Here is a 135,510-nt window from a genome sequence, read left to right as displayed (position 1 = left end):
TCAGATCCACGATTTCCATCATTACCGGAGCTATAATGGCGTTCTCTGAGGCTCCGACGACACTCCCGTTTCTTCATTCCATCAGCAACTCCAGAATCGATCTGATCAATCGGTTGGTGTCACAATTCCCAGGAATCAGCGCTGTTTCATTGTGCGTTGTGAATTCCATTCGGGTGTGAGCTATAAGGGCGTTCTCTGAGGCTGTGATCATCCGGTGGATTAGTTGGAAGCTCAAGATTCAAAGCTGATCACCATATGGGCGTTCTCTGCGGTGGTTCTGTAGTGACAGCAGGGTGAAGAAGCTGCGCAAGGGTTTGGGTTTGTGGAATGTCAATTAGGTTTTGTTTTGTTTGTTCTTTGTCTTTGAATTGTCTCAAACTGCTCAGATTCTAAGATCTGATTCTTTATTTTGCCATTTTGTTTTGTTTGAGTTTTTATTATGCAATTCTATTTTGTTTTCTTTACTTGAAACCCCAGTTCTGATATTGTTTAGTTGGATCTTGTTAAACTTCTTAATTTGTCTGCTAACCAGTTTGGGTTTTGAATTAGAGTTCTGAATCATATTAGTTGTTTAGTTTTGATCATTTAATTAGCTAATCTTGCTCTTTGTATTGAATCTAATATTGCTGTAATGAGGTTTAACTTGTGAATGCTTAATTGGAGGAATTGGTTGTTTAGCTCTATTCAATATTTTCGTGAATGAGCTTTAGAGTGTAATTGTTGGATTAGATTGCAATTGAGGATTGAATGCTAATTCGTTTTCTAAAAGTAATTGAGTTGAGTTTAATTACTACTGTAATTGTAGTTGAAGAGATTGAATCATTGACATGCACACACATTCTATTGGAACTACTTCTAGAATTTACACACATTCACTAGTATACCTTGGAAAAATACGACTTGGGACTCCATACTACATCTCTTATTTTTAGTTTTGAAATGTTCCAATATTAATTAATTTGATGCACCACGTGACATGTAATATGGTTGACACCAATGTCCCCAAGAGGAGCTCATAAGGATTGTCATGTTAAACCCTGCAGGTGGACTTAGTGTTAAGTTTTGCTTGCGATTCAAATCTAAACCATTAAGAACAGATAAGTTAAATTTGGAATCAATAATGTTAAGTTCCGTTTGTGATTCCTAATTTAACTTCTAAAGAACACAATAGGTTGTTTAGGAAAGGTTCGACATTTGTACAAAATTTTTGTACAGTGGAACCGGTACGATCTTCCTAGGACCAACCAACAATTGGTATCAAAGCTAGAGTTTGCCTCTGTGTGTTTGTTTTTCAGTTTAATTATGCACATGTCATACAAAATTTAGGTAGGATAATAGTAGGATATGCTAACTTTATGGTTGCAGGCTCCAACTATTATGACTTATAGATGTTGTGTATGATTGGACCCTTGGACATGTTAAGAGCATTTTATTTTGTGTGCATGATTGTATTTAACTAATACAGGATTTTACATTTATGTTCGATCTAGACTTTATGTACATTCCCTTGTGGAATATAGGATCGATGTATGTAAAATTTTATTTTTTCTGTCGCGGATTGTATCCTTGCGAGGCGTGGTGCTATTGGAGGACCAGAGGCGCAGCGAAAAAGGAAGCTCGATGGACCCGACGACATAAACCCTAGGGCTGGCAGCACGCGAAGGACAGTGATGGAAAATGTCATAATAGTTGGAAAATTAATTTCCATATGTATTGCTTTTATTTACTGAGATTTGCGTGATGTGTGTTTGCTTGGTTAAAATTCCTCACCTTAAATAACTAAGTGGGAGAGAGATTTTTAAATAAATTCCACGGCCTCCATTACTGGTTTGTAAGTGATGCAACAAGCTTGCGTGTTGGCTCTGAGTGCCTCCCTCCACAACGGATGGGTTTGTTGCAGACCACTAGATCAAACTTTCTTTATGGATGGTTATAAGAAATTATTTAGGAGCATGTGATCTTCTCCAACTGAAGGGGCATAATCCTATTTAATGGACTAAGTATCAAATAATGGTATACACTTAGACGCATTCAATAGTATCCTCCCCAATGGAGTCACTGCTATTGTTTTGCGGGACCAAAGGAATACCAACTATTAATTTGTCATAAAGCTAGGTAAAACCCCCTCTTACAAATGTCTGAATTTGTATACGTCCACACTAACGTGGCATACAAAATTCATGGTGTTTGAGGTAATTTTATTTGTCATAAAGTTTGGTTGACAAAATAAAATGGGTAAAACCTCCTCCTACAAACAATTGAATTTGTATACGTCCACACTAACGTGACATACAAAATTCATGGTGTTTGTGGTAATTTAAGGTTAACAAAATAATTAATGGGTTAAACCCTCCTCTTATAAATGTTTAATTTTGTATACGTCCACACTAACGTGGCATACAAAATTCACGGTGTTAGAGGTGTTGGTGAATTTAAATGATATTGTTTTGAGGAATCAATATTATTTTAAATTCAAAAGTTTTGATCAAATATTTGATCAAAGGCAGACTAACTATTAATTTTATTTGTCATAAAGTTAGGTTGACAAGATAATAAAATTAATAGATAAATCACAAGGATTTTGAGGTGTTGGTCTTGGCCAAATATTTTTGTGATTGTTAGGATTTCAAATGTTTGTCAATTCCCTAGCTATTATACTATAGAATAGACTTAGTAGTCCCAATTATGATTGGAAACAAAATTTGGACATTAAGGTGGACTGTCCTCTCAGAACTAAGAACAATATAGGTGTATTTTTTTTCATTAGTTGTAGAAACATGTTTAGTGGTGTTATCTATCGGTACCTGGTGTGTAGATACAGGAGCCACTGATCATGTCTACAATTCATTGCAAGGTTTCAGAAAACCTGACAACTATATGAAAGGGAAAATACCATCTACATAGGTACCGCTGCAAAAGTAGCAGTTGTTGCAGTGGAAGATATTTATCCTCTAATAGAAATAAAATATGGATATTGAGAAATTGTCTTTACGTACCAAGTTTAGAAAGAACTAGATTTCAGTTTCTAAAACTATTAAGGATAGATATTCTGTCTATTTTGATGACAAAATTGTTATCAAGAAAAATAGTAAAGTTAGCTATTCTGGTACGTTGGTTGACAATTTATAATCTAATAACTCCCACGATGCAACAAATGAAAATTAATAACACATCTTCTAACTTTAATAAGAGAAAGCAACTTTCGGAGATGAACCAATCATATCTTTGGCATCTAAGGCTAGGTTATATTAATTTGAGTAGGATTCAAAGGATAATAGCCGATGAAATTTTGGGTTCATTGGTATTGGAAATCTTTCCAACTTGCAAGTCTTACTTGGAAGGAAAAATAACCAAGAATATTTTAAGTCTAAGGGGTATGGAGCCAAAGATATGTTGGATTGGTTCATTCTAATTTGTGTGGACCTTTGACTATCCAGGCAAGAGGTTGTCTTGAATATTTCGTCTCTTTTATAGACGACAATTCGAGACACGAGTGCATTTACTTGATGTGCCGCAAGTCTAAATACTTTGATAAGTTCAAAGAGTACAAGCCTAATGTGGAAAAATGTCAAGGTAAAAGTATCAAGACACTACGATGAGATCGTAGTGGCGAGTACCTCTTAGGAGAGTTTAGGAGTCATTTATCAGAAGTCGGGATTCAATCCCAACTGACTACACCTGGTACGCCTCAATAGAATGGTGTAATAGAATGAAGGAATAGGACTCTTATGGTAATAGTTAGATTAATGATGAGTTATTGAGAATTACCAAATTTGTTTTGAGGATATACTCTAGAAACAGAAGTGAACATAGTACCTTCTAAATCAGAATCCTCTACTCCCATATAATTGTAGAATGGGCGTAAGCCTAGTCTAAAGCATATTCGATTTTGGGGTAGTCCAGCACATGTGCTGAAGGAAGACACTGATAAGTTGGACAGGAGTTCACTTGTTTGTGGGTTATCCTAGAGAAACGAAAGGAGGTTTATAATCCTAAAAACCAGAAGGTCATTGTTAGCACCAATGCCCGATTTTTAGAAAAGGACTATGTAATGAACCACAAGCCCATAAGTAAATTTGTTCTTAAGGAAATAATAAAGGACACGTCTAATCTAGTACCAACTATACAAAATGAAATATCACAAGAAACTGCAACACGTATCACAAATGATACATAATTGCAGACAGTGCCTCATCGTAATAGGAGGGTTGTTAGGCAACTGGAAAGATTCATGTTTTAGGAGAGTCTTTGGACTTAATCCCTGGTAAACATGAACCTGATCCCCGGACATATGACGAAGCACTCCAAGATAAAAATGCAGCATCTTGACAAAGAGAAATGAATACAGAATTAGAATATATGTATTCTGATAAAGTCTGAGAGTTTGTTGAATCACCAAATGATGTAAAAGTCATTAGGTCTACAATAGAAAAAGAGGGACAGACGGGAAGGTGGAAACTTTCAAAGCAAGGCTTGTTGAAAAGGGAAACCTTTTACCGGTAGCCATGCTTAAGTCTATCCGGATTTTGTTTTATCTATTGTTGCTCATATGGATTATGAGATTTGGCAAGTGGATGTCAAGACAAGCTTTTCTTAATGGAAGTCTTGATAAAAGTATCCATATAAAGCAATCAGAGGGGTTTATTGCAAAGGGCTAAGAGCATCTAGTATGTAAGCTCAATCGGTCTATGGACTAAAGCAAAAGCTTTAAGATCTTGGAACATCCGGTTTAATGAAATAATCCAAACCTATGGATTTATTTAATGTTCGGATGGGTTTTTATGTATACAAGAAGTGTGATGGAAACATGGTGGTATTTCTTGTACTATACGTAGATGACATTTTTGATAGTTGGAAACAATATCAAAGTGTTGTTGGAAGTAAGGGTATGGTTGTCCAAGCAATTCGATATGAAGGACTTGGGAGAATGCACACATATTCTAGGGATCAAGGGATCACAAGAAAAAAATGTTGTGCTTATCCCGAGCTTCATACAATCCTAGCTCGTTTTAGCATGCAAGACTCCAAGAAAGATTTCTTACATTTTAAGTATGGGGTAGTTTTATCTAAAGAGATGTCTCCAAAGACATCAAAGGAGATAAAAGGACATGAAGGCAGTTCCTTATGCTTCGGCTGTCGAAAGCCTAATTTATGTTATGTTGTGCACGAGATCGGATATCTGTTTTGCTCAGAGCATAGTTAGCAGATATCGAAGTAACCCAGAACCGGGACACTAGACTGTCGTAAAGCATATATTAAAGTACCTTAGAGGGACTAGAGATTATATGCTAGTTTACTAGGCAGATGATTTGATCCCTGTAAGTTACACGGATTTTGACTTCCAATCAGATAGGGATAATAGTAAGACGACATCGGGGTTTTGTGTTTACTTTAGGAGGTGAAGCCATATCTATGGAGGAGTGTTAAGCATAGATGCTTTTCCAGACTCCACCATAGAAGCCGAATATGTGGCAGCCTCTTAAGCAGCCACAGAAGTTATATGGCTCAGAAACTTTATGATGGACTTAGACATGATTTCTGGTTTGTCCAAAATTATTACAATTTTTATAATAATAGTTGTGCAGTAGCAAACTCGAAGGAACCATAAGTCCATAAGGCAAGTAAAACACAATAGAGCGCAAGTACTACCCAATACGAGACATCGTATAACGAGGAGAAGTTGTTGCCACTTAGATTGCATCAGATGATAGCCTGAGAGATCCTTTCACTAAGGCCCTTAAGGCAAGAGCTTTTGATGAGCATGTTGAAGGGTTGGGAATCAAATGTATGGCAGCAGATATGACAGCTTAGTCTTTTAGTATAAGTGGGAGATTGTTAGAGTGTATACTAAAAGTCTAGCTTTTTGTAAACATTTATATTTGAAATAAAAGAATCACATTAGTCAAATATCTACATTTATTTGTTAAGTGTAGTTGCTCAATTAATTTATATTGTAGATAACATGGTGTGTGGTGTCACATACAGAATATCATATTATCAGTTCTTTATAAATTATAAACAGTTGCTCAAGACTAAGATGGAAAGGAACAAACCATTGGAATAGTCGTAGTGTAATTAGGTATTAGTTTATCTTGACTAATAAATTACACTAATACACTCTAAGTATATTGAGTAGGACCATTTAAGATAAGTTCTTTTTTTACTGACTTAATAAAAGAACAACACCTTAGTTATTATGGAAGTGTGTGCTCTTAATCCTAATATAATAACAAGCATATATATTTAGTATTTATTTCTTTGACTTATCAAAGGGTGAGATTTAACTCGATGAATCAATAGGTCCGATAAGTTGGAAAATGATATTACTTATAGTGTGTGTTGTTGATTATAGAAGGAAACTGTGTCCTAGTCATCTAGGTTAGTAATGCCCCCAAAGGAGCTCATAAGAATTGTCATGTTAAACCCTGCAGGTGGACTTAGTGTTAAGTTTCGCTTGCGATCCAAATCTAAACCATTGAGAACAGATAAGTTTGGAATCAATAATGTCAAGTTCCGTTTGTGATTCCTAATTTAGCTTCTAAAGAACACAATAGGTTGTTTAGGAAAGATTCGACATTTGTACAAAATTTTTGTACAGTGAAACCGATACGATGTTCCTAGGACCAACCAACAATTGGTATCAGAGCTAGAGTTTGCCTATGTGGGTTTGGTTTTCAGTTTAATTATGCACATGTCATACATAATTTAGGTAGGATAATAGTAGGATATGTTAATTTTATGGTTACAGACTCCAACTATTATAACTTATAGATGTTGTGTGATTAGACCCTTGGACATGTTAAGAGTAATTTATTGTATGTGCATGATTGTATTTAACTAGTACAGCAAGAGCTGCATTAGCCCTAGGATTTTACATTTATGTTCGATCTAGACCTTATGTATATTCCCTTGTGGAATATAGGATCGATGTATGTAAAATTTTATTTTTTTTCTGTCACGGATTGTATCCTTGCGAGTCATGGTGCTATTGGAGGACCAGAGGCAAGTAATATAAATAAAAGGGGAAAAGGAAAAATAAGAGGAAGATTTTAATTTTTGTAAAAAGTCTTTCCTTAGTTGTCTTGGGCAAGTAATATAAAATAAGGGGAGAGGAAGTCTCATGTATTATCAATTCTTATTCTCTTGTTGAGCTCTCTATTGCGGCCGGCCCTCTCTCCCTTCCCTTTCCCCTTGCTCTCTTTGGTTCCTTGGTGGTGGTGGTGGCCGGATTTTAGAGAAGTAGGAAAAAGGCTTTGGGTGGTGTTCATCTTGGAGGATCGTCGCCCACACGACGTCCAAGGCGAGACAAGGAATACGACAGAAGATCTCGAGGTTATTAGCATACAAAGAAAAGACATAACTAGTAATTATTTTCCGCATCATGCTAGTTATTTTTCTTTGTATGAATTCCAAACACAAGAGGCAGTAGATTCTAGTTTTTCGAATTTATAATTCGAGTTGTGTTTTTTTTTTTTGAATTTGTTATTCGATTGTTCTTTTCGGTTAAACCTAATATTATTTTAAGAAATTAAATATTGAATTTCTATTAAAGGCTTTGTCGAGGTAGTGGTGGATGATCCCATACCCAAGAAGGCCTAGTACCTCGCCATGTTTGACCTAGGAGCCGATTTTAGAAATAAATATTTAATTAACTTTATAACATAGGTTGATTTGGATCAATAGTGTTAAATTTCGCTTGCGATCCAAATCTAAACCATTAAGAACAGATAAGTTAAATTTGGAATCAATAATGTTAAGTTCCGTTTGCAATTCCTAATTTAACTTCTAAAGAATACAATAGGTTGTTTAGGAAAGGTTCGACACTTGTACTAAATTTTTGTACAGTGGAACCGGTATGATCTTCCTAGGACCAACCAACAGGAGCAACTCATCATGTCACATCATATTATAATCGACTCTTAGTCATGAACCACCGGTCAACTTTACCGCATCTGTTGGCTTTAGCGTCTCTAACATCTGCAACGGTTTTGAACCGGTGCAATAGATTTAGCAGCGGTTGAAAACCACTGCTATAGGTCTCTTAAAACCGCTTCTAAAGGTTTTTTTTTTTTAGTGCTTATCACAGAAGCTAGCAATTGAAGTTTCCTGACACGTGTCCGGTCCTAAATCCGACATCTCAATCCACGTGTTTGTTGCCACGTTGTAGGCGTGCGCAGACTGCAACTTTTTGCCTTCCACGCGCCTCCCACTAATCACGAACACCTTCTCTCCCATCAAGCCGCATCTGATAAGAGGCTGCTTTGGGATCGGCTTTGGTGTGCCTAGGCGCCAGGCGTCAGAGAGTAGGTCGTAGATGTGGACATCGTCGGTACGATGATTTTCCAGCATGTCCCATCCGCCCATCACCACCAGCTCCCGCCCGATGACCATGGCTTTGTTGCAGCCCTTCTTGTAGTTGGGGTGGTTGGTGGCCAGATGCCGCATCATACAGACGCCCGTGGCAGGCTCGTATATGGCTAGGTGCAACTTGCCGACGGTGGGCAAGAGCTTGCCCTGGACAAGCAACGAGACAACGCAGTGGGAGAGGCCGGCGGCCCTGCAGATGCGATAGAAGGACATTGAGTCGAGTTCGTTTCTCCAACACTTGTAGACAGCTCGAGCAGCGGGGAATTGAATCGGTCTCCATTGAATTCTGCAAGAACGATGGAAAGAGACAGAAGGTAATAAGATTTTATAAATTAATATAATTTTACTTTGAATTAATTTTTGGAAATAATTATTTTTGCAAAATAATTTTTTCATATATATGGATAGGAATATTACCAATAAATATTATTATTTCCTTTTTATTTCACTCTTATTAATTATCATCTCACATAAATATTATTAAGCAAATATTAAAAGAATTGTTTAATTTTTTAAGAAAAATACGTTACGTTAGAATTTTATTACGATTAGATTTTTTTAAAAAAAATATTATATTATATATATATATAATTTTACTTTGAATTAATTTTTGAAAATAATTATTTTTGGAAAATAATTTTTCCATATATATGTATAGAAATATTATCAAGTAATTATTATTATTATTATTATTTTCTTTTTATTTCTCAAATAAATATTATGAAGCAAATATTAACTTTTTTTATTAAAAGATATTTTAAAAGAATTGTTTATTTTTTAAGAAAAATACGTTAGAATTTTATTACGATTAGATTTATATATATACTTTCAATTAATTTTTGGAAATAATTATTTTTGGAAAATAATTTTTCCATGTATAAGGATAGAAATATTACCAAGTAAATATTATTATTATTATTTTCTTTTTATTTCACTCTTATTAATTATCATCTCAAATAAATATTATTAAGCAAATATTAACCTTTTTTATTAAAAGATATTTTAAAAGATTTTTTTTATTTTTAAGAAAAATACGTTAGAATTATATATATATATATATATATATATGGAAAACTTCAGTTCTTTCGCTTTCTATTAGGTTTTCCCCCATTTCTCATATGTTACTGATATTAGATTCAAATCACTTCTCTTTTTAATAATAATAATAATAATAATTATTATTATTATTATTATTATTATTATTATTATTATTATAAGAGTGCACACGAGATAATTAAATTTTGTTTAAACTTTTTTATTCATTAAACGAATGCTTATACACCATGCATATGCATGAACATCCAATTAAAACACAAATTAAATATAACAAACAAAAAATTTCAATATTCCAAAAAAATCAAAATAAAAAATTTCACATTATAATGTTATAACGTGATCTTTCAAATTTTCACACCCAGTTAAAACTATAGCATTGAAGATATACCCCAACCTGATTTGACCGTAATCCAAACTTTTGCCGCAAGATCCTTAAGGCGTCCTTACTCAAGGTAACCTCCGCCACCATCACCTTCTCAGCCTCTCCTGATTTCTTTTCGGGAACATATATGACCATCTCCTTCGCTTTCTCTTTCTTTTTCTCTGTCGCCCGGAGGATCGCTTTGTTCGAACCGTCTAATAACAACTTATCGCAGAAGCTAGCAATTGAAGTTTCCTGACACGTGTCCGGTCCTAAATCCGACATCTCAATCCACGTGTTTGTTGCCACGTCGTAGGCGTGCGCCGACCGTAACTTTTTGCCTTACGCGCACCTCCCACTAATCACAAACACCTTCTCTAGCCGCATCTGATAAGGCTGCTCTGGGATCGGCTTTGGTGCGCCAAGGCGCCAGGCGCCGGAGAGTAGGTCGTAGATGTGGACATCACTGGTACAGCGGTTTTCCAGCATGTCCCATCCGCTCATCACCACCAGCTCTCGCCCGATGACCATGGCTTTACAGCAACCATTCTTATCGTTGGGGTGATTGGTAAAAGAGATAAAAGAGAATTATCAAAATTGACCGGATCAAATTATCAAATCAAATCAAATTAGTTTTAGGATTATTCTAATAATTCTATTATAATTATTAGAATAATTCTCATAATAATTTTTATAATTATTCTGTTATTTATTAATTGATTAATTGACCGAGTACTTGTTTAAACCCTATATATTGTATTGTCTTGAGGGCAAGTATCAAGAAATAATAAGATTAATTATTACTCTCCTATTTTATCTTCTTTCTATTTTTCTTTTAACATGGTATCAGAGCCATGATCCTTCGTTCCTTCTCTTTCTCTTAATTCTCCCTCACAAATCCTCTTCCCTTCCTTTTTCTTTTTCTGCCGCCGTCCAAGACAAAAGAGGAGTTTCTTTTTTTTTGAAACCACAACACAAGACGACAAAAAGGGCTTCTCCTTTTGTGCTATCGTCGCTGTCCACCGAACGCCGACCAAACCTCGACGTCGACAACAAGTGGTTGCTCCAGCCAAGGCTTCTATTTCCTCCAAGAGGAGTTTCTCCAGGCGAAAGGTCTCCTTTCTGGCGATCCAGTTTCTCTACAAGATAAGTTATTTTACTTTAGATGTCAAATACTCAACACTATCAAGGAGGTCAAAAACAAAATTCAGTCCGATGTCAAATTTATCGCATCATTGGTCATACTGGAAATCTATGCCCTAAAAGATTTGATTACTCTTGGGTAAAATGTCAAATTTGTCACATCATTGGTCATCCTGGAAATCTATGCCCTCAAAGATTTGCCTCAAATTTCATTGGTGGTTCTACAATCTCAAGACAACCGTCTATTTCACAAGCATATCCTAAAGCTCTCTCATCCGTGCCTACTTGCGGTAAAACCCCAGAGTTTTTATCTACTGATTGGTATATTGACACTGGAGCAACTCATCATGTCACATCGAATTATAATATCCTTACAGACGTAATATCATATTATGGCTCAGATACGGTTCAAGTAGGCGATGGCTCAGGTTTACAAATTGTGAATCTTGGAAACACGTATATTCATTTATCTAATCAAACTTTTCACATGCGCAATATCTTTCATGTTCCATCTATCACTAAAAATTTACTTTCTACCCGTCAATTTTGTCTTGATAACAATGTCATTTTTGAGTTTCATCATAATCGTTATCTTATAAAAGATAAAGGAACAAATGCTATTGTGTTTCATGAGAGAATAAAAAATGGCCTCTACTATCTTTAAAGTTCTTCAATCAAAGCTTTTGTTGGTGAACACACAAATAAACCAGCTTGGCATGCTCGACTTGGTCATCCTTCTCTTTATATTGTCCAGTCAATCATCAATAGGTATGGTTTACCTACTTCCATTACCTCCTCTCCATCTCATTCATGTAGGGTCTGCATGGAATCTAAAAGTCATAAGCTACCTTTCTATTCATCCAATTATGTTTCTAATTTTCCACTGGAATTAATTCATTCTGATGTTTGGGGCCCTGCACCTGTTTTATCTAACCAAGGTTTTCAATATTATGTTACCTTTATTGATCATTTTAGTAAATATACTTGGCTCTATCCTATGAAAAGAAAATCTGATTTATTGGATATATTCTGTAAATTTCAAAATCAAGTTGAACGATATTTTAATCGTAAAATACTTTTTTTTCATTCTGATTGGGGAGGTGAATATCAAGCTCTCCATCGTCATCTTGTCTCTTGTGGAATTGTTCATCGAGTCTCTTGTCCTCACACTCCAGAACAAAATGGCTCTGCTGAGAGAAAACATAGACACATAGTCAAAACTGCCTTAGCTCTTCTTCATCATGCATCAGTTCCACGTAAATTTTAGGATGAAGCTGTTACTACTGCTGTATATCTCATAAATCGACTCCCTACACCATTGCTCAATCATAAATGTCCTTTTGAAACACTTTATAATCAAACTCCTAATTACACTTTCCTTCGAATTTTTGGTTGCGCATGTTATCCATGGTTACGCCCCTACTCTAAACACAAACTTGACTCTCGTTCACTACAATGTGTTTTCCTTGGTTACAGCAATTTGCACCATGGTTATCGTTGCTTACATATACCAACAGGTCGAATTTATATTTCACGACATGTTACTTTTGATGAGACTCTATTCCCTTTTTCAGTATCTACTTCGGTCTCTCCTCCAGATACAGGTGGCACCTTCTTAATACCACCTAATATTGTCAAAAATGATGGCATCCTAGGTCCTGCTCCGCTCTCTAATAACTCCCCTATACCATCAGAATCACCTCAGGATGCTGCTCCAATCTTGGAAGCCTCGCCGGTCGAAGATAATATGCTCTCTAGTTCTGAATCCTCGGATAATGCAAGTCTGTCATCTATATCACCATGTCAGCGTACTTCCTCATCACCATCAACAAGTGATTCAGATGATAATGCTCCTCGTCGCATGCTTCCCATTAGTGACATTAATGAACGTTGCCCACCAAATGCGACTCGATATCCTCTTCCACGGGCTGTAGTGGTTTCTTCAAAATCTATTGAACCAACTTATTTTACGCAGGCCAACAAGGATCCAAATTGGCGTAGTGCAATGACTACAGAATTTGATGCACTTCTTCGCAATGGAACATGGAGTCTAGTTCCACGCACTTCCTCAATGAATGTTGTGGGCTCTAAATGAGTATTCCGTCTTAAGTATCGAGCTGATGACTCTCTTGAACGATATAAAGCTCGACTTGTAGCCAAAGGTTTTAGTCAGCAACCAGGTATTGACTTCAATGACACTTTTAGTCCAGTCATCAAGATTACATCTGTCAGACTATTATTATCGATAGCTGTTAGTTCCAATTGGCCTGTACGCCAATTGGACATCTCAAATGCATTTCTCCATGGTCATCTTTAGGAAACTGTATTTATGGAGCAACCACCTGGGTTCATTCATCCACAATTTCCATCTCATGTTTACCAACTTAAGAAATCCTTATATGGTCTTCGACAAGCTCCTCGTGCATGGTTTCATCGACTATCCAATTGGTTACAATATCAAGGATTTTCTGGATCAAAGACTGACTCATCTCTATTTCACAAATATAATGATGGGTCTATAATATTTTTTCTTATTTATGTGGATGACATCCTGATAACCGGTAATGATCACAAGGGCATCATAACTTTATTAAGTATTCTCAATCAAGAATTTCCTACCCGAGATTTGGGCATTGCTCGTCTTTTTCTTGGTATTGAGCTTATTCCACATGAGGATGACTATCTTCTCTCTCAGAGCAAATACATTACTGGACTTCTTCAAAGAGCCAAAATGGATGGAGCACGTCCGGTCTCTACACCAATTGCTATAAACAACTCTCCATCTTCATCCTCTCCTGCTCTGTCTGATCCACAGATTTATCGAAGAATTGTTGGAGCCTTACAATATATCACTATCACACGCCCTGATATTACTTTTACAGTGAATCGTGCTTGTCAATTCATACATGCTCCAACTGAACAAAATTGGGATAATGTAAAAAGAATACTTCAATTCGCTATCTCAAAGGTACTATTCTACATGGTCTTCTTTTATATCGTCAATCGTCTCGAGATTTACATGCCTATAGTGATGCGGATTGGGCAAGTTCTCCTGAAGATAGACGCTCTACTATTGGATATGCAATATTTCTTGGACGAAATCTTATCTCATGGAATTCGAAGAAGTAACCTACGGTATCTCGTTCAAGTACTGAGGCAGAATATAAAGCTATAGCAAATACAACGTCTGAAATTATTTGGCTTCAATCACTTCTCTCTGAACTTCATCTTGCATCAAATATTGCACCAAAAATTTGGTACGACAATATTGGAGCAACATATCTCACAGCAAATTCAATCTTTCATGCTCGCACAAAACATGTGGAGATTGATTTTCATTTTGTTCGTGAACGTGTGGCAACTCAACAATTATCCGTCTCTTATATCTCTGCTGAGGATCAAATTTCTGATATCTTTACTAAGTCATTATCCAGACAACGTTTCAACAAATTAGCAAGCAAACTCAACGTCAAAGATCTCCCGTTAAGTTTGTCGAGGGGTAAAAGAGATAAAAGAGAATTACCAGAATTGACCGGATCAAATTATCAAATCAAATCAAATTAGTTTTAGGATTATTCTAATAATTCTGTTATAATTATTAGAATAATTCTCAGAATAATTTTTAGAATTATTCTGTTATTTATTAATTGGTTAATTGACCGAGTACTTGTTTAAACCCTATATATTGTATTGTCTTGAGGGCAAGTATCAAGAAACAATAAGATTAATTATTACTCTCCTATTTTATCTTCTTTCTATTCTTCTTTTAACAGTTGGCGGCCAGATGTCGCATCATGCAGACGCCCGTGGCAGGCTCGTATAGGGCTAGGTGCAACTTGCCGATGGTGGGCAAGAGCTTGCCCTGGAGGAGCAACGAGACAACGCAGTGGGAGAGGCCGACGGCCCTGCGGATGCGATAGAAGGACGGCGAGTCAAGTTCGTTCTTCCAATGCTTGCAGACAGCCCGAGCGGCGGGGATGGCATGGAAGGGGAGGCGGAGGAGGCACTCGAGAGCGACGCAGTTTGACAGCCCTGGAATTAGATCGGTCTCCATGGAATTGTGCCAGAACGATGGAAAGAGACAGAAGGTAATAAGATTTTCTAAATTAATATAATTTTATTTTGAATTAATTTTTGGAAATAATTATTTTTGGAACATAATTTTTCCATATATATACGGATAGAAATATTACCAATAAATATTTATTTCCTTTTTATTTCACTCTTATTGATTATCATCTCACCTAAATATTATTAAGCAAATATTAACTTTTTTATTAAAAGATATTTTAAAAGAATTGTTTAATTTTGTAAGAAAAATACGTTAGAATTTTATTACAATTAGATTTTTTAAAAATATATATATAATTTTACTTTGAATTAATTTTTGAAAATAATTATTTTTGGAAAATAATTTTTCCATATATATGTATAGAAATATTATCAAGTAATTATTATTATTATTATTATTATTATTTTCTTTTTATTTCTCAAATAAATATTATGAAGAAAATATTAACTTTTTTTATTAAAAGATATTTTAAAAGAATTTTTTAATTTTTTAAAAAAAATACCTTAGAATTTTATTACGATTAGATTTTATATATATATATAAAATCTAATCGTAATTGAAAGTGTATATATATATATATATATATACTTTCAATTAATTTTTGGAAATAATTATTTTTGGAAAATAATTTTTCCATGTATATGGATAGAAATATTAACAAGTAAATATTATTATTATTATTTTCTTTTTATTTCACTCTTATTAATTATCATCTCAAATAAATATTATGAAGCAAATATTAACTTTTTTATTAAAAGATATTTTAAAGAATTTTTAAATTTGTTAAGATTAGAATTTTATATATATATATATATATATATATATATATATATATATATATATATATATATATATATATATATATATATATATATACTTTGAATTAATTTTTGAAAAATAATTTTTCCATGTATATTGATAAACATATTAACAAGTAAATATTATTATTATTATTTTCTTTTTATTTCACTCTTATTAATTATCGTCTCAAATAAATATTATTAAGCAAATATTAACCTTTTTTATTAAAAGATATTTTAAAAGAATTTTTTTTTAATTTTTTAAGAAAAATATGTTAGAGTCTAGGGTTTAGTTATCTTCTGTGTGTAATCTACAATATAAATTAATTGAACAACTACATTTAGCATAAATGTAGACATTTGACCAATTTGATTCTTTATTTCAAAAATAAATGTTTACAAAAAGCTAAGCTTTTAGTATACACTCTAACAATCTCCCACTTATACTAAAAGACTATGTTGTCATACATCTGATTCTCATTCTTTCAACATGTAGATCGAAAGCTTTCTTCGGAAAGGCCTTAGTGAAAGGATCTATCAGGTTATCCGTTGATGCAATTTTGGCGACAACAACTTCTCCTCACTTTACGATGTCTCATATCAAGTGGTACTTGCGCTCTATGTGTTTACCTCCTTATGAGCTCGTGGTTCCTTCGAGTTTGCTACTGCACGACTATTATCACAATAAATTGTAATTATTTTGAGCAAACCAGGAATCACATCTAAGTCCATTAGGAAGTTCCTAAGTCATACATCTTCTTTGGCTACCTTAGATACTGTCACATACTCAGGTTCCATGGTTGAGTCAAAAACGTATTTCTGTTTAACACTCCTCCATGCAATGACTCCACCTCCTAAAGTAAACACCAGATCAAATCTTCTGTCCCCAAATTTCTTTGTCCCCGTGTTCCCGCCCGATCGGACGGATCAGATTACATCTTAAGGCATCATGACATCTTTAAGATGTGTGCAGTATCCTCGTGATGTGCAAGACATCCTTGAGATGTAATCTGTTCCGTCCGATCGGCAAAGGGACACGGGGACAGAGAAATTTGAGGACAAAGAATTTGATCTCAGTAAACACATAGCCTGATGTAGACTTACTATTGTCTCTATCTGATTGGAAGTCAGAATCCGTATAACTCATAGGGAGCAAATCATCTGCTTGGTAAACTAGTATATAATCTCTAGTCCTTCTCAGGAACTTCAATATATGCTTTACAACAGTACAATGTCCTTGTCCAGGGTTATTTTGATATCTGCTAACCATGCCTACTGTAAAACATATATCCGGTCTCATGCATAACATAACATACATTAGGCTTCCTACAGTCGAAGCATAAGGAACTGCCTTCATGTCCTCTATCTCCTTTGATGTCTTCGGAGACATTTCTTTAGATAAAGCTACTCCATGCCTAAAAGGTAGAAAACCTTTCTTGGAGTCTTGTATACTAAAACCATCAAAGATTGTATCGATATACGAAGCTTGGGGCAAGCACAATATTCTCTTCTTGCGATCCCTTATTACTTTGATCCCAAGAATTTGTGTGCATTCTCCTAAGTCTTTCATATCAAATTGCTTGGACAACCATACCCTTACTTCCGACAACACTTTGATATTATTTCCAACTAACAAAATGTCATCTACGTATAGTACAAGAAATACCACCATGTTTCCATCACACTTCTTGTATACACAAGACTCATCCGGATTCTGAATAAATCCATATGATTGGATTACTTCATTAAACCGGATGTTCCAGCAACACTCCACCACAAATAATCTGAAATATGTATCTGCAATAAATATAGGAGCAATGCTCCGCTACCAGCAATCTGTGATATGTGGGAGCAACGCTCCACCACAAAACAATACATAAGTACCCCAAGGCACCTAACTATCCAGCTAGAGATTGTACAAGATCTCTCTACCACAAATCACTGTGGTTAGCCTAGGCTATAACTACCTAGTAACTAATCAAATCCATCATCAACTCTATCAGCATCCTAGTGGGTCATCCACTGATAGGAAAATTAGTTGATGGTTTAATCCAACAAACAACATAATGCAGTCACTCCACATTCTGCATTCAGTATAAGTAAAATCATCATACTGCTACCAATGTATACACCTAGCACACATGCTCACACAACATATGTATGATCAATAAAATCCTCCAATTATTATACACCAAACATACTCACAACTCAGGTATATTCAGTATGATACATCCAACAATACATACCGAACACGTGTGCAAAATCAACATAGGTAAAATCAACAATACACCTCAAACAGCACTCACATAACATATCGTATAACCGACATATGCTTCCAATAAAACATACTAAACCCAGGTGCACTCACAAATCAAACCTAATCAAAAAGATACCTCAGATACCACACCAAACACATATGTACATATCACAACTCAGATTAAATCGACAAAATGCCTCCATCAAAACACCACCGATGTACTTATACTACATCTCGGATTTAATCAACAAGATATCTTCAATAATACATCCAGATACATACACCGAACTACATAGCTATGATCCACAAGGAAACTTCAAACCATATCAGAACATGGATACATATACTACTTGCAAATGGGCAGTCTACAACATGACTCCTACAACACATAACAATCATAATATACATGTAACATAGACATGCAAAATCAGCACACCAGCTCAATCAAAGAGACCAACCTTATGCTACCAACACTCATGGGTTACCGGTATATCTAAACAAAATTCATGCATATGTATCAAGCATGAATACATCAATCAAAAGCAACCCAAAATAAAGCAGCCTAATCATCCAGTAACAACCCTGCTCTAGGTTCAAAGGAACTGGTATCAGACAAGAAAGATATACACACCGTGGTATAACATTGCCAGTCAATGTCATACACTACTAAGACTATATCCAATGGGAAAAATTTTATCATCATAAATCCAAATGTACTCTCCCAGTATACACTAGCAACGATTGTATCCCATAAGTGTTAAGCAATTAACTCTACACTTCCTTACACCAGCGGGGTCACATATCCCAACGCACCCTCTAAGTTATCTCACCCGGTATATACAGTCCACGGTCAAAGTCTTCATGGAATAGGATACATCGATCATTTATAAACTATCCAAGCTGAAAATGATTTATGACTAAATCAGTCCTTCCCATGTCAGTACAAAACATGTACTCAAAGGTGCTCTAGATACATAACTAAGCACAAATAACCTAAAGGTTCGAACCTCTAAAAATAGAGTATGGCAATCCTCTACTGATCAACCAACAAAACTAAATCATTCATCTACTAACTAATCAAGAATACCTTAATCCTCCACAAGCAACTAAGGTATATCCAACCACATAATATCATATGTATAAATGTGTACGACCCAAAAGAACAAGTCAGAATTTAAGAACATCATGACACTCTCATCTTCATCCTCAAAAACATCAACCCACACTATATCAGATGAATAAATCTCTACTCCCCATGAGGGCAAGTTAGCATTCAAAACATCAATCATTATTTATCCACATAGTCCCATATCAGAGGAAGCATATATCATTTTTTTTTATATCATCCTGTTAACTATCCATAACCAACCAGGTTTATTAAAATCTCATAGGCACATTCAACCGTAAAACTCTCCAGCACCCAATTTATAATCTGATCACCAACCATAATCATCAAACCTGTGAATATCATAAATGACACTCACTATGTCACCATCAATGACAACCCAAATATAAATCATTAAAATAGTTATCCACTAATAGATCATCAAAACAAGTATCCAGTAATAGATCATCAGACAACCACATAACATTTACTCTCACAAACCATTAGAAACCAACATATCACAACATCTGATCTCCCAATATCCCTCAACCTCAAATCATTCTCAACAATGATTAAACATGATAACTCTCCAATGACCAATTTTCATCGTATAGGATACCCTAATATCCAAAAGATACGAGTATAAAAACTCTACTAGCTAAGTCCACAGGAATATATAGGTATCATCCATTACCCAGCTAACAATAGTAGAGGCTGATATGTGCCTCCATCTCCTAATAGTAGTAATAGAAGCTAAAACTACTGATGGTATGATATGAAAAATCACCAGTGACTATAATCCTTGATCTCTATTAGGGTCGACCAAGATCAGTGGCTAACCCATCACATGTAATATGGCCACAACAACCAGACAGGTAATAAAGATAAAGTGCTAATAGATGTCCTAACTATCATAAAATAAACATCATACCTATTTGCCGTCTGGAGATGTTCCATCGCTGTCCAGTCCCCAACTTCTGACCTCAAAATTCCGAACGAGAAAATCGACGGAAATCCATATAAATCCGAAACGGAAGTCCGAAACATAACCATAACGGAAATCCGTACAAACCGAAATAGACATCCAAAAATCCAGAACACCAAAAGCAGGTATCCATAACCAGCTCTGATACCAATAAATTGGTATCAGATAAATCTCGAAAATCCAAAATACAAAAAATCCAACAAGTATCGCCAAACTTGGCGCTCTGATACCAAGTAAATAAATTGGTATCAGGTTATCCCAAACATCAAAAATACGAAAACAAAAGATCGTATAACTTGGCTCTGATACCACTAAATTGTCACGCCCCAGAGGAGTCCCTGTCCGAGAAAATTTCGGCAACATCTCCCCTGTACGGTGGACAATCTGAAACTTTTCTACATCTCACAAATACCTCAGCCACAGGCGGCTGGAATAATAACAGTAAATAAAATCAATCACCACGCAGTTTATATATGTATTCAGCCTCTGGCTGTCACAACCACGCAGTTAATAAAATAAACAACATAGTAATACTCTGACTCGAAATCAACCCTACTCAACTACACTCGTAAAGCCCAAATCCGATTTTTTCTTACCTCTTCTGCCGTCCAGGCAGACATGTAGTAGAGTAAATCCAAATCATACCAAAAGTCCATCCAACGGAAAGACTCCATACAATATCCATATGTAAGTCCAAAACAAAACTAAAACAAAGTCTGATAGCGAAAAGCTAAAATGAAACAACAACTCAAAAACTAGCAGCGGAGTAGCACTACGTGAAGTGGGGACTAGCGACTGGAACTCCCTCCTGACAGCATCAACCTGAAAATAACAACAATGGAGGCGGGGTGAGTCCAACACTCAGCAGGTACAATTGATATGCAAAGTAAAGAAACAACACCTAGCACTAATCATGCATACAGTCTCCTGCTAAGAAAGATAAAAATGCATCTGAAGTAAACAGGAGAATGCTGTACTAACCAGGTCCTGAGTATAAGGTCAAACAGTCCGAGTGGTATAGGAATCCTGTATGCATGTCAAACATAGGTATCCAAACAATATGCAGCATATAAATGCAGCAACCACAAACACAAACAATAAATGCATCATGCATATGATGCCAATGATGCGTCCTGGTCACCCCTGACGCCAGTCGATCATCTCACACACAATAGTGAGGCCGAGTGGGTAGGGTGACACGTGCACTCTGTCGTCACTACTCCCGATGAGTGACCGAGTGGACGGGATGTCGAGTACACCTATCCTCCTACCCCAAATCATAAATAGGGAGCGCAATGCTCTCATCTCCCTGCTCAAAGGGGAGGAATCCCTGTCGGATAACACGTTGTGTCACACTACCTATGAGCGGACCAACGGTGCCTAACAGAGTCCCTGCTGCAACACACTCAGCCTGAATCGACCACTAACCCATGAGTGGTGGTGTGTGCAGATCCATGTAACTGGCGATGTGCTCAACAATAATGGAGCGGACTATCGCACAGCATGCAATCATGCAAATGATGCATGGCAATAACCATATAAACATCCTGACCTAATCCACATATATAGAAAAGTGCACCCTAGGTCAACGAATCATATCGAATCAAAGGTACACAGAAGGTATAAAAACCTAGGTCCTGAACATGGTGAAGTATGGTATATCACTACCCCCTATAAGCATGTATAAGCAAATAAAGTATACATGGGATGCAAATCAAGCAATCAATCAATCATGTATCAGATATTGGGTAGTGACTAACCGAAACAAATAAAGGACATAATTAATGCAATATGTTAATTTCATTACTAAGCATATCAAAGACAAAAAGTCAAAAGTACCCGCCTTCGAAAATAGAAAGGTCCAATTCCGACTCCGAGATACTCGTCTCGCGTCAAAGTCCTGTATCAATCAATGTGAAATTTTATTTAGCTAAAATCCAAAGAAATGGCTAAATAAAATCCTCAAGCCTGAATTAGGATAAACCCTAATCAACCTAACCATCTAGTATAATTCACCCACAACCAAAATAATCATACCTAACCAATATCAAGTTCAAAATATGAACTATAAGTTATCATATATCAAAACGTACCTAAAATCACCCATAATAAATTACATTTATGTAACAATTTGTACCTATAACAACATGTATCAAGAACGTGCCAACTCAACCACACTCCAAACCCTTACATTAGGGTTGCTGGACCAAAGATTCTGTTGGAGACAAAGGTTGCTGCTCAAGCAGGAAACTCCACCGACTGTCCAAGCAAGAATCAAGATCTATGATCAGCCACATAAAATCAAACCACAACCCTAATTCCCAAACCAACCTGAGCACTTACATAATTTTCCTCTTTTCAACGATGGCAGCAGATCCAATCAAAATGGTGGGTGGTGACATTAGGTCAAGTTGCTGCCCAACAAATCAACATTTCTAAAATCAGACACCTAACATAGTTAAATGCCTAAATCCACAATAAATTCCTCAACTAAATAAGATTAAATCAATGTTTACCCTAAACTTGTGTCGGTAGCTTTCTTCCTGCCGGCATCTGATAACGAAGAAGGATGACCCGATAGAGAGGTCTCAGACACGGCTTGAAGGGCTTCGACAGAACTAGGGCAGATCAGAAGGGCTCTGCCCCACAGCAAAGAACTAAGCAGTGGTAACTGCGGCGGCACTGAAATCTCCACAGCAAGGGGTGACGGGCGCCGGTGACTAGCTAGGCACGAGCACAGAGGAAGATGATCGGCGCTGCTTCGTGCGTCGCCGGCGGCAGTGGCGACGGCGGTGCGGCCCGTCGCTAGGGCACAAGAGAAGAAAGTCTCGGCCGAGGAAAAGTAGGCGGACGGCGGCGCTGGCTCCGTGCGTCGCCGGCGGCTAGGGCTTCGGCAGCAGGGGGATTAAGGCTTCGGCGTAGGCTGTGGTGGCGGCGAGAGGTGGCTAGGGCAAAGGCTAGCTTCCGGCCGAGAGGGGCGGACGACGGTGTCTCGTCGGACCAGAGGAGAGGAAAAAGGAGGCAATGGCGGCGGCTGTTGCGGCGCCGGTTAGGTCAAGGAGAAGCTTCGGGAGCGCGAGGGAGAGAAGGAGAGTCGGGCACAGTAACGGGAAGGAGTAAGAAAAAGAGAAAGAAAAAAATAATAAATAAGAAAAGGAAAAAGAAATAAATAAATAAATCTTTTCCTCTCTTAAATGGATAACCCAAACAGGTTTTTCCGGACCCCGTTTTTATCCCCGTCCACTCGTCCGTACGAGCTCCGAAAAATTCCCGAAAAATCTCCAAAAATTCCGGAAAATTCCCTTATTAATATTCGCCTACTTCCGGTATTTTACATACACACTAGATGCTCTTTGCCTTTTTCAATAAACCCCTCTGGTTGCTTCATATGGATGTTTTATTCAAGACTTCCGTTAAGGAAAGCTGTCTTGACATCCATTTGTCAAACCTCATAATCCATATGAGCAGCAATAGATAAGAGTATCCGGATAGACTTAAGCATAGCTACTAGCGAAAATGTTTCCTCATAATCGATTCTCTCTTTCTGAGTATACCCCTTCGCAACAAGCCTTGCTTTGAAGGTTTCCACCTTCCCATCTATCCCTCTTTTCCTTTTGTAGATCCACTTACATCCAATAACTTTTACACTATTTGATGGTTCTACAAGCTCCCAGACTTTATTAGAATACATAAATTCTATTTCAGAAGTCATTGCTCTTTGCCAAGATACCGCATCTTTATCTTGGAGCGCTTCGTCATATGCCCGGGGATCAGGTTCATGTTTACCAAGGATCAAGTCCGAAGACTCTCCCAAAAATATGAATCTTTCAGGTTGCCTCACAACCCTCCCACTACGACGAGACACTATCTATGGTTGTGTATCATTTGTGATACGTGTTGCAGCTTCTTGTGATATTTCATCTTGTACTGTTGGTATTAAAGTAGACGTGTCCTCTCTAATTTCTTCTAGAATAATTTCACTCATGGGCTTATGGTTTATTACATAATCTTCCTCTAAAAATCGAGCATTGGTACTAACAATGATCTTCTGATTTTTAGGATTATAAAACAAACCACCTTTCGTTCCCTTAGGATATCCCACAAACAGACAAACTTCTGTACGTGATTCCAACTTGTCAGTATCTCCCTTCAGCACATGTGTTGGACTACCTCATATCCGGATATGACTCAGACTAGGCTTACGCCTATTCCACAGTTCCATGGGAGTAGAGGGTACTGATTTAGAAGGTATCGTATTCAGAATGTATACTGCTGTTTCTAGAGCATATCCCCAAAATGAATTTGGTAATTCTGAATAACTCATCATCGATCTAACCATTTCCATAAGGGTCATATTCCTTCGTTCTGTCACACTATTATGTTGGGGTGTATCAAGTGTAGACAATTGGGATTGGATCCCATCTTCTGATAAGTAATTCCTAAACTCTCCAAAGAGGTATTCATCACCACGGTCAGACCGTAGTGTCTTGATACTTTTACCAAGACGTTTCTCCACATCAACCCTGTATTCTTTGAACTTATCAAAGCACTCAGACTTGCGGCGCATCAAGTAAATGTATCCGTATCTCGAATAATCGTCTATAAAAGAGACAAAATATTCGTAACCACCTCTTGCCTGGATAGACATAGGACCACACAAATCAGAATGAACCAGTTCTAACACATCCTTGGCTCTATACCCCTTGGTCTTAAAAGGTCTCTTGGTCATTTTACCTTCCAAGCAAGATTCGCAAGTTGGAAAATTTTTCAACACTAATGAACCTAAGAGTCCATTGGCTATTAGCCTTTGAATCATACTCAAATTAATATGACCAAGCCTTAGATGTCAAAGATATGTTTGGTTCATTTCCGAATGTTCCTTTCTCTTATTAGAATTAGAAGATGTGTTATTAATTTTCATTTGTTGCTTTGTGGGAGAAATTAGATTTAGAGTATACAAATTGTCTACTAATGTATCAGAACAGATAATAACCCTATTCTTATTGATAACTACTTTGTCATCAAAAGAAACAGAGTATCCATCCACAAACAATTTAGAAACTGAAATTAAATTCTTTCTAAAAGTTGGTACATAAAGACAATTTCTCAAAATCAAATTTATATTCCTATCAAAAGATAAGTAGACGTCTCCCACTGCAACAACCGCCACTTTCGTAGCATTGCCCATGTAGATGGTTATCTCTCCCTCATATAGTCGTCGGGTTTCCTGGAACCCCAGCAATGTATTCCAGACATGATCAGTGGCTCCTGTATCTACACACCAGGTGCTGGTAGATAACACCGCTAAACATGTTTCAACTACTAGAGAATAAGATATACCTTTATTGTTCTCTCTCTTACGAGGACAGTCCGCCTTCCAATGTCCATTCTGCTTGCAGATGAAGTACTTGCCCTTTGGCTTCTTTACTCCAGCTTTAGGTCCAGTACCTAGAGATTTTTTCACCTTCTTTGCTGAGCTAGCCTGTTTCTTCTTCTTCTTGCCTTTCGACTTAGAAGTAGAAATATTTTCAGCAAAGTGAATTCGAGAATTATGACGAAATAACCCTTCTGCTACCTGAAGTTCTGTCAGTAGTTCTGTCAATGAATACATCTTCTTATTCATATTATAGTTTAGGCGAAACTGCTCAAAACTTCTAGGCAGCGTCTGGAGAATAATATCAACATGGGTTTCCCCATTGATTTCAGCTCCAAGGATTTGTATTTCATTCAAGTATGCCATCATCTTCAGGATATGATCCCTAACGGGTGCACCCTCCGTCATAGTGGTTGTCATTAACTTTCTCATTGTCTCTTGCCTAGCAACCCGATTCTGGTGTCTGAAGAGTTCCTTGAGATTGTTCATCATGTCATAGGCAGTAGGCAAGTGCTGATGCTGATGTTGCAGTACATTTGACATTGAAGTCAAAATGTAACACCGCGCCATCTCATCTGTCTTGACCCATTTCCTATGATGCTCAATCTCCTCTTCACTAAAATCGCCGTTAGGCACATTAAGGCAGACCTCTAACAGTACAAACTTATAACCTTCAGCAATTAGAACAATGTCCAGGTTTCTTTTCCAATCTATGTAATTTGGACTAATAAGTTTGTTCTTTTTCAGTATAATGGTCAGTGGATTGAAAGTCATCATAAGAATCACAAAACAAGTTTTGGTCAAGACTTTAAATATAGAATAATATTGATTCCTCAAACAATACTATTTAAATTTTCCAACACCTCTAAACACCGGGAATTATGCATGCCACGTTAGTGTGGACGTATACAAATTCTACATTTGTAAGAGGAGGTTATTACCCATTAATTTTATTATATTGTCATCCTAATTTTATGACGAATAAAATTAATAGTTGGTTTTCCTTTGGTCACGCAAAACAATAGCAGTGACTCCGTTGGAGAGGATATTATTGAATGTGTCTAAGTCTATACCATCACTTGATACTTAGTCCATTAAATAGGATTGTGCCCCTTAAGTTGGAGAAAATCACACGCTCCTAAATAATTTTCTATAACCATCCATAAAGGAAGTTTGATCTAGTGATCCGCAACAAACCCATCCGTTGTGGAGGGAGGCACTCAGAGTCAACACGTAAGCTTGTTGCATCACTTACAAACCAGTAATGAAGACCGTGGAATTTATTTACTAATCCCTCTCCCACTTAGTTATTTAAGGTGAGGATTTTTATCATGCAATCACACATCACATCATAGTAAATAAAAGTAATAAATATGAAAATTAATTTTTCAACTATTATGGTCTTTTTCCTTCACTGTCCTCCGCGTGCTGCCAACCCTAGTTGCTGCCATGTTTAGCCACTACCATCGGGTCTAGTTGCCACATCCATCTTGCTTCCTTATCTGCTGCGCTTCTACTCCATAAATAGTACCACGGCCCGCAAGGATACGATCCGCGACAAAAATAGAATTTTACATATATCGATCCTATATTCCACAAAGGAATGTACATGTAATCTAGATCGAACAAAAAAGTAAAATTATAAAACTAATACAGCTCCTGCTGTATATAATACATACAATCATGCACACAAAAAATGCCCTTGACGTGTCCAAGGGTCCAATCACACACAATATCTATAAGTCATAATAGTTGGAGCCTGCAACCACAGAGTTAACACATCCTACTATTATCCTACTTAAATTATGTATGACATGTACATAATTAAACTGAAAACCAAACACACAAAAGCAAACCCTAGCTCTGATACCACTTGTTGGTTGATACTCGGAATATCGTACTGTTTCCCTTGTACAAAATTTTGTACAATTCCTGAACGATTCCTAACAATCTATTGTGTTCTTTAGAAATTAAATTAGGAATCGCAAACAGAACTGAACATTATTGATTCTGAATTTAATTTATCTGTTCTTAGAAGTTTAGACTTAGATCGCAAATGATACTTAACATTATTGATCCAAATCCACCTATGTTACAAATTCGATTAAATATTTATTTCAGAAATCGGCTCCCAGGTCAAACATGACGAGGCACTTGGCCTTCTTGGGTATGGGAACATTCACCACTGCCTCGACAAAACCTTTCAAAAAAATTCAATATTTAATCTAATTATAGTAACCCTAGGTTTAACCAAAAAGAATAATCGAATCACAAGATAAAAAAAAAACAAAACAAAAGAACACAAACTCGAATCACAAATCCGAAACCTAGAATCATATGCCTCTTGTGTTTGGTATTTCAAAATATATACAAAGAAAACTAGTATGATGCGGAATAGAATTACTAGTTATACCTTTCTTTGTAAGCAACAACCTCTTGATCTTCTATCGTATTCCTCTTCTTATCTCGGACGTTGTGTGGGCAACGATCTACCGAGATGAAAATCCACCAAGCCTCCTTCTTCCTTCTTCCAAGTTTCGGCCAAGCAACCTTCTCCAACTCCAAGAAATAGCAAGTCTCGGCCACCAACCAAGCTCCAAGGAAAACTAGGAAACAAAGCCTTCTTTCTCTCCTTCTTCACCAAGCAAATCCGGCTACCAAAACAAGCTCCAAGAGGATGATAGGTTCGACCACTAGAAGAAGAGAGGAAGAGATGATAGGGCTGGCCACCACCAAGGAAGAGAGGAGAGGAAAATAGAAGAGAGTTGTCACCCATGAAGGCACCGCTACCCTCTCTTTTATATTCCTTGATCTTGGCAAATAAGGAAATTTAATTATTATTGAAATTCCCTTATTTTCCTTGCCATTGGTTAATAAGGAAAATTTAATTAAATCTTCCTTTTAACCCTTCTCTTGGCGAGCCCCATCAAGTGCTCCCAATAAGGTAAGTTTTAAACACAAAATTAAAATTTCCTTATTTGTTTCCGGAAATAAAAATTTCTCTATTAATTTTTTCCTTCATGGTTGGTTATAAAAGGAAACTTTTTTATAAATTAAAATCTCTCTTATTAAATCATGAGGATAGTTTCATAAAAGGAAAGTTTTATCAAAAATTAAAATCTTCCTTTTAACTACAAATAAGGAAAGATATCAAACCTTCCACTTAATCTTTTGTAGAAAGATATAAAAGGAAATATTTAAATTTTAAACTCTCTTTTAAAATCATGGCTTCCACATAAGGTAAGAATTTAAATAAAATCCCTTTTATTTTATATGTAGTCGGCCACACTAAGCCTGGGCTCCAAGCTAGGGTCGACCACCAAACTTGGCTCATCCTTTTTGCTTGGCCGACCCAAGCTTGGGTTCCAAGCTTGCTTGGCCAACCACCTTAGGATGGGTAATAAGGTGGGTATAATACTTTATAAGTAAGAGGCTACGATAGGGACCGAGACGAAGAATTGATTTTGGTCTCCCGATGAAATTAAGCTTCCCGTGTTGGCTCCGAACACCCAACTTAATTTCATCAATAATAATTCATACCACTAAAGAATTATTATTGAACTACTGCACCAATCCCAAATTACATTTTGGGCTCCTTCATATCATGAGTGTGTTAGTCTCCCTGTGTTTAAAATATAGAATGCCCACTAATTAAATGAGTTACTGACAACTCACTTAATTAATATCTAGCTCCAAGAGTAGTACCACTCAACCTTATCATCATGTCGAAGTAAGTCCACCTGCAAGGTTTACATGACAATCCTTATGAGCTCATCTTGGGGGCATCATCAACTTAGATTACTAGGACACAACAACACACACTATAAATAAATCATTTCCCAACTTATCGGGCCTATTGATTTATCGAACTAAATTGCACGTTTTGATAAGTCAAAGAAATAAATACTAGATATATGTGTTTATTATTATATCAGGATTAAGAGTACACACTTCCATAATAACAAAGGTGTTGTTCTTTTATTAAGTCAGTATAAAAAGAACTTACCTTAAATAGTCCAGCTCAATACACTCTGAGTGTACTAGTGTAATTTTATAGTCAAGATAAACTAATACCAAGTTACACTACAACTATTCCAATGATTTGTTCCTATCCATCTTAATCGTGAGCAAATGTTTATAATTTATAAAGAACTAATAACATTATCTTCTGTGTGTGACACCACACACCATGTTATCTACAATATAAATTAATTGAACAACTATACTTAGCAGAAATGTAGACATTTGACCAATGTGATTCTTTATTTCAAAAATAAATATTTACAAAAAGCTAGACTTTTAGTATACACTCTAACATAAATTACATTTGATCTTGGACTTAATTACAAATTAGCTTATAATCATGGTATTAGATGCTAATATTCAATATATTCTTTGTAGGCATCAAAAGGGTCATGGACTCGATCAAATCAGACCACATTTGGGCTCAAATCTAGGGCTAAACAAGACGATCAAGCCTTGGAGCGATTTGGACCATTCATCCAAGATTAGAGCAGATCTAAGTCATCCAGTGAAGATCCAACTCATCCAACCTAATGAGGAGCAGATCTCAGGCGTAGATGAAGATCTAGAGGTTTTGATCCAGATCTGAGATGTTTCCACCATTGATTAAGATCCAAGCATTTTGGACCGTCTGATCATATTGGGAGAGGTTTAAAACCTGAGAAGCTACTGTGACTTCGTCGAGCTCGGGCGTTCGTTTCTTCCTCATGATTTCAGCACTGTTCATCGTCTTCCCCGACGCTCTCGTTCCACTTCCAGATCTGAGAATCGAATCTCTTCATCTTCGACGAGCTTACATCGATCGGGTGACCAACAATCAAGGGGTAGAGTATAATTTGAGGGTGTTCCCCGTTCGTGATCTTGATGTCCGCGAGCGTCATTCAAGCACAGTTTTGAGGGTGTTCCCCGATCTGATGCTGTCATCATCCAACTGAAGTGGTTGAGGTCGTTCCCCGTTCTTCAGAGTTTATTCCATCCTCGATTTCACCTCGCGATTTCAAGATATCCTCTATTCTTTAGCAGTTGGTGAATTCAAGTGACATCGAGCTAGTTAGGGTGTTCCCAGTAGCTTTGGACTTCTCCTAAATGAGCTAGGAGTTCAGATCTTCGTTGTTGATTGCTCGAAGGACGTTCCCAGAAGCAATTTAGTGACACAACAGAGAAGAGAGGTTTAGTTCCAAATTTGGTTGTGGAATGCAATTTATTCTTATTTTCTTTTCATTAGTTATACATTTGCTCAGATCTTTAGATCTAATAGCTTAGAGTGCAATTTATTTTCCATTTGAATTCTCTATTTTAGTTTCTTCAAACCAGTGTTAAGTTTCAATTCAAGAATTTAGAAAACCCCTTTGTTTGATTCATTGGATTTGCACTGAATTTGATGTTGCTATGATTGAGTTTAATTGTTGAACACTTAACTTAAAGTATTGCTTGTTTACCTCTGTTCATTGTTATTGTGAATGAGCTTGTGAGTTTAATTGTTGGATTTGATTGTGATTGTGAATTGAATGCTATTTTGATCTCTACAAATTTGTTTGGTGATTGAGTTTAATGGATACTGTGATTGTGAATTGTAGAGATAGAAATTGACTCATTTGATTCAATGATACATAAGAATCTGAATTTAGTTGTTGTTCACTTGATGAGATGTAAGAGAATCATGTTTAGATGAGATTGACCTTTCTGTGATTCAATTCTTGATTTTATTAGATAAGATTAATTTGTAATGTGAGTCAAAGAGAAGTACTTAGTTGACTTTGTTGATGTAAGGATATAATTTGAATCAATACTAGAATTCACACACATTTACTAGTTATACTTGGAAAAATACGATTTGGGACTCCTTACTACAACACTTATCTTAAGTTTAGTTGAGTTCCCAATATTTATTATTTTGGAGCGCCTAGTGATATGCGAAAAGGTGACTACCACCGATCTATCGTTGGAATACTTTGTTCATCAGCCTCTGATAGGTGGCTCCGACATTCTTCAGTCCAAACGGCATGACGTTATAGTAGTATGTTCCATCAGTCGTAATGAAGTTGATCTTCTTCTGGTCCTCGCGGGTGAGCGACACTTGATGGTACCCTTGGTATGCGTCGAGCATGCAGATCAGCTCACAGCTCGCTGTTGAATCCACCATCTAGTCTATCCTGAGCAGTGGATAGAACTCCTTTGGGCACGCCTTGTTTAAATCATGCAAGTTAATGCAGACCCATCATTTGTTGCCTGACTTAGAGACTAACACAACATTGGCTAGCCAACTCGGGAATTGAACTTCCCTAATATGGCCAGCCTCCAGTAGCTTCTCTACCTCCCCCCAAATGATCACGTTCTGCTCCGCACTGAAATCCCTTTTTCTTTGCTTCACCAGTCGAGCATCCGGTCGGACATGAAGCTCGTGCTGAGCCACGCTTGGGGAGATGCCGAGAAGCTCGTGTGTCGACTAGGCGAATACATCGTGATTTTGTTGAAGGCAAGCAACCAGCTCTGCCTTCTTCTCCTCCTCTAGGTCGGCGGCAATAAAGGTCGTAGCTTTCGACCAGCTTGGGTGGATCTGAACCTCCTCCTTTTCTTCGTATACCAAAGTGAGAGTCTTTTCAGTGATAGCATTTACCTCTAGCCATGGAGTCTTCTAAGCGACTTTTACCTCGATCTTAACCATCTCCACATAGCAACACCGAGAGGCCAGTTGGTCGACTTTGACCTCGCCCACCTGATCGTCCACTAGGAACTTGATCTTCTGGTAGTAAGTCGACACTACCACCCGGAACTCGTTGAGGGCTGGTCGGCCTAAGATGACGTTGTAGGCTAACAATGCGTCCACCACTATGAAGTTGGTGGTCCTAATCCTCCTCAACGACTCTTCTCCCAGTGAGATGATCAACCTTGCTTGGCTGATCGGCAAAACTTCATTGCGCTTGAATCTGTAAAGTGGGGTCACCATGGGTAGCAACTTACTTCGATCAATCTGCAGCTGATCGAACGCCTTCTTAAAAATGATGTTCACCGAATTTCCCGTGTCGACGAAAGCCCGGTGAATGGTGAGTTGGCGATCACCGCTCGAATGATCAGGGCATCATCATCCTGGATCTCTACGCCCTCCAAGTCTCTAGGACTAAAGCTGATCTCCAGTCCCTCGACCCTTTCTTTGCTGCATCCAACAGCGTGAATCTCGAGTCACCCAACATTTGATTTTCGTGCTCGGTTGGAATTGCCGTTGGTCGGCCCACCGGTGATCATGCCAATTTCTCCTCGAGCGACATTGCTTCTATTTTCTTCCTCCCGAGTGGAAGACCTGTTTCGCTCGGCTGGGATTCTGGAGGGATCAGCGTTATCCCTTCGCTGTTGTTGACGGTGCTGCTCCGCCGACCTTCTTTCGTCCTCTCTCCGCCCGATGGATCGATGTCGATCTCACCAATCAGGAGATGGGGAGTGGCGGCAATATCCTCTAGGAGTCGGTTGGCTCATGATCGATGTCAGACCATGACAATCTCGCGTGTTGTGCGTCGTCGACTGATAAAAAGAACAAAACATTAGCGTCCATACCTTGCCTCTCGACGCCTTCTGCTAAGCGGCGGACACATGTTGCACAACATGCATCCAGGCCTCCTGGTGTGGATGTGCTGCCTCCGCTTTTGGCCCCCTGGGTGGTTGGTGCCTTCTTGTCGGACGCCGCTCGGGTGCCAGTGTAGGCTCGGCCGGCGCTTCCTTCTTCCTTGTCACTTGGCCTTCTTCCACATTTATGTACTCGCTCGTTGGCCTTTCTGAGCAGGTGGTCGAAGTCCTTGAGTGGCTTCCTGATGACCGATCGGAAGAATTCTCCCTCGACGAGCCCTTGGGTGAAGACATTCATCATGGTCTTGGATGAGACCAATGGGATGTCCATAACCACCTTATTGAAGTGTTGGATGTAGGCTCGGAGTGTTTCCTTCGATCTTTGCTTCATGGAGAAGAGATTGACGCTCGTCTTCTGATAACAACGGCTGCTGGCGAATTGTTGTAAGAAGGCAGCCCGGAAGTATCTGAAGCTGCGTATATATTCGTCTAGCAGTCTTCGGAACCATCTCTGTGTCGACCCGGAGAGGGTTGTGAGGAAGACTCAACCTTCACCCCATCTGTGTACTGGTGAAGTGTGGCTGTATTGTCAAACTTATCTAGATGATCTTCTAGATCAGTCGACCTGTTGTACTCTCCGATCACCAATGGAGTATAATGTCTCGGCAAGGGGTCTTGCAAGATTTCCTCAGAGAACTATCTGTTGATCTGTTCAGGTGAAGCGGTGCCTCGGGGTTACTTGCCTTTTCGTATGTCCTGAACGGGAGCGTCATCCGAGGATGATCCCCTCTCTTGGTTCGCCTGGACTATCTTTGAGGGGATTTGGAATAGGGCGCAATGGAAGGGGATTGGCGCGGGCGGTGCTTCCCCTGGCGTGCCAGTAAACCTTCTATTTTGTCCCTATACAGAGAGATGTTCTGCTCGGTCTTCATGTCCCGCTCGTCCTGTTGTCGATGTCGTGGCCTGCGGCGCTAGCCGATCGGCTAACACCTGTTGTTGTTGCTGCTCGATCATTTTTACTGCTCGGGCTTGAACGAGCATCTCAAGCTCCTCCTGAGTGAGCGTCACGGTGGTGAATTGTTCAACATCTTCCATCTTTTCGGCTTGGATGTAGGTGATGTTCCTACAGACGATGTCAAATATCATCCTGTCCGAAAGTCAATGAGATGGATGCTCGGGATGTGGCGCTCCTGTTGACCTCCAACGGACTTCGCTCCGACTTGCAACACAAGTGGCGTCAGTACCGAGCCAAGGAAGGGGTCCCCGACGATGGTCCTCCGACGCTCAAGTCAGTCTCCGACGAAGAAGAATAATCAAAGAGCAGAGCAACAAGAACACTGTAGCGCAACAGTAAAATATCGCATACCTTCGCCAATGATTAGACCCCCCTTTATATAGAGTTCCTGTAACGTGCGTGCACGTTTCTCAAAGTGGACACACTTCCCTAAGTTTTTCCTGAAAAGACGTGTCAATAAAGTGTCATTGACACAGCACCTTAACAAGCTGAGCATATTTCTGAAGTGATAATGGAAGTTTCCACCGTACGATCTTCTACTTGATCATGCCGCTTATTGGCGGCACTAGCTCCCAAAAGAATGTTGAAAGATAGTGTGTTGTGTCTGTTAGTGGGTCGAGCGGAATAGTTGCTCGGCCAGAATTCCACTATCCACGTGCTATCTGTTGTCGGGCCGAGCAAGATAGTCGCTTGGTCGGAAGTCCACTGTTCGCATGGTCTGTTGTTGGGCCGAGTGGGATAGTCGCTCGGCCATAAGTCCGCTGTCTACATGCTCAGCTGATGCTAAATCTATTGCTAGGCCAAGCGGAGGAGCCGCTCGGCCCGGTTTCTGCATACTGCTCTTTTGTCGTCCTCTTATTTGAGCGTCGGGTGCTCGGCGCATGGCCAAGTCAAAGGTGATATCGGATCGGGCCTTTCTTTTCCCTATCAGGACATGCTCGTTTGATCGGCAAATGACTTCTAAGCGTTGACCGCCTTGACTTTGACCTTCACCGTGGCAGCGAGGTGGAACCCTTCATCATCACCGCATCAAACATGATTGATAGGATTAAATCATCAAATCAAATTAGTAATATGATTTAATAATTATTAGAATAATTTTATTATTTATTAATTAATCAATTAATCAAGTACTTATATATATTATATATTGTATCATTCTTAGAGACAAATATTAATAAGTAATAAGATTTATTATTATTTTCATATTCTTCGTTGTTCACTTTCTATTCTTCTTTTCTTCTTATATGATATCAGAGCTTTTGTCCTTCTTCACTATAACCACATACTTCTTCTTGCTGCTACCTTGAACTAAAGGGCTTGCTCCTCCTTTCTGACGTGACTCTTGTTGCTCTCCAAGCCTAGTTCCCATAGCCTAGAGCCTGCAAGTAAGAAGTTCTCACTATAGCACTGGTGGCATCCTCCTTGCAACTCGTCGATAAGGCCCCGTGAACCTCCATTACTTCCTCTAAGTGGTGATCTCTGTCTAACGCAATCGATTTTACTTTTCTAGGTAAGTTATTCTCTCTTCTTTCTTCTTCTCTATTCTTCTCTAGTTTCTCTTTTCTCTTTTTTTTTTTTTTTTGTCATTTTTTTCTTCTTATTTCTCCTTTGATTTCTTTGTGTCCCAGTTAGTTTTCTATCATTTATCTTCCTACTTCCCCTTTCCCCTTTGGCTTTGTGTTTTCTTTTTGTAGCATTGACCTTTTTTTTATCTTTTCTTATCCTATCCTCGTTACAACGTAACCCTCTCTATTTCAAAAAAAAAAAATCTTTCATTTCCAGCTAGCCTCTTATATATAAAAAAATAAACTTTCTTTTTCCGTAAGCCCACCACTTTTTCTTTTTTTTTTTTTAAAAAAAAAAAACTTCCTTCTCCAGCATGTCCTTTTACTTTTTCTTTATTTCCAAAAAAATAAAAATAATTAATTTTTTAAAATTTTTTTTAAAGAAATAACAAAGCCTTCATTAACTCTTATCTCTTGATCCTTTTGCTTTTATTTACCAAATGTATCTCAGGGTTAGGAATATTAGTATCCAATATTCTAGATGATTTGATACAAATTTTATTGGTAGACTTACAGCTTTAAGATAATTAATTATTTCATAAGCATATTCCAAAGTACTTTCATTTATGTCTATTCTTGGTAAACCATTAGGATATGTATAATTGGAAGTTATCCTTGATAATCTTAATTATCTATTCAAGGTTATCAACGAAAATCCTATTTGATTTAGATAATCGATGATTCCCGAATAATATTCCATATCCGACATGTCAGCAAATGGGGCATACGGAATCGAAAAACCTCAGAAATTTGAGATTTTTCTTGATTCCTGGGTTAACAAATTTTTTTTACACAAAATACCCTCGAATAAAAGAAAAATATGATAAAAAAAAAGAAAAATGTAAAGAAAAAAATAAAAATATAAAAAAAACAAAATAAAAAATTTTAAAAATAATAAAATGTAAAAAAACATTAAAAAATTTTAAAAATTCAAAAAATAGAAAAAACCTAAAAATAATAAAAAATATTGGAAAAATAATAATAATAGAAAAACCATAAAAAAAATAATAAAATGTAAAAAATTAAAAAAAATATATATATATATAATAGAAAAAAATTAAAAAATTTTTAAAAAACATAAAAAAATTAAAAAAAAGTGTAAAAAATTTTAAAAAAATAAAAAAACTTTAAAAAAAAATTTAAAATAAAAAAAAAGAAAATAAATAAAAATAAAAAAAAACATAAAAATAAAGAAAATGTGAAAAGGAAAAATAAAAAAAAAGGTAGAGTTTAAAAGATATATATGGTTGATTTTGTAACTAAGGATAATATAGTAAAATATTAAATTAGGTTATTCATTAAAATCTTCAAATAAACAAGTTTTTATTGCATTACCTATGTTGAACCAAACAACATTTGGTTATATTTTATTCCTCATAACCTTAGTTATGTGATTACTTGGTAATCACATAACCAAAGTTATACATGATAACTTGAACCAAACGCACCCTTAGAGTTTTCATCTACTGAATGATATATTGACAGTAGAGTAACTCATCATCTCACATCAAATTATAATATTTTCACAGAAGTAATGTCTTAATATGGTTCAGATACAATACAAGTAGGCAATGACTCAGGTTTATAAATTGCTAATCTTGGAAACACATATATTCATTTATCTAATCGTACTTTTCACATGCGCAATAGTTTTCATGTTCCATCTATTACTAAAAATTTACTCTCCACACGTCAGTTTTATCTTGATAAGAATATCCTTTTTGAATTTCATCATAATAATTATCTTATAAAAGATCGAGGAACAAGTACTACCTTGTTTTATGGGGGAATAAAAATGATATTTATTATCTTCAAAGCATCTTCAATCTCTCATCCAGATATAGGTGACGCCTTCTAGATGTCACCTAACATTGTCGGAAGTGATGACATCCTAGGTCATACTCTGGAGCTTTCTAGTAACTCTCCTATACCATCGGAATCGCCTCAAGTTACTGCTCCAATCTCAAAAGCCTCACCAGTAGAAGATAATATGTTTTCTAGCTCTAGATCCTCCGATAATACAAGTCCGTCAACAAAATCATCATGTTAGCCTACTTCCTCATCACTATCAACAAGTGATTCAGATGATAATACTCCTTGTCTTATGCTTCCCTTAAGTGACATATATGCACGATGCCCACTAATGACAACTTGACATTCCCTTCCATAAGCTCTAGTGGTCTCTTCAAAATTTATTGAACCAACTTATTTTACATAAGCAAACAAGGATCTGAATTGGCGTAGTGTAGTGGTTACAAAATTTGATGCACTTCTTTACAATGGAACATAGAGTCTAGTTTTGTACACTCCCTCCATGAATGTTATGGGCTCTAAATGGATATTCCATCTTAAGCATTGAACTGATGGTTCTCTTAAACGACACAAAATCATACTTGTAGCTAAAGAATTTAGTCAATAACCAGGTATTGACTTTAATGACACATTTACCCTAGTCATCAAAATTACATTTGTCAGATTATTGTTATCGATAGCTATTAGTTCTAATTAGCCTATACGACAATTAGACATTTCAAATGCATTTTTTCATAATCATCCTGAGGAAACTACATTTATGGTGCAACCACCTGAGTTCATTCATCCATAATTTTTATCTCATGTTTGTCAACTCTAGAAATCCTTATAAGATTTTTGACAAACTCCTCGTGCATGGTTTCTTCGATTATCTAATTAGTTACAAACTTAAGAATTTTCTGGATCAAAGACTGATACATCTCTATTCCACAAATATAATGACGAATCTATAATATTTTTTTCTTATTTATATGGATGATATTCTAATAACTTACAATGATCACAAGGGTATTACAACTTTATTAAGTTTTCTTAATAAAAAATTTCCTACTTGAGATTTAGGTAATACTTATTTTTTTGGTATTGAACTTATTCTATATAAGAAAGACTATCTTCTCTCTCAGAGCAAATACATTACTGGATTTCTCTAAAGAGTCAAAATAGATGGAGCACGTCCAATTTCTATTCCAATTGCTATAAACAACTCTATAAGTTCATCCTCTCCTACTTTGTCTTATCTACATATTTATTGAAGCATTGTTGGAGCCTTACAATATGTCATTATCACACTATCTGATATTGCCTTTGTAATAAATCGTGCTTGTCAATTTATGAATGGTCCAATTGAGTAAAATTGGGATAATGTAAAAGAATATTTCCCTATCTCAAAGGTATTCTCTCTTTATGTTGATGACATGATTATCACAAGGGATGATTTAAGTAGAATAGAAGAGTTGAAATTATATTTGGCTCGTGAGTTTGATATGAAAGATTTGGGTCTTCTGCGTTATTTTTTGGGACTTAAAGTAACTTATTCTCCTTGTGGCTATTTTCTCTTGCAATCCAAATATATTGGTAACATTCTGGAGCAAGTTCATTTATTCGACACTTACAATGTTGATACTCTGCTTAAAGTTAATGCTCAGTACTCTTCTATTGATGGTGTTCCCTTGTTAGATCCACCTTTATATCATACTCTAGTTGGCAGTCTAGTATATTTTACCATCACTAAATCTGACATTGCTTATGATGTACATATTGTCAGCCAGTTTGATACTTCTCCCACCTCAGTACATTACGGAGTTATGCTTCGTATTCATCGATATCTTCGAGCTATCGAGTTTTATAGTCTTCTTTATCCTTCTACTTCTACCTTAGAGTTGTGCATCTATTCAGATGCAAATTGGGGTGGTGATTCTACAGATCGTAAGTCTACCACAAGATTTTGCATTTTCTTATGAGATTCTCTTATCTCTTGGAAGAGTAAAAAGTAAGATGTTATCTCGTTCTTCTACCGAAGCATAATATCGTGGTATGACCTTTACTACTGTTGAAATTGTTTAGTTACGTTGACTACTTGTTGATATGGGTATTTTTCTCTAGAACCCTACCCCTATGCATTATGACAACTCTAATGTTATTCAAATTACTTACAATTCTATCTTTCTTGGGCGCACCAAACATATCGAGATTGATTGTCATTTCACTCGTTATCACTATTAGAATGACATCATCATTTTTCCATTTATCTCATCTTCCATGCAAATTGCAGACTTGCTCACCAAGACACATTCCACTGCACGGTTTTAATTTCTGGTTAACAAACTTTCAATGTTTTCTGTTAGTACATCGTGAGTTTGAGGGAGGATGTTAGTATATGATAAATTATTATAATATAAGGGTAGATTAGTCTTTTGTTATTACTTTATTGTCTATTTATATTTTCTTTTCCTTTGTAAACCTAAGTTTTTGAAATACAATTCGCTAGCCTTCTTTTGCGACTACCTCTTTCTCTCCATCTCTTTGTATTGCCTTTTACACTCTATTTGCATTTTTTACTTTATTCACATATGGCAACAATGATGATGATGATTGTAGCGACTTGTGGGAATTTAGGATTTTCAAGAGGGATTTAACATTTAGGGGTGACGATGATGGAAACTAGAGGGATTTAGGGTTTCATAAAGAGATTTTAAGATTTAAGGATATAAGTAGGTTCCAGGGAAGAAATGCATGGAAGAAAAGGGAACAAATTTCTTTATATATATAAATTGATTATTTTCACTCTTATATATATATATATATGTAATTCTCATCTTTTATATATATATATATATATATATATATCGTGCATGTAGAGTTGTGTGTACATATACATTTTTTTTACGATAAATTGAGAATTAATGATTTTTTTTTTTTTTTGTAGGTAGTGGATTTGTGAAACATATAATCCATCGATTTTGCAATATTGCACGTGTTTTTTTTAATAAGGAAAAGCCTTAGGTTCATTTTTGTTATCAGTCAAAATGGAAATTTCTCTTCCAATAAAAGAAATAAAAAAAATGAGCCACAGCTCGCGTGGCTTTCTTTTTACAGGCCTCCCGCTAGGGTTTCGAAGCGCCCCTTCCCTTTCTCGGAATCCTTCTCCGTAAGTCTCCTAATCGGGCTCCTCCCTTGTTAGATTTCTCCAATTCCAGTATTTCCCAGCCCTGTAAATGGCGATCCTTTGGTGGATTCATTGACGAATCCTTTTCACTTCTCACTCGCGGAGTTTCTTTTCTTTTTTTTTTTTTTTTTTGACTCTGGTGGTCGAAAGTTGCAATATTGACCTGTGTATCATTGGGATCTTGCTTGTATCGATGGATTACGGCGGAGGAAGTTCTTATCCTGGAAGCAGTGCTATAGCCATCATCCCGGACGCATCCGGCCCTCCCGGCCACGATTCTTGGCCCCCGGCGGGGAGTGACCAGCTCATGTGGGCGACGGACGAGGACTACCGTGCTTGGGGCGGCGATCTGTTGGCTGACACCGGTTCCAACTCTGCATACGACGGTCGCCAGTCCCAGTCTCGAGCTGGCAGCGAGCAGCCTCCCAGCAAGCGATCTCGGAACGGGGATTCACAAGGTGGTAATAGGAATAACAGCTCGAAAGCCATTGGGAAAATGTTCTTCAAGACCAAGCTTTGCTGTAAGTTCCGCGCGGGGACCTGCCCTTATATCACAAACTGTAATTTTGCCCATGGGATTGAGGAGCTTCGGAAGCCACCTCCCAACTGGCAGGAGATTGTGGCGGCTCATGAGGAGGGTTCGGAGCCGCCCCTTCCCATAGAGGAACGCCAGATTCCCACCATTAGTTCGTCAATTGTAATAGGGGAGTCGGAGAGATCATATAAAGGAAGGCGCTGTAAGAAGTTCTATACTGAAGAGGGCTGCCCTTACGGGGATAGTTGCACTTTCATACATGATGAACAATCTAAGGCCCGTGAGAGTGTTGCTATAAGTCTGTCTCCATCAGTTGGAGGTGGTGCTCAATATGGGGGAGGAGCAGCTGCAGCAGTACAAAAGCCTTCAAATTGGAAGACGAGGATCTGTAACAAGTGGGAGATGACAGGATATTGCCCGTTTGGCAGTAAGTGTCACTTTGCTCATGGTGCAGAAGGTATGCCAATTTATTTTTTTTCTGCTAATTTCATCTGTTTTGAAAGTTACTCAATTCAGTTGTTTCTGTTCCTTTCTCATCTATCACTACATTAAGCTATGGTAGAAATGTAGATAAGATATTCAATGACTGCTTTTATTCCTTGATTATTACAATTGCATTAACTTTCTATTCTTGTTCAACGAATTCCTAATCCTAGGCCATATACTTGCTTACATTTACAAAAAGAAGCATGCAACCGATCTGTATGCTAATTCAGCGACATATTTATGTTGTAATTTCTGTTAACTAAGCTTTAGTTCTACCAACGACTTTAAATTCAAAGGGTTTTTTTTTTGTTTTTGTTTGACTTATCATTAAGTTCATATATGCTCCTGACACGCAATATTTGCAGCCAATAAATCTGTATTATATGTTTGTGGTGCAAATCTTAATTTAAACCAGTCACTTGTGCAACATTGTCAAGTGCATGCTTTAGAATGTCTATCTAGAGAATGGAACATTATCCATAACTGAAATAAACATACGTGACTATGGACCAAATATCACTTGAATTAAAAACACCCAGACCAAATCTGTAATTCAAACCGGAGCCTGCTTGTGTTGTTGTGAAACATTTTCGAGTGCATGCTTTAGAATGTCTATTAGAGTATTGAACACTATGCATAACTGAAACAAACATAAGTGACTATGGACCAAATATCGGTTGAATTGAAAGCACCTATATGTGTGAATATTTTAGGAGACTAATTTCCTATATTCATTCTGAATGTATGAGGTGCCTAATTGGTCATGTTTTCCTTAATATTGGTCATACTGTTTGATAACGTAACAACATTAACAGTTTTCCTGTACATTTTTGCTGTCCCTTTTTTCCATCTCAGTTTATACTGCGATCTTGACAGCAATTTGCTCTTTTCATTCATACATAATTCCATGAACACAGAATTACATCGATATGGTGGGGGGCTTATGGACACGGAAGGCAGAGATGTCTCATCTACTCCAGACACAAAGCAAGCCGGGCCATTAGCTAAGGCCACAACAGATGCATCCCTAGTTTCAAATGTTTCAGTTCCCCATGCAGACATATATCACATTAGTGCGCCTTCACAGAGATCTGCTACTGCCCTCCAGAGGCAAGGACAGAGATCAGCTGAGAAATGGAAAGGCCCGGACAAGATTAGTAAGATTTATGGAGATTGGATCGACGACATTGAATAGAACCTCGAACTTCTTAGATTCGCCAATATGCCTGCTAATCATAATTGCACGTTCCAACTAGATACTGGCGCACCATAAAGGTCATTTTCCTTATTTGTTGCTTAAGAGTTGTGCAATCCTGAATTATGTTATCTTTTGACATGGCTAAAAATTTGCAATGGTCGACTTTTTGAGTTTTCTTTCTGCTACTTCCTGAGGGAGCAGATATATGCCAAAACTCTTTCAGCTCCAAACAAAAGTGGAGCACTGTTTTCAATAATAATACTTATCTTTAATCTGTTACTGAGCAGGTTCTGCAAGTCTTTTATTTCCATAGATGATGTGTTGCGGATGTTTGATCTTGTTAACGAATCGTCTCCCCATTTAAGCATCTGATGCTGTTTCATTAGCCTTTCAGTTTGCATGTTCATGAAGTTAGAAAATTTTCACATTAACTTTGGTCCATCGACAGACCTTAGCGAAGCTATTTATTTGTTTCAGACTAATGTTTCTCTTGTAGCTGTTCCCGTGAAAGGATGAAATATATTTCTTGTGTTCTGATTTTGATGCAAAGATATATGATGGATGGTGATCAAAAAGTCTGCAAGTAGGTTTGAAGTCCAGAGCAGATGAGTCGATTGTGATGGTAATTTTTTTGCTCCTCTTGCATGGATTGTGATGACAATTTTGTCTCGATTTAGATGTAAACTACGTTTGCCTATTTTTATCAAATAACGCTCATGTATATTCATTTTTTTTTATCAAATCTCTCTCATGATGTTTTTTGTTGTATCGCAATTCAATTTTATTTTTTCTCATATGATCCTTGGTTTACACCTTCCCAACTCAACCTACAAGTTGTAGTTCAACTTACGGCATGAATGGTGTGGTGCAAAATTGAAAAAAAAAAAATCAATAACTTAAAATGAGTAAATTGGAATCTCTGAACATTTTTTTTGTATAAATTTTTATTTCCTTTTCTATAAATTAATTTGTGAAACAGCATTAAAGATTAGCCAATTGGAACTTGATCTAACCAATCAGCTTGGTCGGCCCCATACTGCCGAATAGGTTGGTTCTACTTACTTTACCCACATCTAACCATCCAATTTAATTATCTAACTTGCATGGTGCATTCAATTTGCATGTTTTGAATAATTTGTTTGATTCACTTAATTTAATCAACTTGTTTATTTAGACGTGGACAAAGACGGAAAAGAAATAGATTCGTTGCTAGAGTAGGTATTTTCATTTTGTGGTTGTAAATAATAATATTAAATCATATTATTCTTGGCAGATAGCAGATGCCCGTCTAGCTCAGTTGGTAGAGCGCAAGGCTCTTAACCTTGTGGTCGTGGGTTCGAGCCCCACGGTGGGCGGTTTGTGTTTTTTAAATAAAAAAACAATGAGGAGAAGAATGACTCAGTTGAGCCCAACAACTTGTGCTCAACGATAGCCTCTTCACACCTTGGAGACTTCTATCCTCTTAACTAACCATGCTATTTTGATATACGAGTCCCTGTCTCATGTTATACCAATCCACTTGAATTAATGGACAACGTTCCCAATCAGTAACACAGATATACAATAATCAATCAGACAAAAATTTGATTATTTACCATTAATTCTTTCTTTAAAATTGTAAGGAAACATGATACACACAACAATTTTGATTCTTCAATGATATATCAAATATTTTTAACATCTGGGCAAATCAGCTGGAGGATGCGGAAGAGTCTCCAGGGGCCCCTCCCCGTTCTTCACGATAAACGCCATCGACAATCCCCACGTCAAGTGCACATCAAAATGGCAGTGCATAAACCACACCCCTGCGAGTAATTTAAACACGATTAATGGCTAATTAAGCCTTCGAATTTTTCTATGTAATTAACCAAGTAATTAGTGTATATATATACCTGGATTGTCGGCCACGAATCTAATGGCTGCCCATCCTCCGACAGGGACGGCGATGGTGTTCATGTAGGGCGGATCCACCAAGTTGAACTTGGCCGTCATGGGGTTGTAATTCCCTATTCCGTATCCCACCACGTAGAAGCTGTAGCCATGGAGGTGGATGGGGTGGTTCTCGGTGGTCACGATCCCTGTATCCTGGAACACGATCTGCACTCGGCTGCCGTACTCCAGCACGCGCACCTTCGTCCCGATCAGCGACTGCGTGTCGTTGGGGACGTTGTTGGGCGCGCCGTTGACGAAGTCATACGTCTTCAACGGCACGCCGGGGAAGTCGTCGGTGTAGTAGCCGTGGATTTTGTTGTAGTAGGCCCCCAAGAGCGACACGCTGGACCTCACGAAGCTGACGTTGTTCATGGACGCGGCGAAGACGCCGCCGCCGGGGCCCCGGCAGCTCTTGTTGGGGTGCTTCGAGTGGCACTTCTCCACGTTGAGCCCGACGGTGATGAAGAGGTTGGCGTCGATCTCCAGCGGGATTTTGGCTGCGGCCTCGAGCCCGCGGAGCAAGTGGAGGTTGGTGTTCGCGATGAGGCTGTCGTTGTAGACTGGGAGCAGGGCCGGGAGGCTGAACTCGCCGTTGAGCTCCTCGGCGCCGGTGTACTGGAAGTGCGCGACGGCGGAGATGTTCTGGAAGGAGATGTTTTTTCCGGACATGTAGGGCCCCAGCGCCATATCGTAGGTGTCGATCTTCTGGTCGGCCTCCACCAGGACGTTGATGGTTTGCCCCGGCGCGATCATGAGGCGGTCCACGGTGAAGGGCTTGGTGTAGTCGGCGTCGGCCTCCACGATGGTCATCTTGTGGCCGGCGATGCCGAAGAAGTGCTCCATGTTAAGGGACGCGCCTATTAGCCGGAGCAGATATGTTTTACCAGGGATAACGTCGATCTTATACACATCTGGATTTTAAGAACCACTCAATAATCAAGCATTGTACTAAACAGAGTAAGAGCAGAGCAGAGCATTGATGTGTACCAGTGGAAGAGCAGTTGTAGAGAGGCCCAGGGTGGCCGTTGATGATGAATGCGTTGGGCGGCGGTGGGCCGCCGCCGCTGGCCATCACCTCTCTCTGCAGCTTCAGTATGTTCTTGTGCCAGTACTCCCCAAAGACGAGAGTGTGCTCCTCGTAAGGATTGGGAAAGGGATAAGGGACGCCGGACTTGGGGTAGATGATGAGAGGGCCGTGGACGGTGGCGCGGAGCCAGGAGAGGTGGGCGTGCCAGAACAGAGTCCCCCTCTGCTGGATCAACGTGAACTCGTACGTGTAGGTCTGACCCGGCTGAATCGGGCACTGAGTGATATAGGCAGGCCCATCGGACCAGCAAGTCAACCTTTGTCTCACCCCATGCCTGCCGTTGACATCAACACCGTCGTCAAAGTCAAAACCGTCAATAAAGATGAGCATGCAAAGAGGCATTTCTAACCAGTGGATGGTGACGTTGTAGGGGCTCTCATTGGTGACCTTGACGATGACCCGATCGTCTTCCTGAGCAGTGATGGCCGGCCCTGGAAACAATCCGTTGACGGTCACGATCTCCTTGCTCTTGCAAAGCTTCGTCACCCTCGTCGTTTGCACCTACCCACAAGAAACAAGTCACCCACTGATCTGTAAGTTAACCAACTACCGAACGGAAATTAACAGAGAGCTAGGCAAGGGAGGAACAGAGACCTTGAAGTCATAGAACCTGGTGCTTCCTCCAACAGGCCACGCGGGGTGGGCCATGACAAATGGCACAACGAAGAAACATGACAGCAAAAAGCATAGCAAGGAAGGAGGAGAAGAAGAAGATGCCATCTTCCACTCGATGCCAATGCACAAGAAAGATGACAATCTTTATATACACACAGGAGAAGTTTTAATTAAATCTGTGGGGAGTAGGAAGAGCAGGTCTCATGATTCCTCCCAACAACTTGATTACGTATTATGATAACCTATCAGAGAGGTTGCTATTCGACTTCATCATTGACCACGTAAAGATATGCCTGGCTGCATGATGATATGTAAGAGAATAGAAGACGAACTAATTTCCACCTGCTTAATAGACCTACCAAAACTTCTTGAAAGGAACAAGGCCTGAGCAAAATCATGTTCATCTTCCTTTCACACTGCATGAACCAACTGGAAAATGGCCAATAGATTTATATATATTTCCCTGTGAAAAGATATATAAAACAGCACCAATGATTCTTACTTTCTACCTACTTCTCGTCTGTCTTTTTTCCCCTCCTTTTGTTCCAGCCATTGCAGGGGAGGCATCATGTTCATCAATGCAGCCCGTGCTCGAAGAGAGACCAAGAACAGAGCCTCGTAAAAAGTATTACAGAGTTTTGCTGATTACAGTTACGAAACTAATTAGTTGTCTAAATTAGGATGGATAAAGAATTATGTTTGTATACATTTATGTGATCCTTTGTTTTTCCCCTTCTTGCAACAAAAGGACAATTATTTGTTAGTTAACAACTGCTGGTTAAATTAATAGCTAAAGGTCAGACAAATAGGTAGACGAATTAAACAATATCTAACACAGCACCACTTGTCAACGAGGCAGTTGACCTAAACTTTAGTGAGGGCACCTAATGAACAATTACTCAAATAATGGTGAAAGTGCCAGCAGTTTGTTCGTTGATTAAGCGAAAGTCAGGCCCTGTGATGTGGCGTTTAACTAAAACTTGATAATATTCGCAAGAAATATATGACACGCATCAAATGTCAGTGATACGTACGTGCTTATTCTTAAGTAAGAAATGATCTTGATCCTGTAAGAGCTAGAAGGTATCAACTAAGAGTCCGTTTACTTGATGAAAAACATTTGACAAAGAACCTGTAAAAGAAAGATTCTGTAATAAGAAGATAATTGCCGTTACCAAATATCATAAGCTAGAAACGCAAGCAAACGAGGGGGTTAACTTACTTTCCAGACCTGTAGCCAAATGAGTATATTCATGGATGGGGCATCGTGATCACAGAGACATATTTAAGCAGCTGCGATTAACGAAGTACAGTGTACTAACATGTCTATCAACAAGGCACAAGTACAGGATCCAAACCTTGTAATTATTTTGTTCATTTATTATTGCTGCAACAAGTGGAACCGACAAGATGGAGCATGATTAGATATGATTAAGCGTATTAATTAATCTTCGAATTTTTAGAATCGGGCTTAATTTTTTATTTCAACAATTGGACTTTTCTATTGGGCTTGGGCTTATACTACAAATACCGGGCCCAACTTTTAAAGCTTAGATTTTGTAGTAGGATCTTTTGAATATTTAACCCTCCTTTTTTGTTTTTGTTTTTTTTTTTTTTGGAATTGTGTAACTGTCCTAAATAAGTTAACAGTGCCTCTAGTGGATTCAATCTAGTCGTTTTACTGACAAATAAAAACATTTTTGTGGGCTAGATTTGACTTTTGGGCGATATTTTCAGCAACATATGTGCAAGTGATGTTAGGTGAGATGTAGATTGGAGTGTAGTTAGATCTCAGCAGGCACATTGGATGGCTGTTCATTTGGCAAATCGATCAGAGGGGACAAGTTGAAGTGGTGGTGGGGAAGAAGAAGAAAGGAGCACAGGATCATATGGGCAATGGCGGTCAACTCCTCTATCGAACCATGTCTGTCCTTCACCTGGTAACCCTTCTTCTTCTTCTTCAAACACAATTAAAGTTCTCTCGTACAGACTTAGAATATATATGAAGGCATGCACGTTAATTATATTCTTCTTAACTCCTACTGATCATTAACCGTAAGGACAAGACAATGATGAAACCCATCAACTCTTTGTTTTTCTTAAACAAAACATTCAAACCTGCTAAAATGCGCCGACCATGTAATTAAGGAGGAGTTGGGACCAACCTTTCCTCCCCAGTATTCTCCACCTTTTCCACCCCAAGTTTGACTGAAGGCCAGTACTGTTACACACACCTTTAGGTTGTGAAGGTTCATGCACCTCGAGGAGCCTTGGCAATCACAAAGTCTAAGTAAATGACTTCCTGCCCCCACTTGATGCTCACCAATGATCTGATGAAATAATTAGGAAAGCCGTCTCAAATTAGTGCAACTCAAGAATATGACATCTTACATAGTTCTTTGATCTCACTCAAGTTCCAAGAAAGTGGATCTATAGCGATGACAGTGATATGTGCAGAAGCAAGTGGAACAGGAGAAAGCACTGTTTATAATTAATCAACTCAATCTAGAGGGTTAGGCATGTATAACTCTAATTAAGAGTTTATGCATTAAGGTTTGATGGGGGAATTAATTATTTATCATAATGGAATCTGCCTAATCTAGATATGTACTATATATTATCATGATGGAATTGATTAATTAAAACTGAAGACTACTGGTCAGGACACTAATTATTTAGAAAGAGGGAAGATTTCAACTCATTCGAATATATTCTCAGTTATTTTAATTTATCTCATACATGATCTATACTACACACATGTTTTGTTCCCAGGTTCTCTAATTTTGCTAGTCTTTTGTAAAAGTTAAAATAAGGATATATAACACTCCCTTACTATTTAATGAATACTTCCACTGAAGAAGCAATAGTACTAGCTAGATCATTTTTCTATGTAATTATAAAGATATTAGACCATTTTCCTCTAAAATATGGCATGATCTACAATGAGAAAAATATGAACATTTTTAAAGCTTGACAATTTTACAAAGTGAATTTATTCTTTTCCTCTAAATAGGTAATCTTATTTTCTAAAAAGAGTTAAAAAGTAAACAATAAAGGTACACAAAATACAATGTCATGGCATTAATTAGCAACATATATGAACTCATTTAAGGGAAGCATTTGATGGTCGATCGAGTATGTTCTTGCAAAGTGATGAACCTTTTATTACGACAATTAAGCCTACAATGCATATATCCCTCAAAACTTGTATAATTAATTTCATGAGAGAGGATAAAGTATATAAAGATTAATTGTCATTGCATTGATCAAGAGAAAGGTCTAGTATAATAAAATCATCATCTCCAATTGTTAGTTCCAAAGATTAACTAGCATATTTTCTAACCAAAGCTAAAAGTGCTTAAAGTGAAATATATTTGTACTAATATATATTCAAATAGCTTAATAGGAAGTGTTATGGGCAAAAGGTCCATGCATGAATATATTAGGTCAATTGCCTACTTGTAATATTTTCATATTCATTAAACTACATATATAAAAATTTTATAATGTTCTTTGCATATATATTAAACAAACAAGTGATAGTATTAAGTTTTACTAACATTCCTTTCTTGTTCTTTGGCTTGATTAGCTTAGAGGTGTCCTATTCCTTTGTTGCAATTTACAAATCCTCAGCCTGACAAAACAAATACTTATATCTGCTATATTCCAAAAACAATGATTGAAACCCTAATTCACTAACATCCACCTTTCTTTTCTTCTTTGCTCCACAATTGGGGCCCAACCTAACCCCTCACATGACCTGATTTAATTTGTCTTGTACTAATTTGCTTCGCTCCTGATGCAAGGTATTTCCTTAAGGCAATTACATGGTTGACTCATACAGTCACACTGCTGTATAGCACAAGGACAACTATGGACAAAAAATTCCTCCACAAATAAAAATATACACTACTTGACAATCTAGAAATGGGAGCACAATTGAATAAACAATTCAATCCTATTGAAGAATAATTCATACGACCACCATTCTGAAAAGATATGAGAGCCAGCGAGACATCACAATCCAAAGCTTCTCAATTGGTCCATCATCACCTTCACCCAATCCAATATTCCCAAGCCTACCTTCTTCTACCTCCTCCTCCTCTTCCTTCTCTCTTTCTCTTCCTTTGAGCTCTCTTTCTGGATCACTTCAGAATTACCTTTGCATGGATGCCAGCCAGTGGCCTCAGGTAATTAAAGCTAATTATAATCCCCTCCCCCCTAGATCCTGATCGATCGACTATATTTTCCATGTTTTTTTTTAAAAACAAACAAACAAAAATTTATATGAGTTCTTAAGATCTGTGTTTTTCTTTTGAGTTTTAGCCTGTGATTGATGTATACATGCATCGCCTTTAACACTCTTTCTCTCTCTCTCATCCTTTCCTTTGGCCTTAAGCTTTGAATCACCTCCCCCCACCCACCTTTTACTCATGAAAGCAGCAACCTGATGCCACTTTATGTTTTTCTCCCCACCTTTATCTTCTCTTTTTCCCTTACTTTCCTTTTGATCGCATGCAATAAAGCAGTGCTACTGGCTAAGGTACTTGTTTGCTTTGTTCTTGTCCATGATTTTGCTCTTCTCTTTCATCTTTTACGAGATAGCTTTTGCCTCTCACTTCTCCTTTCCTCTTTCAGCTCGCATCCGTTCTCGATCTATTTATTTCGAGATTTGTAGTATGTGAACGGCACTGTAGTTTTAGTTTGTTCATATGGGGAAATTTTGGTGTCGTAATTCGTGGTGGTGCTGCTTTCTAGGGCATGGGACTGCAGGTGAAGCCCATGACCTTGGGGGATCAGTTCGCCTCGTCGACCAACAGCGGCGCCACCATCTCGACCACTGCGAAGCTGCAGGTGGCTGAAAGGGAGATGAGGGAGCGGCAGAGGCCGAGGCCGAGCAAGGAGCAGGCCCTCAACTGCCCCAGGTGCAACTCCACCAACACCAAGTTCTGTTACTACAACAACTACAGTCTCACTCAACCCAGGTAGCTGATCGATCGATAGATAGATAGGTCTTTAGATATCAAAACTACATCCGCATGTCTGAAGATGCACGAATTAATGGCAGGTACTTCTGCAAGACCTGCAGAAGGTATTGGACAGAAGGTGGGTCCCTCCGGAACGTCCCTGTGGGCGGCGGCTCGAGGAAAAACAAAAACAAGACCACTGCCGCCGCCGCCGCCGCCACTGCCACCTCCGCCAGTTCCAAAGCTCCAAAGTTGTTCCATGAGGGACAGGACCTCAACCTGGCCTTCCACAAACAGGGCCACCTTCCCGAGTTCAACTCCATTTGCCAAGCGAGCAGCAGCTGCAACTCCTATAATCTCTCTTCCTTGGACTTACTCAAGAGCACCGCCGCTATGCCCATGCCATTGCCCGACTACACCAGCTCTGGGTTTGGAGGACTCATGCAGGAATTCATGAGACCTCCTACTCTCAGCTTTCCTCTGGACACTGCAGGGTTCGGGAGCCTGCAATTACTACCAGGAGTGAGTGTTCAGGAAAGTAGTGATCATGCTGCCGGGAGCAGTAAGCTTATGTTTCCTCTGCAAGAGCTCAAGGGAGCAACTGAGCCTTCAAAGAATATCGAGTTTGAGCAGAACAAGGGACAAGGTGGTGATCCACCTCCTGGATATTGGAATGGCATGCTCATGGGAGGAGGAGGAGGAGAAGGAGGAGGAGGAAGTTCTTGGTAGAAATTAAAAGTATCAATTAATCCTGATTAAAGGAAGAGCGTTCCTTCAGCTTGACTTCAATTTTCATCTAGCTAATTGTTAATTTCTCTAGTTAATTTAAATCCATCATCAATGTGGATATATGTTGAAGCTAAGTTTTACATTGGCTTCAAGAGATAATGTGGTCGACACATTAGAGGAACCCTTTTTTTACATGCTCTAATTATGGCAAAAGAGAAGCATGTGTGAGACTTCTGGTATGATATATATGTTTGTGGTAATGAATGATTGAAGCATATATATATATATGCACTGAGTTAAAGGTATTGTACCAGTAAGTGGTGTAATTTGTTGATTTATATGATCAGAAGAGGAGGGATTTTATGTGATCTGTTACTTTTGTCTTTAATATTTATTTTATCTATGGCAGGTCACGAGAAGTCCTTCCTCACCTACTCAACCCAACTAAGATTCTCCTAACCATGATCAGCCAGGTAGAGACCACATTCTAACACTCTAGATGTAGATAATGCCTTACAGTTTCTGCAACCATTTGGCTTTAGTGATATTAGTCGAAGCAATTGAGGTAGATGTTTAGACATTGTGGAAGCATGCATGGTGAAAACTGAAGAGAAAAGGGTGTGTCAGGTAATGGCACCAAAAGTGCATGCATTGTTACTGATTCCTATGTGATTGCGCCATTCGGTAACGTGCCTTGTTACTATCCAAAACATGGGCAGGGATTCAATATGATCTTTGCCCATACGGATTCAACATCCTTCTCGAGAAGGGTGCCCTGGAACATTGCCCTAGAAATATATAGGAACTGAAGAATATTAATGATTTAATTTTCTTCTGTCATTTACTCTCAATTCATATGTAATTCACCCATCATCTAATGATGCATGCCCATTCATCTAAGACCAAGTCCAAGTCTTAGTCTTCATGAAAATCTTTCATGGTAAAAATGATACGATGAAAGAGTATAGTTGTTGCAAATAAACATGACGATTTTTATTATTGCAAAATATGTACGCTGTCACACAAGATTGATTGTAGTGTAGATAATCTATATATTAGAGGTTCTTCCCATGCATGTAACCAAAACTATAGCTATGTCCTCCCCGATGGATGTTTAGTGTTTGACTATATGTCGTGCAATAGCTTGAGCATGGTATCTGAGGAGTTACGTTGCTTCTATTGTAGTGAAACTTTGGGATTGGAGAGATCAGAGTCAAGTGATTGGAAGGTCGGATGTTGGATGACCAAAAAGTAACATCATAGATCCGGTATCATGAATTAATTATACTCGAGTTTCATTGTCTTCAGTATAGTAAGATACAAGATCCGGAACAATAAATGCAGCCGAAAAATCAAATTCACATGGAAGTGCGATCTTACAAGCCTCTTCAGTAATTCTTTGAGAGATTTTGAATGGGTAATCCACTCGAAACTTGGGTTGGTTAATTATAATGATATCAAGGAAAGCTGAATCTTCTTTGTAATTAGTACTAGGATTGTAAGTTTGTTGGGAACTAATAAATCTCCAGGTGATCTTTTTCTTCTTTTTTCACAGGCGCTGATGAACAATTTTGTTGGGCATCGAGTTGTTTTTCACATATGAACTTGTTAATGTGATACCATTTAGAAGGATAGTTGATGAAATGGCTGATGAAAGAACCAAGCAGGATGTGTTCTTTGGTGCGTATACAAGTAAGGTGTGTTCACAAAACGAAAAATAGAGGGGCGAAATGATTGGGCCATCTTTGCCAAATGGGATGTCAAGGTTGAGTAGTAGCTTGTGACCAAGCTTGGATCGAAAACCAGTTCAGTTGGGCACGACCGTTGGATCGAATTGAGTTCAGTCCATGCTTTGGGCATGGCTCCAGTAGTACAAGTGTACTTTGTAATTAACAATTAATCAAAATATAACAACAATTAAAATTTTTAATATTAAGATAATTTAAAATATAAAAAAAATTATTGCAAGGGGACGGGATCAATATAGCCTGTTGAGTTAAAATATGTATCCAAACTAATCACGGGCAGCTTGAGGCCCAATTAGAGGTTCCCAAAACTTGTTTTCCCTTTAGACTTGCTCATGGGGATAATCGATCACATGAATTGATGAACGAAGCACAAGCAACAAATGGCAAATAGAAGGGAGAAAAATATTAGAATTTTAGGATGATGCTCCATTGTTGGGGCTCTACGCTCCAGAATAAATAGGAATCATAGTTGTTGATGTTTCATTGAACTGAGAAACTCTCTACATGAAGTAAAAAAAAAAAAAAACAACTTTAAATTTTAAACAATTTGGAAACCAAACTGTAGTTCAATTGGTACGCGCAAATCTCCAAATTAAGAAAAAAGCCTAAAGAATTATCCTGCTAGTCGCTAATATGCAAATTCAATAGACTTTAAACCTATGGTACATGTTGGAAACAATAACTGGACTACATCGTAAATAACAACCTCTGGGGACAAAAAAATGTCAAGGTAATAATTCAGGCCCCAGTTGTCCAAAGTTGTAGAGGTCTCGAAAAATATTTGTTGTATGAAAAACGGAAAATCAACCAGTAATAATTCCAGCAAGAATATCGCTCTTTCCTCTGGCATAAATGGTGTAGACAAGGCGTATTGCATCTAACCAGCCATACAACGACTCCCATGTGTCAGCAACCTGGTATAAGGAGCACATGACCAGCGTCATACACCATTGCAATGAGCGACAAGATCAATCTAAAACAATTTATAACTCCTAGTGTAACAACTTCACATCATTGCTGCATATAAAAGCAACATTGGTGCAGTTCCAAAGTTCCCAACCAGGTTTAGGTTAAAATGAATAAAACCATCTCAAATTTTGCTAGGATAAGTAGAAATATTCAAAAAAGAGTTAGCTGTTCAGATGAGGAAGATCCTTGTCAACATTTCATACCTTCCCGACAAAAAAAATAAGTATATTTTGAAATGCCATATTTATGAACCATTGTCAAAAAAATCATATAGACAACAACAAAACTGTCTGATCCTAGCAAAGGTGGCATAGATAATATCATAATAGACATTTTCCCCTAAGCTAAATTTAAATGCCTCAAACATGGAGCGACTAGTCCTGGAAGAATCCAAGAGGAACCAAAATATACCAAGTGCGTAAATCAACCATTAGCAAAGCAAAGAAACACTGGGGAAAAAAACATCATAATCTTGACGAAGAGGGATATACATCATGAATTTATCTCTATTTAGATGCTTGATTATGGCAAACTTACCAAGTAAACTGAGCCATTAATTGTCTCAATGCAAAGACCAGCACCTCGAGGTAGTGTAAGGTCTGCACAGGCTGAAACAGAAACAATGTCTTGGACATCAACTTTAAGTAGTGATTTATCAGTTTGTGGAGATCCTGACAACACCCCAGAAGGACTTTGTGACAGATGCTTCTCAGCCTTACCGACCTGGGAAAGATAACACTAGTCAGTATGATCTCTATCTAGAAGATAGGATTCGTCAGTACGATCTCATCTATCTGGAAAGATAAAAAAAAAACTCAGTAGGATTTCTATCCATTATATCACCAAATCTAAAGTGTACACGAAGATATAAAAAATGCATGAATACAGAAAACAAGTTCCTCTTTGAACACAAACAATGGCATGGAATATAGTAACTGAGTAGAGCAATCTTTCTTTTAGCATGCACAGTTCACCAATAATCCATCTCTTCTCCATCAAGCAAAGAAACATGAGTTTTCATAATCAGGAGGAATTCTAAGTGGAGCGGCCTGTACATTATCAATCACAAGCAGAACTTCTCTTTTATATAAGAAAAAAATTAGAAGAAAAAATGTCCAGGTGTGTGTATTTCAACTGATAATTTACCTGAGGTTCCTTTATTAGGGTGATGAAAAAAGTAGGAAAGCTAAAAGTGCAAATTGAACGTACAAGATGTGCCATAAACACTAGTGATGCAAATGCTCATTAGTCAGGGCATACACATCAGAATTACTTGAATTCTACTGGATGCTATCGAGATATAATGGTCATATCAGTAAAGACTTACTTTTTCCTTACAACAACCATGCAGTCCAATAACACCAGGCCTCATAATTTCATCAAAAATAGCAGGTTTCACCATTACTTAGCAGATTTGGCATTAGAGAATTAGTTGTCTCTTCTAAGCTTTAACTCTAAGATACATCTGGTTACCAGAAAAATGTTCTCTAATGCAGGTTCCACCATTACTTAGCAGGTAAGGCATCATTGGTCTGCTATATCTTGGCCTTTACTCTTTAGTTCTTGACTCAATTTTTTTTTTTTTTTTTCTCAGTGACATGGTGGTTCCTGTTTTCCAGCATCACTATCATTATTAAGTGTTAGTTCTACTATTTGGTGCAACTACATGGACCTTATTCTCCTATTGTACTGCAAAACTATACCGATAGTAAAAAACTTCCTGCTTTCCATCATGAGACATCGAAAATATGATATTGGATCTTGTGATGCAATCCAAGTTACCTTTAAACACCTTCCATGATGGAAAGAAGGGCATCCTGTCTACTTGCTATACAAGGATAGTTCCAAGAGAGACTGAAAGGTTTATTTTTAATTTAAATTTGCAGTCACATTGACTTGAGACACAACTAAGAACAAAAAGGTAAAGAGTTCATACAACTCAACAAAGTTGACTTATTTCATATATAGAAATTGCCCTAGTTGAGGTTTTACAATTATGAGAGAAAAAGCTGGAGTGACGATAATTTATTTTGTCCTGAATTAATTAAATTTGAGCAAGACTATTTATTTTGCTTTATGAATATAAAGATCATAACTTAGCAACTCTGATCACCATGTAATAGATCATGTTGACTTTCCCAAATAAGAATGGTCTAAACAGTTGATGCATAACCTTACATCATCATATCATCATGTCGCTAAAGCAAAAAATGATTATAATTAAATTGATTTCAGAATAGAAGAAAGAAGCCTGAATCAAGGAAAAAGGACAAACACTTGCAGCTTACCTGCTTAAGTCCCTCATGATTCAGAAGAAATTGAGATCTTTGCCATTCTTTATGAGGTGCTATTGGAATATGAGCAGGTTGAGCAGTTAGGTAGCCTACTTTCAAGTAGGGTAAAGGAAGCTGTCGGAAAAACATTTATAAGTGGATAATGCTTGTCAAATTCATACGACTAAACCAAAAAGGGGCAGTGATAATATTACCTATACCATAAAGAAAGTCAATCCTAAATTGACAATTCAGGTAGGAAAATAAGATTTAAATATCAAACCAGTGAAATGAAGTTTCTTCTCAAGAAAGGTATTTTCTCCCATTGGTTAAACTAAGGTTGGGTTTACTTAGGTGGAAAGATGCGAGTGGAAAGCAAAGCAACACAAAATGATAGATGAATTATTCATGCTTCACATGCATTTTTGTGAGTTTTTGCGTCTCCAACTTTTTCGCCATCCTCTCTATCCCATTTTTTCACCCAAGTAAACCCAGCCTAAGAAAGGATCTAAGCATCTTAGGCTTAATTAAAGAGATCACACCTATTCTTACTTGTCTAGAAGAGCTAATTTCACCTCTCTGTAGAAAATTTAATTTCTAGCCCAATTGGCCTATGCATGCAAGAATGACAAGTATAAGAGTTGAAAAAAAAATCACATTCCTTGCCACCTGGGATAGACCATATGTACCATTTCAAACTAGCACGAAGGCCGCCTCTTCTTTTTCATCCTATGATTCCTCTTCCTCCATGCTTTCATCCTCCTCTTTTTTCTCTTCTTTACACTCTTCCCTTCCTGGTCGGTGCTGACTGAGACCACATCATATTGACACAAGGTGTGGCCATCAGCAACTGAACTAACTCATTCAGACCACCCAGTGAAACTCCAGTGAATAAGTAATTCTAAACCTTCCACTCTAGTAATAATTGTGCAATAAAATCAATCAATATCATTATGATAGTTTCTGTTATTGTTTTTTAGGTAGATATTGCCCTGTGCACGAAGCTCCAGGGAATGCCAATCTTTACCATACATGCCGAGACGCTGGATTTGTAACTCCAACCATGATTGCCTATTTCCCATTAATATGACATGCTATAAGTGGTAGTTGAACAATAAGGTTTTGAAGATAACTCACCATTGATCGAACTAGCCTTAAAGCACTGTGATAAACCTGCATGATTATTAAAGACAACAAACAGGATCAAACCACTGATTAACTCACAATTAATTAATTTTTACCGTTTTAACGGTTATTCCTCAAATTGAAAACAATATCAGGTCCAGGAATTTTAGACAGGCAGAAAATAGATATGTTCTTCATGAACTGAAAAAAAATGTCAACAAGAGAATGCAGATAGGGTCATACTGAGTAGTTTGGTTTCAGAGCATGAGCAGCTGCAATATATATAGCTGATTGACTATAAAACTCTTCAGGAGAGACTTCTTTTGCATTGACGGGTCTGCCAGACCTAAAAGTGTCCTCGGCTAAGCCATACTACATGTAGAAACAGATAATTATCAGATTCAGTAACTGGTAAAGAGTGAGCCAGAAAAACAACATTGCTTATCTAAAATAATAGTTACAAGTTAAAACAACAAAAAATGGAAGGCAGAAAACCCTTACCAACACTGTACCGAGATTGTAAATTGCTCGATGAAAATCAAACTGTAGTTGGATGGCGGCGCGGAACTGCCACAAGCACGATTAGGGAGTTATCATGATAAGAGCAATGGCAATAACAAAAAATCATCTGCAAACTATTCGAGGTTAAGTACTTGGCCCTTTTCACATTACTGAGCGCTAAATCAAAGGCATATGTGGCATTACCTTTATTTAACCTTTTGAAACAGAAACAAATAATATAGAAGTAAAACTTTATTTACAATTTCATGGCTTTACCTTGCTTATAGCTGTTTTTATTATAGTCTGTTTCTCCCGTACAGGAACAATTGCACCAAGTTCCTGTATCATGATTTTGTCCAAAATGCCTTAATAAGATTAAAAACTAACATAAAATTACTTCAATAATAAATCAACTTAGTTGATAAACCAATATCAATCTACCTGCAAAGCAAGCCCCCAGTTGTTAAGGGCCTATCATAAACCAATAAGGAAATTTGATTGATTAGTACACTATTAAACCAATTAAAAGCAATAGTGGGTAAAGAGACCCATATATTAGTAATATACCATTAAAATTATGTCATGCAAGAAATGAATTAAAACATGGAGGAAAGTATGGTAACTTGAACAAAACGCATAACTGCATAAAAGTATCAATGTCTAAGCAAAATATAACGAGGCAAAGCTACTACAATGGTAAACATCTAGGAAAAGATCAAGTAGTTAATTTTAAAATGTGTCCTGATTGGAGATAATATATCAGCAGGAAGGATAATAGTGAGAGGCTTTAATATTTTGACATCAATTAGAGAATGAGCTATAGACCTCTAGACCGACCAACCTAATATACTGATATTGATGTATTCGATTATCAAATAAAATATGACAAATGGCTGTTTTAAGAAATTAACAATAAGATATTCAAAAGCATGAACTTACCAAAGTGAATTGGGCCTCTAATGAAGCAAATTAATCAAATAATAAAATCTTTATGTAATTAGCACCTTGGATAAACTGACAATGAATATAGGTAAAATTTTCATTTACAACCATATAAGTTAGTGATATTGATACAGCATGAGGAAAAAGGTTATATATATGAAGGAAAATACAAGAATATGAACAACTGTAATACCAGACCTGTGGGCTGTTCCAGTTGAGCTGAACAGCTTTCTCATACTTTTTGGTTGCCTGTAAAAGAAGGATCAAACAATATAAGTATGTCATCAAAATTCAAAAACCAATAAGTAAAAGGGACTTACAGGAACAGAAACAAATAAAAATTAGAAAGACAAACTGCAGAGACAGAAGCTAAGCAATTAAATAAATTCATAATTCTTGCATGGTATCTGCTAGGTCACATCATTTTTTTTTTCTAAGTTGCCATTTTCAGCTTGTAAAAAAAGTAAATAGTGGAGGAATATGGTGCAGCAATGAATGGAATGGGTGGTGGAAAGTCCAAGGTGGATCATATTAGATGAGATCATTAGGGGCTAAAGCACAATGTTTTTATCTTGGATAATTGGTATAATTTGGCTAACTAGGTTTTTATCTTTTAAAAAATGAGGCACTATATTTTCCACATGATTTACTAAATCTATTTATTACATGTTGTCAGTGGAAAGGAAAGCAAGGAGCTACTTGATTCATGAAAGAAAAGCTCCAAATAAAAAATTAAGAAAAATATGAGCAATTAAGATATTATTTCTATAGCATAGGAGAACCAGGGTCAAACACTTCAATAAATTTGAGAAATTAAAACAAAAATACTAGAAAATAAAAATTTGATACTAGTAAAAAAATAAAAATAAATAAATAAATACTAGATTGTTTAGTTTGACCTGTTTCCATAATTCTTCAGCCTCCTTTGTACGACCACGCATTTTAGCACGATCAGATATTGCAATAGCCCAGTTATAATGTGCCTAAAGAAAATTAATACACCAACTAAGCCTTGTCACTACAATTATGGATACTCGGTTCAAATTATGAAAGTTGCTGACTTAGCCCTATGCATATAACTTTAAAACTTTTAGATAAACTTGAATATAATACAAGTTGAATAACTACAATTCAATACTTTTATGTTCTGTTACAAGTCCCACAAAGCAAATGGATAGTGTTTTAGAAGAGCATAACCATTAAAAAAAACATTGTGACAAGGTAGTCGAGTAAAAATCACATGCACCTTACGTTTTGACAAACATATGCAGGAAACTTCCCCTCAAAACAGAAACAAATATGAAATCTCAGTTATAACAGAAATGAAGCATCGTGGCAAAAGTCTTTTTCGCTTCAAATTCCTTACCTCAAAGAAAGTGTCCTAGGCAGGGTTTCATATTTGCCCCCTAAGAAGAGTAGCAATGTCACTTTAGTTCTCTGTATTAGGAAACAAGGTGAAGGAACTGGGTGCTCATAAGTCCACGACTTGATGATAGAATCATACTGTTTCCTTCTTGATCATTCACCTATGTAGTTCATCTTAGAACTCTCTCTCTATGTGAGATATCTCATCACACTTGTCATTCAGTCATCTTTCAATAAAAGGGGCAGCCCGGTGCACGAAGCTCCCGCTATGCGGGATCCCGGGGAAGGATCCATTGTACGCAGCCTTACCCTGCTTTTTGCAAGAGACTGTTTCCAGGATTCGAACCCGTGACCTTTTGGTCACAAAGCAACTGCTTTTTGCAAGAGGTTGTTTCCAGGATTCGAACCCGTGACCTTTTGGTCACAAAGCAACAACTTCACCGTTGCGCCAAGGCTCCCCTTCAATATTGTATTAATTTAGCCTCCTAAAATTTCCAAGATCAAAACTCAAGACATAGCAAGTTCATGACACAAGCTAGAAGCACAATATCTGCTGTTAGACAATCCTAGGAAGAGTTATTTTCTTTCCCTTTTTTCCTTTCTTCTCCTTTGTTGTTGTCCCTTGTAATACCCCTTAAAATCATGCAATGTACTAAAGATGACATTTCATATAGAAATATACTACTTTCCTATCTGAACAAACCCTTTTTTATTTATCCATCTAAGGCACTGATTAGAAAAGCCACAAGATGATCATATATAATGTATCTGGTAAAAACCCTTGATCAACAGAATAACATCCATTTATCATGCATGAAAACAATGATTCTAACATCTAATGAGCCAGGTCTATTGAACCAGAAACACAAGAAAACTCTTGATCATAAATTCTGTCAAGGTGATAGTACAACCTACAGTAACCATTATTGGGTAAATGGCAAGAACAAGGAATCAACTATACTATCCAAATTAATAGCGCCACAATATCAGTGGTTCAAGTAAAATGTGCTGTCTGACCAATTGAAGTACTTCCAGTATTGTAAATCATGAACAGAGTACAAGAGAGTAACAATTTTCTAGACATATTAGCATAATTTCAGTACCTTGTTCTACAATGGTTTAGGACAGAATCACTTACATCATAAAGTGTAGGACAAAGACGTATAGCTTCCTCATACTTTTTGCATGCCTCTTCAAGTAAGGCATCTTTTGAAGAATCAGAATCAGGGCCAACATTGTCAGCACTTTCCTGCATTGTGCAGTAAGAAAAAAAATGCCTCTTTGAGTACAAACTTCAATTACATTTTTGACATTGTTAAAAACGAAATAACCATCCTATTAGTCCCATAGATAGGACTCAAAGCATTTTGACGTGCTTTATGCATACACTTAAAATGTTCCTAGCACAGTTGAACAATACAGAAAATCAAGAGTGAAAGAAATAAGTCATGATTTTCTATCACGAGTAATGTTTTTCAGATTGCATTCCAAGTTCCAGCATAGTGACAAATTGACATGAAGAAACAAACAGAAAACACAGAACTACATGATTACAGAACGAGGATCTTTCGTCTGGATAGATATGCCAACAGAGACAAATAGCAAACAAAAAATAAACTTTCCCATGTTTGAATCAGCCTAACCATTTTGGTAGTGTGTTTTCAGCATTCAATAGCAAAAATGTAACCTTAATGGCTAAAAAATCTACAAGTTAACCATCTGATGATTCAAGGAGATCTTAATCCAGAGACTGACTAATCAGGAAAACCATCAAATTAAGAATCCTTTTCACATTGTTAGGACTTCCTAGATTATCGATAATAAATACTTTTTCTTAAACAAATTGACTATCATAAGCAGAGCATTAAAAGGCCAAGATACGGCCAAAAATTATAATAATTGTCTGAAATAATGAGTATACACCAATCAGTTTTCATGAACAAGGTAGAATCTCATCATGTTGTATATACTTCTTAAATAGTGAAGTATATATTTGGTCACTCAAATACAACTAACAGGTGAAATATACATGCATATCTATATATATTAGACACTTGAAAATGATTTTATAATTTCTTTACTCCAATCTGCATATAACATCATTTGCAAATAAGTTATTAGCCCAACAAAACTGGATCACCTTCAAATGAGAAGAAAATAGCACATGAGATACCATTGGTACATATGGAACTAGAGAGAAAGCTAATATGCATTTCATAATAAATAAACTTCATGAAGACTTGGGATTTTTGATATTCAATCAAGTTGGCAGATCGACAAACTCCAGAAGTCAAGGTGAGACTAAAGGCACTATGAAAACACCAGGATGTACTACCAACCATTTGGATCTACCTGTGTTGAACTCTATTTAAGGACCTATACACACTATAAGCATATTAATCTGCAGTAATATAAAGAAATTTGGGCAGGAAGGCACCAGGAATAATACCTGCAGAACCAATGCCCAATTGTAAAGTGCATCATGATCTTCCGGATTTCTCTCTATTGCACTTACATACCTACAAATATACAGAGTCATTTACAAGAAATAGCTTATAGAATCTGCTTATTTTATATCTTAAACAATGTATTCACCTCCAATATCAAGGTTCAGATCAATGTAATCTCAGACAATAAGAGTTAACTCAGACCAAAACATCAAAGCTTCAAATAAGGTGATTATGCAGTTACACTCCTTAGATACAGGTACTATTTGTTTATATGATTCAAGCTCATGAAACCCTGTTCATGATTAGATAGGCATGACATTTTATGTGCATCTTACAACAGAAGTAAAAAAAAATACTCAGATTCTCTTCAAATTAATCGTAACTACTGGAATCCATAGAATGTCTAACAGAGTAGCTTAGAACATTGTTGAATTCCAAAGTTGAAAGACTCATTAAGGGAATGCTTACACTGACAGAATGATTCTACCTCCGGTAGAGGGGAGGGAAGTTCCTTTATGACAGCTTCTTTCCTCATTTACTTCGACCAAAATAAACTATGGAGATGCCATCTGAAGGAGTTTGCAGAAGCAGTTTATCCAAGATTTGCTTCCAAATTAGATGGATACAAAGGACCATGAGGTAAACCTAGGAAAAGATTGAAAAAATCCTGAGTTCAATTCTTGCGGTGTTGGCAGACAGCTTCTGCAACACCAGGAAGCAACCAAGTGCATCGAAGTTGGATCCAGCAACACTTTTCATAAGGCCTCGCCAGACAGTGATATTGAGGTAGCAGCAACAGCAAGATGGAATTTGGGATAAGGAGAGAGAGAAAGCAAGGCCGCTCGTGGTGGAAGAAAAGTGGAATGAATCAGAGCAAGGAGAGGGGAGCTTGACAGCGCTGAATCTAGCAACAGAAGAGGTCATTGCAAAATCAGGAAATGGACCAAAGGTTGTCAGCATGCAAGAGAGGGAGGGGAGGGGAGTAAGCAGGGCTACTCTGTTAGTCGGCATGGATCAATGAGGCCTGCATGCATGAAGGGTGTGGTACCCAAGGAGGAAAGGGGAAGAGATCAAGTGTCAAGATGGGAAGAAGAAGAGGATGTAGCACTGTGGGGGCATACATTAATTATTTTTACAATCCCATACCCACATCATTTACATTTCGAGTTATGGAGAGGGGTCCTGATTCAAGGCAACATGGATCTTGATTAAGGATGAACAAATTGTCATCCCCAGGGATATTTTCCTTCTTTTGCCTTCACATCAAACCGTCTTCCCTCCTCTTCTTTTCTCCAACCACCCCATATATTAGCCCAGTTCTCTAGAACCAAGGAGCCATCTTGTAGTTTCATTCCTCCTAAGACACATGTCATTAAACTTGCAGCTACAATATGCTTCAGATAATTCCACTATGATCACACCATATTTCTATGGTGTAGAGCATGCACCTGATTTCATAAAGTCGCAAAACACCAAAACCACCATCACTTTGCGAAAGATCAACTAAGATGTGTTAGTCTCAACTACTTATGACCAGCAACACAGATCTTATTTCTCCTGGAACTAAGTCGTGTTAGTCACAATGTTTATGAATGACTGAATAATTGAAGCATTTGAAATATTCTCTTAGATAATCATTGTCCCCAAAGGCAAGAGAATGTAAAAGAGAAACAAGAAAAATAAAGAATATTTTTGAATGATTAGAAAATTTCAAATTCATTTACAAGGTGAGGCAATGACAAATTGGAAATGGAATGTATTTGATTTTAATTAAGACAAAATAAAGAACATTTTAGATGATTAACAAAGTTCAACTTCATTTATAAGGCAAGCAATGGCAGGTTGAAAATGGAACATACTTTTTAGCTGCATATAAAAGCATCCGTTGGCGGGATCGACCTTCCTCATCTGTTCCAGTTACTTTGTTGATCAAATCCATGGAAATATCATTGTGACTGAAATAGAAAAGTTAATCACTTCATCCTTTTAGTTTGAGAAATAAATATATGCATATACACAGAAATTTAGAAAAAAAATTACATGCATATACCAAAAAAATTTTGCAATCAAAAGTGCAATGAGAATAGACATGTTCCATATGAATGATCATTCCTTGGCAAAGGAGAACAAGGAAGTGAGTATCTTAGATTGAAAAAATAGATCAAGCAAAGCAAAATGGAAATTGAGATTACGAATTCAGGTAAATAAAAAATAACAGAGAATAAAAACCCTAAAAAGGATTCTCCCGAAAATATATCCATGCACTAAATTACTATTATGCGCTGCAGTAAACAGATATATCAGATATCACATTCATGTAGAATATGAAGTACTTCACACTGCACTACTGTTGTCTGACCAGTGAATAGATATTTCAAATGTCACATTCAAGAAAACTGTTAAGCATATCCACTTTCATTGTAATGCTAATATATCATTTTTTTACACAAAAATATGTTCTAAACATTATCAATTTTCAGATTTAGTTGGGATTAGTTTTAGCTGGGAAACCACAATACACCTGCCACTGACCAATATTTTGAAACCATTAATTTGTGTGCTCTAGATAATTATCTCTTCTGTTTTTTTTTGGATTCTGCCTAATCGGCATATGAGGATCCTACTTCAAGCAAAGGTCAGTGAGCTTAAATTATTTAACAGCACAATCAACAAAAAAAAAAAATGAAACGACAATTTAAGTCAGCCTAACCAATTATGCTGCCCAAGTTGTGGTGGTAATGGTTATTCACTTTTCTCATGTTTCATGGCTGTTTTATATCTTTCATCTCGTACAATAAACTTGTGTTCCCTAGTTTACAGATACGTTGCTAAAATTGGATGATTATTTTTTTGTGGCACCTGATCTGTCATCTCATACAATAAGCTTGTGTTTCCTAGTTTAGAGATACATTGTCAAAATTGGAAGATTCTTTTGTGACACTGATCCGAGTATAACAGGGCATAGTTTTCTGAGATGCTCACTCTGATTGCTATAACCATTACAAAGTATCAGTTACCGTGTGTGTTCAAATTCTGAATCATCGGGATGTACATGAACTCCCAATCGCAAATCGTGAGCAACTGTGAGAAGCAGTACCCCGACTGCCACCAAAAAGAGCACTACTAACGAATGAGGTCCCATAATTTCTTAGAGTAAGGAGAAAACATCTAACGGGCACAACTTCCCAGAAACTAGTAAGTCCAGATAAAGAGACTGCAAGGAGATAAGACCAGGACAAACCTAAAAGAGGAACTCCCCGCAGCGCTGCTCCTATAGGCGTCGCTGCCGTCATCTTTGGTCGGATCCACAGACCAAGTTTTATCATCCTTTGCCTCGGAAGCCCCCTTCTCTTCCTCCTTGAGTTCGTCGAGAAGCTCCCGCATTGTGAACGTCCGGATGTCGTCGCCTCTCGCAGCGTCCGTTTCAGAAGAGGGTTTCTTCTCAGCTCCCTCAGCCTTGATCTCCCCTTCCTTGCCATCCAACTTATTATCGATCTCGACTTCCAACTTAGACGGGATCTTTCCTACCGCGACATCCGAAGTTGGTTCGATCTCGCCTTCTTTGGCTTCCATTGCCGGCTGGATCTCGTCTTGCTTGGCCTCCAGGGTAGAATCCCCGGATTCCCCTGGGAGATCGGGTTCTTCATTATCTCCTTCAGGATGAGCGGAGATTTCGCCGGTCTTCGGCTCCACGTCCTCCATTGCCGGGATCGGATCAGAGTGCGCCCCTGTCTCGTCGTTGTGAACTCAAATGACAACGCAAGACCAGATGCGAATTTAACAATTCAATGAGAACAAATTTGCATCGACACTTTTAAAAAAGGTAAAATGCCCTTCATATACATTTTTATTTTATGAGTGCGGTTAATCGAGGGGATGAATTTATCAATAATATAATTTCAATAATATAATTTCAATTGTTTTGAATTCATCCTTATGTTAAGGAATAAATCGACAATGCTTATAAATTTATGAAGGGTAAAATAATAATGATGCGGTGATGAGGAGGGTTCCATCCCGCAAAGGATAGTTGTTATAGTAGAGATTAAAATTAAGGTGGTCAACGCGCAAATAACATCGACTGGTCGGGCGAGCATGCCTCGATTGGGGGGAGAAGGTCCCGGTCCGACCCCGCGTTCGACACAGGGAGGTGTCAAATGATCGACTCAATGGAGTATCAAACGTCGAACGGAGGAGACAATGTGCAGAAGCTGGGTCGAGTGGCTACCCCGCTCGGTCAGGCAGTAAGACTCAACATTGGCAGAGCAAAACTTCGTCCGAACGGACGTGACACAAGCACAGTGGAATTCCGGTCGAGCGGACAAGGCACAGGAACGGTGGAATTGCTGCCGAGCGGACTAAACACAATGGAGCCCCTCCGAGCGGGCAAGACACAGGAACAACGAAGCTCCGGCCGAGGGGCTAACCCACGCGACCTAGCAGCATACTCTCTTTCTTGTATCCATCGACATCCTTTTGGAAGTTAGTGTCACCGACACCAGACATGGAGAACCAGAAGATCGTACGGCGGAAGCTTTCACCATCACTTCATATATATGCTCGGCCCATTGCGGTACTATGTCAGGGACACTTTACTGACAAGTCTTTTCAAGGAAAACTTTGGAAAGCGTGCTCGCCTTGGGGAGGGTGCACACACGCTACAGGAGCTTTATATAAAAAGAGGGTCCAAGCATCGGCGGAGGTATAGATATTCACTATTTGCACTACAGTCTTATTGTTGCTCCGCCTTATACTTCATCGTCGGTGACTGACTTGAGCGTCGAAGGGCCAACGCGGGGGACCCCTTACCTAGCTCGGCACTGATGTCATCTGCGTTGCAAGTCAGAGCGGAGTCTACAGGTGATCAACGGGAGCGCCACATCTCTAGCTTTCTATCTCATCAACTTTCGGATATGATCATATTTGACGTCATCTGTGGGAACTTAACCTGCATCCGAGCCGAAAAGATGGAGGACGCTGGATGACTCACCACCGTGACGTTCGCCCAGGAAGAGCTCAACATGCTCGTGCAAGCCCGAACGGCAAAGATAATTGAGCAGCAGCAATAGGCTAAGCGGATCGGCAAGCGTCGCAGCCTGTGACATCGGCGGTCGAGAGACGAGAGGGGCAGGAAGACCGAGTGGAGCAAATCTCTATATGGGGGCAGAATAGAAGATCGACCGGCACACAGGGGGAAGTGTCGCCCCCGCCGATCCCCTTTCATCACGCCTTGTTCTAAACCCCCTCAGAAATAGCCCAGGTAAATAAAGAACAAGGATCGTCTTCAGATGATGCTCCCATTTGGGATGCACGAAAAGGCAAGGTGCCCTCGAAGCAACGCATCGTCCGAACGGATCAATCGGTAGTTCTCCGAGAAGATCTTACAAGACCCTCTGCCCAAATATTATACCCTGTTGGGGATCGAGGCATACAATGGATCGACCGATCCATATGATCATCTGGATAGGTTCAATAATGAAGTCACGCTGCACCAATGTATAGATGGAGTAAAGTGCCTAGTCTTTCTTACTACCCTCTCCAGATCGGCGCAGCGTTAGTTCAGAATATTGTCGGACGGATCTATACGCAGCTTCAAGGACTTCTGAGCTATATTCTTACATCATTTCGCCAACAAGCGACGCTATCAAAAGACGAGTGTCGGCCTCTTGTCTCTGAAGCAAGGATCAAAAGAAATGCTCCGGACCTACATACAGCATTTCAATCAAATAGTCATGGACATCCCCTCGGTATCATCCGAGATAATGATGAACGTCTTCACTCAGGGGCTCGTCGAGAGAGATTTCTTTCGATCGCTCATCAGGAAACCGCCTAAGGACTTCAACCACATGCTCAAAAAAGACAACAAATATATAAATGTGGAAAAAAACACGAGCGCCAAGAAGAAAAGAGGTGTCGACCAAACCCTCGGCGACGATCGAACTCCGACCGTCAAGCAGCCATCAGCCGCCCAAAGACCCGAGGGTCGAAGGAGCGCGGCCACACCTGGAGACCCGGACACATGCCATGCAGCATGTGGCTTCAGGTCCGCAGAAGGCGGTAAAAGGCAAGGTGTGGACGCCGATGTTCTGCTCTTTCCACCAGTCGACGACCCGCCACACGCGTGATTGTCGCGGTCGAACACCAATCGTCAGCCGACCGGCTCCAAAAGGATACCGTCGTCGATCTCCTTCTCCCGATGGGCGACAAAGGCATCGATCTACTGAGCGGCGAGAGGACGAAAGAAGGGCACCGGAGCGGCACCATCAACACCAGCGAAGGGATGACACTGATCCCTCTCAAGTCCCGGCTGAGTGAAATAGACGCTCTAATCGGAAAGAAGAAAATAGGAACAACACATCCCGAGGATAAATAGGCATGATCACCATAGGGCTGACCGACGGTGACTCTAACAGAGCCAGGAAGTTGTACGCTCGGCAACTGGAGATCCACGTGGTGGGATATAGCAGGAAGAAGGCCGATGGACCCAAGATCAGCTTCGGCCCCAACGACTTGGAGGGACTGGAGATCTCTCACGACAACGCGTTGATCATCCGGGCGGTAATCGCTAATTATAGTATTCACTGAACTTTTGTTGATATAGGGAGTTCGGTGAACATCATATTCAAGAAGTCGTTCGATTAATTACAAATTGATTGAAATGAGTTGCTGCCTATGACGACCCCTCTTTACGGTTTCACAGGCAATGAAGTCCTGCCGTTCGGGCAAGCCCGACTGACCATCTCGCTCGGGGGAAGAGTCACTGAGGAGAACTAGGACCACAAACTTCATCGTGGTGGACTCATCGTCGGCCTACAACGTTATCTTGGGTCGACCGGTCCTCAACGAGTTTCGGGCGGTAGTGTCTACTTACTGCCAAAAAATCAAGTTCCCGGTGGACGACCCGGGTGGGTGAGGTCAAAGGCGATTAGCTAGCTGCTCGGCGATACTACGTTGAGATGGTCAAGTTCGAAGCGAGAAGCGCTCGGAAGAATCCTCGCCTAGAGGTGAACGTAATCACTGAAAAGCCTTCTACATTAGTGTACGAAAAAAAGGAGGAGGTTCAGATCTACCCCAGTCGAGCGGAAGCAACCACCTTTATTGTCGTAGACCTGGAGGTGGAGAAGAAGGCAGAGTTGGTCGCCTACCTTAGACAAAATCACGATGTGTTCACCTGGTCACACACATGAGCTTCCCAGTATCTCCCCGAGTGTGGTTCAGCATGAGCTTCATGTCCGACCAGACGCTCGGTCGATGAAGCAAAAAAAGAGGGGCTTCAGCGCGGAGCAAAATTTGATCATCCGGGTGGAGATAGAAAAGTTGTTGGAGGCCGACCATATTATGGAAGTTCAATTCCTGAGTTGGCTAACCAATGTCGTGTTACTCTCCAAGTCGGGCAATAAATGGCGGGTCTGCATCGACTTCTACGATTTGAACAAGGCATGCCCAAAAGACTTCTATCTGTTACCCAGGATAGACCGGATGATGGACTCAACGATGGGCTGCGAGCTGATCTACATGCTCAATGCATACAAAGGGTATCACCAAGTGTCGCTTGCCCACGAGAACTAGGAGAATGTCAGCTTCATTACGACCGACAGAACGTACTGCTACAACGTCATACCGTTCAGACTCAAGAATGTCGGAGCCACTTACCAGAGGCTGATGAATAAGGTGTTCTGACGACAGATCGGCCGTAATATGGAGATATTGAGGAGACCCGTCGAACGTTGAGGGCTTATGGGATAAAGCTGAACCTCGGCAAGTGTCTGTTCAGTGCAAAGAGTAGTCACTTCCTGGGTTACATTGTCACTGAGCGGGACATTGAAGTCAATCCAAGCAAGGTCAGAGCATTGCAAGACATGTCGCCGCCTTGAAACTTGAAGGAAGCTCAACGGCTGACCGATCGAATCACCGCGCTGTCTAGATTCATATCCAAATCATCCAATCGGAGCCTGCCATTTTTCAAAGTGCTTCGCGAAGCTATAAAATTCCAGTAGGACGCCGAGTGCGATCGGACATTGGAAGAGCTTAAGGAGAATCTTAACTCCTTGCCTATATTAGCCAAGCCAATTGTTAGTGAGTCACTCTGGATTTAGTTATCGTCCAACGAGCATGTGGTTGGGTCAACCCTTGTTAGGCAGAATGACCTAGAGCAACAACTTGTATATTTTTTTAAGCAATATATTAAAGGATGTAGAGTCTCGCTACACCGATTTGGAAAAATTAGCCTACACTTTAATTCTCGTGATTCGGAGGCTTCGTCCGTATTTCCTCGCACACTCAATCATCGTGCTGACTAACAGTCCCTTGGGACGGGTCCTTCTCAACCCCAAAGTATCAGGAAGGCTAATAAAATGGACGACCGAGCTAAACAAATTCGACATTCAATATCAACCCTAAGCTACAATCAAGGCTCAAGTCTTGGCGGATTTCGTCATAGAGGTCCAGAATGTCCAGCCGGAGGCAACATGGAAGATATAGGTTGATAGCTCGTCCACTCGGCAAGGCAGCGGAATCGGCATATTGCTCATCTCACCACGAGAAGACCGGATGTAACTTTTCGTTCGACTAGACTCTATAACTACTAATAACGAAGCAGAGTATGAGGCATTGATAGTCGGCCTACAAGCAGCTCGACATGTGGGAGTCGTTAAAGTCCTCATCCACTAGGACTCCCAGCTTGCTGCTAAGCAACAATCCAGAACGTTCGAGATAAGCAATGCTTGACTTAGGCTCTATGCGGAAGCCTTCGAGAAGCGGAATACAAACTTTCAGGAGGTCATTATATAAAAAATCTCTCGATCGGAGAATTAGGCGGCAGATGAGTTAGCAAAATTAGCTAGCTCTTCGGCTCATGTCATACCGACAACGGATGAAACAGAACTACAACCAAAAGGGTGATCCCGAGGTCGTTCCAGGTCAATGACCTTGTCTGGAAGAAAGTGAAGTCGGTCAGCGACGTCACCAAGCTCGAAGCCCCATGGGTGGGACCTTTCAAGATCATGCAAAAGCTCCGTTTGGATGTCTACTACTTGGAGGATGAAGAGGGAAGGCAGCTTGAGAGACCATGGAGCGTGAATCATCTCCAACCCTATAGGGTCGGATGAGAGGTGCGCGAGTGAATATATGAGTTTTTGTATGTTTCTCGAATGCAAGGCAAAATATGAATAAAAAGCGAAGGTCTCTTGAGATGTGTCTCCCTCAACAGTCGAGCGGTGGCCTTAAACTGTTGTCGTCATTAGCGGTCGAGCGGCGAGCTTAAACCCTTGTCGTCATAAGCGGTCAAGTGGCGACATTAAACCCTGTTATCATCAACGGTCGAGCGACGACCTCAAACCCTAGTCTGCATCAACAATCAAGCGACGACATCAAACCCTAGTCTTCATCCACGGTCGAGCGGTGACCTTAAACCCAAGCCTTCACCTCATCTTCCTCAACGGTCGAGCGACGACCTTAAACTCTAGTCAACATCAACGGTCGAGCGGCGACCTTAAACCCCAGTCTTCGCCTAGTTCACATCAACGGTCGAGCGACAACCTTGAACCCTAGTCTGCGTCAACGGTCGAGCGGCGACCTTAAACCCTAGTCTACGTCAATGGTCGAGCGACGACCTTAAGCCCCTGTCATCATCAATGGTCGAGTGGCGACCTTAAACTCTAGACGTCATCAACGGTCGAGCGATGACCTTAAACTCTAGTTGGACATCAACAGTCGAGCGGTGACATTAAACCCCAGTCATCGCCTAGTCCATGTCAACGGTCGAGCGGTGACCTTAAATCCGGGTCTACATCAATGGTCGAGCGGCGACCTTAAACCCAGTCTTCGCCTAATCTTCCTCAACGGTCAAGCGGCGACCTTAAACCCTTAGCTCAGTGAGCGGGGCAAGTGTCGATGAATAGCCGACCGTGAACTCAGACTATTCAAAAGCTTGAAGTCTTTAAAATACAGTGACCGTTCGGGACTATTCTTAAAAATACTCCCAAGGTTGATTGGAAGGTCACAGAATCATAATGAACTCTGAAGACAAATGATCAATCGGCTGGATGGACTAATCGTGGACAATCGGAGAAGTCACAAGGCCACGAGCTGAAAAAACAAATACAAGGAGATCAAGCTTGGTCGAACGGACAAGCATTCATTAAAACTTCAAAAATTTCCTCACTCAAGGTAATTTAAGGCATCATCAGGCAGCGATGCGATAAGTTTGTCCCGGCTAATGATGTTGCTAGTCAGAGTTGCCGACAGGTAGCCTCCCTCTCTGAGCTGGTCGATCGTCCATCGATCGCTAGGTCGAACAAGCCAAGTGCCCAGTCGGCAACTTTGTCGTTGAAAGTGTCTGAGTGGATGTAGTTCTTCTTCATAATCTTGAACCAGCTAGCCTCAGCATCTTGGTAAGTCTTCAAAGCCACTCGGGAGGCCTCCAGCTCGTCCTTCGCGGTAGCCAACTCATTATCTTTGGCAGAGAGTTGGCCGCAAAGGGCAGCTTCTTTGGCCTACCGATTGTTCCGCTCGGTGACCAGAAAATCCTCAGCTTCCTTGAGTTTCTTAATGAGAGCCCGGGCCTCTTTATTCTTCAAGTCAAGGTCTTCGATGGCCCGAAGCTTCCTCGCATTGGCTGATTCGATTTTGACGTCGAAGGTGGTGACCTGCTTATTGAGCTGAGCCAGTAGAGTGGCCTGCTCTGCAACCTTTCCCCATTTGGCCTTGAGCAGCTTGGTGCTCTTCTCCAGATCGACCCACAGTTTAACCACCTTGGTGTTCGTCTGCTCTTGAGAGGAGGATGATTGGCCGCTCGACGCCTTCAGATTCTTAACTTCCTCCTCCAGGAATGCGAGCCTTTGGCACATGGTCAGATTCTCCACCCAATACAGTAACCAGAAAAACGTAAGCAATGATCAGAGATAAATTACGAAGAACAAACAAAACACTTACCCCATTCGACATCTGGGTATGGCTATCCGCAAGCGCCCTTGGAGGCATCATTGCTACACGGACTCAGGCGTCGGCCCAGATCTCTGCTAGCGGCCCCTGGATGATTATTTGGTGCTCGGGGGCTCGGGAGGCAGTGCCAGCTGACTCACGCCATTCTTCAGTTGGTAGGTGGAGAATCGTCGTTATATGGCGCTGACCGCTCGGGGCTGACTGGGAAGAGGTAGCTTGTCCAGACGGTCTGGATGAAGACGCCGGACATATGCCCAATTTCTTGACCTTTGATGGTGGTGGCATGAAGACCACCAGCGACGCGCAGACAGTTCCTTCGGGCAGGCCGGATAAGGATGGCGTCCGATCGGACAACTCAGGAGCAGCAAACTCTTGGACGGGAGCGGGGTCAACATCTCGACCTGTTCAGCAAACCGCATCGCTGAGGAAGTGGAGCGCGACGATGTCTCCGCCCGGCGCCTCTTGCACTTGATCAATGGCTCTCTTGAGGAAGCCGAGCCTGACACCCCATGAACCTGGACGACCAGTTGTCGTTCGGAGGGAGGGTGTGATCCACCAGTTGCTCCACCACTCGCCAAGACTGGAGCCGCCTCGCTCTCATCTTGGGGGTCTTCTTGATAGCCGATCGGCTGAAGGTCGCGGTTCTCCAACTCCTCCGTAGCAGCCGCATTGATCGTGACGTCTGCAAGTTTAGCCTTGTCGGCCAGATGCGCGCGTAGCATGACTTTGGTTGCAAAAGAGGAAGAAAAATCAGTTAGAATCATATGAATAAGTACAGAAGTCACATTCCTAAGCTGAACGGAAGCCGGGTGCGAATCGAACTCATGTTGAAGATATAGAGGGCACCCTCCAGTAGCAACTTATGGATGTCATACTTCTGACCGACCAACATGGAAGCTGGGTTGAGGTAGTCCGATCGACTCTTATACTGTTTCAAGGGAAGCTGGGTGGCCACTTTGAGTTGCCAGTGGATCGGGAAGTCCGACCACTCGGGAAGGCGTACAAAAAAGAAATATTCCTTCCAATGCTTGTTGGAGGTCGACATCTTATCAAAGAAAACTAAGCCCACTCGGGCTTGGAAAAGAAAAGTCCCCGGCTCGGACAATTTCAGATAATAAAAGTAATGAAAAATCCGGGGAGAGAGAGGAATGACGTGTAGGTGGAATAGGATCACTATCCCGCACAGTAGCCGAAAGGAGTTTGACACTAGTTGATGAAGGGAGATACGGAAGTATTTACATACGGCGGGAAAGAAGGGGTGAATAGGAAACTGTAGATCAGTGGTAAACTGATCCCTAAAGAAACAAATACAGTCGGGCGGCGAAGAATTTGATCGATCGGAAGGTGAAGAAAGAACAACTTTATAGCCGCGAGGAAACTCAAAGGCGGTGGTCAAACTCTCAGCGTCACCGACGTCAAACCTGAACTCAGTAGATGTGTACCAAAGCCCAGGGACACCGATAGGCGACTGCGAAGAGCTTGCCATCGAAACTAAAGTTCAATAGAAAACAGGGAAGAAAGGCGACTTAGAAAAAAGGACTTTACAAGCAACGAACAACTTCAATCGAAGGAAGATGAGGGCTTACGAGAGATCGCAAAGATTGTCGGAGAAAGACCGATGGAGCAAAGCGTTGCAAAGATGGCAATGATGAGAGGCTTGCAGACGAAGACGACGATGCAGAATGAAGAAGACGTAGGCAGACGATGCTTATAAACCTCGGGGGCGGCCGACTGGAGCCGTCCGATCTAGGTTGCAGAAACTCAGGCAGAGATCAGACCTTTGAATTTAAACCGCCAAACGTCACATCGATATCCTGTCACGCTAGCCGCGTGCGGCGACAGCAGGCATGACACGTGGCGCATCGCCACGGGACGACATTTAATGAGGGTAATTAAAAGACATAGGTGCGCGCTCAACCTTAATGTGAAGAGATTTGCATGATTTCCTAGAAATCTGAGTGACGTAAGCCAGGATCGCACTCACCCAGAGAAGCCCAAGAAAAGGCCAAGTGCGAATGCTCGTTGTGTCGATCGGCTTAAGGGGGAAGAACTATGGCTGATCGGCAATCCTCAATAGGTCGATCAGCAAAGAGCGATCACAAAGCTAACCATTGGGTCATGTTAGTCCCAATCAGAGACCAAGGAGTGTCGAAGTCGATCGGGTGGCGAGCTTCACAGACAATTTTGTCCAGTCAGTCGGACTTACACTCTCGTTCGATTAGACTTGAGAGGGAGGCATGTGATGCAGTGATGAGGAGAGATCCCACCCCCGCGGAGGATAACTATCACGGTGGAGGTCAAAGTTAAGGCAGTCAACGCGCAGATAGCATCGGGCGGTCGGGTGAGCATGTCCCGACCGGGAGGAGTAGGTCCCAGTCTGACCCCGCCTTCGACACGGGGAGGTGTCAAATGATCGACTCAATGGAGTATCAGACGCCGGATGGAGGAGACGATGTACAGAAGCCGGGCTGATCCGCTACCCCACTCGGCCAGGTAGCAAGGCTCGATATTGGCGGAGTAGAACTTCGGCCGAGCGGACGCGACACAAGCACAGTGGAATTCCGACCGAGCGAACGAGACACAGGAACGGTGGAATTACTGCCGAGCGAACTAAACACAGTGGAGCCCCACCGAGCGGACAAGACATAGGAACAGCGAATCTCCGGTCGAGCGGCTAACCCGCTCGGCCTAGCAGCATACTCTCTCTCTGGTGTCCATCGACATCCTTTTGGGAGTTAGTGCCGCCGACACCGGACATGGACAATTAGAAGATCGTACGGCGGAAGCTTTCACTATCACTTCAGAGATATGCTCAACCCGTTGCGGTACTGTGTCAGAGACACTTTAGACAAGTATTTTCAGGGGAACTTTGGGTAGCGTGCTCACTTTGGGGAGCGTGCACGCGCGCTACAAGAGATCTATATAAAGGGGGGGGGTCCAAGCATCGATGGAAGTATGCGATATTCACTGTTTGCGCTACAGTCTTCTTGTTGCTCTGCCTTATACTTCATCGTCGGTGACTGACTTGAGCGTCAGAGGGCTAACGCCGGGACCTCTTCCCTAGCTGGCACTGACGTCATCTATGTTGTAAGTCAAAGCGGAGTCTACAAACAATCAGAGGGAGCGTCACATCCTCAGTTTTCCATCTCATCGATTTTCAGACATACTAATAATAATAATAATAATAATAATAATAATAATAATGGTTAAGGAATTCATCCCTCAGATTATTTTTTTTTGATTATTTATGATTTTATTACCATACAATCTGTTTAATTGGTTAATCGCTCAACAAAGTGGGCTTGGTCCGCCTTCATCTGCGGGCCAAAAGCCCTAAACAACACGAAACTATAAGAGAAGCTGTCAAGTTCCCCTTCGAGGTACTGTCTTTCATCCGTAGATCACTCCGATACCTCGCTCGTCGGACCTCTGCAATCTCACCGTCTGCTGAAATTGACACACACAACGCCGCTACGGTGGCGGAGGATTCTTCATGCGTGCGCCGCTCACGGTGGTGGTGACGCTCCGCCGCCTCCGGGACCACCTCTCCGCTGACCTCCGCCCATCCCCGCCCTTCCCCTTCTTACCTTTCTCCTCCTCATCCGGTTGCATCGGCGCACCTCATGCTTCCTGCCTCTCTTCCCTCGTTCCGGTTTCATTGGCGAGAAAACGAATCGCAATAGGCCACGGGTCATGCTTTCAGTTTCCTCTTTGCTTTCCCGCCGCCCGGCACCGTTGTCTTTAGGCCCTTTCTTGTGAAGTATTTTGCTAGGGAGTACTCATCGTCCGCGAGGCTTCCTGCAAGTGGCACTTCTGCTTCTTTGGCATCTCGCGTTCGCAGTTAAGTTTCTTTTCATGGAAGTGGGGGACCCTAGCTTTTACCTATTCATGGTTGCTTGTGATAGTTGTGCATGCGGATTATTCTTTCAGGTTTGCAAAGGATAAAACTATAGCTTTTGATGATGGGCATATGTCAGTTGTTCGTGCAGTACATTTGTTTGAATCAAGAAATCGAGAATATACTTCTTGATCTCTGTAGTTTCTAGCTTACATGACCTATGATCGACAAAATTTGCCCATCTTTTTGTCATTCTTTTTTCTCAATTCTATAAAGATTCCAATCTAGTATTTCCTTGTGCGGAGTTATTTAATTGACTTTGTGAAGTTATTTCTTGTAGGTGAAGATAAAAGTCAATCATTGACATAAATATGGTATTATATGCCGCATAAAAACCACGTTAGATGGCTATGTGGCAGACTTCTAGTCAGGAATGCCTTCTTTGCGTATTATATCTGTGTGCATAGAGAAACATGTCAACTACAATTAAATGTTACAGATTTCTTATGTTCCAATCATGACCATGTTGGACCCCACGGTTGTTTTAATGTCATCAACCAAGTTAGGTTAGGTCCTGCTTGTTATTTGATCCCTGTGTCTAAGTGTGCAGGAGCTTAGGAGCGCTGGAAGTCGAGCGGAAGACGCAGCTAGCGAGAAGGACGACACAGGAAAGGAGCCAACGGGCTCGGTGCGTCCGAAGGACGAGAGAGCTGCGGAAGAGTCCACCGGTGGACGAGAAGAACGTGCACGGCGTTCGAGGGACGAGAAGCCGGGTCGGAAGCCTGCTCGAGGAGAAGGCCGGAAATTGGGTTTGGGTGAACCTTATTTCAGTTGGCCAAAATCACCCAAGCGATCGGAGCTTCGGAAGAAGAGGAAAAAGAGAAGCTGGAAGCTATTTATACCATGCAGTGTTGGAGGCGCCTCAGACTTGTCCGAGGCGCCTTCAAGCTTCCAAGGCGCCTTCAAGAACATTGGAGGCGTCTCAAACCTAGTCTACTTGACCGTTTGAGCGCGGATAAAGTTTTATCCGGTCAAACCCCTTGGAGGCGCCCTCAACCCTCTTGGAAGCGCCTTCAGGACTCGGGATAGGTTTTCCAGGAGCTATATAAAAGCCCCTGGAGCTATATAAAAGCCCCTGGAGCTAGGAAATTAATGAATCAACTCTGTAACAACTTCCTAGCAACCTATAAGAGCTTTTAGTGTGTAAAAGGCTTCTCCGCCTTCAGAGAAGGAGACTTTTCTAGTGCGCTTTCCAACCGTCTTGGATTAACAACCTTCTTGGTTGTAACCAAGTCAAAATTGTTGAGTCTTCTTTCTTTTATGTTATTCTGTTTTATTTAATTTTCTTATTATTGTTGATATAATTTTAGAGTTGAAAGTTTGAGGAGGGTATTCTTATTTTACAGGCAATTCATCCCTTGCCTCTTGTCGGCCCCGCTGCACCAACAAGTGGTATCAGAGCCAGAACGCCTCAGAAGGATTAACCGCCGACTGAAGCACAAAGGTCAAGACGATGGCCGAAGCTAACATCTATCCACCAGTATTCGAGGGGGAGTTTGCTTTCTGGAAGCAACGAATGGAGGTATATCTTAACACAGACTCTGATATTTTTTTAATAATGAAATTTTGGTTATGAAGCACCAAAGACAACGAATGGAGAAGACATCGAACAACACCTTTGGACCAATAAGCAACGTGACGAGTTTATGGCAAACGCTCGGGCTGAATTTCACCTCCTAAGCGAACTACCAGATGAAGAGCTTGATAGGGTTGTCGACTACCAAAGTGCAAAAGAACTTTGGGAAAAGGTCTTAAAGCTCCACGAAGAACCAAGAGAAGTCGACTCCTCGATGGATACTGAACCGTCAGAAGAGTCCGAGATCGAGGAAACTATCGGGTCAGCCCCAACAGCCGAATTTCATCCCGAGGACACAGAAAGCTCATCCCAGATAAGCATCGATGAAGGGGGAGAGTCTTCGGAAGAAGACAACTCAACAGGGGGAGAATCAACGACCGACAAGGTAAGTCAGGTATGGTCTCCACCTCCTGATCAATTCGTTAAGTTAGTTAAAACGTTGTTGCAAGATTTTTGTGAATTACAAAATATTTTGTCAAAAGAATTTTGCAAATTAGAAACATCATCGAAAGATTTTTTTGAATTAGAAAATATAGTGTCAAAAGATTTTTGCAAATCAGAATATTCCTGTCAATTAGAAAAATTATTAACTAATAGTGAGTTAAAAACAACCTGTCAATTAAAGGATTTTAACAAACTAACAATAGAAAAGATACTACAATTTTCTGCATATTCAAATTTCCTTACTTTAGATTTGAGTAATTATGATAAACTAAAATGAAAATTTAAATATCATAATGTAAAAATTAGAGCATTTGATCTAAATTAAAACTTTAGACTTAGTGCATTCAGCGAGAAAATTAAACGTTAAAATTTCTTTATGAGACTTTGTCTAAGGAAGTGGTTGTTGCTCCAATAACCAAGAAGGCCTAGTGTCTCGTCATGACTTGGAAGCCAAAATATTGAAATAAAATGTTTAATTAACTTTCTGGCAAAGCATTAGAATTAGAATTAAATAATACTTTAAAAAGTTTTTCAAATATTTTTTAAACAATTTTTTCAAAAATATTTTTATACTTAGAAAAATGGTTCATGCATAAAATTTTTACTTAGACAAATTTTTCAAATAATTTTTTGTTTAATTTTTTTTTTCAGAAAAATTATCTTACCTTAAGTTTCACTTGGAAAATTTTCAAAAAGAAGGTATCAAAATTGTTTAAAAATTGACTAAGTTAATTTTTTTTTCTACTTAGAAATTATTTTTGAAAATGATTTCTTTTAAAACTTGAACTTTTCTTTAGAAAACTTCTACTTGATAATTATGACCCATTTTTTTTTTTGTTGTGATCAAAGGGGGAGAGATAGGAACAAGTTAGGGAGAGTTAAAAATTTTAAAAAAATTTCTTAATGTTGCAAATTCTTTTATTGCAATCTTTATACTTAAACTCTTAGTTTAGTAATTTCTATAAATTACTGTTTGTCTATTTTTTCCCTAACTTGAACTTGGGTTGATGCACATCAAAAAGGGGGAGATTGTTGGATCCCGCGGTTGTTTTGATGTGATCAACCAAGTTAGGTTAGGTCCTGCTTGTTATTTGATTCTTGTGTCTAAGTGTGCAGGAGCTTAGGAGCGCAGGAAGTCGAGCGGAAGACGCAGCTAGCAAGAAGGACGACACGGGAAAGGAGCCGATGGGCTCGGTGCGTCCGAAGGACGAGAGAGCTGCGGAAGAGTACACCGGTGGACGAGAAGAACGTGCGCGGCGTTCAAGGGACGAGAAGCCGGGTCGGAAGTCTGCTCGAGGAGAAGGCCGGAAATTGGGTTCGGGTGAGCCCTATTTCGGTTGGCCGAAATCACCCAAGTGATCGGAGCTTCGAAAGGAAAGGAAAAAGAGAAGCTGGAAGCTATTTATACCATGCAATGTTGGAGACGCTTCAGACTTGCCCGAGGTGCTTTCAGGCCGTCCGAGGCGCCTTCAAGAACATTGGAGGCGCCTCATACCTAGTCTACTTGACCGTTTGAGCGCGGATAAAGTTTTATCCGGTCAAACCCCTTGGAGGTGCCCTCAACCCTCTTGGAGGCGCCTTCAGGACTCGGGATAAGTTTTCCAGGAGCTATATAAAGGCCCCTGGAGTTAGGAAATTAATGAATCAACTCTGTAACAACTTCCTACCAACCTGTAAGAGCTTTTAGCGTGTAAAAGGCTTCTCCGCCTTCAGAGAAGGAGACTTTTCTAGTGCGCTTTCCAACCGCCTTCGATTAACAACTTTCTTGGTTGTAACCAAGTCAAAATTGCTGAGTCTTATTTCTTTTCTGTTATTCTGCTTTATTTAATTTTCTTATTATTGTTGCTATAATTTTAGAGTTGAAAGTTTGAGAAGGATATTCTTATTTTGCAGGCAATTCATCCCTCCCCTCTTGCCGGCCCGGCTGCACCAACAGACCACACTAAATGTAGTTATATCTACAATAGGGCAAGGGATTAACTCCCGACAAGTACATGCCCTTGGGAAAAAAAACTCTCCCATCCCTAGTCAACTTGCCGATCGGCTATAAGCTGACCCGTGATTTACTTCCCTTCACATAACCTGGGACGGACTATGAGGAACACTTAGGGTGAGCGTACTCACCTTTTTTGCTACAATCAAGTATGTATTGTTCTTTTTACATTTTTTTTTGTTTTGTTTTCACTCAGTTAATATTGAGCATCCTGCTACTTTTAACTGTCATTTCTTGCTTAACAATCAATTCTTTTTTCTTCAGTCAGCAAGCAGTTAGTGCAGCATTGTGGTGCAACTTCCTTGTCTTCTCTCTCAAGTTTGGAATGTGGCTGACAACTTCAAGCCATGTTATGTTAACTGAAGTTGTGCACTCAGCTGCAGACCTTGCTAATCAGGTAATGTTTGTTTTGGTCCCATATTATACCTTTTCTGAAGTAACTATTAATATAAGATTTCATAGAGTTGAATGGTAAATAAGATTCATGGTGTATCCTAAATAGTTGGAAGTCACATCTTGTTGTTTTATGAACTTATGCTCCTTTTCTCATGTCTTGGAATCTAATATTTTGTACTATATCCTAGTTTCCGTCTTAGAATTCCTAACTTCTATTTGAGTTACAAACTACTTTGATATTGCATGCCCTTCTTGCAGTTTGAACAGCTCAAGATGTGCTTCTGATGCTATTCATCTGTAGGTTTATCCCAAATTCTTACCATATGTAGTGTCTCTCTTTCCAAGAGCTTAAGTGCCTCACTTGAGAATATTATATCTTTCCTTTACATTTTGTCTTTTTTCTATTTATAGATTGGTTTCTGAATCTTTTCAGGAATGCAATGTTTATTGTTATAAATCTAATACATTTTAAATCCTGTTCAATCATGTATAGTTGCTCCTTATATTTTGTTAATTGTATTCCTTACTGCAGCTATGGCTATTTAAAGGAAATATTTGTCTGGTCTTTAATATCTGCTGTCTGTATCTTTTGCTTAGGTTTGGGCGCAAAGGGTTGTGCATGGGATGCAGAACCTATGGAAAGCTCATGTATGTCTCAGAATCTGTCGAACATGACATCTTATAGGAATTTTGTCATTTAGAATATTTTCTTGCTTGATTTTACCTCATTGCTTTTATCTTTGTATGTTTCCTTTTTAACAGCCTCCTGAAAATATGCACTATGCTGCCTTAGTGATTTGTGGATCCTTCCTCGTAGAATGTATATATCTCACATTCATATTTATAATTTTGGATTTGTCATTATGATAATTTTACTTGTCCCAGGTGCTTGGCTGCTTGTTGCTATTAATGCTGTTAAGAAAGGTGCAGCTGCAGAAGGAATGAAATTGTGGGACTATGTTTGGCACGGCCATGATCCAACATCTGTTGCTGTTATGACAGAGGTTATCCAATGTTCCATACAGCTACAGAACCTATGCTATTTTTTAAATAAATTTTCTTTGATAAATGCTTATATCTGGTCCATGTTTCTTATGTAAATAAATTGTTATCATCACTGTTACTATCCTTTAGATATTTTGTTTCAATTATCTATCTTCCATCCATTTATGAGCACTCTATTTTTTCTCCTTTTATAAAGAGGTCTTATTTACTGTTGACTATGCAGGATGGTGCTCCGGTTACTGGTATTGCAATTGCTGCAGCATCACTAGTTGCTCTTTAAGACAGGAAATCCAATATATGACCCAATCGGTTCTATCATAGTTGAAAATCTGCTTGGAATGGTTTTATTATAAGTTCTTTTGAAACAGATCAATAGTTTTAACATGAGAGGCTGCTATGTTCCACTTGGATAATTAATACAGTTCAGCTGATGCTATGTTCTGGTATTTTAGGTTGCTGTATTTTTAATCCAAAGGTATAAGCATGCATTAATTGGTAGAGCAATTGATGATCATGACATAGAAAAAAGTATTAAGGTTTCTTAAAGCTGATTCTTATACATACAGTACCTAACATGTTTAATCACGAGGCTTCTCTAACATGTTGTGTGTATATTTATATCTTTTACAGGTTGTAGATTTTCGCTATGATTGCAACAGTGAGGTGATTGGTCAAAGCAGAAATAGGTATTTTTAAGACAGCTTGATTATCAATCATATTTTATCTTGAAGCCTGGCATTGCAAAGATTTAGATCATTAGATGTCTTGGGTGTCTCAGAAAAAATTACACTTAACAATTTTTTTCTAGATGAAGTGTAACGAATGAAGTTTATTATGTATATATCTGGGGAAAAGACCAATTGGTTTACTGTATAGTAAATTTCTTATTCCTCTTTGGGAAGCACATTGAAAGGTTTTTGGGTTAAGCGCAAAGGCTTCTACCGATGTCATATTGTGATACAGATGTAGTGGTACAAAACAATTTAGAAAGAACTGAACGTGATTTATTTGCTTTCACTCATTGCACACTGCTTTATATTTTTACTGGTTTAGCATTGTTGATTACTTTCGACCACTGCTAATACTTGCCTTATCCATTCTTAATCTACTTTTGATTTCCTATTGCTGCCATTTGTACTAGACAATTTCCAACTTATATAAATAAGATGCTTTTGAAACTCGCACTCTTGCATTGGCAGTTTCGGGAAGCAAAGTCTCAAGACGACAATGCACTTCTAAATGTTATGGCTGCTTATGGTATTTTCTCTGGTTTATGCTTGTCATTTACATATCCTACATCAATCATTAAGTTCTCCGGTGTGGTTGAAGGCGAGGATGTTGTTGAAGCGTTTGGCAGTGAAGCTGATAGGTTTGAATCAGAGATTCAGAAGATTGTTCCTGGTAGTAGACAAGTTGATATGGAGCCACATAATCCTGAAGCAGTTCTCTCGGTTCCACAAGTCGACCATCATGAGCTTATGCTTTTTTTTCTTTTTCTTTTTGCTATATTTCATGACAAATCTAACTCTTTATGTGAGAATTTAAAACTTCATTTCTTTAGAGGTCATGTTTTGGCCTTTAGCTGTGTAAATTTATCACACATTCTTTATGGGAGGAAAAAGAAAAATTCATGACTTTTCGCATATTTATTTATATTGGATTATGTCCCTCAATCTTTCATTTTGAATTGTGAATATAAGTCTATCAAGGTGAATTCATGAATTTATTCATGAACTTGCATCCAAATTTAGACAGAAATAAGTGTATCTAGGTGAAAAATAACTATTTAAATCTATAACCGAGGGCGCATACTCCATGTTATTTTAAGTCGTGGTCGGATCTTGGTACAATTAAGTTGGTCCTGGCTGATCTAAGGCTGTCCTAGTTTGACCGTGTGCCACATAAATATTTACCCAAAGTCCAAAAGTTGATTCACTTGCTTTCACTATTTTTTGTCAATTCGTCTCTAAATTAATAAAAAAAATAAATCACGAATACTACTAATTATCAATACAATTGTCAAAATACAAAAGAAGATGTACTCATATGTCTTGATAGTTCTGCCCAGAAAGGACACCAAAGTCTGAGTTAGATTTATCTAAAGATAGGAAAAAGAAAATCCCTCATGCAGTTACATGTGATATGTCGGACGTCTGTTGCCGAATCTACTCGATCCCACATTTTAGCATGCCTAGTGCAGCGACATGGGGCATTTAGAGCGGTTGTCTCCTCGATTGCTTTACATTTAGAGCTAGTCAATCAAAACCATGTTTTCCCCACAGTATTCTTGTCCTCACTTCAGTTCTCCATTCCTCTTGCTTCAACTTTTTTTTTTTTTTTTTTTTTCCTTCTTCCTTCGATCTTATAATTATGCGTTAGGTATAAATCTCAACAATAACAATAACAATAACAACAACACGAGAGAACTTGCCTGCCCACATACATGTAAATATTTAAATTTGGCACTGTTAATATATATATATATATATATATATATATATATATATATATATATATATATATATATATATATATATATATATATTTATTTATAATTTTTTAGATAATTTAGACTTTTTCTCTTTTTTTATTAGGATTTAAAATTTCTTAACTTAACTATATAATGATTCATATTCTATACTTCTTATAATGAATTTTGGATTTAATAATATAATTATCTTTTTCCTTTTCTTAATTTCTACATGGTATTCGTTTTCCTTCTCTGACCTAATTTTTTCTGTCATCTTCTATTATTGCTTTCTGTTGTCGCTACCATCTCCTATTGTTACTGTTGATTTTGGCGCTGATATCCTTTTCTACCGATTTCGACGCTGATGCTTTGTGTTGCCGATTTTGACACTGACATTTTTTTTTTATCGATTTCGGCACTGATGCCCTGTGTTGTCAATTCGACGTTGACGCTTTTTTCTGTCGATTTCGACACCAACGCCCTATGCTGTCGATTTCTACGCCGACATCCTTTTCTACCTTGGATTCTTCGTGTGACTACGGATCATCCTCACACCAGTTTTTACAGATCATACAGATGTGCGTCCTTACAGTTTAGTTATTCTGAGCATTATTCGTTCTGTGATCATGCTTGGTCGTACAGATGCTTCATAAAAATCTGATCTGTATATGTTAGAGCAGTTTCAACAGTTCCTTACTTCATAGCTCTTTGCTATGTTTGCTTCCTCTTATGTAGGTTTATTATCGTATGATATTTCATGTATATCTTCATTCTTGATTTTGGACTCTGATGTCTCCCATCATATATCATCTAATTTATCATCTTTTATTTCTTGTTCTCCCAGTTCATCTATATCTGTTGTGACTACTGATGGTACTCCTATGTCATTAGTAGGTATTGGTTCAATTGTTACATCTTTTTTATCTCTTACTAAAATTTATTATATTCCGAGTCTTACTTTAAATCTTATTTCTGTTAGTCAATTATGTGAGTCTGGATACCTAATCTCTTTTTCTTCATCCAATTGTTATGTTCAGGACCCACAATGTCAGAGCTTGATTGGGACAGATCATAGACAAGGAGGACTCTATGTTTTAGATCAACTCAAATTATCAAAAGTTGTAACTTAGAGTGTGGATTTATCGTCTTTTCAACTGAGTTGTTTATCTTTTAATTTTTATTTGTGTCACTCTCGCTTAGGTCATATTTCAGCACATCGTTTACAATTTTTAACTTCTACAGGAGCATTAGGACCTTTAAAAAGTTCTGATATTCCTAATTGTAATGGTTGTAAACTGGTCAAATTTTATGCCTTACCATTTTCTAAAAGTCTTTCTTTTTCTTCTGCTCCATTTGATCTTATCCATTATAATATGTAGAGACTCTCTCCTATTCCTACAAAAGGGGAGTCAAGGTATTATGTTTCGTTTATTGATGATTACACTCGTTACTCTTGGGTTTATCTTATGAAACACAGTTCTGATTAGCTTACAGTTTTCAACAACTTTAGAGCTCTTGTGAAAACTCAACATTCTAGTGTCATAAAGTGTTTTCGTTGTGATTTGGAGGGCGAATACACTTCGAATCAATTTTCACATTTACTTGCTTCTGATGGTACTATTTATCAAACTTCATGTACATATACTCCTAAACAAAATGGCGTGGTTGAATGAAAACATATGCATCTTGTTGAAACAACCCGTTCATTTTTATTGTCTGCCAGTGTTCCTGGTGCATTTTGGGGGGAAACAATCCTTACTAATGCTCATGTTATTAATAGAATTCCAACTTCACACAATTCAGGTTTGTCACCTTTTGAAAAATTGTATGGGTATGCTGCTGTCTATTCCTTTTTGTGTGTTTTTTATTATACTTGCTTTATCCTTCGTCCACATGTAGAGAGTAATAAGCTAGCCTCTCGGTCTGCTCTTTGTGTCTTTCTGGGTTATGGTGTTAGTCATAAAGGATATCGTTGCTTTAATCCCGTTAGTCAAAAATTTTATGTCTCTCGTCATGTTGTGTTTCTTGAGCATATTTCATTCTTTTCTATTCCATCTAGTTTGCATAATATGACAAACTCAGATCTACTTTGCATTGATCCTTTCAATACCAATACTGAGGAAGATTCACCCACAGATCCTACTAGTAGCTCAATTGAATTGGTACTTTAGTTCCTGAGATATCCGCTCCACATGTTTCTCCTTCTGCCACTATCCAATTATCTTCTAAGGTTGTGGATGATCATTCTCTCCACTATCGTCAATCCACTCGTGTTCGTAAGTCTACTAAACTACTAGATTTTACTTACTCTTGTTATTCTCATTCTTTTGCTTCATTTATTGTATCTATTCATTATCTTTCTGAGCTTGAATTCTATAGAGAAGTTGTTTATAACTCACTTTGGCAGAGTGCTATAGTTGAGAAACTAACTGCTTTACGTCAGACTCATACATGGGATTTGATATCGTTGCCACCAGGAAAATACACTATTGGTTCTCGTTAAATATTTAAGATCAAAACAAAATCTAATGGATCTATCGAACGGTACAAAGTTTGTTTTGTTGCTAAAGGTTATTCTCAGGAGTATGACATGGATTATGAGAAAACATTTCCTCCCGTTGCAAAAATGACGATTGTTCGTACTCTGATTGTTGTTGTTTTTGTTTGTCGATGGAGAATATTTCAAATGGATGTCAAGAATGCATTTCTAAATGGTGATCTTCATGAAGAAGTTTATATGACACCTCCTCTTGGTATTTCACACCAACCTGGTGAAGTTTGTAGGCTTCGTAAAGCACTTTATGGTCTCAAACAAACACCTCGTGCTTGGTTTGAGAAGTTTTCTATAGTGATTACTTCGCTTCGTTTTCATCATAATAACCATGGTTCTGTAAGACCGTTGGATTCGATAGAGGGGGGGGGGGTGAATATCGATTCGATAAAGATGAGTATAAATGCAGCGGAAAACTAAAATAGACACAGGTGTTTTTTACTTCGTTCGGAGCCTGTGACGACTCCTACTCGAAGGCCCGTACTCCGTGAGTACTTTTTCGTTGGGCAATCACTATCAATTCGAATGAAGATTACAAATAAGTACAAGAATTGACAGAAATAAAATACCGACAAGAGAAGAAGAGTTAGACTTTAAGAAAGCGCTTTGTCGGAATAGCCTCGTGGCGTCGCAGGAGCGTAGAGCAGCAGAGCAAGCAGTAAGTTTTCAGTGCAGACTTGATGTGTTTGAAGCTCCTACCTGGGGCTTCTTTTATATGCTGTCCCGGGCGCCTGGATCCCTTCCGGGCGCCTGAAACGTGACGTAGCTGCACGAACCATGATGCTCCACGTGGCGACGACTCGGCTGGATGAAATTTGCCTTCCGGGCGCCCGGATCCCTTCCGGGCACCCGGACCTCCGGGCGCCCGGATCCCCTCCGGGCGCCCGGACCACCTTGTTTCAGAAAGCTCCTTTTCCTGCAAAACAGGGTTAGTCCGAGGCAAATATGTATCCTGTAAAACAGATTGTTAGCACAGTTAAAGTTCAATAGATGGATAAGAAAGAGTATGACTTAGATTCCGTCTTTCCGAGACAGGAATCTAGTCACGATCTCGACTTAGATATCCGAAATGGATCTAAGCCGGATTGACGCCTAATGTTCCCTTTCCGGGAACGCGTCCTCACAGTCACTCCCTTCCAGTGACTTACCTCACTTACCTGCCAGACGTCCGGTCAGCCCGTCGACCCGTCTGGACTTCTCGCCAAGCGTCCGGTCAGCCCGTCGACCCGCTTGGACTTCTCGCCAGCTATCCGGTCAGCCCGTCGACCTAGCTGGACTTCTCGCCAAGCGTCCGGTCAGCCCGTCGACCCGCTTGGACTTCTCGCCAGCTATCCGGTCAGCCCGTCGACCTAGCTGGACTTTTCCTGCACACTTGATAAAAGTGTCAGACAACAACAAACCTAACTTAACCTGATTTGTCATTCATCAAAACCTGAGTTAGACCGTTAGTGCTAACCGCACCAACAATCTCCCCCTTTTTGATGGAATGACAACCTGGTTAAGTTAGTGATAAAAAATATGCAAGAATCAAGCATGATTATTGAGGTTTTTAAGGTTTAAGTTAGTTTTTCAAGTTTGCATTAAGTTGGTCTAACTTAACCAACCTAACCCTCCCCCTTTGGCATACATCAAAAAACGAGGGTAAACAAACATAGTGAGAATTACTGAAAACAATAAGACTTTGAAAAATAACTGAGTTTTTAAATCCAAGAAAAGATCAAATTGACTTGGGGGAGTCTAAAGTTTGAAAACTTGTTTAAAGCATTAGCTTTTAGTTTTTAGAAAAAATGCTAAGTGTAGATAGGTTAATTTTCAAACATAAGTGTATAAGGATTAAATTTCAAAAAAATTTTCAAAACAAGTTTCAACATAAGTTTGAAATGCTATATAAACATAAGTTTTCAACACCAAAATTCCAAAACTAAGTTTGAAAAAATCTATTTTTTTTTTTCAAAATCAAGAAAAATAATTTTGAGAAGCTTAGTTTGTAAACTAAATTTTGTAAGATTTATCCTTCAAATCAAATTGTCAAAATTGAGTAAAATCAAATTTTTAAGAACTAGACTCAGGACAAATTTCAAAGTGAAATTAAGTTTAAATCTTTACTTTTAGTTTTCAAAGGAGTTTGGTAAAAGTAAGAACATATTTTTAGAATGTGTTTATAAAATTTGTTCTCCAAAATCAAATTTTCAAAAAGGTATTAGATTCAAAAGCGGTTTAACATACTTGAAAAAGTCAGTTTTTAAACAAGTTGTTTTTAAACTTCGATTTTCAAAATTAAGTTTAAAATTCAATTTGGCAAACTAAATAGTTATATTTCTCCCCCTGAATTTGATACCTATCTCTAACCAGCTGTCTAACCAATTAGGTACTAACTAACTATCAGAAGATAGTAGCGTTCACTAGGTTAGTCAGATTAAGTTAATTATAATCAGTCAGTGTTTGACTTGACTGATGAACTTTAATCTGATTAATATCTGATTTGTATTTAACGTCCAGACTTATGCTGATGCACTGAAATAAGCATCTTAGGTCTAGACAGTTGGCCTATGCATCTCACCCCTTTCTATGTTTGTCAAACACAAGCAAGGTAACCCTAGGGTGTTGGTGAGATGCTCAAAAACTAGTCCTATGGGTACATGCTTTCTAAGGAGGTAAACTTAGTCTAAGGCAAAAACTGTTTTTGAAAGTCTAAGAATGGAAATTTTGAAAACAAAAAAGTTTAGCCTATAAGTTGATAAAATCATTTTTGAAAGGATTTTTGAAATTTCCTAGGCTATTGAGATAGAACATATTCAATGTAAGTTTGAAATGTCACTAGATAAATCCAAAATATTTTACAAATAGTGTAGCTACAGAAGTAGGTCATCACTAAAGCTACTGAGATGATGAAGGGGGTGGTCCAGATCCCAAGGATCGAAGAAGTGCCATCAGCTCAGTGTGGCGGGTGTCCCCGGCAACTCGTAACTCGGTAACCTCTCGCCGTATGTCCCGATGAAAATCGGAGTTCTCCTGCTGGAGACTCGCCATGGCTCTCTCTAGTCCGGTCATACGGTCGGCTAGAGTGCGGGAGCGTGTCGTGGTGCTCGAGCTGGGGGTGGTGGTGGAGCCGGTGCGGCTTCCTCCGGAAATAGTGCGAGCATGAACTCGTCCATCTATGCGTCTGGATCGGGTGGTGTTGTGCCCCCCTCCGCCAAGTCATAGTCCCGTCATCTCTATCTACGGATGCCTGCTAGGGAAAAGTTCCGAGAGGATATAACATCGAACTCGGTCATATGGGCAACGTCTCCTCTAGTGACATCAATGTGCAGTGAGGACATATAGGCTGTCAGAATGTGACCAAATGGCATATGGACTCGACTGTCAGTCACGTATCCGGCTGCGTAAATGATGGTGGAGAAGATATGTAGGCTAATGTCAATCTCCAACCTATGAATCAGGGCATAAAGTAGGAATGAATGGAATGGGCGCATCACAGCGATGTCCCGAGTGGTCAGTGGTAAAATGCAAAGAACTACAACCCTATAAAGAGCGTAGTCCTGGACTCTAAGTTCTACTGACCTAAACTGTGTCACAGTGGGATCTCTCTCTCCCCCAAAAAAATACGAATACATCATATCGAGAGTAATATGTGAGTAGGGATCGTCGAATGGTAGATCCCTCGGAGGATAGCACAAAAAGGGGCAAGTAGAAGGACGCAACTCTAAAAACTCTCGGATAGTCGTAGGGGAAAATACGATATCAGTGCCTGCTGCCCTAGTGGTATAGGTGAAGTCATCTACTTTTACTAAGTTTACAATTAAAATTTTGAAAAAAATTTTTAAGTTTAAAATTAAAATTTTGAAATTAATTTTTAAGTTTAAAATTAAAATTTTGAAATTAATTTTTAAGTTTAAAATTTTGAAAATAATTTTTAAGTTTAAAATTAAAGTTTTGAAATTAATTTTTTAAGTTTAAACTTAAAGTTTTGAAATTAATTTTTTAAGTTTAAAATTAAAGTTTTGAAATTAATTTTTAAGTTTAAAATTTTGAAATTAATTTTTAAGTTTAAAATTAAAATTTTGAAATTAATTTTTAAGTTTAAAATTGAAATTTTTAAGTTAAAATTTTGAAAATGATTTTTAAGTTTAAAATTGAAATTTTTAAGTTAAAATTTTGAAAATGATTTTTAAGTTTAAAATTGAAATTTTTAAGTTAAAATTTTGAAAATGATTTTTAAGTTTAAAATTTTGAAATTTTTAAGTTAAAATTTTGAAAATGATTTTTAAGTTTAAAATTTTGAAAATAATTTTTAAGTTTAAAATTTTTGAAACTAATTTTTAAAGCCTTATTCATCTCACCCGAACTATATTATCAATCAGGGAAACCTATGGTTTTGTGAGATGAAATTGGTTTGATTATAGAGTTTTGGTTTAACTAGTGTTAGATTCAGACTTAGCTTTGGTTTCCACAAATAGGCATTCTTCGGATAAACTTCTAAGCTTGGTGAGTCTCATGGACATCATTAGAAGTAACCAACCTTTCGAAGTTTTCCGAATAGTCCTATCCACGGAACTTAGTACTAAATCTTGGTCTAACTGGTTAGGATTCGTTTAAGGGTAGCTTCGGTCAGTTCCACTTGGCCAAATGCACCAGATCGAAGCCATATCTTTCTAGACATGCGATGCCCAAGCTTCCCTAACGTACTATCATCCAAAAACTTCACCAGTACCATGAGTCAAGTTAAACTTGGTCTCTTTTTACTAATCCTAATTACCCTGTCGGGTTAGTTTGTTTTGGGTTACCCTGTCGGGTATGTTAGTTTTGGAGGTGCCAGCTATTCTGGAGCCTCCCCTTGAATTATTGGCCCTTAATTTAGATTTTGGGTTTGTGTCGATTCTTTTTATAGTTATAATCAACTTGATGATAATCTAAATTTTGTTGAGTTTTGAATTTTGATTTTAAGTTAAATTTATATTTTAGTTTTTGATCTGATTTATTCAAGTTTATATAATGTATTTTATCTTTAGGTATATAGAATTGATTAAGTCCTACTTGCGTGGTTAAGCACGCTTTCGGGACCCAAGCTTGTTTAGTTGCTTTGTGTTGGGTTAATAATGATTTAAAGGTTTTGTTTGAGTTTGACTTATATCCAAGTCCGGTTTTATTATAGCATGCCTTTTGGTTATTTAGAATTAAATCTAAATTTTTAGATCTTGTTGTGAATTTTTCCAACAATTCTTTTAACTTATTAATTTCATTTTTTAATGATAAATTCTCCTCCTCAAGTGTTCGATCTTGAGTTGGATTCGAATTTTTAAATTGTTCCTTGAGGTTTTGATTTTCCTCAAGAAGCGATTTATTTTCATTTTCCAACTTAACTACTTTTTTATTTAAACACGAGATAATTCTAAAGAATTTACGATTTAAGTTTAGGTATACCTCTTCGGAACCTTCGGAAACGAGTGCGGACTCGTGGCTTGATTCGGGTTCGGACCCGTCTTCCGATTCCTCTGATTCGTCTTCCGTTTCAGCTTCGCGAGCCATCAGCGCGAGGTGACTTTGGTGCTTTTGTCTTTCTCCTTCCGATTCGTCTGAGGAGGAATCGTCCCATGTTGCTTTGAGGGCTTTCTTCTTTGTTGACTTTGGTTTGTCAAGTTTCAATCTTGGGCATTCATTCTTGTAGTGCCCCTTTTTGTTACATCGAAACATGTGACATTTCTTGAGTCGGTTGGCGAACCGATCTTGAAGATCCTGTTTTTAAGCTTCTCTTTTCTGGTGAACATTTTCCTTACCAGTTCACTAGGTTCTTCGTCTTCGAGTCTTGATCGGAATCTTCTTGATTCGGGTTTGTTCTTCTTTTCTTTAGAGGAACATGCAAATAAAGCTACACCTTTCTCGACCCGGCGTTAGTTTGCTCATGAAGTTCTAATTCACGAAGAGTTCATCCAATTTTAATTTAGATAAATTTTTGAAATTTTGTAGGCATCTACAATTGATGCCCACAAATTATTTCGCGGAAAAGCATTTAACGCGTACCTTATTAAGTCTCGGTTCTCCATTTGGTGGCCTATCGCGTGGAGACCGTTGAGGATATCTTTGACCCTCGCGTAGAGCTGACTTGCCGTTTCTCCTTCCTGCATTTTTATATTAAAAATTTTGTTTAACAGCAAATCTCTTTTTGTTACCTTCGCGTCGCTTGTTCCTTCGTGCAGCTCAATCAGTTTATCCCAAAGCTCCTTAGCGTTTTCATGCGGTCCGACCCGGTTCAGTTCTTCTCGTGTTAGTCCGCAGTGTAGAGTATTGATGACTTTGTTTTCAATTGATGCCTTTTTCTTTAAATCATTTGTCCATTCTTCAGGGTCTACTATTTTCCCGGAGTTGTCTACTGGAATTTTGTAAGCCTTTGTAACGCTCATCCATTGGTCGTAGTCTGTCTTCATGTAGACCTCCATTCTCCTCTTCCAGTACGAAAAATCATCCCCGTTGAATAGGGGAGGATGTACTGTGCTGAAGCCTTCTTGTTGAGACATCTTATCCTGCATACACTAAATTAACTGGAAAAAGAAAATCCCAAGACTTCGTCTTGGATTAGCAGTGCGGGGAAAAATAGAAACTCTAAGTTGGTGTTGTACCAATTTAGATTTTAAGTGCAACGGGAAAAAACCTTCCAAAAAAAAGATAATAATATTAGTTTGGAATTAAAAAAAATTTTCCACCCCCTGTCTGATTGGTGGTTGCACCAAATCAGAGCGGTACCTGCTCTGATACCACTTGTAAGACCGTTGGATTCGATAGGGGGGGTGAATATCGATTCGATAAAGATGAGTATAAACGTAGCGGAAAACTGAAATAGACACAGGTGTTTTTTACTTCGTTCGGAGCCTGTGACGACTCCTACTCGAAGGCCCGTACTCCGTGAGTACTTTCGTTGGGCAATCACTATCAATTCGAATGAAGATTACAAATAAGTACAAGAATTGACAGAAATAAAATACCGACAAGAGAAGAAGAGTTAGACTTTAAGAAAGCGCTTTGTCGGAATAGCCTCGTGGCGTCGCAGGAGCGTAGAGCAGCAGAGCAAGCAGTAAGTTTTCAGTGCAGACTTGATGTGTTTGAAGCTCCTACCTGGGGCTTCTTTTATATGCTGTCCCGGGCGCCTGGATCCCTTCCGGGCGCCTGGAACGTGACGTAGCTGCACGAACCATGATGCTCCACGTGGCGACGACTCGGCTGGATGAAATTTGCCTTCCGGGCGCCCGGATCCCTTCCGGGCGCCCGGACCTCCGGGCGCCCGGACCACCTTGTTTCAGAAAGCTCCTTTTTCCTGCAAAACAGGGTTAGTCCGAGGCAAATATGTATCCTGTAAAACAGATTGTTAGCACAGTTAAAGTTCAATAGATGGATAAGAAAGAGTATGACTTAGATTCCGTCTTTCCAAGACCGGAATCTAGTCACGATCTCGACTTAGATATCCGAAATGGATCTAAGCCGGATCGACGCCTAATGTCCCCTTCCCGGGAACGCGTCCTCACAGTCACTCCCCTCCAGTGACTTACCTCACTTACCTGCCAGACGTCCGGTCAGCCCGTCGACCCGTCTGGACTTCTCGCCAAGCGTCCGGTCAGCCCGTCGACCTAGCTGGACTTCTCGCCAAGCGTCCGGTCAGCCCGTCGACCCACTTGGACTTCTCGCCAGCTATCCGGTCAGCCCGTCGACCTAGCTGGACTTTTCCTGCACACTTGATAAAAGTGTCAGACAACAACAAACCTAACTTAACCTGATTTGTCATTCATCAAAACCTGAGTTAGACCGTTAGTGCTAACCGCACCAACAGGTTCATCATTGTTTATCTGATGTACGAGTGCATGTCGTATTCTTTTATTATTATATGTTGATGATATGATTATTACTGGTGATGATTCTGATGGAATTGCTTCCTTGAAGTCTGAGTTGACTCGTTGTTTTGCTATGAAAGACTTTAGTTCACTACACTACTTTCTGTGTATTGAGGTCGCTTATTCCCCAAAAGATTATCTTTTATCCCAGTCAAAGCATATATCTGATTTGTTTGAGCATGCTCGTCTTACTAATAATAGAGTCGTTGATACTTCTATTGAGACTAATGCTCGATATTCTCCATCTGATGGCTCACATTTAGCAGATTCTAGTTTGTACAGAACTATTATGGGAAGCTTGGTTTATCTCACTGTAACTCGTTCAGATATTGCGTATGCTGTTCATGTGGTTAGTCAATTTATCACTGCACCAACTACAGTTCATTAGGTTGTTGTTTTTCGTATTCTCAGGTATCTTCAGGGCACTCAATTTCAAAGCATTTTATTTCCTTCTACTTCATCTTTGGAGTTGTGTGCATACTCTGATGCTAATTGGACTGGTGATCCTATAGATCGTAAATCTACTACTAGCTTCTGCATTTTCCTTGGCGATTCTCTTATTTCTTGGAAGAGTAAGAAACAAGATATTATTTCTAAATCTTCCATAGAAGCTAAGTATCGTGCTACGACCTCAACTACTTATGAGATAGTTTGGTTGTGTTGGTTACTTGCGGATATGTGTATCTCTCTTCATCAACCTACTCCGTTATATTGTGATAATCAGAGTGTTATTCAAATTACGCATAATTCAATTTTTCATGAGCGGACGAAATATATTAAAATTGATTGTCACATTACTCGTCATCAACTTCAGATTGACACCATCACATTACCTTTTGTTCCTTCAAATCTACATATTACAGATATGTTTACCAAGGCACATTTCGCTTCACGCTTTCGTTTTTTGTCTAACAAACTCTCAATGCTTCTAGCTGTGGCATTGTAAGTTTGAGAGGATGTTAAAACATATATATTTATTTATTTATAACTTTTTAGAGTAATTTGAACTTTTTTTCTTTTAGGTTTAGAATTTCTTAACTTCACTATTTAAAGATTTATATTATGTACTTCTGAAAATGAATTTTGAATTCAATAATACTACTATCTTTTTCCTTTTCTCAATTTCTAGAGGCACATCAAGAAAAAAAAAATGAAAGAATGAAAATGTTTCTTTACAACGATGAGATGGTTTGACTTCACACAACATACAACACACAGCTGGTTTGTACTACAAACAAACAATGAAACATGACATTAGTAAGCCACACCCCCAACTAATTTGCACCAGCTCCTATAATGTATTCTTGTGCATGTGTAAAGTTGCCGCGACGCAACTAAAGCCTTGAAAAATTAGACTCCCCTAACTTGTAAATGAATAACTCAGAATCCCAATCGCCTCTCCATCTGAAAATTCAAGTACAAGTTTGGCATAAAATATGATCAAACAGTTTTGAATTCAATTAGTAGATTCCAAGATGAAATTGAAACAACTCTGATGAGATTGACTGGTTGGTGGTCACTATCCACACGACACAATGAAGAAGCGTCAAGCCAATCCCAACATGTGAGATTGCCTGGGTGGTCACTATCCACACGACACAATGAAGAAGCTTCAAACCAATCCCAACTAAGAACGACCATGGGCCACCCTAAGGTTGTTCCCTTGGCTCCTAATGCTAATTCATGGCGATCATATATAGCTGAGACTTGCTTGTCTATTTTAAAGACGTCCTTTCTCCCCTAACTTGTAAATGAATAGCTCAGAATCCAAATCTACTCTCCATCTGAAAATTCAAGTACAAGTTTGCCATAAAAAATTATCAAACAGTTTTGAATTCAATTAGTAGATTCCAAGATGTAGTTGAAACAACTCTGATGAGATTGACTGGGTGGTCACTATCCACATAACACAATGCAGAAGCTTCAAGACACTCCCAACTAAGAACGACCATGGGCCACCCAAAGGTTAGCTCCTAATGCTAATTGATCTCGATTATAGCTGAGGCTTGCTTGTCTATATATGTTAAAGACGTCCTTTTTTTTTCTTTTGATGTGGGAGCACATATGCAAGTCAAGACAATTCAAGCTCGTCACTTATGGCAGATGTCAATCAAACTATGCGACTTTATGGTAACCATAGGATGAGCTTATTTGCTTTTGAGAGTGGGGGTAAAAGTGAATCTAGCTTAGGGTGTATTTGATAGGATGGAATTTCATGGAATGAAAATGACTCATTCCCTCTATGATTTTGTTTGATGCTTGGATGAACAATTTGAGGTTAAGTGATCCATTCCATGGAATGACATCACTTTTCACTCATTCTGTACTTTAGAGGTGAAAACTCCATTTCACCTATATTAGATATAATAGTTATTAAATAGTAATCATTTAGGATCATGATACTTTTAGTTCATGAGTGTATCAAACCCTTGAGCTCCTCTTTGATGCCTTCCATTCATGTCATCACATGCACTCAAAGATAACTTGTACTAACCTCCAAGGACAGGACTCAAATTCTAACCCATAGAACCTTATCCCCCATCAAGGACTGTTTCAACTTGAATACAAGAACAACAAGCTTTTCTATAAAGTTGTAAAACTTAGGTTTTTAACACAAGATTTGCATTTCCACATCCCAACCCACCTCTTTTTACAGTATATATATTTTTTATTTTTGTCAACTAAAAAACCGCAAATCAGTTCATTTTCTTATAATAATTTAATTATATGCAAAGAATACTTCCGAACAAATATAATATTAAAGTGTTATTGAGTGATTGCAAAGAGATACACGATATGACAAGAGAACAAGAGGAGTCTGTGACTAAAGTGATCTGATTGCTGAAGCTGATCATTTTCATCTATTGTTTCACAACCCTTCATCAGATGCAACAAACAATCGAAGTTTGTCCGAAAATAGTGCTAAAAATTTAAAGAAACATGCATGCAACTGTGTTAATCTTTCATAATGATTCTTCAAAACGGTGTGATCAGGGATTGACACTATCTGCTGTGATGCATGTACCACTAATGTTGACCTGTGTCAGATCATGTGATCTATTTGTCAGGGAAAGTACTAAAGAGAATTAAAAAAATATATATATTACTGAACTGTTAAGCTTGATTACAGGATGGATCCATCAGTTCTGCCTGCAATATTTAGACAATTTTACACGCACAAAAAAATCTTACAAGATTGTGTAGAATGCAATCTAGATAGTGAAAAATATAGTGAAGCGATTAAGATATATGATGCATGGCAAATCTTCTTGTTGCAGGGTAAGAAATAAGCATATTACAATACTTATCAATGAGTGAAAATAATGATTCTAGTCATCATCAAAGAGCTCATGCATGGAAAGGCTTAATTATCTTTTCAAGCTTTGTTTAAAAGGCACAAACAAAGAGAGTACAAACTAAGTTAGTTCATATCTTGGAAGAAAAATACACGGAAATTCAATAAAAGTAAAGGCGAGCACTGCACTTGTTTTCCCAGCTAGAACTGTAAAAAGCTACAATATGCTCAAGATCTGCTCATAAGCTTGAGTTTTAAAAGAAAAAGGAAAATATACGCACTCGAATCAAAATAGAAAGGTAGGAAGCTAGCTAGGAAAGGCAGAACAAAATTTTAAGAAGAGGAAAAGAGTAAGCTTTAAAAAAAAATGAAGTAAAGTAGCAGTTTAGTAGAAAGAGCATGGAGATCTAAGTGTTCCATCTTAATTAAGATATGTTTACTTCACCCACTGCAAAGTTTAATAAATTAAATTGTGGAAGGAAGAGAGAAGGGGGGAAAAAAAGAAGAGAAAGGTAAGGCAAGATCCCTTGAGAATCTAATGACAAGGTAATGATGAAACCTTTTTCCACTCCAACAATCCTGTCAGAGAAGAAGAAGAACAACAAAAAGGATACGTTGGTCAAGATCCACCATCATTACACCAATCAGTAGTTTCCCCTTCATCCTATATATAAATCCAACCCAATCTTGAAAACCAAGAAAAAATTAATAATTATCATCAAACCAACTGACTAAACAAAATCCAAAAAGAAGGAAAGCGATGAATCATATCCACGCACACTAGATTTATGCATCTAACAAACCTGAGTTAACTAGTTATTACACGGCATATCTTGGGGGAGCAGTATGGAAGCAACTATTGGGGGGAATGAAGCCTGGTCCGAGATCCGAAAGGTGTAAGATTTCAGAGGCCACAGAGATGCCTCGAGCCAGACAACATTCCCCTCAAAGGCAAAGCTTCCTAGCTCTCAGTTCATTTTCTTCTTCTTTCTTCTACTACTTCCATTTTTTTCTCTCCCTGAAGACTCGGCTTGCAATCCGGAGAGGATATAGAGAGGTTAAACCTGTGTGAGAGAAAGAGAGAGAGAGAGAGAGGTGTGATGATAGGTGAAATGATTACCTGTTGCAGAGGGGGAGAGGGGGAGAGATGGATAGATAGTACATGGTGTTGGTGTTTGGAAGGGGGAAGATAAATAGCAATAAAGGAGGGGGGGATGGAGGAAGAGGCGAGAGGAGTAATGACAAAATAAATTAAGCAGCAGGTGGCCCAACCCTACAGCTGGGTCTCAGATCACTACCAGTAATTGCTAAGGAGAAAGAATGCCACAAAACCAGTTGATCAACAAGTATCAAATTCATCTTGATTCTTGATTATGGCTGTCTATCACAGAATTAATTAGAATAATTCTGTAATTAAGTTGCACCCTGCATCTGCGAAGAAGACAGTGCGCTAAATGCATGGGCAAGTTGGGCCTGGCCGGTTTCACCGGCGGCTGCTCCGGCCCAAGCCAAGAACTGTAGCAATATCGGTGTAGTTAATTCATCGTCGACGATCGAGCACGGTAGAGAGGATGGGACTGAGATTGAACATTAACATGCATGAATATATATACATATAATATAATGGCGGGGATGGTATTTAATTCGCTCTCTCTCCGAGGTCCGTCCAGCCTTAATTAATGGCCTTCACGTTCCACCCGACTCCCATTTATTGCAGATTCTTTTCAGTGTCGTATATATTACACGTTCATAAGATAACAAGTGTCGATGTTGGACTCGGAAAGGGTGCCAAAGTTGAGACAGATCAAACAATTAATACATCACGACTATATATGCTATAGCTGCTGTCCATGACAACTGGATTGAGCTTCAGATATATAATTTCTTATATTAATATATATATATTCATCTGTGGTTTCAATTTATTAAGTATCTTCGGAATTTGCTGAGTACTCCATTTCAGCTTGAGCCTTAATATGTGAATGGGCAAACCAGAATGCCCGACAATACCTTTGTAATGAGTGCTTGACTGTCCCTACTTGTTGTTACATATTAAGTTAGCTAGATTGGCTTCATCTGATCAGCAACTATATGTATAACTTCAAGTCTTCGACCACAATAGCCTCGATGAATATGCAGTCATTAAATTTTACCTGCATCTGCATGAATAGACAGCCGTGCATGAAGATGGTACTAAAAACAACTGAATGACTTTGATGAGTTACCGAAAAGCTTGCGTGCATACATGGCCATGCAATGGTGTGTATTAATTAAATTAATTAACAGTAAAGAATCTCGATCGCTTGAAGGAAATTAATTAAATTGAAATTGAAAAATATAATGTTGAGTAAAAAATTAGAGATTAATAGGTGGAAAGGTGGGACAGGAGGTGGTATGTCCTTTTCTCTCTCGGTGGTTTCTTGCTGGGGCTGGGAATCCACACCCACAGCTAGCAATGCGTGCTGATGCCTGGAAAACTGCTCCACTTTTTGATCAAAGTCGTCGTCGTCGTCTCTCCATCCCTATAAATGAGCAGTGCCCGTCGTTTGAGGAGAAGCCAGTGGGAGCAGTTGAAAAGCTCATAATTCAACACGAGAAACTGTTAATATATACATATATATATATTATATCTAGATGACAATAATATCAGGGATCGAATCACTTCTATTAAGTTTGTTTACCTACGTACAGCATCAGCATATATATACACAACGCCAACTGCAGCCTTGAATCAATGCAAGCTCTTAATTGCATTTTCTTCCGAGTGTAGATGCCTGCTCGCTCATGGTGTTCTGCGCGTGGGATTTTGCGCTTGCAATAACTTAAAAAGACAAGGGGGGGCCGTAGTGTACTATTCCTAGAGAGAAATATTGTGTTCATGCAGTGCTATCAGCCATCCTTAAGTTAATAATGTGAGGAATATATTTTAAATTATAAGGGATATCTAAAATTTAATTGATAAATAAATAAATAAATATCAACAACATCCATCCTTTAAGTGTGCACCTACCTTTCCTTGTTTTCCTACTCATGTCCTTTGCATTTGTTTTGTCAAGGGGAAATTCCAATGTCACCCTTGCCTAGCTATAGCTAGTCCACGATCGATCGACTACCTAGAAGTTAAAATCCAGTTTCATCTTTTTTTTATCTCCATAGTACTGGAAAAAAAAAAATTGTGGTCACTTGTCTTCTCACAATATTGTCATCTTTTACATAGATATGTATTTTTTTTTCTTCTTCTTTTTCATCCGTGCTTATACTTGTGAGCTTGCACTTGTGGGGTTGCAAGGTGGTCCTGTGATCCTGATAAAGTGGATGTGTTGTTTGTGAAAGTTACTAAAGTTTAGAAGTTCTTCGTGGGGTTGTTATAGGTCACTTTCATTCAAAAAATGGTTAGCAAGGAGTTTCTAAAAAGAAACTTAACCGTATTAATTATAATTCCTTAGAGATTTTATTTAGCATATTTGTGCCAATTTAAGACGAATTGATATCTAATTGTTCCTCCTTGATGAACATCTAAAGCTCTTTGTTCTAATTTCTCTATTCCATCATAAATGTTTAACTAACATTTTGCAATGTAAAAAATACTAGATCCTATTCATTTGAAATATTAGAGACTTACATGAATCCCCACGGCAAGATACAAGTAATAAATAATCAGGAACAGTTTGCCTTGTGCTCATATCCATTTTATTATCAATGATTTCATGTCTCCATTTTATTATAGCTAACATGAGCATAAAACTACAGGTGCTTAATAATATAACACCGATTATGAACTGAAATGGTAATTATGTCAGTGTCTGGAGAAAAGGAATAAGATTCCCTTGGTGGATCAATTCACATGTTACATCAACTCTTCCCGAAAAGAAAACATATTTTTCACATCGGAGATTATGTGCACATGCCAAATCAATTTGATTTCCTACAGCTCTTCTCAAAAGATAAATATTAACTACATGAGTTTGATGATTGTTCTTCGTTTACTTAACACTAAAAGGATCTAGGTAACATAATCACTTCAAATAAGTGGATGAAACCCACAGAAGAATGTAACTTAATACGGATGTGCTCACTTCCAAACTCCTAGGACCCTGGAGTAATGGTAACGGTGGCATTACAGAGACCATCAAGAATGTGCCCAGCAGCCATGAAAATATGAAAGCCCCAACCCTGAAGGATCAAGCGTTAAAATTAATGAGAAAAGAAATCTAGTAAGAAATCAATGGCAATCATTGTTTTCAAAAAAGACACTTGTGCAACTTTATAGGTGGTGACATAAGCTTATGAGTTGAGAAAACATGCATGCGATTTAAATAATCATGTGTTTCTTTTGACATGATCAAGAACTTGGTTTCTGTTTGAGTACAAGGTCCAAAAGGTTTAAATGGGGGCAGTGATTGATTTGCATACTAAGCAGCATTTTTTTTTTGTTTCTACATTATGTTCATAGACAGTTCAAAGCAAAATAATCAAGTTTGCCAAAAATGAGAAAGGTGATCTTGGATTGATTGAAGATCTCAAGGGCACGAAGGCACAAAGGCATTTCAAGGTAAGTAGAAGAAATAAAGGATAACACTTCCAGGTTAATATGTTTAGAAAAGGCAAGACTTCAGCAATAGCATCTCTTAGAGATGGAGAGATCATTAATTCACCAACTGACTAATTTTGTGAACATGGGTCCATGCAAAGAGGCAAGGAGATTAACCCCGGTTACCTTCTAATTTAAACAAACTGTGTTTTCTTTCAATAGAGAGATTCACCAAAATGAAACTGGAAGGTTCTGGAATAAATCCATGGCTTTTCAAATTTCACTTCCTCACTCTCATAATTTCGTTTTCTTCTACTCACAAAGTAAAGGCTTGTTGTTCAAACATTGTCTGAATGCTTGCAGAACTCATTTTCATCCTCAATTAACCAACAGCTAAGTAGGTAGGAGCGACATGTAGGATCAAATAAAATCCACTTGATGTTACTCAACTAGGTTTTCTTCATACAATATATGGTGATTGAGGATTGAGTGTGTGTTTTTTTACTTTCATTGCTAAAAATTTATAGTGAATTAGGCTCCAATGTCTATCCTTCCCCTATTATGTTTATTTCCCTTTACTTTTTATCACCGTCTCATTCTTTCAATAACTACAACACCAGACAAATGCACAGGCTAATAGATAAATCATGCAGGAATCCACAAAATCAAGACATTGAAGCATACCCGTATAAGAATGCTCGCAAGCCACTCTTAAGTCTTTCATGTATGAAATATATTGTTGTTATTAGTGAAATGGCCACTTGAAGTGTTGGCCCTTCCTCAGTTGGAAAGAGAACTGTGAGCACTCCAAGCACAATGAATGCTAAGGCTGTCTTTAAGATGACTTTAGTGGATGGAGCTTCAAATCTACTTGTCACAGCCTTATATACTGGTGATTGAGTAATATCTCTCACTTTCTTGTCTAAATTTAGTTTTGGTCTCCTCCTATTGTATAAGCTCTGCATGATGATCTTATCATAAGCTGATTCAATTGCATCGACACTTGGTTGATGTCCAGAATATTTTTGCACCAAAAAATTTCTAGCAGCTTGAATTTCTTCTTCGGATGCTTCTCTGCTTATCCCAAGCCGCTTATATGGGTCCTTAACATGGATCCTAGGAAACACAGCTGAAGCAAGAAGTATCAAATATTGGCTGAAGAGTGTATGACTGTTTAATGAGAATTATAGTTTTACAGAGTAAGCAGTAATACAGACAAGCTGATGGAACATAAACCCATGACAAGTACAATAAGGAACAACTGTATGTCATACATAGTAGAAGTTGTCAGTAATTCATAAACAGAGACAAGAAGGAAAACAAACAAAAGCAGCAGATCAAAAAACTACTTCAGGGGCATAGAAATAAGGACAATCTGATAGAATGCAGGTCAACACCCATAAACATGTACTTGATAGAAGATAAAATCTGTGCGCCATGGAAGCCCCCCCATCTCCAAATCACAGTTCAAAGAATTGCTGCCAGTATTGTTATTGGCCAGATCAAAAACCAAAATATCGGTCATATTGCTCCAACAGAGTCAGCATAAATAATTTCAAATACCATCATATTACTAGAAATTTCAGATTACTTAATTAATAAATGATACAAGTTACTTTACCCATTGAAGAATTTGAAATCTTAAATCACTAATAAAATTTAGAGATGAATTGTTTATTATTTGTACCATTTAAAATAAATAAGATTATGATATCACATAAAATATAGTAAAACAGGGTATTTTATGATTTAAATTTGAATTATTTAATGACTAGGAAGAAGAAATAAGTAATTTATCTATAACACAATTTTAATATCTTAATTAAAAAAAAACAACTAAAAATATATAGGATGAAGAGATAAACTAGAGTATAATATCATTTTAATAACTAGAGAACGGCCATTAGAAACTACGGAAGAAAATCAAAAAAAGACTCAAGTGCACTTCCTATGAGAAAAGGAAACATAGACAGAATTAGAAACAAGGTGAGTGGAAGATTTCTCCTGTGTCACGTTCTCTGTCTCCTTTAGCAGAAACAGAGGGGGATGATAAAAGGTCTTGAAAAATCTTTCTCCAGTCTTTCTCTATATGGTTTCCTGGGCGGAAGACTCACTTTTACTTGCAATGAAGCTTAAATCTGACCTTGGAAAATATGAATTATTCAAAATATATTTTGATTTATGTTTTAGAAAAATAAAATTTGAAATTTAGGTTTCCCTTTCAGAAACAATCAAAAAGAACCTTCTCCATGGAAACCAAAGCTAAGGAAACAATTCCTAATCATTCCTATGAACTTTTAATTTCCCACTTTCTATCCCTAATTGTTTCCTTTCCTCGTAGAAACAGGACCCCAATATCTAATTGTTCTACAAGGAATCTGAATAAGGCATTGCTTGCTGAGTCACAATCCAAAATGGAATGTAATCAAACACTGAAAAGAGACAAGAGACATACTTTCTAAAGTCATGTCTTCTAACATCCATTTGTTGATCATTCCAGCACTGTGAAATGTCTCAATATGTGGAACGTCTCAATTTCAGTGAAAGTTTCACTCCAAAGCTCCATCCAGGTTAGAATTTGTTGAAATCCTGCATCCTGAGCTCCATCACCTTCCTCCATCTAGAGCACTAAGAATCCTTTCTCAACATCCAACTTGGACCATCTTTTGACTCATTTCAGTGCCAATGCTGCCTCAGTTTTGCTATAAATTGATTATTCCGTCTAACATTGGCTTCATTCCAAGTAATTCCGTTTACACATTGATACAAGTTGGTGAGGGACTGGCTATTTCTGATTGTATATCATAGCCCTTAGTAGCGTATCAAATCAATTAATTTCAAACAGGATTAGATGTGACTAAAAAATTCTTCTTCATTTTTCTTGTTATATTCATAGATAATTAATCTATGATTGTGTAAAGTACTTGAAAGTCAAAATAAAAAAACTGTGATGTTACTAGGCAAGCACATACAACCAGAGATGCAAACACTGCAATTGGATAGATTGGGAAAGTATTGGGAGGATTATCCCTGGAATTTTAATCCTAATCAAAATACTAATTGAGCAAGGAAGTTTTTTTTATATAATTTCCATCAGTCATAGTATTGTTAATTGGAATTCCTCAAACTTTCTCTGATCCTTGGATATTTGGAGATTTCATGCAATGTAAGCTTAATTGGCTCAATAATTATCAAATTGGCTAGAATTCAAAGGAGGTCAATCATATGTGATATAGAGACTCAAATCTTAACATGTCTGTTCAATTTGTAGGCCTAGTTGCTGCCCACTTGTTGTTAAGAGTCATCTTTGATCCCTATGATGATCAAGAGTGAAATTTCCTATGGCGCTATTTATGTCCCGAGATTTTAAGTTTCTTATGATGCAGTCTAGTCTAGTCTTATCTTTACGATTCAGGAAAAGTAGAAGATATTAAGGAAGCTTCTTATTCATCTTGAGTAATGATTTTGTAATCTTCTTCAAAAGAAACTATTTACCTCAGATAGAGTGAAGAAATTACAAATTAGTCAGCTGATACCAGCTCCTTGGGTAGCAGCTAAATGGATCAAATCTTGTCATATTGGAAGATGGCTATGCCATTTTGGGGCCTTCGACAGACTGTATTAAAATTGACCCCTGATCTTGAAAGTCACCTGATTTGGATTGGAGCAATAGTTTTCTAGGTGCACTCAGTTAAACCAATGGATTAATAAAGCTATTATGAACAAGAACTTTTTTTGTATAGTCAGAAAAAACTCCCAATGGATTCATAAAGCTATTATAACTAATGACTTTTTTGGTATAGTAAAAAAAACTCATGACTCAGGTAGGCATCTATAACCCAACTCCATTTTTTTTAAAATGTATTACTTGCACGACAACCTATGCTGAAAACAAATTGTCTAAGATGAATAAGCAGAGAAATCCTATCAATTCAAGGTGGGATAGATCCAATCTAATCTTAGAAGGGCAAATGGCTAATGTAGCTATATACATTTAATCAAAATCATAAAGGAGTTGCAACATTCAAAAAACAGTGTAATATAAGGAGAGGTTTTGGTAGACCAAGAGAGTTTTGGGAGCAAACTCACCAATAGAGAAACATGTGAAAAAGAAACCAGACCCCAGTTGTGGATTTCCTGAATAGGTAAACATGACCCATCATGTATCAGATTAATAGCAATTGGAGCTCATTTTTTGTCCTACAGTCATTTTAATTTAATATATTACTTTGTCTGATAGAGGACACAACTGGTTAACAATTAATCAGGGTTTAATACATAGATGTCTTTTGACCGTGTAAGGTAATATGTGAAGTGTGAAATATATCTGCTTCATAGTTACCCCAGAGACTGATAGTTATCCTTATCGAGAATTCATTGATCTGATTTAATAAGTTAAATCTACCTGAATGAATGGAAAAGTTTATTATGATTTAAGAATCCTATCCTGCTTCATACACAAACAGAACAGACTTGAAAATCTTGCATAATTCATGACAGACTAATGCCCACTATGAATTCATAACAAAAATATATTATAAAGCTTTAGAGAGACTTCTTACAAGGTGAATCGCCAGGCGTATCACCGAAAGCTGCTCGCACCAATGTTTTAGCCAAGTAAGATCTCCTAGATACACATATGTTATCCACAGAAGTAGAATATTTCCTGCAACAGATGAGGCATCTTTATGCAAATACAGTGACAATTGAAACAAGATCGAAGTTTCTTAGTCCAGAATAATCATGAAGGCGTTCTAATATACCCGCCCTTAGAGTTAATATGTTGAATCTTGTCCGCGAAACTTTGATTCAGTGGTGAAACAAAGCAATGCAACGAACTAGATACTCCAGCCGGCATCTTGCAGTAGGGAAATCTCGTGGGATTGCACGGGAGACAATAGGCCGACATTTCTGGCAATTGCAGCAACCAATGGCAACCGGAAAAGGAGAGGCGGCGACGCCGCGGCGAAGCAAGGGGAGCAGGCGGCTGCCGAGAGAGCTGCGAAGGAAAGCAAAACCTAAGGCGATGCACACATGTATATTTTTTCTCAGAAATTTCACTATACTCCTAAACCTTTTTGATATGTACAATCAACTGCAAGAGTTCAAACTTGAAAGTGTATTTTAGTAAATCGTTATTAATTTTGAAATCATTTTTTTCTTAAAACAAACCAAAAACCACTCAAAGTGTGTTTCAGTAAATTTAGAAACTATCAGCGTGTTTAGATAAATTCCAGAATTTATTTTCTCGTCAAAGGCTACATTTGCCACAACAGTTTGAACTGGTTTGATGCACGGCACGACTGCAATCGGATCAAATGGATCATCTCATCACGTTTGATACTTATTTTGATTTATCTTTCTTTAGTGTTCTTGTTACAGGTTGTAAACGATCGTAAGTAATTACATTAATTCAAGCTGAGTGTTCCTTCTCATGTTGTAGAGTACTCTGCGAACAATTGATGAACTGAAAATATATATTCGATCAAACTTGTGGCTGCTCCGGCCGGTCACAGGGACGAAATTAAGGGTTAATTTTCCATCCGAAAATCCACCCTCCTCGCCGGCGTACGTCCTTCCCCACACCATCGTCAGCATCGCCGCCCTCCTTACCATTTCCTGCAGCGGTGGCACCCTCTCCTCTCTCCTCCACTTTGCCGTCCTTCTCCGTGAGTCTATGGCACAAGTATATCAAGTGCAAAATCAACACTACGGAGCATAAACCGATCACCACAGACACCGGGATAACTACTGCAATTACCGTTCTGTATCTAGTACTTATCCTGTGTCTCCTACGCGAAGCAGCGTGGGAACGATGGGAAGCACTTCGCAGCAATCTCGCTTTCGTAGCAGCAGATTCACCGCCGTCGGGGTCGTTGTGAGACATGTCCAAATGCCGCAACCGCCGCAACTTCCCCATCCCCGGCGGCGCAACGCCGAGGTGGTTCCGGGACAGATCGAGCACCTCCAGGTGCGGCAGCGCTGCTTCCAGGCCGGTGCCGGCGCTGGTGAACCGGTTGCCGCTAAGGTTAAGCGACTTGAGGGGCGATGCTGGGAGCGAGAGGTCGAACCGGAGAGAGCCCCCGAGCCGGTTGTCGGCGAGGTTGACGTGGTGGAGCCTAGGCGCGGACCAGAAGAGGGCGGGGATGGATCCGAGCAGGTTGTTGCCGGAGAGGTCGATGGTGCGGAGTGCGGACACGCGGCGGAGGTGCGTCCAAGAGATGGCGCCGGTGAGGTTGCACGACGGGAGAGTGATGGCGGTGCAGTCGGCGGTAGGAGACGGGAGTTGGAATCCGGTGACGAAACGGAAGGCAAGAGAGATGCGCGCGAGGTCAGACGGACTGCAGGAGCTTGCTGCCGGAGGTGGTAGGAGGAGGAGGAAGAAAAGAAATATGCCGGAGATGGTGAAGGAATCGTCAGGGAGCTCCATTGAATTAGTGAATTCTGAACAAGGAGCTAGATTGTGGAGCTTTTATAGTAAACTTAATGAAAGCAAAGAAAACATTATATAATAATCTAATTTCAATCAATCCGAGATTTACCATATTTAGCATCAACATCGTAATATTTCTAAATTTATCATATTTATTGTTATAATTATAATCATTCCGATGGCATGCCATACTTATTAGATACTTTTTGTTTGTTTCTCCTTTTCCTCTGTTTCTATTATGGTATTCTTTTTTTCCAACCGCATCTTTCTTCCTCTACCGCCGCGCCGCCGCTTTTCTTCTATTCCTTCTCAAACCCGCTGCGACCCTGCTCCTCCTTTTCTCCTCTCTCTTTCTTTTGTGTTTTTTTTTATCAGCAGCTCAACCCTTCTTCTCCCAGGATCAACAACAGTGAGTAATTGCAGCCATCAACGAACAACAACCCTTTCTTTTCCAGCATCCGCCCCCTATGCCACTTTAACGACCGCGGTTACTTCCTCTACCTCCTCTATGCCTCCTTCAAAGGGCGTTCTGGATCATTGCTTTGAGCATCAAGGACAAATACATGCTGAGATTCAACGATCTTAGATTCATCAAGTCGACAACAGCACACATCTTTTCATTTTTTTCTATTTCTCGAACCTTAATGTTTAATTCTATTCTTTGAAGCACTTGCAATTGTAGTTTTCCCCCTCCCTTTCTCTGATAAAAAACAAATAAACAGAAAGCAAAAAAAAAAAAAAAAACAGATAAAAGGGTCTCAAATCTCTTCGTCAAATCTGGGGGGCATAGCTCCTCCATCACAAAATATTTCCTTGTCTATCAATACGCTTCCTTTTCTACCCATCAACCTTAGCAAAGATAATTATTTATCTTGTAAAATACAATTTCATCCTTTGATTCACGATATACTTGGACATGTGCCCCTAGCTATGGTGTAATATTTCAATGGTTCTTACGCATCTACGGTTTAATTCTTAATTACGATACGTTATAAAATATTTTGTTTTCCAAGGAAACGACAAACCTATGACATTAGTTGTTGGACGACAAATCATCCTCATACTTTGATTCACGGTGGAAAATTTATGTGAAATTAGGCTGGTCAACTTCAAGATTAATCAATTTAAATAGTTCAACTTCAAGATTAATCAATTTAAAGAGTTGAATGTTTGGATAATAATAAAAAAAAATTACTTGGGCATGTTGATAGGTTGATGGCACGTCACTCTCACTTCAACTAGATAATTCCCTCGGATGATTCTAGTAGTTAACGCATGAGGTGTTATCACAATGAGGTCTGGGGTTCGAATCTCGGCAAAGTCGAGATAAATATCTCCCTTATGTGCTAGTCACTATTCCAAAGGCTAGTAGCCGCCCATGATTTACTTCCTCCGTGTTGGCCTTGGGACGGGTTGGTGGGAGTGCTGGGGGCGAATGTATTCGCCTTTTTTTTTTGCCACAATCTTATGTTATTTGGTTCAAGAAAGATAAATTAATCATTACTTCCTTAATCTCATCAATTAATAAGTCGATACTTCCTATGTTCACGGGGCTCAATTTGGGATGTTTGGGATCACTTTTTTTTTTTTTTGTATCTCGCTCTCAAACAAGAGTTCTACATCTTCATCTACAACTACACTCGGTCAAGACCGTCACCAACAACTAAGCTATGATTAGACATCTGGTCTACGAACCAAACCTACTTATGCATGTTCTTGCAGAGTTAAGCCCTCAATATGATAATTTTGTTTCAAGTGTTACAACTCGCTTGGATTAAATGTCGTTCGAAATACTTCATGGTATGCTATCCTCTCAAGCAATTTGTACAATGAGAAGACGTTTCTATCAATGACTATATACAATCGATCAAGACTGTCGTCAACAACTGAGCTATGATTGGACATCTGGTCTACAAACCAAATTTACTTATACATGTTCTTGCAGAGTTAAGCCCTCAATATGATAATTTTGTTTCAAGTGTTACAACTTGCTTGGATTAAATGTCGTTCGAAACACTTTATGGTATGCTATCCTCTCATGAAAACTTCTACAAATAAAATCTCAAAGGATGTAAGATACTTTTTATTTATCAACACACATAACTAGCAAAACTCCACAACCTGATCGACGCATTCAGTATCATCCGCAGCATGACTATCAAAATCAGAATGGAGGTAACAAAGGTCGAGGTCGAAGTCAAGGACGCTATCAAATTTGCCTCAACTATGGGCATTATTTTAGCGCAGAGAGCATCAAAATCGAACCTATGTTTTGATATTGTCAAAGTTCAAAGTTAAGTCCTATTGTGATCTAATGTGCTAATCAAGTGTACATGTAGTTTAACTTGGAAAGTCCTAGTAGGTCAGCTGGACCGAATACTAGTTAATGAAAGTTTCAGCAGATCAAGAACACCAGACAGAAATTCCAAATGAGTTAGTGGACCAGATATCTGGCAAGATGGACTTGATAGGTCAACGAGAACTAGATATTGAGTCAGGCGAAAGCCTTGACATGCTGATGATCAGATGTAGGAAGTCCAAATAGTATAGAGGATTAGATATTTGATGGATAAGTTAAGGTAAGCTCTTATAGTGGAGTGATTTTTCTAAAAAGAAAAACAATGATGACATGTCTCAGTTGGGACAATCTTAGGCATTGATTCGACGAAAGAAACTAACGGAAGTTTCTAAGTTGAGATTAAACAGCTCTAACTGCCCATATTGATTCATGGATAACTATATGTTTCTAAATTCTATTTTGTAAGATCATTATTACTTGTATTTGGACTAATTTTTATGATGTAGGACATAGATTTTTAGGCAACCAAAAAGATTTTTAGTCAACTAAAAAATATTTTCTAATCAACCTAAAAGGTTTTTCAGTCGAAGCTTGAAGTAGTAGTTGTTGGACTACGAACCAAGTAAAAAATAATCATGTTATATCTTATTTTCTTATCTTTATTACAAACCTTGAAATAGGAGTTGTTGGACTACAAACTAAGTAAAAAATAATCATATAATATCTTATTTTCTTGTCTTTATTATTTTCGCTGCAACTTTACTTTGATTTACGAAAAGATTCACCCCCCCCCTTCTTTCGTCTATTTCAATCCAACATATTATGCTAAAAAAATATAGTACTGCCAGATTAGCGGCCCTCTTATGACTGCCCCACATCATTGAGAGGGAGTTCAACAGGAACTCAAATTGGCAGGCGCATGGGCGGGGATCCATAGAGATGATGCAATCCCCTATTAAATTTTAACCCCCACCACTACAATCATTAATCAATGCATTTACTGACCCCGTGGGTCATCCGAGACGGTATGGGACGGGAGTTGCTGCAATGAGGCCACCGGGTCGAAACTCAGTGGCAGCGGGGGAATAAAATCCCCTATCCCTGTATCCCACCCGGTCCGTCCCATACTAGCTCGGGTGTTGCGATTTACCTCCCTCACGATGATCGTGGGTCCGGTCGGTGGGGGCCCTGGGGGCGAGGGCTTCGCCTTTTGCTGCAATTAATCAATGCATTTACCAACTAAGCCAGGCCTAGAGGCCAACACATTATACTCAAAGTTGTTATAGAAGGTTTAACTCAAATTTTTTAGCAGGTCCTACATCTTCATCTTTATCATTCTCTTGTGAAGGATCCAACGACATAAACTATTTTACTTTGAGGAGACATTAAGATGGTCTCTATTATATTCAACCCACCTCTACTAATGTATTTGTTAGTTTCCACGTCTTGATCATCTCTCTCTACATCTTGTTAGAATATCATTCGTTATTATGGTTTATCGATTTCTTTGATTTTCTCATCTTATTTATGTGAAACTTATATACAAGCAAAATTTTATAAGCTACCTTTTGTGTCTTCCACTCATAACCCACCTCTACCAATGTATTTAATAGTATCCACGTCTTGATCATCTCTCTCTACATCTTGTCAGAATATCATTCATTATTATGGTTTACCGATTTCTTTGATTTTCTCATCTCATTTATGTGAAACTTATATACAAGCAAAATTTTATAAGCTACCTTTTGTGTCTTCCACTCATACATCTAGTTTTGCCTTAGAAATAATTTACTCTGATTTGTAAGGTCATACTCCTATTTTATCTAATTAAGGTCTTCTTTTTTATGTTGTTTTTATTGATAACTTTAGTAAGTTTATTTGGTTTTTTCCTATGAAACAAAAGTTTGATCTCTTAGATATTTTTTATCATTTCGAAAACATGTTGAGTGCTACTTTGATCGCAAAATACTTTCCTTTCATTCTGATTGGAAAGGAGAGTATTAGTGCTTCATCATTATCTTACCTCCTCTGGCATTCTTCATTAAGTCTTTTGTCCTTACACTTCTAAACAAAAGGGATTCATAGAGAGAAAACATCGCCATATAATTGAAATTGTCTCAGCTCTTCTTAATCAAGTCTCAATTCCTCTTAAATTTTGGGATGGCGCTGCCCAAATCCCTATTTACCTTATCAATCATTTACTTACTCCACTACTTCGAAACAAAAGCCCCTTGGAAAAACTCTATAATCACCCTCCTGATTACTTATTCTTACATATTTTTGGTTACATGCTTGGTTATGACCTTACTCTAAACACAAGTTAAATACTCACTTTCAACAATATTTTTTCCTTAGTTATAATAATTTATATCATGGGTACCGTTGTCTGCACATATCAACTTGGCGGATATATTTCTCAATATGCTACTTTTGATGAGTTTCTCTTTCCATTTATAGTTGTTACGTCGAGCACTCCTTCAGATAATCAAGACACATTTCTGATATCAACAAATATTATACTAGAATCCTCATAAATTACTTCAACATGACATATTCAAAGTCCAAGGGAGGATAGAAATTTGAGTCTTGCTCCATCTCCACTAATTCTTGCAAACTTAGCAACTGGTGATGTTCCTTTCTCTAATATTGATTATCGTCAGTCTAATGCTTCCTCTAAGTGAGATTTATGCCTAATGTCCAACAATTTCCACCCATCATCCTCTTTCACAAGCTCTAATTACTTCTTCAAATTCAATTGAATTGACTAGCTTTAACAGTCAAAGTCTAAATTGGAGTGTTGCAATGGCTATAGAGTTTGATGCATTTCTGCGCAATGAAACATGGAGTCTAGTTTCTCTTCCCCATCGATGAATATTGTGGGCTCTAAATGTGTTTACTGAACCAAATATTGCGTAGATGACTCTATTAAACATTACAAAGCACACCTCATTACTAAAGGTTTTAGTCAACAACCAAGTCTTAATTTTAATGATACTTTTAGTTTGATCATTAAAATTACGACTATCATATTGTTACTATCTGTAGCTATTAACTCCAATTGACTGATACAATAATTTGATTTTTCAAATGCTTCCCTTTATGGTCAACTTGAATAAACTATTTTAATGGAGCAACCATCATGATTCATCCACCCCGCAACTCCGGACACATGTTTATTAACTTAAGAAGTCTATATATGGTCTTGGTAAGCACCTTGTGCATGATTTATCATCTATCTAATTGGCTTCTACTTAGGGATTCTATAACTCAAAAACTAATTCTTTATTGTTCTACAAATGTACTGAGAAATTTATAACCTTTTTTCTAATTTATGTGGATGATTTTTTGATAACTGAAAGTGATCAAGAGGGCCTAGCTATTTTACTTCATCTTCTTAATTAAGAGTTTCCTATTCGGGATCTCAGCAATATAAATACCCCATGGAAGTTTTTGTTGGAGCAATCCCGATGGTCCGCGGGACCATGTGTTTTGGTGTTTGGGCAAAGGGTTTAAGTTAGGTTCACCCTTGTATTTGATTTGTGTATTTGAGTTGTGCAGGTTTGCAGGATACACATGTGATTCAGGTTGATGGCTTCGGGTCCGGTGAAGGATGGAGCATCCGAGGGACCGTGGACAAAGCAGCGAGGACAAGGGCCGAGGGAAGCGACTTCGAGGCATACGCGAAGGATGATATTGGGGACGAGCCGCGGGCTTGAATGCATCTGAGGGACGAGAGCCAAAGGAAGTAGGCTTGAAGACAAGAGGTCAAAGCTGCAAATGAAGTGTCAAATGAGTCGTAAGGGTGAGGGTACGAGTGCATGAGAGATTGTACTGGGAGTAAAATTCTAGTTTTAGGATTTTACTGTAGCGTTACTGTAGCAGCACTGTAGCAGTCAACTGCATGTTTTAGCAGTCGACTGGTGCAGTCGACTGGCAGCGAACAGAATGTCTCTGTTCGCTCGGTTAGTGTGGAATTGAACCGTTGGGATGTAACGGTCGAATTTCCACAGAGGGCAGTCGACTGCATGTTTTATCAATCGACTGGTAGGCGGGGTTTTCCAACCCGTGGCCTATATAACCAAGCCTTGGAAGCTTGGTTGAGGTTGACGAAATAGAGGTGGTTAACCCCTATTAGTAGTCTACCAGTGCCCTAGCTTCTCAAGAGTCCTTGGTAAGAGTTGTGGTGAGATTTCTCCACCCACAAGGAGCTACGTGAGCTAGCCGGAGGTCTTCCGGGGAGTAATCCACCGACGGATAGGGATCGTCCACCTCAAGGACACGCCGTGGAGTAGGAACCTTATCTCCGAACCACGTAAATGATCGTGTAGCTTGGTTTGCATTCTTTCCTTTAGTATTTAGCTTTCTACTTGCTTTGTTTGCATTTCTGCTTGCACACTAACGTTGTAGAAAGAAGCGAGTATTTGGGGGTGTCGTCTATCCAACCCCCCTTTAAGCCGGCCGACCGATCCCCAACAAGTGGTATCAGAGCAAGAACGCTCTCCGTTGGACTAACCACCAAGGAGGCAAAAGATGACCAGCTTGATTGAACCTCCAAAGTTTGAAGGAGGAAGCCTTGGGGACATCACCTATTGGATGATGAAGATGGAGATCTTTTTCAACACGGAGTGGGACACCATGATGGTGGTAAAGGAGTCATTCAAAGTCCCAAAGGACAAGAAAGGAAAGAAGCTCCGAACACGACATTGGACGGAGGAGCAAACCTCACGATCGGAGGCAAACTCAAAGGTAATAGCAATTTTAATTGATTTATCGCCTCCTAATGCGATAAGTGGTGTAGGTAAATATGAGAACGCTCATGAATTGTGGAGCAAAGTGAAGAAATTACCATGGGAGGAATTTTTGCCTACATAAGAAGAAGAAGAAAAATCCGAAGAAAGTGATGAAGTGGTCCAAGAGGAGAAGAAGGACCAATCGGATGTGGAGACCAATTCAACATCAAAAGAAGAAGAGGAAGTAAATTTGGTCACATTTGAGGAAAAGGATGAAGAAAGGTCATCCACAAGTGTGGATGAGGAAGATATAATATCTACATCCTCAAAGGTTGAAGAAGAATCCAAGACAAGTGAAGAAGAAGAAGAAGAAATCTTGGAAGAAGTCAACCTAGTGAGCACTTCCACCGAAGCAAAGTCAAAAGATCACATCATTTGTTTCGGGTGCAATGAGAAGGGACACTACAAGAGTAGATGTCCTATGGGTAAGAAAGAGGTATCTCCTAAACTCAATTCAATCTCTTTAGAATCTAATTTGAGTTGTAGGAAGAAGAAGGAGAAGAAGCACATTAGATGCTTCACGTGTGGAGAACTTGGACACTACCACACAAGATGCTCAAGGAAGGGAGAGTTCAAGAAGTTGGAGCATTTAAAGAAGTGGGAGAAGAAGAAGAGGAGCTCAAATCAAGGGGGAGCTTCAAGGGTAAGGGAGGTATACCCTAATTTGAAGTGTAATTCAAATTCAAATTCTTATATTCCCATGCATGTTAGGAAAAATAATGTTAATCATTATATGCCCATGCAAAATTTTGGTTTCAAATATCATGATAGGAGTAGGGTAATTGTAGATCAAAACCCTAGGAGACCCATTCATGAAAAATCTAGAAATGGTAGACCTAAGGAGACCCAAGACATTAATCCCAAGAAGGGGAGACATATGCCTAGAAAGGGTAGGTCTAGGAATGTCCAATTTGGACAAATTAACTCTAGGGTTAGGAACCTAGAGAAGGAGAATCAAGCCTTAAGGGGAAAGCTTGATAAGTTAGAACAATTCCTTAAGAGATTCAATGTTGGATCTAAGGAATTAAATATGGTGTTGGGTAGCCAAAGACCCAACCATGATAGATCGGGCTTGGGATACCGATCTAGTTCTTCCAAGGCTAATGAGAGATCATGTGCTAGGGTGACAAATGATCATGGCAAGGGAGAGTCCTCCAAAGCTAAGGGAAAGTCTTATGCTAGGGTTGCATATGACTATAGTAAGGAGAAGCCAATAAATGGCAAGGGAAAGACATTTAATGGTAAGGAGACATTAACCAAGGACAAAGTGTCCAAGGTTAAGAAAGTTAGATTTGTAGGCCAAGTGTCACCGGAGGTGCACCGGAATGACCTAGCCATTGTGGATGAGTCACTTAGGGAGGTGGCTAAGGCTAAGAGCTCTAGGGGGAGCTCAAAGAGTCAATTTGGGACCCATGGCCAATGGATCTGAAGTGGGTTTTACTTGGGAGTCTAGGTTAGGTCATGGAATGTGCTAAGTGGTTTGGAGACGGACTTGAGTCTCAAACCTAGGGAATTGGAACACATGGGTTGTGTTTCATGCTTGAAAATATGACATTGGGGTCATATAGCATGATAATTAGTTTTGGATGTATAGATGACATATAAACCAATACTAGGGATGCATTGTGGGTTAGTATGGGCAAATACATCAAGAGGAAGCCAAAACTAGGACTTTAAGTCAAGGTTCAATTGAACTTTTTAGCTAGTTTTGTGTTTTGTGTCAATCTTGGGATTGGTGATAGATATATTTATATATATATTTTTCCCAAGTAGATATTGATATAATAGACCTCTCCACAAAATTTGGGTATTTTTAGAGGTCTGTGGAATTTCTGGCGCATTTTTGAAGTTGGCTAGAAAAGGTTGATTTTTTCATGAATAGTGTACCAGTCGACTGGTACAGTTACCAGTCGACTGGTAACACTGTTCACGAGCACAGAATATCTTTGTAAACTCATTTTCATGGGGGCAGTCGACTGGTACTTCTTGCAGCCGACTGATACCAGTCTGGAAGTGTTTTCAGCACTGGATTTTGACCGGGTCAGCTCATATAGATGTATGAGATCCATGGGGGATACATACATGAGTTTAGGGTCATTTGGATGACAAGTTTTTAATAATTGAGATATTGTTGGAGAACTTTTTGGATGTTAGGCAAAGGGGGAGAAGTAAGGTTTAGTTGGAAAAACCTGAAAGTACCTTTGTATAGGGAGAGCCTTGGGATAGGTTCTTAAAAAGCATGTTGTAAAAATTCTAGCTCATGGGAAGCGTAGGTGTAGGGGGAGCCTTGGGATAGGTTCAAATGCATGATGCATTGTTACGGCAGTTGCCAAGTGTGTAACCTTGGCAACGTAAGTCCATTCGGCGATTCCAAGTGTGTAACCTTGGCAACGTAAGTCCATTCGACGTTGTAAGTCCAAGTGTGTAGCCTTGGCATCGTAAGTCCATTCGGCAGTGTAAGTCCAAGTGTGTAGCGTTGGCATCGTAAGTCCATTCGGCGTTGTAAGTCCAAGTGTGTAGCCTTGGCATCGTAAGTCCATTCGGCAATGTAAGTCCAAGTGTGTAGCCTTGGCAACGTAAGTCCATTCGACGGTGTAAGTCCAAGTGTGTAGCCTTGGCAACGTAAGTCCATTTGTTTTAGCATGTTTATTTGCTATATGTTTTCCCTAACTTAAACGTATTACCAAACACCAAAAAGGGGGAGATTGTTGGAGCAATCCCGATGGTCCGCGGGACCATGTGTTTTGGTGTTTGGGCAAACGGTTTAAGTTAGGTTCACCCTTGTATTTGAGTTGTGCAGGTTTGCAGGATACACATGTGACTCAGGTTGATGGCTTCGGGTCCGGTGAAGGATGGAGCATCCGAGGGACCGTAGACAAGGCAGCGAGGACAAGGGCTGAGGGAAGCGACTTCGAGGCATACGCGAAGGATGGCATTGGGGACGAGCCGCGGGCTTGAATGCATCCGAGGGACGAGAGCCAAAGGAAGTAGGCTTGAAGGCAAGAGGTCAAAGTTGCAAATGAAGTGTCAAATGAGTCGTAAAGGTGAGGGTACGAGTGCATGAGAGATTGTACTCGGAGTAAAATCCTAGTTTTAGGGTTTTACTGTAGCGTTACTGTAGTAGTACTGTAGCAGTTGACTGCATGTTTTAGCAGTCGACTGGTGCAGTCGACTGGGGCAGTCGACTGGCAGCGAACAGAATGTCTCTGTTCGCTCGGTTAGTGTGGAATTGAGCCGTTGGGATGTAACGGTCGAATTTCCACAGAGGGCAGTCGACTGCATGTTTTATCAGTCGACTGGTAGGCGGGGTTTTCCAACCCGTGGCCTATATAACCAAGCCTTGGAAGCTTGGTTGAGGTTGACGAAATAGAGGTGGTTAACCCCTATTAGTAGTCTACTAGTGCCCTAGCTTCTCAAGAGTCCTTGGTAAGAGTTGTGGTGAGATTTCTCCACCCACAAGGAGCTACGTGAGCTAGCCGTAGGTCTTCCGGGGAGTAATCCACCGACGGATAGGGATCGTCCACCTCAAGGACACGCCGTGGAGTAGGAGCCTTATCTCCGAACCACGTAAATGATCGTGTAGCTTGGTTTGCATTCTTTCTTTTAGTATTTAGCTTTCTACTTGCTTTGTTTGCATTTCCGCTTGCGCACTAACGTTGTAGAAAGAAGCGAGTATTTGGGGGTGTCGTCTATCCAACCCTCCTTCAAGCCGGCCGACCGATCTCCAACAGTTTTGATGTAATCAATTAAGTTAAGTTAGGTCTTGTTGTTATTTTGATACATTGTTTCTAAGTGTACAAAAACTTCACAAGAAGTCGATCGAAAGACGTAACTAGCAAAAAGGACGATACGAGAGAGAGTTGACAGACTCGGTGCGTCCGAGGGACGAGGCATTGCAGATAAATACACTGGCAGACGAGAAGGAGGCGTGCGATATTTTCGAGAGACGAAAAGCCGGAGCGAAAGATTGCTCGAGAAGGGCGAAAAATGAGGTCGGATGAGCCCTATTCTGAATGACCGAAAATCACCCAAGTGAGTGGGTACTTGGAGTTATTCTGGGCGGCCAGACTGTTCTGGTCCAACCAGGGTGCCTTGGCGAGGCGCCCCTGTGCGAAGGCGGTTCGAGGGCCCGGAGCCCTTCCAGGCGCCCGAACCAGAGATTTTATCCAGACCTGTTGCGATATGATCCATTGCATCACGGATAAAATTTTATCGACACCTAGGCATCCGAAACCCTTCCAGTGCCCAGATCAGGTCTATAAATACAATCCTGATTTCTATAATTAGAATAACACTTGTAAACAAATTCTCTTTCTGTTCTACTACTTCTGTGAGCTATCAATGTTGTAAAGAAACTACTCCACTCAAAGGAGATTTTAGTGAACTTCATTTTTCTAGGATTAACAATCCTCTAATTACAAACCTAATAAATTCTCTTGCCTCTATCTTTAGTTTTATACACTTTCTTTTTGTTATTAAACAAGTATTTGCCTAACTTAGTTCGAAGATCGAGAAAGAGTATTTGTGTCATTTTAGGGTTATTCACCTCTCCTTTAGCCGACCGTCAGGGAACCAACAAGAAACACTCACTTTTTCTTTAGCATTGAGTTTCTTTTATATTCTGAAGGTTATCTTCTCTCTCAAAACAAATATAATGCTAGACTTTTCAACAACTGCAACTGCAAAAGGCGAAATCGCTTGCCCCCAGCTCCTCCGCCACACCCAACCCAAGGCCATCACGACCAGACTTTTTAACAAGCAAAAGTAGATGGTGACTATCCTAACTCCACACCGATCATTGAAGGTGATTTCACTGCACCTTCATCCTCATATTCAATGGTAGATCCTAGATCTATCAAAGCATTATTGGTGTTCTACAATATGTTGTTGGAGCAATCCCAATGGTCTGTGCGATCATATATTTTGGTATTTAGACAAAGGGTTTAAGTTAGATTCACCCTTGTATTTGATATGTATATGTGAGTGTGCAGATTTGCAGGATACACATATGACTCAGCTTGATGGCTTTGCGTCTGGTGAAGGATGGAGCATCCGAGGGACCGTAGACAAGGCAGCAAGGACAATGGCCGAGGGAAGCGACTTCGAGGCATACGTGAAGGATGACATTGGGGACTAGCCGTGGGCTTGAATGCATTTGAGGGACGAGAGCCAAAGGAACTAGGCTTGAAGGCAAGAGGTCAAGACTGCAACGAAGAGTCAAGTGAGTCGTAAGGGTGAGAGTCTGAGTGCTGAGAGATATACTCGGGTAGCAATTGACTGGTGGTTTTATCAGTCAACTGGTTCAGTAGACTAGGCAGTCGACTGAGAGAGAACAGAATACTTTTGTTTGCTCAGCTAGTGTGGATCAACCGACTGGTACTTTCATCAATCGACTGGTATCGAGTAGTTGGATTGTAACAGTTGAATATCCACAGAGGGCAGTGGATTGATGGTTTTGGCAGTCGACTGGTAGGCGAAATTTTTCAACCCGTGACTTATATAACCAAGGCTTTGGAGCTTGGTTAAGGCTGACGAAATAGAGGTGGTTAACCCCTATTGGTAGTCTACCTTGAGTTGTGATTGGAGTGCGGTGTATTGATCAAGGTTGTGCGAGGTTTACTCCACCGAGAAGGAGTTAGCTCTAGCCAAAGTTCCGGGGCTTGATCCACCGAAGGATCACAAGGATCGTCCACTTTATGGACAGTTGTGGAGTAGGAGCAAGTTATCTCTGAACCACGTAAATTGTCGTGTTAGCGGTTTGCATTTCCTTTTTCTTTTTAAATTAGCTTTCTATTTGTTATTTGTATTATTCCACTGCATAAACTAACAATACGCAGGAAGCGATCATTTGGGGGCGTCTATCCAACCCCCATTCTAGCCGACCACACAAGATCTTCAACATATGTCACCATCACACGATCTGATATTGCTTTCGTTGTCAATTGTGTCTATTAATTTATGCATTCTCTTACTTAATACCATTGGGAAAATGCTAAGAGAATTTTTCACTAACTCAAAGGCACGCACTATTCTATATCATCACAATCCTCACACAAGTTGATTGTCTATAATGATCCAGATTAAGCGAGATCTCCTAAAGATAGAAATTCTACTAGTGGGTATTTTATATTTCTAGGTGAAATCTTACTTTCTTACTTTCAAATAAGCAATTTATAGCTCTCGCTCCAGCATTGAAGCTAAATATAAAGTTAGAGCTAACACGACATTCGAAATTATTGGGTTACAATTTCTTCTTTTAGAATTGCATCTTTTCCCAACTACTACACACAAAATCTAGTGTGACAATATTGGAGTGACTTATCTTGACAAATCTAATTTTTCATGTTCTTACCAAATATATGGAGATTGATTTTCATTTATTTGTGAACTTATGGTGACTCAACAACTTTTAGTTTTTTTACTTCTCTACATAAGATCAAATTATTGATATATTCATCAAGTCATTATAGTGATAATACTTTACCAAGTTAGTAATCAAACTCAATATTTGAACATTCTGGTAAATTTATCGGAGATAATGATAGAAAAAAAATAATAATAGATAATAATCTCGTCGAATTAATTTGAATCAATCGAGATTTAACATATAGATATTCTAATCAACATCAATATAAATCGATAGCATGTATATCATATTTATTTATTTATTATTTAGACGACCTATAAGTATAAAAAATTAAAGTCTTTGGCTACCTATATCCAAAAATATTATTCTCTACTCTTTGCTTTGTTGATTCATTTTTCCTCTATTTCTATAAAACTTTGGTCAACACTCATAGTCAACTCAATTCTCAATCCGGACAGCATTGCGAACCAATCGCTTCTCTGTAATAGTCAACTTTGGTCGCCCAGTGTCAACAAGCGTGCCACGTTTTAGTAGTAGACATTCAATTAATAAGTTAATTGTTTTAAAAAATAGATTTAACATCCAACCAATAATTTTTAAAAGCAAGAGATATCAACAAATACATTATCTCTAATCAAGCCACCGAAACAAATATTTCATCATTACCAATGTCTTATTTTTGCTTTAAAGTTTTAGCGAGCCCTGTCAATTATAATAAATTTATAAAATTTTTTCCTCCAATAAGGTACGTAATTAAGAATTATTGAACTCCGAAATTGTCTGCTATGAGTACTTCCTGATTTACTCTGATAACCAGTGAAAAATTTTCATGAGTCAGATTGGTCACCCCAAATTCAACATTACTCAATCTGATTAATCATTTTTAGAAACTTTAACGTGAATTAGAGAGCATGCCGTCCATGGTGAGGTACTGATTATCTATCGACCCAGTTCTTGGGCCAAAATCGTAACCAACCCTAGATTAACCGCCGAACCTGATTAGGGGTGATTTTTTTTTTAAATTTCTATATATTTCGGAAAAAATAATTTATTAGTAGCTAATATCTTCCATATTAAAAATAAACATCCTAACTAGGGTTGAGCATTCGGTCAAAATCGAACTGACCGAAAAATGAATAAACCGATTTTTTTTCAACCAATCGAACCGATCGAATTCTCTACAAAAATCGAACTGACTGAACCGATAAAAGATCAGTTAATTCGGTTTTTGATCGAATTAATCGAATTTTAAAACTTTATTTGATTTTAATTAAAAAATAAGAGATTTTATTTTATTTATTATATTTTTAAATAAAAATAAATTAATAAATATTTTTATTCGGTTTAACCGAATTACAAAACTTAAAATCAAAACCGAATCGAATTCATCGAAAACCGAACCGAATTTTTAAAAAAAAACCAAAAATTGAATTAACCGAACCGAATTTCTAAATTGTTCGGTTCGATTAATTCGATTTTACCGAATTTTTACTCACCCCTAATCCTAACCAACTACACTGCTACTATTAATGTTTTAGCATGTTAATTAATTATTTAATAACCTGTTTCTCAGGTATATTCAAAAAATAAATATATATTTATTAATTAAGTAATTTATAATCATTTATTATATATTAATTAATTAATAACTAATTAATATTTTTTATTATATAATTATTCTAATCCTATCAAATAATTTTATAAATTTATATATTTTTAAAAAAATTATATAATAATCTTGAACCGTGATGAATCATGACTAACTATGAATAGACGAATCCAAATTATAAATCATAATCGTTTTAGATGATTAATGTTAGGAGTCGATCACATAAGAATCGTCGAATCGATGATTCCAAACTGTTAAATGATCATTTCCAAACCATTAAATCATCAATTTTAAATCATAGTCTAATCGAAAATAGTCCATAGTTATACTAATTGGGGTGAGCGAGCATAAGCTTGCACAGATAGAAAAGAATATATATATATATATATATATATATATATATATATATATATATATATATATATATATATATATAAACATTCCATCATTTTATTTTAAAATGATTAAATCAATTTATAATTTAACTCAATTAAATTTAATTCAATCGTGACTTAATCAAATAAAATCTAAATTAATCTCAATTTAAGTCAACATGCTCTTTATCTACACATCTACCAGTAAATTTTATTCAATTCCAATTTAATTTTAATTTAGCATCTTCTTTAAATTTGATTCATACTTTATAAAATTTATATAAATATTATAAAAAAAGGACGGGCAATATCTGGATAGCCATGCATACATCAGTACCTAATTATAGTTTTACAGAGTAAACAAGAATACTGACAAACTGATGGAACATAAATCCAAGACACGCACAACAAGGAACGACTGCCAGGAATTCATAAACAGAGACAGGAAGGAAAACAAACAAAAGCAGCAGATCAAAAACTACTTGAGGAGCATAGAAATAAGAACAATCTGATAGAAGGTCAACACCCAAACATGTACTTGATGGAAGATAAAATCATTGCACCATGGAAGCCCACCATCTCCAAATCACAGTTGAAATCTCATATTACTAGAAATCTCAGATTACTTAATTTATAAATGATACAAGTTACCTATTACCCATAAAGAATTTGAAATCTTAAATCACTAATCAAATTTAGAGATGAATTGTTTATTATTTCTACCATTTAAAATAAATAAGATTATGATATCACATAAAATATAGTAAAACAAGATATTTTACGATTTAAATTTGAATTATTTAATGCCTATGACGAAGAAAGAAATAATTTATCTAGCAAATTGCTTCCCCGTCAACGCACACCCCCTCCACCTCCCCTCTCTCTCCCGCCAAAAGACGCATGTAACCTCCTTTTTTTTTTTTTTGTTTTTTTAAATTTTTTTAAAATTTTTTTAATTCATACTTATGTATTCATACTTACATATTTTTTATTTTTTATTTTAAATTAATTTTTATTTTTTATTTTTAATTAATTTTATTTTTAATTTTTTTCATTCATACTTATATATTTTAAAAATTTTATTTAGTTTATATATTTTAATTTTTTTTATTTAGTTTAAAGTTTAATCAATTTTATTTATTATTTATCATTAATACTGATCTGGATATAATTGAGGACAAGAGGGGAAATAAGGAGAAGGAGGAGGGCATTGGTGTCATTTAGTAGTTGAGGGCTTTTAGGGCTTTGAGTGCTTTTAAGCACTGCTCACAGTAAAAGAGGAGGAGGCGGGGGGAATTTTTGGGAGGCGGCGGCAGAGATCAAAGAGAGGAAGGGAGAAACGAAGGGCACGGGGTGTTCTTCGAGCCGCAACCATCGTGAAACAAGAGGTTGGCGCTCGTGATCTTCTCTTCCGCCGCTGTCACCCTCGTGAGCTCTCCCCTTTTACCCCTCGTCGGAAGCCCTGATCTTAGGCACTGTTGAAATCGCCGCCGTCCCTCTCTTCTCCGGTCTTCTCCGTCGATGGCCCCCTCGGAGCGCTTTTGTTGTCCGCAGCCACCATCAGGGACAGAAGCAAAGGCTTCTCAGTCCCTCGCTATCGCCGCCGGAAAGAGCTACCGGTGACAGAGGGCCACCTCCTCCCTCCTCCTCTTCACAGCGTGGGAGACTCCAGCGATCACCGCTGAGTTCAGCAGTCACCATCGCCGGGCTCCAGAGGCTGCCGCCGCTGGCACCTCTCGCTGCAGCCACAGTCGCAGCCGTCTCCGGCCACCAGTGCCATCGCCCCGTGCAGCCACGGCCACAGCCGTCTTTGATGGCCATCACCTCCGGCGTTCGACGCCGTCTACAGCGACCGATGTCGCCATGGCCAGCGCTGTCACCTCCAGCAGCTGTCCTCGTCATCTATAGCGGTTGTCGCCGTCTCCACCCTCCGAGCAGCCGCCGTCCAGGTAACGTACTATGTCTGTATGCCGGCCTGCGAGCTGAGAGGGTATTCGGCCTTCGTGCCGCTGTTGTATTCCGGCCTGCGAGCCGAGATTGCAGTCGGACAGTGCGTCATCCTACGGATCCATATCGCATCAGGCTCCGAGCCACTGGAGCCAACTACTCACTGGGCGGACATATATCTACTATTCAGAGCCGTGGCGACTCGGTCAGTATCCCAATCAGTTCATCCATCCATCCGAGGGCGCCCCCCTGGGCCAGGGTAAGTTCTCGTACTCGGTATCTGTTCATTTTATCGCTATACTATTATGCGGTTACTTATATGTCTGTGGGATTCGCCTCGAGCACCGAGGTACCAGAGACCGGGGGAACCCGGTCGCTGGATACAGGTACAATTGACCGGAGGAGGACTTCTGACGATCTGGTCAACGCAGCGGACAGATCATCAATTGGGTCATGGGGATGCGGTCAACCTTCCAGACACGTCATACCGACAGGTTCGTCTTCTCAGCTTCCAGACAGGAACAAATACTTATATATATTTTTAATTTTATTTAGTTTTATTTTTTAATTAATTTTGTTTATTATTTTTTCATTAATACTTATATTTTTTTAATTTTATTTAATTTTTATTTAGTTTTATTTTTAATTAATTTTATTTATTATTTTTTTAATTTTTTAATATTTATTTAGTTTTATTTCTTTAATCAATTTTGTTTATTATTTTTTTTATCAAAATTTTTAATTTTTTTTATTTTATATAATTTTTAAATTACTCCCTTCCTTTAAATTACATTCCTAATTTCACACTTAAATTACCCGCATCCAACTATTAACACATGTCATAATCTTCTCTCCCTTTAAATGGGTCACTCGTTACAGGACACGCGCTCATTTATGGTACGAAGTAATAGATGCACCACCACCAAACGCATCGGGAGTAGAATTTAGAGGCAATATTGATTAAGATTTCTATTTTTATATGTTTTTATGTTTTTTTTGTATTATTACATGTACTATTCATTTGAAAAAAATATGTTTGTTCCTAAGTTATGAATGTGTTCATTATTAATTGGTAGTATTTTTTTTAGTTTTAAATATAAACTAAAAATAAATAAAAGATTATAAACATATAAAAAAATTATTGAAAAAAATAAAACTGATAAAAAATTGATAAAGAAATTGATTAAAAAAATTAATAAAAAAATAAAATAAAAAAAAATCAATTGAAAAAATATAAGTATTATGAAAAATAAAGTATTGAAAAAAATAATAAATTAAATTAATTAAAAAATAAAATTAAAAAATATAATTATATGAGAGTTATTTTTAAATAAAATTAATTAAAAAATTAAAACTAAATCAGAATTAAATGAAATAAAAAAATAAAAAATATATAGAGAAGGCTACATGTGTCTTTTGGCAGGGAGAGAGGGGAAGGTGGAGGGGGTGTGCGTTGACGGGGAAGCAGCTCTCTTTATCTATAACACAATTTTAATATCTTAATTCAAAAAATAACAACTAAAAATATATAGGACGAAGAGATTAACTAGAGTAGAACTAGAAATTATGGAAGAAAATCAGAAAAAGGCTTCATATGCACTTCCTATGAGAAAAGGAAACAAAGACAGAAACAAGGTGAGTGGAAGATTTCTCCTGTGTCACGTTCTGTCTCCTTTAGTAGCAACAGAGGGGGATGAGAAAAAAGACTTGAAAAATCTTTCTCCAGTTTTTCTCTATATGTGGCAATATGGTTTTATGGGCAGAAGACTCACTTTTACTTGGAATGGAGCTTAAATCTGACCTTGGAAAATATGAAATTGAAATTTAGGTTTCCCTTTCAGAAACAATAAAAAAGAACCTTCTCTCCATGGAAACCATTGTTCCCTATGAACTTTTACCTACCCACTTTCTATCCCTAATTGTTTCCTTTCCTCTAGAAACAGGACCCTAATATCTAATTGTTCTACAAGGAATCTGAATAAGGCATTGCTGAGGCAGAATCCTAAATGGTGTGTAATCAAATACTGAAGAGAGAAATACTTTCTAAAGTCATGTCTTCCAACATCCATTTTTCTCTGATCCTTGAATATTTGGAGATTTTATGCAATATAAACTTAATTGGCTCAATAATTATCAAATTGGCTGGAATGAAAAGGAGGTCAATCGTATGCAGTATAGAGACTCAAATCTTAAAATGACTGCTCGATTATTATGCCCAGTTGCTGCCCACTTGTTGCTAAGAGTCATCTTTGTTGCCTTTGATGATCAGGAGTGAAATTTGACCCTACGGCGATAGTTATCTCCCAAGATTTTAAGTTTCTTATGAAGCAGTCTAATTTTATCTTTATGATTCAGGAAATGCAGAAGATATTAAGGAAGCTTCTTATTCATCTTGAGTAATCATTTTGTAATCTTCTTCCAAAGAAACTATTTACCTCAGATAGAGTGAAGAATTACAAATTAGTCAGTTGATACCTGCTCTTTGGGTAGAAGCTAAATGGATCAAATCTTGTCATATTGTAAGATGGCTATGTCAATTTGAGGCTTTGACAGACTGGATTAAAATTTGACCCCTGATCCTGAAAGTCACCTAATGAGGATTGGATCAATAGTTTTCTAGTTGCACTCAGTTAAACCAATGGATTGATAAAGCTATTATGACCAATAACCTTTTTGGTATGGTCAGAAAAAACTCCCAATGGATTCATAAAGCTAATTATAACTAATGATTTTTTTGGTATAGTCAGAGAAAAACTCATAACTCATGTTGGCAGCTATAACCCAACTCCATTTTTTTTTTAAATGTCTAGCACAGAAATCTTATCAATTCAAGGTGGGATAGATCCAATCTTAGATGGGCAAATGGCTAATGTAGCTATATACATTTAACCAAAATCATAGAGTTGCAACATTCAAAAAACAGTGTAATATAAGGAGAGGTTTCGGTAGACCAAGAGAGTTTTGGGAGCAAACTCACCAATAGAGAAACACGTAAAAAAGAAACCAGACCCCAAGTTGTGGATATCCTGAATAGGTAAACATGACCCATCATGGGTTGTAGAACACATAACCAATAATAATTTTGCTATGTTTAAAACTTTCAATGTGCATAAGGAACCAAATTGTTCATACTAATGAATTACAATTTTTCTTAGGGATAGCAATTTTGTTGCTTTTCGCTTTCAAATTGGACTTATCGGATAAATAGCATTTTGAGCTCATCTTTTGTCCTACAGTCGTTTTAATTTAATATATTACTTTGTCTAATAAAGGACACAATTGCTTAACGATAAATCAGGGTTTAATACATAGATGCCTTTTGACCATGTGAGGGAGTATGTGAAGTGCGCAATATATCTGCTTCATAGTTAACCCCAGAAACTGATAGTTGTACTTATCAAGAATTAATTGATCCGATGTAACAAGTTAAATCTACTTGAATGAATGGAAAAGTTGATTATGCTTTAAGAATCCTATCTTACTTCATACACAAACCGAACAGACTTCTTGCATAATTCATGACAAACTAAAGCCCTCTATGAATTCATAACAAAAATATATTATTAAACTTTAGACAGATTTCTTACCAGGTGAATTGTTGAAATATAGAACAGGAGCAGATATAAAAACGAAAGAAAAGAGAGATAACTAAAGAGAAGATAATTAATTAATAATAATTATTATTATTGATAATTATAAGTCTATTTATACATATTACTATGAAGATAATATATAAAAAATATAATGATAAACATGATAATATATTATGATAAATATGATAATAATAAATATAGAAATAATTATAAATACAAATATGAAATTAATTTCTAATTAATATCATGAACTACAAAATCGACGAGGACATGTTGAACATTGAATTTGGTCGCCAATTATTGAAACATTTTCTTCAACTATAAGATGAATCAAATCTTCTAAAATAATGACCACAACAGTAGAGAAAATGCAACAGAAGACTATAATTTTACTACTGATGAATTTCTAGAAAAGGGTAGCAAACTTAGTAACTTTGGCGAAAGAAGAAGAGTCATGACTGCAATTCTTATGGCTGGAATTTGCTGAAGCAGCCATTCTTGGAAATTTGCTATTGTGTGCTGCAAAACTTGGAAAAAAAATTTGCTATTTGACCGATTAAAAGAAGGCTAAAAAGAGACAACACCTGATGGAGGAAAGGTAGCTATAACGCGGCTGCTACTATAAAGGAGGAAAAGAGGAAGAGAACGAGAAGGTTTGATGGTTCTGACATTACTGGAAGAATTGGAAGAGGGAGAAGGAGAAGAAAGGGAGAGGAAGATAAAGAGAGGAAGAAGCTTGTTGTCCTTAAAATTAAGGCGGAGGAAAGAGTGTTGCTCTTGCTATGGAAAAAATGGGAAGAAGCAAAAAGAAGAAGAAGAAGAGATGGAACATGCTACTGCCATTAAGAAAGTTCATGGATTGATATTGGAAGAAGAGGGAGGAAGTGACAAAAGAAGAATTGCTATCGAGAAAAGAAAAATAAAAAAGAGGGATTGAAGCTTGTTACTATTGATGTAGCATTTGGATAGCTTCATAATTGATTTGGAGTGAGACAAATTGATTTGGTAATCATATAGGGTCCCACTAAAGGTGGGTCAAAGTAAGGAAGATCGGCTGATGTGGAAGATAAAGTTAAGCGGGGTATCCTAGTCCGCCAAGTATATCATGCAATGCTATGCGGACCGGGTATGGTCAAACGGGCCGGTTATGACCGAGTGGATGGCGATAGCTACGTTGACAAGTAAGTCGTGCTTGCCCGGTCGAGTAAAATGACCCTCCAATTACAAAGATAAATAAGCAATAGCTGGTCTCGCCGAACGGGCTTTACGTCCAGTCAGACAGGGATAACCACGAACAATCAAGAAGCGAGGAAAGTGATAAAGTCGGCAGGTCCTGAGGACACCGCCGAGCAGAGGCAGCCCAGCGAGCGGACCCTGATCGGCTACGCATGACCTCATCAAGTATCTTGTCATATCCTTTTTGGAGTTTGTGCCACTGACAGCAGGGCATGCCCAGCAAGTAATCATACGTTAGAAGCTTCCAGGCTATCACAAACACAAAAGCAAGTAATCAACTTACAGTGATCTCCCGAGACGAACTTGGTCACCACTTAACGTCGGAAGAGCAATCACGAAACAATATCGAAAAGCTCTCCGCAAGGTTCACGAGACAAAACCAACTGCTGCCAGAATGTTCTTCACTTTGCCAGCAATCACCTCTTCAATGCTCTTTGCGATCTCTCGGACGCATAAATTTATAAGATGAAAGCATCGCTTTGTAACTGATGCTTTGATGGCTCTTAATCGCAATATACGTTGAGGGAGATGAACCAATCATCTCCACAATGTAAACGTTGCGAATCTTTTGTAACATAGTGATCTCCAGCATCTCTCACTCGTCCAAGTCAATCCATAAAGGTTATCTGGTCACATAGACCTCAGTCACATAGATTACAAGATGACCATGTCACAAAGGCCAGAGCAAAATAATAATTAGTCACAAATACCAAATAAGTCACATAGACTATATGATGATCAAGTCACGAAGACCAAAGTAAAACAGTCATTCACAAAGACCAAACAAAAACATTCTTTCCATACTTTAGGGTAAATGATTCGTGCGACAGCAAGCACACTGAGCAATAAATGTTACGAAGATTGTTACACCTTATATAGCTGCTCTATAGAACAAATCAGAGATATCAATAACTTGATTTTACCTTATATTAAATTATTTACATCAATATGAACATCTCTAATACCTCATTATGACTATTATGTCAAGAGCATATTCAACATCTCCAATCAATACAATTATTCATAATTATATTTTATATACTGAACTAAAAATGTAACTGGTACTAGTGAATAAATGTCATAGATATAAATCAATCGTAATCTTCCTTTTTAGCTAGAATCTATTCATTCTAATCAGTTGCTTTCCTAACTATGCTCCATAGACCGAATCATCCATAGCCAATAGGAAACATGCTGAAGTAGTAGACACTGATTAGAACTTCAAGTATACAACTAAATAGTCACTTAGGGTAAGATTGAGATTAACTTATAATCTCAAGGGTCTCACATAGTAGAGAAACAGGGATCCATTCTCCTACTACTATTCTTGTCGCCATAGCATATAGTATGAATCACATACTATTTATTCTCTTTACTAAAAAGAGCACATGTTTTTTTCTCAAAATTTAGCATCATACAGATTTTGATCTAAACATACCTAATGTCTAATCCTAAATTCAACATATGAATTCAATCTGGCCTTAAGCAGATTCAGTAAATGGTGAGCTCATTTATTTTGATCATTACATAAATGATCTCATCTTGACACAATTATCAAGACGATCTTAACTTATGAGTATGTCTCTATTCACAGCTACATAAGTTGTCTCATAAGCAATGATCTTACTTCTATTTATACTTAACAAATAGAGATGATTATCCATGTGAGTGAACCTATCTCAATCTGTCAACATTCTTATCGAGACTTTTATTCGAATATAACCAAGACATATACACTAAATAGATCATGACATTTTTTATTTATCAAAATATCTTTACAATAAGTTACATTCTTCGAAGTTCCAAAGACTTCACATGTCCTTAAAATGACTCTTTAGTCAAGGACTTAGTAAAAGGATTGGCAAGCATATCATGTGTAGGGATGTACTCAAGAATTAGTTTTTTTTTATCAACAATATCCCTTACAAAATTATACTTAATTTCAATATGCTTGTCTTTGCTGTGATATTTGGGATCGTTGGAAAAAGCTATAGTAGCTTGACTGTCACAATACACTGTAACAGGACTCCCACTGTCCTTAGCAATCTTCAGATACTTCAGAAACCTTCTTAGCCAGACAGCCTCTTCTACAGCCGCTGCACAAGCCACATACTCAGCTTTTATTATCGTCAAGGCTACACAAACTTGCTTCTTGATGTTCCATGAGATGACGCCACCATTCAGCAAGAAGGTATAGTCAGATGTTGATTTTCTGTCATCAAGGTCCCCTGTCCAATCTATATCTGCATAGCTACTCAGGTTCATATCTCATTCTTGGAAACAGAGGTAATAATCTACTGC

At 38.5% G+C, this 135,510-nt stretch overlaps 8 protein-coding genes, 2 long non-coding RNA genes and 1 other non-coding gene across 16 annotated transcripts; 5 read left to right on the top strand and 6 right to left on the bottom strand.

Annotated features, from left to right (window-relative positions):
• Nucleotides 1–32,178: 32,178 nt before the first annotated feature.
• On the bottom strand, nucleotides 32,179–34,247 carry LOC121995327. The gene is made up of 5 exons (XM_042549095.1): nucleotides 34,090–34,247; nucleotides 33,093–33,574; nucleotides 32,808–32,994; nucleotides 32,554–32,697; nucleotides 32,179–32,470 (listed from the first exon to the last, which is right to left on the bottom strand). The coding sequence occupies exons 1-5, from the start codon at nucleotides 34,245–34,247 to the stop codon at nucleotides 32,179–32,181; spliced, it is 1,263 nt and encodes a 420-aa protein (XP_042405029.1).
• A 6,243-nt stretch (nucleotides 34,248–40,490) lies between these two features.
• Nucleotides 40,491–43,160, top strand: LOC121998069 (zinc finger CCCH domain-containing protein 56-like). Its single transcript, XM_042552811.1, has 2 exons — nucleotides 40,491–41,654; nucleotides 42,601–43,160. The coding sequence occupies exons 1-2, from the start codon at nucleotides 40,856–40,858 to the stop codon at nucleotides 42,876–42,878; spliced, it is 1,077 nt and encodes a 358-aa protein (XP_042408745.1). The 5' UTR covers nucleotides 40,491–40,855; the 3' UTR covers nucleotides 42,879–43,160.
• A 1,003-nt stretch (nucleotides 43,161–44,163) lies between these two features.
• On the top strand, nucleotides 44,164–44,236 carry TRNAK-CUU. The gene has a single exon. It is a non-coding gene; the product is annotated as a tRNA-Lys (tRNA).
• A 202-nt stretch (nucleotides 44,237–44,438) lies between these two features.
• LOC121998068 (laccase-6-like) lies at nucleotides 44,439–46,657 on the bottom strand. Its single transcript, XM_042552810.1, has 5 exons — nucleotides 46,495–46,657; nucleotides 46,250–46,401; nucleotides 45,801–46,174; nucleotides 44,774–45,724; nucleotides 44,439–44,686 (listed from the first exon to the last, which is right to left on the bottom strand). Exons 1-5 carry the CDS (start codon nucleotides 46,618–46,620, stop codon nucleotides 44,556–44,558), a joined length of 1,734 nt encoding a protein of 577 aa, XP_042408744.1. The 5' UTR covers nucleotides 46,621–46,657; the 3' UTR covers nucleotides 44,439–44,555.
• A 3,831-nt stretch (nucleotides 46,658–50,488) lies between these two features.
• LOC121998067 (dof zinc finger protein 1-like) lies at nucleotides 50,489–52,581 on the top strand. 3 transcript variants are annotated; one of them, XM_042552808.1, is made up of 3 exons: nucleotides 50,489–50,705; nucleotides 51,274–51,500; nucleotides 51,584–52,581. In XM_042552808.1, exons 1-3 carry the CDS (start codon nucleotides 50,682–50,684, stop codon nucleotides 52,209–52,211), a joined length of 879 nt encoding a protein of 292 aa, XP_042408742.1. In that variant the 5' UTR covers nucleotides 50,489–50,681; the 3' UTR covers nucleotides 52,212–52,581. The 3 variants fall into 3 exon arrangements, with proteins under 3 accessions (XP_042408742.1, XP_042408741.1, XP_042408743.1); XM_042552807.1 differs by lacking the exon at nucleotides 50,489–50,705 and adding an exon at nucleotides 50,906–51,058; XM_042552809.1 differs by lacking the exon at nucleotides 50,489–50,705 and adding an exon at nucleotides 51,068–51,192.
• Nucleotides 52,582–54,572: 1,991 nt separating this feature from the next.
• On the bottom strand, nucleotides 54,573–67,394 carry LOC121998066 (protein HLB1-like). The gene is made up of 14 exons (XM_042552805.1): nucleotides 66,826–67,394; nucleotides 65,444–65,539; nucleotides 63,584–63,653; nucleotides 62,273–62,383; nucleotides 60,669–60,752; nucleotides 59,968–60,018; nucleotides 59,269–59,298; nucleotides 59,104–59,166; nucleotides 58,828–58,893; nucleotides 58,570–58,698; nucleotides 58,339–58,374; nucleotides 57,217–57,336; nucleotides 55,466–55,651; nucleotides 54,573–54,873 (listed from the first exon to the last, which is right to left on the bottom strand). The coding sequence occupies exons 1-14, from the start codon at nucleotides 67,284–67,286 to the stop codon at nucleotides 54,763–54,765; spliced, it is 1,614 nt and encodes a 537-aa protein (XP_042408739.1). The 5' UTR covers nucleotides 67,287–67,394; the 3' UTR covers nucleotides 54,573–54,762.
• A 10,510-nt stretch (nucleotides 67,395–77,904) lies between these two features.
• LOC121998065 (metal tolerance protein C4-like) lies at nucleotides 77,905–85,484 on the top strand. Of its 3 annotated transcripts, none has more exons than XR_006116431.1 (9): nucleotides 77,905–78,365; nucleotides 82,337–82,585; nucleotides 82,701–82,833; nucleotides 83,430–83,480; nucleotides 83,595–83,652; nucleotides 83,718–83,836; nucleotides 84,061–84,523; nucleotides 85,037–85,094; nucleotides 85,167–85,484. XR_006116431.1 is itself a non-coding variant. In XM_042552804.1 (9 exons), the coding sequence occupies exons 3-8, from the start codon at nucleotides 82,762–82,764 to the stop codon at nucleotides 85,074–85,076; spliced, it is 396 nt and encodes a 131-aa protein (XP_042408738.1). In that variant the 5' UTR covers nucleotides 77,905–78,365; nucleotides 82,337–82,553; nucleotides 82,701–82,761; the 3' UTR covers nucleotides 85,077–85,094; nucleotides 85,167–85,484. The 3 variants fall into 3 exon arrangements, 2 of the variants coding, with proteins under 2 accessions (XP_042408738.1, XP_042408737.1); XM_042552804.1 differs by having other exon boundaries at nucleotides 82,337–82,553; nucleotides 84,468–84,523; XM_042552803.1 differs by having other exon boundaries at nucleotides 84,468–84,523.
• A 14,002-nt stretch (nucleotides 85,485–99,486) lies between these two features.
• LOC121998063 lies at nucleotides 99,487–101,603 on the bottom strand. The gene is made up of 2 exons (XR_006116430.1): nucleotides 99,848–101,603; nucleotides 99,487–99,773 (listed from the first exon to the last, which is right to left on the bottom strand). It is a non-coding gene; the product is annotated as an uncharacterized LOC121998063 (long non-coding RNA).
• A 2,235-nt stretch (nucleotides 101,604–103,838) lies between these two features.
• Nucleotides 103,839–109,609, bottom strand: LOC121998062 (protein CHAPERONE-LIKE PROTEIN OF POR1, chloroplastic-like). 2 transcript variants are annotated; one of them, XM_042552801.1, is made up of 4 exons: nucleotides 109,325–109,609; nucleotides 109,124–109,245; nucleotides 105,246–105,690; nucleotides 103,839–104,203 (listed from the first exon to the last, which is right to left on the bottom strand). In XM_042552801.1, exons 1-4 carry the CDS (start codon nucleotides 109,468–109,470, stop codon nucleotides 104,047–104,049), a joined length of 870 nt encoding a protein of 289 aa, XP_042408735.1. In that variant the 5' UTR covers nucleotides 109,471–109,609; the 3' UTR covers nucleotides 103,839–104,046. The 2 variants fall into 2 exon arrangements, with proteins under 2 accessions (XP_042408735.1, XP_042408736.1); XM_042552802.1 differs by having other exon boundaries at nucleotides 109,124–109,227; nucleotides 109,325–109,607.
• A 476-nt stretch (nucleotides 109,610–110,085) lies between these two features.
• On the bottom strand, nucleotides 110,086–110,991 carry LOC121995325 (probable inactive receptor kinase At4g23740). The gene has a single exon (XM_042549094.1). It carries the CDS (start codon nucleotides 110,989–110,991, stop codon nucleotides 110,086–110,088), a length of 906 nt encoding a protein of 301 aa, XP_042405028.1.
• Nucleotides 110,992–128,810: 17,819 nt separating this feature from the next.
• LOC121994409 lies at nucleotides 128,811–129,426 on the top strand. The gene is made up of 2 exons (XR_006115709.1): nucleotides 128,811–128,874; nucleotides 129,260–129,426. It is a non-coding gene; the product is annotated as an uncharacterized LOC121994409 (long non-coding RNA).
• Nucleotides 129,427–135,510: the final 6,084 nt, after the last annotated feature.

This window comes from Zingiber officinale, chromosome 6A (assembly GCF_018446385.1).
Source record: "Zingiber officinale cultivar Zhangliang chromosome 6A, Zo_v1.1, whole genome shotgun sequence".
Taxonomy (NCBI): Eukaryota; Viridiplantae; Streptophyta; class Magnoliopsida; order Zingiberales; family Zingiberaceae; genus Zingiber; species Zingiber officinale.
The sequence above is the reverse complement of the archived record's forward strand: the minus strand, read 5'-3'. Positions and strand labels throughout refer to the sequence as shown.

Coding starts and splice junctions, on each gene's coding strand:
- LOC121998069 (XM_042552811.1), top strand. CDS start 40,856: ATGGATTACGGCGGAGGAAGTTCTTATCCTGGAAGCAGTGCTATAGCC. Junction 41,655..42,600: donor CTTTGCTCATGGTGCAGAAG/GTATGCCAATTT, acceptor CCATGAACACAG/AATTACATCGATATGGTGGG.
- LOC121998062 (XM_042552801.1), bottom strand. CDS start 109,470: ATGTCGGCCTATTGTCTCCCGTGCAATCCCACGAGATTTCCCTACTGC. Junction 109,246..109,324: donor CATATTAACTCTAAGGGCGG/GTATATTAGAAC, acceptor ATTTGCATAAAG/ATGCCTCATCTGTTGCAGGA. Junction 104,204..105,245: donor TTGCGAGCATTCTTATACGG/GTATGCTTCAAT, acceptor TTGATCCTTCAG/GGTTGGGGCTTTCATATTTT.
- LOC121995327 (XM_042549095.1), bottom strand. CDS start 34,247: ATGATATTTGACATCGTCTGTAGGAACATCACCTACATCCAAGCCGAA. Junction 33,575..34,089: donor GAGCAGCAACAACAACAGGT/GTTAGCCGATCG, acceptor ATATATACGCAG/CTTCAGATACTTCCGGGCTG. Junction 32,698..32,807: donor AGGAAGAAAATAGAAGCAAT/GTCGCTCGAGGA, acceptor TGTTGGATGCAG/CAAAGAAAGGGTCGAGGGAC.
- LOC121998067 (XM_042552807.1), top strand. CDS start 50,966: ATGCCACTTTATGTTTTTCTCCCCACCTTTATCTTCTCTTTTTCCCTT. Junction 51,059..51,273: donor AAGCAGTGCTACTGGCTAAG/GTACTTGTTTGC, acceptor GCTGCTTTCTAG/GGCATGGGACTGCAGGTGAA. Junction 51,501..51,583: donor TACAGTCTCACTCAACCCAG/GTAGCTGATCGA, acceptor AATTAATGGCAG/GTACTTCTGCAAGACCTGCA.
- LOC121995325 (XM_042549094.1), bottom strand. CDS start 110,991: ATGGAGCTCCCTGACGATTCCTTCACCATCTCCGGCATATTTCTTTTC.
- LOC121998065 (XM_042552804.1), top strand. CDS start 82,762: ATGTGGCTGACAACTTCAAGCCATGTTATGTTAACTGAAGTTGTGCAC. Junction 82,834..83,429: donor CTGCAGACCTTGCTAATCAG/GTAATGTTTGTT, acceptor TCTTTTGCTTAG/GTTTGGGCGCAAAGGGTTGT. Junction 83,653..83,717: donor TGGATCCTTCCTCGTAGAAT/GTATATATCTCA, acceptor TACTTGTCCCAG/GTGCTTGGCTGCTTGTTGCT.
- LOC121998066 (XM_042552805.1), bottom strand. CDS start 67,286: ATGGAGGACGTGGAGCCGAAGACCGGCGAAATCTCCGCTCATCCTGAA. Junction 62,384..63,583: donor ATTGGGCATTGGTTCTGCAG/GTATTATTCCTG, acceptor TGCACAATGCAG/GAAAGTGCTGACAATGTTGG. Junction 60,019..60,668: donor CTGAAGAATTATGGAAACAG/GTCAAACTAAAC, acceptor CTTCTTTTACAG/GCAACCAAAAAGTATGAGAA.
- LOC121998068 (XM_042552810.1), bottom strand. CDS start 46,620: ATGGCATCTTCTTCTTCTCCTCCTTCCTTGCTATGCTTTTTGCTGTCA. Junction 46,175..46,249: donor TACAACGTCACCATCCACTG/GTTAGAAATGCC, acceptor TGTCAACGGCAG/GCATGGGGTGAGACAAAGGT. Junction 45,725..45,800: donor CTACAACTGCTCTTCCACTG/GTACACATCAAT, acceptor CTTAAAATCCAG/ATGTGTATAAGATCGACGTT.